Below are 144,179 nucleotides of genomic sequence, written 5' to 3'. Positions count from 1 at the left end.
TTTTCCTTTTTTTTTTTTCCTTTTTCCTTATATTTTTCCTTTTTTCTCTTCTACTTTTTTGTTTTGTTTTGTTTTGTTTTGTTCTGTTCTTTTACCAGAACTTAAAGGAGCACCAAATGTACATTCCTCTTTGCATTTCAACGAATTCTGTGGGGGACTGAATAGCAAGCGTGTACATAACCACACACATATGTATGTATAAATTTACAAGCTACAATATCCAGACATCATGAGGCTCTGTTAATAATTTTCTCAACCTTGCCCAGACTGTAGCTACATTTATGATCTGGAGATTTATTGATTTTAGTTACTTTATCCCTCCCATAATAGGAAACTAGCCTCTGGACCATTGACCTATTCTTGTTACGAATATAGTTTAGCTTGCTCTCATCATAGCACTATCCCAGGCATCTAAGGTGTTGTTATGAGGTGATGGTGTTATAAGGAAGGTAACCTTAACAGACTTTTAAAGTAAATCGTTTAAATCTTCCAAATGGGTTTTCTTCTGCATACATGAGCTATTGGCACAGATTTTGTTCTGCCAAGTGCATCAGGGCCATGATTCATCACAAGAGCTTCTAGGTGTTTTGGTAGCACAAGTAATGCATAACAATAATGAAAGCTGCAATTTACAGCAACAGTACAAACCCTACTAGCCTGAACTATGTGCAAATGCGTGGTGCCACTCAGCAGTCCATGTCTAAGAGGCTTTGTTAAGGCTGCATGTCCCTGGGACATCCAGTTTCCAATGGCTTCCACAAACAAGGAATTTGGAGCTCATCCTTCACTGTGGCCAAATCGCAATAGGGTCTGAGACCCTGGAGGTGGCCAGTGCTCTTACTCCTGGTTTGGTTAATAGCCTGGACATGGAGAACAGTCCTTTCCATCTTTGAATGGAGACACTTAAAATACTTGGTTTTTTAGGTGCAGATAGCGCATGAAGACCACAGGTTATTCTGTATCTTGTACTACACTGAGTCAAACAATGAAGTTTAAATACTGTCCTGCTCTCAATCTTGGTAGTGACTGTGAGAGGCAGGATGACTGTGGTGGGTCAAGTATATCAAGAGTCCAGCAGCCACTTAGACATCTTCAGTGGTGTGCACATACAACACTGAAGTTCAGTTTTGGAGCTATAGACAATTACATATATCTAGCAATTTTCTGACTAGCCTGTGTAAGGAGTGACTTTAGCAGTCTGTTATTTGCTGGATGTGCTGAGAAGTTGACTGAAGCCTCATGCTATTGAAGTAGGAAATTTAACCTTTAGACCAATTACATTTAGGAACTGAAGCTAAAGGCCGTGTCTAAGAGGACCAGTGTGACCAGGTCAACACCAGACATGCAACCACAAGCCCAGCACGGAGCCTCTGACACAACTCCAGCTGCTCGAGCACTGAGCTACAGGCTACGCAAGAGAAAGTAATGGGCTAGACGCCGATATTCTCATCTGAAGTCGATGTTGTGGCCACTATTTGAGGTATTTTTCTCTTCCCATAACCTGTATCGCAGTTTTACACAAGTTTTGAGCAAGAGCTTTTCAGCCCCATTATGAGAGCTCTCACTGTTGATACATAATTAAGCTGTGAATATACACTGAACATGCTAATGCCTTGTTGCTTCATCTTTCTAGATCTGCTTTTATTCCCCCTAGTGAGGAATCTGGCCTCATTTATACGTGTTATATTTGTAGTCTCACAGTAGTGTAACTTCTTCAGCGTAACAGCACTACATGTCGGCAATGCATTGTGACACGGTCTGGGCCAAACAAGAGTTTTGATTAAACTAGCAAACTTCTTTTCTTGGGATTATAGTAAAGAAGTTTCATTTCCATTTAACACTGTCTCTTCTGACAGTGTGCATCCTGTGGTCATAAAGAACATGGTATTCTTCGTTTCTCCTCCTTCCCAATATTTGTGTCTATTTGAATAGGCATATGAGCTGGCCCGATCAGGCCACATCAGCATAATGAGTTACCTTTTGTTGCCTGAGCCTGAGCAGTAATTTGTCACCCATCACAAATTCATCATGGTGACCATGCCTGTGCCACTGTCCTGTGGATCTCTGAAGTGACACCTAGAGATTAAACTTCTGTGCCATCTAATTCCAGAGTAGAATAACATCCAGAAGAAAGGTAAATTAGCCCTGGGAAATGGGAGGATGCAACAGTCTTGATTTTTATTTTTAGGATTTTTTCCCTCCACATTCAATGAATTAAAAAGAAAGAAAGTATTCCTAGGAGTCACAGTTTGAACATGTAAATAGAGACGAGTACAAGGACTGGAAAGAAAATACCTGGATGGGTTGAGGGTAGAGTTTTAGAAGTGCTTTGACCCAGATTCCAGCCTTGGCTCTAAATGCAAAAGCATAGTTGAGGGGTCAATTTGATTTCTGCTGTTTGTAGCGGTGTGACAGTTTGAAAGTGTGAAGAGTCAAACCCTGTGAATTTACCGTGATTTCTGCTATCTGATCTCTTTGTTCTATTCAGTGGTATTTAGTTATTTGCAGAAGTAATATTAAACCTACCCAGCATCCCACTGAGCACAAAGCATGGAAAGTACACACATCCGCCACCTACCAGACTCAAGCCCTGCCGAGGCACTGCACCACTGCCAAGATGTTTATGAAAAAGCCATGTAATAATTTAATTTCTTTTAGAAGGTGTTAGAATAACAAAGGTAATACAAATATTATCCTTGGCAGCTACATAGAATAGGGCATTATCAATGCCCATGGATGGTAATACTCTTATATTGATTCAATATATTTGTGGTTTAATATTCTAATAAATAGGTCTAGGCTGAATTACCTAGTACGATGATAATTGTAGGAAAGGAAAAAAATACTTATTTTAGCAGAAGACAGCATCAAGGAATTCAGAGGAGCGTTAGAGCAGATTTTGTCATGTTCTTAAGTGTAAAAATTCAGGGTATTAATATGATAATGTATGTGCAACCAGTGACTGAACTTCCTTCCATAAGGTTAGATATAAGAATATATTTGAATTATTTTAGCTTGAAAATTGAAACGTTTAGTCAAAAATGGAAGTTAAGAGAACAAATAATTTCATTAGTTCTTGCCTTAAAGATTTGTCTATATTTGGTGGTATTATTGTTACTTCCAAATTGAGACCTTTGGAATTTCTGTACTATTATTAGAACATATCTGAATCTTGAAAGATTGACATTTCAGATTTATTTCCTCATCCTTTGGGTCTTGTTTTTATTACTTAGGGAAATAACTTTTGATTGAGCCAATTACAGTATGCTGAAGTGTTAAATATATTAAGAGCAGTAACTGAAATTTGACATTCCATTATTTGCACTCTTCCAAATATCCATGAGCCATTTTTACTTGAAAAGTGGAAAAAAAGTTTGAGAACATGCTTTAGAAGAATGCTGTCATCTGGCCTAAAACAAGCTTATATCAGTATAATCTGAAAATAAATGTTTCTGTGGGGCTTAAAGGTTCCCCATCTTCTTTCTAAGATACACAAAACAAAACCAAAACATATTAAACAAAAAAGAAAGCTGAAAATAGTTTAAAATTTTATAGAATCATAGAATAGCTTGGGTTGTAAGAGACCTTAAAGATCACTTAGTTCCAACCCCACCTGCCATAGGCAGAGACACCTTCCACCAGATCAGGTTGCTCAAAGCCCCAGTTAACCTGTCCCTGAACGCTTCCAAGGATGGTGCATCCACGGCTTCTCTGGGCAGCCTTTTTCAGTGCCTCACCACCCTCACAGTGAAGAAATGGCTCCCTTGAATAAAACTTGCCATTAAGTATGTGAAATAATACATAACTAGGATATAACCATAGTACACTTACCAGGACATAAAAAATATCCATTAATGACTTAAACATGAAAAAGGAATGGCTGGCATCTCCTGATGGGTGTATTGAGGGATGAAGATGCTGAGCTGAGGCCATTAGGACTGCTTTAAGAACAATGAAAGAGCATTAAGAGCTGTGCCTTGGTATGGTGGTACCAGGGTGGCAGGTAATTGAGTTCTTTGCTGGGTAAAACCTGGTTGGATGGCCAGGCCCAAAGATCTGTGGTGAATGGAGCCAAATCTAATTGGTGGCCCGTCATGAGTGATGTTCCCCAGGGCTCAGTACTGGGGTCAGTTCTGTTTAATCTCTTTATCAATGATCTGGATGAGGGGATCGAGTACACCCTCAGTAAGTTTACAGACAACACAAACTGTGTGGGAGTGGTGATCTGCTGGAGGGTAGGAAGGCCATACAGAGAGATCTGGACCAGCTGGATCATTGGGTTGAGGCCAATTGTACAAGGTTCAACAAAGCCAAGTGTCAGGTCCTCCATGCAACACTACAGGCTCAGGGAAGAGTGGCTGGAAAGCTGCCTGGCAGAAAGGGATCTGGGGGTGTTGATTGACAGCCAGCTGAATATCAGCCAGCAGTGTGCCCAGGTGGCCAAAAGGCAAACAACATCCTGGCTTGTATCAGGAATAATGTGGCCAGCAGGACTAGAGAAGTGTTCATCCCCCTGTACTTGGCACTGGTGAGGCTGCACCACAAATCCTGTGTTCAGTTTTGGGCCACTCACTACAAGAAAGACATTAAGGTGCTGGAGGGAGTTTAGAGAAGGGCAATGAAGCTGGTGAGGGGCCTGGAGCACAAGCCTGATGAGGAGTGGTTGAGAAAACTGGGGCTGTTTATCCTGTAGAAAAGAAGGTTGAGGGGAGACCTTACCGCTGTCTACAACTACCTGAAAGAAGGTTGTAGCATGGAGGGTGTTGGTGTCTTCTCCCAAGCAGTAAGTGAAAAAACAAAAAGAAATGGCCCCAAGTTGTGCCAGGTGAGGTTTAGATTGGATATTAGGAAAAATTTCTTCACAGAAATGGTTACCAAGCACTGGAAGAGGCTGCCCAGGGAAGTGGTGGAATCATCATCCCTGGAGGTGTTTAAAAGACACATAGATGAGGTTCTTAGGAACATGGTTTAGTGCCAGCATCAGGTTAATGGTGGGACTTGATGACTTTGAGGGTCTTTTCCAACCAAAATGATTCTATGATTCTTGGTGGTCATAGTGTAGGGACCTGGAGGTGCTGCATGGTGTCCCCAAAGTGCTGCCTCCTCAGCTTCCCTCACCACACTCACCCAGATGTGTGAAGATCTGCATTAAATGTAGGACAACCCTTCCTGTCTCTTTCCCAACCCTCATTTTAACAATCTTTTTGAAATCCTGCCTGAATTAACCCTTTTGGATGCAATACCGAAATACTTCGGTGCCTTGACAAAGACAAAACCAACAGCATCCATGTTTCTGAAGGTCGTCCACAACATGTAGAAGATGTAATGGATGAAAAAATAGAAAGCTTTCCCCCCTCTCCACTTATTTACCTTTCCTCAACAGGTATTCTGGACTCAGCAGAGTGGAATTTGTTGGGTACAGAAGTGCCAACAGTCACCATGCTACTGTGAGACTCCAAAGGGTGTCTGTGGAGCCTTTCATCATTCAAATCTCAACTATCTGTCTAGAAATGCAAAGCTTCCTTTTTTTTTACTATTTTTTTTTTCCTAGCTTGTGGCTCTCTTGTGGCTGCAAGAGAAAACCTGAAAACATGAATCCCTATTTTGGATGTGTATGTATAAGCTTCCTAGTTATTATCCTTTTTCAGGCCCATAATTTTCCTTAATCAAATGGTTATGGGTATTTGATTGGAGGTTGGGTTTTTTTAAAACATTAGGGTTGGTTAAATTATTTTATATTTAAGTATACATTCACAGCCTCCCTGCGGATGAGACAAAGCATGTTGTTCACCCTAGTATCTCCTGAATTTAGTAATTAATTTGGAGTTCAATGCCAACTCATAAAAGCACTGGAAGATCACTCTATTACCTTGCAGAAGGTACTAACTTATCAGCTTTTCTTGCAAGATTTCTGCCCTCCTGAGCGTAACTGATAGCATCTGACAACAGTTACTATTTAGCTAAAGAGCCCCAGGAAAATCAAGGAAAGCTGTACAACTAGGATTCAGTTTTGCACACATCTTTGCTCTCACAGAGCATCTATTAAAGTTCAAATCTCACTGTAATAACGGACCACAAGGGGCTTTGGATTCAGATCTCAATGGCAGCTCAATGATACACAGCTCCTCTATTATTTAATAAAAAACACTGAAAGGTAAAAGACAGAAAATAAATCATTAGCATATTTGTAGTCCTTTATGTGCACTTTTCAAGCCAGGCTGTAGTTTTTATATCTGCTTTTGTTAACTCAGTAGTTTTCATGCAGTTTTCCCTGCATTGAACCATCTTTTGCTACTATTCAATGAATGCACCTAAAACTAGAATAGGTGAATAAACAAGCTGTAATTCAAAACCATGTCACTAGGTGGTATATAACTAGAGATGTAAGGATATTAGGATAGGCAAATGGTGATCAGTGCAATGTAATCATCTACACAAGAGCTCCATTTCATTAAAGATGTGTTAGAGCACACATCCACGGCCATCTGTTTCTATTTTGCCAGCCCACTCGATTGGCCATCACAAGCATTCCCATGTGTGCAGAAGCATTGTTGAGCGGAACATCTGGCAACAACCAACACTGCCGTTAAAGAAAACATGATAACAACAGAGGCATTAAAGCAAATATATGTACAATCATTTCATTGTTGAAACCTCTACCAAGGCAGGCCTGTTGTCCAACAAAGTGAATACTGAAAATGTTCCTTTCGTATATTTTTACTGTACTGGGCATGCCAACACTTCAGTAGGGAGATGCTTCACTGGAAGTTAAAAAAAAAAAAAAAAAGCACTTAAGCAAGATGATTGGATTTTTGACTAATTTTCCTGTGTTAAAAAGAAAACATGTTCATGCTAAATGTTGTCAGAACAGAGGACAACTGCATTCTAGAAATGGAACAAAAAAATCAAAACATCTGAATCTTTTTCTTGGCAAAATAAAGAATAATTGTTGAAGGAACCTAATGATCTTTTGGGAGTGAGAAAAGTTGATCTCACTGAAAATGGTTGGAATCCCTGCAGATTAACACTGATGTAACTCCAAGCAGAATTAGACCAAAGCTTAGTCAGCAAGCAAATAAATGAATCTAGTTACAGCTCCTTTTTACCATAGGCTTAAACTTAGTGAATAATCCACTGTTTTCCCCATTTACATTTTTGAACTTAACTTTTAATGAATTATGAGGCACTTTATGCTGAAAAAAGCACACAGCTTAGAAAAAGCAGGATCTCCTCAGACCTCCTATCTTTCTTGATTCCAGTGTCACTCTATTTTCTTTTCCTTTACATACCTTTAGCCCTTCCAGACTAGCCAAGCATCCACAAGAAGACAGCAGATGGACTAAAGATATGTCCATCCCTAGAAACTGAGCTATACTTAACATCCTTAAGCAAACACAGCTGACACGTTTACTGTTTGTCTGTTTATGCATTTCAGCATTCACTGCAGAAACCAGCTAATGTTGATCAGCCTCACTTCTTACACCGTAGTGTGTAACAAAAAGCTAAAAACCTAGATGTGTGTGCACGGGCCTGATATCTGCAAGTCCATGACACAGGAACAAAGCAAATAATGCAAAAAAAAAAAAAAAAAAGTCTCTTTTTTTTGTGAGGCTACCATAATATCTTTCAACTGGTTACTTAGAAGCTGCAGGGGTAAGGAGCTGCCTCTACATGTTGACCAGCTTCGATAGACTATGACGTTTTACCCAAAATTCCTGCTATATGGAACTCAAGGAGAAAGACATTTTCTATTTCTCCATATTTCTAAAAAGAAGGCAATGCAAGGTTTCTATTCTCTTTCTCTGGAGAGTACAAGAGCAGCTTAAGCTGGTTTTTTTTGGCTGTCTTTTTCCTGCCCTCAGCACCTAAGGACAGTCCATTTAATTTGCTAATATCAACATAGTTTAGGACGACACTACCTGCTGGCAATCAACAGTGAGGAGGGCTTAGGGGAAGGAGAAGAGACAAGTACCAAGATGGTTTTGCTTATTAACTCTCAGTGCTGGAAGACAGGGAACAGAGTTCCATTGTATTCACTGTCAGGGACCATTACCTTAATCATAGACGTACACTGTTGCTGGTCCTCTCTTCCCCTAGCAAAATCCTTTCATTCCACACCAGATCAGTGAAGGGGTTAAGACTTTGTATGAGTGCCAGGTTAAGTTGCTCCCTGTTCTGAGACATACTGGTTGATGTGGCTGGCTGGTTTTTAGAGGATATGGTCTAAATTGTTTTGGGGAGACCTGCCAGATCTCCACTGGTATAGATTGGCTCACATCCCCGCTGCCGCTCTGGGGGAGAGGACCTTGGCACAAGCCATCCTCTCCTCTGTGTTTTGGCTGCTGCTTGGAGGAGATGGTTTGGTTTGTTGCACAATTGAACCCCAGAGTGAGCTACCAGTTAGGCAGAGGCCCTGGAGTCAGAGTAGGAAAAAAGCTGATGGAGCCATCACACCCGCTTCAGACTACCCCAGCTGCTTAGACCTGGCCCCTGTTACTACATTACAGCCTCTGGCAGAAGGAGTAGGTAGAGTTGTTTTTACTGGCAAGAACAAGATATGGTCGTAAGAGAATGTTACCGATGCACTAGAAAGAATGAAGATGGGCATTTGCACTAAAAATACAGTGGTCACAACATAACAGTTAATAATCTTGGTGACTGTGATCACATTTCCCCTACAACCACCTTCACTGTCTCAGCATCCAAATAACTCATCTCTTCCCCTGGTGCCAGAGGCACAAGCCGATGGGATCAACATTCTCCCTTTGTTGAGAACTGCAGTGCACATGTCTGTCCAGCTAACTGTAGGTTGGATCCACCACTTCAGCTGCCAGGAGTATTTGCTTCAGAAACATTAATTTGCTACTGGAGTAAGTGGTTTGCCAAGGTATTTATTCCCAGATCAAACTCACCCCAGTGGGAAGTGTTGCGCTCTTTGACCTGTTCCTCTGACTGCAGTGTCCCTTCAGCTCTCCAGGAAAGGCACAAAGGAAGGTAAACAGATGCCCTCCTTCTCCCCCTTTGGCTCCTCTGCCTGGCTGAGGTTCCCACGTCATTTCTAGTATTGAGTTCCCACATCTTTTTTAGTGCTGAGTTTTGGATCAAGGCCCCTAGTCTTCCTGCAGCTGTAACAACAGCAGCAATTTAGTGGTAAATTCTGTCAGAAGGATTATGAAATTCATTGACAAATGTTCCTGTATAGTGTGTCAGATCTGAAGCATAACTGAATGGGAAAAATAGTCTTACTCCAAAGAGTTTTGAAAAATGTGCAGTATGCACAACTATTTGTTCTATTTTGTTGCTCAAGGAATCAGTTTTGGTTATATTCACATTTCTTTTGTCACTGGTTTGTTGGACTGGGTCTAGTGGTAGCTGATGGATCTGTTTTTATGACATTGCCAAGGGAGTCCAGAAGTGTGAGGTGGGAGTTCTGGCACTGTAGTCTAATAAAAAGGGGAAAAATGCACTCAAAAACTGGATGCAGAAGGCCCAACAAGAGTTTGAAAGATGCAATGAGGGTACTTTCTTTTTTCCTTCTCCCTAAGTAACTCCCATTTATCATGGCCCTTGGGATGGCAAACAGCCACCTGACTGTATTATTTCTCTTTTGTGATTAAGACTTTGGTGTTTTGCTGTATTTATGACTTAGGAAGTGATTTAGGAAGAAAAAAAAAGGAAAAAAACAACTCATTCTTTAATATGTGGAATGTGATTGTGCCTGTCAGTAAAGTGGGAAGAAGGGATAGAGAGTATTTCTCTGTATGAAGGAAGAACAACAGCTTTCCCAGTATGCTGGTGGGGTAGAAGGACTTACAGAAACTCTCAAGTTCCACAGCACATTGAAGAAACTATTTATTTTTTCCTATCCATTTTTAGGATCAAATTTTTTTTAGTGCTCATACTTGACTTAACTCTGATCCCACTGACTTCAAAAATAACAGAAATAATTCACTGCTGAGCTCTTCTGCAAACCTCACTCTTAATTCTTATGCAAGAAGGAAAAATGCAGCCTCGGAGAGCAATGGGTCATGCAAAGAAGGCGAAACTCCTAGTTTTTCATTCAGAAAGCACACGGATGCAACAGTAGGTCAGAAGCATTATAGCAACAGAGCCTGGTATCATGTACACATTATAGATGCCAACTAATTCTCTGCCAGGATAAACTTGGAATAGCTAAGATTTCTTATTTGCGAAAGAGAGATCAAAGACTCAGGAGCAGGTCATATTTCATAGAATGAACATACACACTTCTGGGAGCAGGCTGCCTTTTTCTTACTGTGGGCAGCTAAATAAAAGAGAAACAGGAGTGGCCAACCTGTGACTGTTGAAGCATGTGTAGCTCACAAGCAACACAGGAGTTGTTTCCTAAGCTGAGACTGCTCCACATAAGCAGCAGTAGCAATGTTTTGGTGGATAACTGAGATGCTCAGGGATAAGAAGAAATGGCCTATCAGATGCTACAGATGCTACAGTGACTGGTGGTCACTCAGTCTACTGGGGTCCTGGTTGCTTCCTTCCTCGTAGAACAGCTGGAGACCTGCAGAGCATTTGCCATCTTACAGTTTTCTTTTTCCACTTGGTGTTTTGAGGTATGTGTTACATATGGTGGGCTTTTAAAATAGATTAAGAGCTTTATATACTTAGTAGTGCACTAGGGAAGGTTAGCGACTCCTGTTTGTTATAAATCCACTCCCCTTGTGGACCAGCAAACATAGTAACACCTATTTGGTTCCCTACTGATGGTACTGAAGAGAGTGGCTCCTGCCCTACTCACTGTCCACTATTACATATGTCTCCTTGGGGGCAATGCTTATGGTAATACATGATTCCTGCACAGAGAGTAAATCTTTCATGACAGACTATGAGACTTAATCTCTGCAGGTACATGTTCTCCAATGCTTAGGAGAAAGGTCTACAGTAGGATACCTCAGCTGGTCTTCAACTGCAGGATAGACAGAGAAACTTGTTGAAGTGCTTAGAAGAAGCTAAGTATAGGTCTTTCCCTACTCCATAACATACTGCCTCCCATCTCTGGTTGCTTACTTCACAAAAAAGTGTAATCCAGATGAATAAAGCTTAGAACTGGTATTTGGGCCAACATGGAATCAGAGAGTCAAGCACACTGTCTCACTCCTTGATACATTGCCATGTATTTTACATCTATAATGATTCTGGGGTGCTTTCACCAAACTATGCAGTTGCTGTCAGTAAACTTATCAAGTGAAAACCATGGTAATTTAGAAAGAAAATAATCCAAGTCTCCTTCAGAAAAACATTCTTCTAGGGCTGTGTTGCCTTGCCTTTGTGAACTGTCATTGAAATAAATGCAGCTTTTGATGGGATCAAGAGGTACACACTACAAGTTATGCAAGTTGATCCAATGCACCAGAGAACAGAATTCGATCTGGTCCTCAGCATGCCAGCTATACCTGGGGGCACTACTTGGAATGTCCTCTGGCTCAGCTGCTTCTAAGTGTTCCCTGCAGGTCTGGAGAGTCTTGCTGTTTGCTGGTGTTATTGTTTCCCCGTAGGAGGCGCATCAGAAATGGTCCAAGATTCCATTACAACTCACTTATCCATGAGTCCTTTGGACTGAATTCCTATTACTGTATCCCTCCTGCTTCACTTTGTGAAGCCCATGAAAAAGAAATCAGAAGCATTTGTCACCTTCTCCAGGAGGTATATTTCCACCCCATCCCAGCGAGCTGCTGCTGACTCCAGTGCCTACCCCCGTGTACAATGGGTGTGTTTTATGAATGTTGTCCAAATTGTCTTTTGATAGCTACAGCACCGCTTTACATACTGTGAACGCTTAAGTAAATACATTAACTTCAGATCTGTGACTTCACAAAGCCTCATTATAGTTTGCATGCTTCACTGAAACTTTACCCTGTAGTACTTAACATCTGTGATTCAGGGTGTCAAAGTGTTAATCAGCTGGCATGATCAAGATTAAACAAGTAGATTATTTTGATATTCTTCAGTAATATATTAAAAGTGAAACATGATCCATTGGCCCTTGAGGTTCAAGTCTCAGCATATGCAATTATACAAGAAGTTCCCTGTAAAAGTTATCTGGAGAGCTGAAAAAAGCAAGTCCTTCCCAGATGTGGTCTTAGCAGTGGTCCATAATACATGACATCAATGAGTTAAACTGAGGAAACTAGTGAAGGCCAACATCTTGATTTTAAGTTTCAGTTGAGGTTTTTGCTTATGCCCACCTCAGGAAATGAATATTGCATTCATAAATTGTTTTTCTTATCCAGGAGATGAACCTTAACATTTTCATTCAGCCCCAGAGTATTAGATTTCTTTAACACTTTGCCACATTAGAATATGTTTTCCATCTGACTCTGATGATGCAATATCTGAAGAAAAAGTTGACTGAGTGGCATTCCATAACAAGCAATAAAAGTTTATGATGCACAGAGTATGATAATTGGCACAATATGAATTGAATGCTTCCTTATGGATAATATTTGATAAGATATAGCATGTGCAGCCATCATAACATTTCAATCAACCCATGATTGCTACTTTAAACTGTATTTATTTTATTGTCTCTATAATGGATTTTACAGTGCCAAAAATTGGTCTGACTTCACTAGAAAGATGAAAAATCAGTGTGTTGTTTTCCCTGGTGCATTTATTTCCCACTGAAGTCCTTTTCTCTTATTTTCTTATAATTTTTTTCAACCCATCTCCTTGCCATAAGCTGTTGACATATGATTTGTTGAAAGTCGAAGCTAGTGGACACCAGTGTTTTATTTTTTCCCCCCATCATGGCATTATTTTTGCATAGGGGCTTTTACAAGGTTAATTAAACCATAATGGGGAAATCATTCACGGACAATGTCCTTTCCCAGTTTCCAGATTTTATAAACCTCACACCTGTTTTTCTTATGTTTTTGTACTACATCAGCCTATAAATCCTCTTGTATTTCCCAGTGTAGTTTCTTATGAAATAAAACTTTTTTTCCTTCCATTTGCTCAACTGTTTTCAATACTTGCAGTCAAGCCTGAAGTTGTCAATCAAGGAACAGCTTATCAGTCTGAGCTTTTCCTTTTCAAGCTTATACTCAGTGACTTTTGAGACCTGTCAACACCCAGTTGATTTTAGCCTTAACAATAAAGTCACACTCTATCTCCCACCTAGTAGCTTTAGATTAAATTCTGATGTCATATACGTCATATTTACATAGTTAAAACTCATAACAAAGCAAGCCACAGGCAATAGGATGTAATAACCATGCAACAGAGCCATTTCCTGTCCCCTTTTTTCTCTCACACTATGTTTCGTGTAGTTTATTGGATGTGAATGTTTTGAAAATGAAAATCGTCTGGGAGAAAACTGCTAGCCAGGCGTGAGGTTTAGAAGAATTCAACTAAAAGAATATATAGAGTTGTAAATGCTTGGCCACCTCTGGTATTGTAAAATAGAAACTCTTTCAATATTCCTTTCATTTCCACAAGAAGAATAGATGGGAGGCCACAATTATGTGTTCTAACAGTCGATTTTTAATATCTTTAATTCTGCTCATATTAAAGGAAAACAATTAACTCAGAGTCAGAAAGCTTTAAACACCAAAAGTTTTACAGTTTTCATTTTAAAGCACAAAGGACCTACTTCAAATACAATGCAACGGGAACTTTAACCACGGGCAACGTTTAAAAGACAGATCCACCACGGTACTTTAAACAATCAATTAAGGCAAGTTTAACAATTTTTTTTCAGCCTCACAAAATAGTCCCATTAAAAGTAAGAAAATAAAAACTGCTGTGTGCTTCTCTCTCTCAGACATACATGCACACAGAGTACTATCACACAGAGTCATATCAAGAGATTGTGTTTTATCTAAAAATAAAGACTAAGCCTTAACCATTGAACTTTGTACAGAGCAGTGCAGTACCTCCTGCAAACTGTTTTTTCAAACTGAGGACAACTGAAATGCTCCCATTGATTTGGCTATTGCTAGGACTCTGAGTGAAAAGTAAAATATCACTTCAAACTATTTATTGGGGGAGATTTTTTTCACTAGTATTGATTTATTTTAGAATTTGAACCATATGCATGAATAAGAGCATACCAAGAGTGAAGGAAAAAGGCATCAGTTTCTGCCAGAAGGCCAAAGAGACCCTTCTGATGGGGAATCTCAACCACCTTTCCCTCCTGCCCTTGCCATGTCCTTCTCCATGAGGTTCCAGCACGGAAATAAATCATCCTTTAATGCTGAAGGAGGGAACTCTAGGGGATCCTCCAGTTGCTAAAAGCTTACAGGTAGGCTGAGTTTAAACACATGTCTGTTTGCATTGAGCAGGGCTTGCATCTTGGGCTGCATGCAGTGGGCTTGCCCAGATGTATGGCCAGCATCCAGTTCTTGCAAATCTCGCTGCTTCTGTTTTCCTTGCTGCTACGACTGTTACTATTGTTCCATCAGCTTTCTTTGCTACAACAGCCTGGCCTGTGGAGGGTAAATCAAACTGGTGTTGGGGCCAGACAGATCTCCACAGACTTGGGAGAATTATTTTATTTGTGCTGAGTTCTCCAGTTCTTGCTTGGTAAATAATGGTCCATTTCAAAGTGAACCATGTGTCAAAGCACTAACTTTCTAGTTTGTCCTGAGAGTGCTTTATTTCTCAGCAGTCAGCAACCTAAATTCCTCAGGATAGACAGCTTGTTACACAGAAAGATTCACAGAAAAAGGATCTCATGGGTGACCCTGGCTTGGACATCAAATTTAAGCTACTGGTGCTAGAAACCACAGAAAAGGTGAATGCTGGAGGTATAAACAGGAGTGACATTTGTGAGACATCCTTTGGCTCACTTGGACAACTTCTGCTGAAATTCTGAATCTGGTCTTGGATGCAGCACTTCAAAATTATGTGAAGGGAGGGACTCACAGAAAGACAATGAGAACAAGCAGAGATTGAGGAAACAAGGAAAGAGAAGAAATTTTGTACTGCTTAGCCTAGAAAAAAAGAAAACTGAAATGAGAAATGGTAATAAGGTTTGAATGTTTTGAATTATAGCTGCCAAAGGGGAAGGATCTGTTCTCCTGCTTTTCACCTCTCTTTAGATATGACAAGCAATAAGATGCTTAAGGTCAGGCATTATGAAAACCTTCTATCCATAAGGATCTTTGAGTACTGGAAGGTTCCTCTAAGGGAAGTTGTGCAGTTTCTAGTACTGGTGGCCTTTGTAAAAAGAAACATATCTGCCAGAAATGGCTTTGGCACAGAAGATCTTGTCTTGAGTCAAGGAGATGGGTAGTGAACTCCCACAGATTCTCACACCCTTGTTATCTACCTCTAAGTTTACGCTTGGCCTTTGTTTCTCTTCCTGACTAACTCCATATCAACACCTGTTTCTCCTAAGCCATCCTGCTCAAACCTGCAGCCCCTCCTAAGGTGAAGTTAATCGTCAGCAGGCAGTAGCACTGACTGGAAATAGCTACCTCTATTCCCCCAGCTCCTGTTGGTGTTTCCTGACAGGAGTTTACAACTGCAGGGAATGGACGACCAAGAGCAGTAGCAGAGAAGGAAAGTCACACAAGGTCAAGCTACTGGTCAGCAGCTCAGTAGTCATCTTGGGCCTCCCACACCCATAGACCTGTGAATCCAATGGATCATGTTATGTCTGCCAATCAGTCAAGTGGCCTTCAGTACCAGGGTTTGGCTATCTCTACAGAAGGAAAAAATATATGGGTATAGTTAACATGTGTAACTCTAATGCATAACACATGTAGCCATGTATGTAGCCAGAAGGTGTTCATTGTGCTTGCTGGAGTGATGATTGCCTCAGCTTGCACCACATTTTTTTGTGCCACTGCTGCATTTCCCCCATCAATTGCCTGTTTGGCCACAGAGCATGAATGCTTTTTTATTCCCACATAGTGAAACAACTGGTCTCATGCCAGCATCAAACCCACTGTGGACCTCCCTGTACCACAGGAGATTTCAGGATGTCACGCAGTCAGTCTGACATTCAGAGTTGCAAAGCTCTTGCTGAGCTTTTGCACCATGCTCTGAAGTCAGCAAGAACAACAGATGTTCAGCAACTTTGGAAATCAGGCCAAGAGCCTTTGCTGGGGTTGTTCTGATGGCAGAAGGACCCTATTCTGTGTATGTGATATAAAGCCCAAGCTCTAGACTCCCTATTCCTCAAATGGCCATGCCATGTACAGTGAAATTGCACTCTAAGTCTTCTGACTGCTTCATTTCATAGCAAGGAGGTTCATATGAAGCCTTCATAATGGAAGACTTGATTGAGTGGACATAGACTGCTTAGGCCTGCAGAGATTATGTATGCCAATAGAAACACATGAGGTGCTGCTCATCGGAGAAGCATGATGCTACTGAGCAGCATCTGTCTCTGGACTCCTCGTAGGCTGAGATTAGTGAAGGAAGAATGCAGAAGCTGGTGCCCCTCACAAACACCCCTTTTATAACACTCTGGTTCCCATCTTCAGGCCTTGCACCAGTCCTTTTTCATATCAGCCCCAATTTGCTGAGTACCAGCCTTGGCACTGGCATGGAGGTTGTTGACCACCTGGTGTAAACTACCTATAGGACACCACCCAGTTGTTTTAAGGACTCAGTGGAAGAGCTTTTCAGCCAGCCTGAAGTAGCACACATATATACGTGAGAAATAGCTACTGCCCTTCTCGTTCTTTGATCATTGTATAAGGCAATGAATCCTGACAAGAGAGCTGAACAAGAGTTCATGTTACTGTCTGTGCATTTCAGTCCATAATGGCAACCAGTCCCTTCTCAGCTTGGCATATGGACTGATGCTGAGGAATGAGTTCTTTGCTGCCCTCACAGTTCACCATGGCCTGGGTCTGCAAAGGCTTGTCTCCAGCAGGTGGGACACCAGCTACATCTCTTCAACCCCGACTCTCAGTTCTCAAATGCCTTTTGTACTCTCTTTTCTTACTAGCAAATCTTTGTCACAACTTTTTAGAGAAAGTACAATTTTTCCTTCACTTTCCTTACCTTTTTATTTATTTAATCACAGCATTTCCTCATCTCATTTACTAATACTTTTATTTGTCTAGAGTAGAATAACTTTTTTTTCATCTGACACTCATTTGTACAGTGGCTGAGACAACATTGCTCTAAACCACTATTATTCTTTAAATAATAATAGTAGTGGTGGTGATAAGAATAACAAATGCTTAAGGCTTTGTATCTCAGGAAACATGAATTGGGAGTCCATGCTTGCAGGAAATGTTGGGAAAAATAAGCTAGAGGTTACTTGCGTACAAAATGTGTCCATACATTTTCTTCTGCAAGTGTTGTATCATACATTAGGCTTTCTGGTTCTTCAGTGAATGAAGCACAGCGTGTATAATATGTCAAGAAGACATTGTACCTGAGAAGTTTATGATGATTACAAAGGCAGAAGCCAGAGTGCAGTGTGAGTTCCCTTCAACTAGTCTTCTACCAGGCAGTTTAATAAGGAGAAAATACAGGGGCAATAAAGTGAGTAAAAGAGAGGAGTAACTGAATTAGTTGGAGGAATGAAGCAGACCGACATTCAGCTTGCCCAGCTTGTCACTATTAGATGTGTAAGGGATAAAATAATCAGAGGAACAGAATGGTCTCAAATACTGCAAACTGTTACACAAGTCAACTCTATGTGTCACATTAATGAGTATTTATGAAATTAATATAAAACAATGGAAAAGTTCAGTTGTTAAAATATGACCTGCCAACTGCTTCTACCATTGTTTTCACTGCATGCCATGAAACAAAGAACATTTGCAGTCCAGGCCTCCACTTCATTTTCAGCTTGTCCCAAGCTTATGATTTGTTGTTGCAATTTTGTTAAGATGCGAGAAAACAGTGGCTGATTCCACCACCAGCATCTTCCAGTGGGCTCTACAAGGACTTTGCTACACAGGAACTGCCACACTGAAATGAATTGTCTCTTGTCAAACATCACATTGCATTCTCTTTTGTGAAGCTAAAGGCATTTTCTTGTCCTTTGCTATACAGGAAAAATCCTGTTGTTTGGGTTTTTGTTCCACTGGGAGCTGGGCCCGCTGGGCTGGGATAGACACCTGTGTTACAAAATGGCAGAGAAGATGGCTGTAAATCAAAATCAGGGCTCAAGTTCTACCTCTCTACCAAAGTAAATCAGACCTGAGGACCTCACTTGGTATCATTGGCTTATTATCATGGATCTATAATTCACACACAAGGGTATCTAAGATTAATACGTTATTTCTTTATTCTTTAGATAGAAAATATCTGTGGTCACAGTGAGGTAATGACTGGCACATGATGATTTTCCAGTGACCTGTAAGGATGCTGCTCTTGATCTCAATTCAGCACTCCTGCTGGTATGTTTTCTTACCCTTTTTTAACATAGAGTCTTGGACTGGCTCCCACACATCCAGGCTTAGTTCTCTCAGGCTACATGTAGCAAATGCTGTCCCCTTTCTGCAAGAGTTTTTTTTTTTTTCTAAATTACTTTCTATTCTTCAACATGTGTTATTCCCTTTTTTGTTCACTTCCTTTCTCCCCTCTGCATATTAGCTTTCCCCACTGAACTGATGGGTCTTTACTTTCCATTCAGCCTTCTGACCTTATTATGGTCTGCCAGCCCTTGTATTGGGCTGGGGGACTCCTCTCACCTTTGCCATGCACTGTTCAGGGCCGCGGGAGGCAATCTCTCAGCATTGTTGATTCTTCCACACCAGCCCTTTAGCTGTCTCACATCCCAGACCTCCTCGTTTCCAGAGCAAAGGATAGAAAAACAAAGTAACAAATAACTTTCTTCGCTAGGGGGTTTATGCATATAATGCATCTTTCTCTTGCTTCCTGCTTTCACCAGCTTCCTACCTCTCAGAATTCAAAGTTGTCCCTTTTAATGTCAGAATGTCATTTTTCTTGATTCCCCTCTTGGCCTCAAAATTTTGGGGTGTCCTGTCTCCTCTTTGCCTATGTGATGTATCATACAGATACTGCTCACCCCTCTGAAGATAAACTGCTAGTACACATACAGAACAACTGAGGTGAGCAAATACCTGGGCAGCTATGATCAAGTGAGAAAACTGATCATTTTAGAAAAATAATACCTCACACTTTTAAGAACATTTGGGAAAATAATGCTTTGCTTTTGACATAACTCTTCCTTCCAAAGACAGCTGCAAAGGACAGCTGCAAAGAGACTGGGGGTTTTTTGTTTGTTTGTTTCCCTGGCTCAGATGTCAGATTTGTGTGGTAACTTAGGGAAAAAAGAAAAGAAAAGAAAAGAAAAGGAAAGGAAAGGAAAGGAAAGGAAAGGAAAGGAAAGGAAAGGAAAGGAAAGGAAAGGAAAGGAAAGGAAAGGAAAGGAAAGGAAAGGAAAGGAAAGGAAAGGAAAGGAAGGAAAGGAAAGGAAAGGAAACTGATAAACTAGTAACACAAGCACAGCTCTGAACACAAGTGGAGTTTGAACATAAATCAGACTGTGCCCAACAGTCCCAACATCATCTGTCCCCCATTTCAAGGTCCCATTGGCATCCTCAACACAGGCAATGCATGGGGGATTAAACAAAACCAGGAGGGTTGGAGCCAGCCCTGGATATTTCAAGTACCTGCTCATATTGCCTTGTCCGAGTGCATTGTCTTTCATAATTGCCATCATATGTTCCTACGTGCAATGTGACTGAAAGGTAGCTTTATATCCATTTCACAATTTGCTTGCATCACAGTATGTAAAGCAAGAAAATCGGGACCAAAATGTCCATAAACAAGCAAAATCAGTAGCCAGGACTAATTTTCACTAGCAATAATATTTTAGTTGTGTGTTTTGTGATGGGAGGTAGATAAAATCAACTCTCTATTTCTACTGATACTAAATGCAGATAGTGTTTTCCCTTCTGTAATTGTGTCTCTTCCTTTAATTGCAGTTTGTTTAAAGCAGAAGTAGACTCTATCACATTAAAAAAAAAATTTCTTTTTTTCCAAATGTAGCAATAATATTAAATTGATGTGGCAGAAGAAAATAATACATTATTTTATTCTTCAAAGTTTAACAAGAAATTCAACCTATGTACATAATTTGTCTCAGACTGTTTCACACATGACTGCCAACACTGCTTTGCTTTTTTCCACGTGTTTGTTCATTTTGTTTTTACCACTCCCTAAACCCAAAATTGCCATGAGGAAAATTTCACAATTTTGTGTACTCAAGGAAATTCAACAATCCTACTTCATCAAAGGCATTTGTATTTGGAAGCTAAAATGAGACAGTTCCAAATGAATGGGAGGACTAAGTTACAAAATGAAAGATAGTGTTGCAAACTTCACAGCACCATTATAAGTGAAGATGTTTCTGTCTCTAAGTCACATGATCACCATGGTTCCCTATTTCCTCAACAAATTAAGAACATCCATCAAATGACAAATCTTTCCACTGATAGAGAGGAATGTTTCCAGGCTCAGTAAATACATATCCCATTGAAGAAACACAACAGTATCAAGAAGATCCTGTGCATAAATACAAATTAAAAGTAGCCTACATAGTTTCGTAATTTTACACAGCATCACCCAGCAAAAGAAAATCACTGTCTGAAGTGAAAGAACTTGAACTTAGACAACATCACTCAGAAAATAATTCATTCAGCTGGGGGACTAGAGATTTGGGGTGCCATCAAAATGTCCATAATGCCCATGATGAGGTCCACTGCTAATTATTGCTACAGTGCTCCATTAGACAAAGATTTTCATGTGCTAAACAGTTCTGGGGGATCACACAAATATGTCTATGCAGATTCCCATCTGCTTCCCTTGATCATCACCTTCTAGATTTCAGCAGAACTGTGTTTTCTTTCTGCATCAAACCATCAAAGGAGGCCAAACACAGTCAGGGAGTCCATTACAAACCTCAAACCTTGGTCCAACCTGCTAAATATTTATTGAATTTGGAAAAAATGTGAGACAAATTTAGACTGAACTTGGGCTGATTTATTGTGTTTGGCAAAACATGGTTATTTCGTATGATTATGACTCTCAAACCAGACAAAGCTAAGTGGTTTCTTTTGAATGAAACTAAAGCTTAAATCAAAGCTGGAGAGACATTACTGGAACAGAAGTTGTTGGGGGTTTTGTCCTTTTTTTTTTTTTAAGGAACAGAAGTTATTTTGGTTTGATTCTTTTTTCATCTTGAGCCAAACTCCATAAAATATTTTACCTGCGGTTTTATTCTGCCTGCACGTACACAAATGGAAAATCATGATGATTTTCGGTACAAGGTTTTTCCTGATCTTTATTTACCTATCTTCACTGGAATGTACAAAGCCCTCACAGTCTTCTCAAGGTGGATTTCTTCACAACAATTAGATTCTTCCAGAACAGAGAATTCTTAAATATGCAGAGACGCTCAACTAAAAAGAGAGGAACTCTCATGGTTTTACTGGAACGGTTAAAACAAATTACTATTCCAAATGTTAAATTACAGGCAATAGACAAGTGAAAGCAACAATAAAATAGCAACAGAAAGATGCAGAAAACAGGTTAATTTTGCTATTCTGGAAAATTCCTGTGCATTGCAAAATTCATAGCACTTCTTTATATCATCATCATTGATATTATTTGGAATCATCAAGTGGAGTTTTTTTTTTTCCAGACAGAAGAGTTTTGGAGAACGTAAGTTGCAAACAGTTTTCTCATAGTTTAACTGATATTTTATGTAGATTTAATTTAAAAAAAAAAAAAAAAAAAAAAAAGAAAAAAAGGAAAGAAAGAAAAAAGAGAAGAGAAGAAGAGAAGAGAAGAGAAGAGAAGAGAAGAGAAGAGAAGAGAAGAAAAGAAAAGAAAAGAAAAGAAAAGAAAAGAAAAGAAAAGAAAAGAAAAGAAAAGAAAAGAAAAGAAAAGAAAAGAAAAGAAAAGAAAAGAAGAAAAGAAAAGAAAAGAAAGGAAGAATCTTATATTTAAGAAAATGCAGATATGTAGCAAACTCCTCACAAAACCAGATATTAAACAACAAAATTTAAAGAACTTGGAAAAGTAGCACTACATTTTTCCCTCATATATTTATGCAAAATCATTTCTATTCAGCTTTGAATTATAAAATTCACCAAAGCAAACACAATTTTTAATTTGAATTGCAGATGTTTTCTTTGACAGAAGAATGCATTTAATTTAATTTTCAATGCAGTTGATAATGGAGTAAATAGAGCAGCAGTTATATTACAGTTTTTCTTATGATAAAATTAAAATATATTTAATATTTTCATCACTGGAGGATAAAGGAGAACATTTTGGTATCACTGTAGCCATGTAAAGCAGAATACAATGCAGTTAAGAGTTCACTTGCACTGATACCCTGGCAACTGAAAGTAGAATCAGGGTCTTTTGGGTGTCATTCAAGGAAATCTGAGGATGGTATTTAAACCTGAGCAAAACGCAAATGGAGGGCACAGAGTACTTTAGCACAGAACATGAACAAAGATAAGAAAATAAGTTTTAAAAATAGATAGGTTTTTTATATAGATAATAAGACTATCTAGAAATGCAATGGGTAATGCTTAGGAAAGAGGTGGTCAGAAACATGTCCTTCAGAGCTTCATCTTGGGATTGTTTGTCCCTTGAAGACCTTACAACCACACCATGCCCTTCATGGGGTCAGATCTTTGCATACAAGCTGGTTGCACTCCCCAAGCCTTTCTGTGCCCATCTCCAAGGCAGACAGGGCACACCGGCAAGGCACATTGCTGGGGCAGGGGCTATAGCAGCTGCTCAAGCACCAACTAATTAAAGATAACAGTATGGTAGTAGGGCCACGTAAAGACCAATGTAAAGAAAAATCCTGCAGTGTTTCAGTACAGCAGATGTAACAACTGCCTCTGCTCTGTGGGTAGCTGCTGGCTAACATGTAGCCCAACTGGGGGTCTCCTGCTCACCTTCCCCGTTGTCTCATGCGATGCCGTGCTGCTAAGTATGAGCAACATTCCACAGCCTGGCCTTTCAAGGGGTCACCCCAAATTAAGTGTTTGCAGAATAACACCCTGGAAAGGTGAAGTGAAGCCATTTTATACTCCGCCACAAGCACATCTAAAATAATTCGCGCTCCCACTGAGGTGGGAGAAAAAGGCTAGCTGTAATGAAGCTGCTGAAGTATAGCTCTTTCATTCATTAAAAACAATTCTTTGATTTAGCGCACAACACAAAACACCCACAGACCACAGGAAATCTCTGGGCTAATTCTCCTGCCCTTTCACCTCTCACACATTCGAGCTTTCTGCTTTCTTCCTCCTGTCCGTCTGCTTTAATCATTAGCAAAAGCCTTGTGCAACAGCTCTAGCGAGTAAAGTCAGCTGTCATCAGAGCATGTTTAAACTCTGACTGTTAGCTTCCACTAAATCAGCTCTATGCCCACAGGCCTCATTAAGCAAGGAGAGGGGCAGTAGTGCAGGTCCCAGAAAAGGTCTAGAAGGATCCAGCTTTTCCCAGATGAAACTGTGGTCCAAGCAGTCCTCAAAACAGGTTTATCCTTTCCTGAGTTTTCCTATGGCTTTGAAGTGGAAACAGGATCAGTACAGAAAACAGCCACTGCATGACTGGCACACTGGGGGTAAATCTGAGGATAGTAGTTCTGTTATTTTTTAGTTATTTTGGTTTGGGGTTTGTTTATTTTAGTTATTTGAATGCCAAAATACACTATTATTAGAAGGTAAAAGTAAGTACAGCTCTTGATAGTGGTCTAACATGGTAAGTACAGAGAGGACTGCAGTACAAGACCTGGATGGGATTTGATTTTGCTTTGGAAATGAGCTCCCCTTTCATAACACACTTGCCTTCCCACAGAGCTATGGCTGAAGGAAAAGAATGAAGGAAACATCAGGAGAAGCTCTTGATGTCTGATCAGGAGAGGCTCATGGGCAAAGAGGTTTGGAAAAGTCACAGCACTTGTCCTTGAAAGCAGCAACATAATAAAGCACATAAAATGGAGATGCAGTCCTGCATTGTAGAATCATTTACACACTTGGATTACTTCTGCTGGAGAACAGGGTATTAATTTCAGAGATGCAATTAAAACTACTCAGATTAAAAAAAAAAAAAAAATTGGCCACAGGTAATCAAGCAAGCTGAAGGGATACCAGGGCACTTGTGTTTCCGCTGTCTTAGAAGCAGCTTTGGGGGTTTTGGCTGTGCTCCTAAGTGTACATTCACTGTTTGCCTTGTATATATAATGTCCACTACAGTGTTCAATCAATTCCTTCATCCCCCAGCCTGTATTGATATCAGGAGCTGCCCTGACCCAGGTGCAGAACCTTGCACTTGGCCTTGTTGAACCTTGTGAGATTCACATGAGGCCACTTCTCGAGCTTGTCCAGGTCCCTTGAAATGGCATCCCAACCCTCAGGTGTGTCAATCACACCCCTCAGCTTACACAGCACCTGCCATTCAAGAGCAGAATACTTGGGTTAGGTGTCCTCAGTTTGGAAAAGTGATAGTGGAAAAGTGACATCACAGAGTGACCAACAGTATCACAAGTGGCACGGCAAAGATGAATGACAAATCACTATTTACTGTTTGGAGGTAGACACAGTGTCTTTGGACCTACTCTTTGCCCTGTGCAACCTGTGAAATTTTCAGATGCTTAAAATGCCTGTACAGAAGTAGTTTTTCACACTGCATGCAATTAAGTTATGGAAGCTGAAAAGAAGCAGACATTGATGGGAGGGAGGCCTGTCTCAAGTTATTAATCATACTGGATTTCAGTGTAGGGCATCACTAAACCACTGATTGCTAGAAGCTGAGAAGATGGGTGAAGGTCTACTTGCCTTGTATTAGTATTCTGCAACTACCTGTCTGCTACCAATGACTGATAGAAACAAGATACTGGGTTTGAGTGATCTTAGCTTTTCACAATGACAAGAACACCTTTATGCTCTCCAGAGAGCTTAACAACTTATAGGACACTTTGCCAGATATTGAATTCAAATGTTAAAGTTACTGACTGAAACGCTACAAAGCAAACAAATGAATGAGCAATGAAAAGTCATATTCCCATTGCAGGATTGCCAAATTATCACCTGGTATATTGAATAGTGTTTTTAATCTCAAGCATACTTTACTTATTAGCTGGTGGAAGGGTGGCAAGTCTACAGAGGAAATTACCCTGAGCTTCAGAAAATAAGGTATGTTCCCCTCAGAGTAGCAACAGATTCACGTTACCATGACTGTACACTCTATAAATGGGTACATTTAATGAAATAAATTTTAGTGTTTCAACAAAGTTGAATTGTTAGCATTAACTTAAGCGTATTTAAAGTTAGATCAACACCTTGGCTCTGAAATCACATCTTAGTAAATCAGTTTCAAAAGTGTCTTTTGGACACAAATTTCATCAAGGGAAAAAATCTGTGCTGAGAATGGTCCTAGAGAGGCAGCTCCAGAGGGTGCAGCTACACTTGGAGCTCCTGATTTCATGGTCCAGGCTCCTGCCTTCCACTTCCCTCCAGAGGACCGTGGAGCTCTTGGTGGTTAGAGAGTGAGGGAGTGCTTTGGACCATCCTCCCAACCAAGGCACCCTTCCATATGTCTGCTGAAATGAATCTGGCTGTTTTCCGCCTCTTACACCTCTCTAAATGGCCACATTTTAAAATACACACATACAACGCACACGAGAACATTTAACATTTGGTTTTTGCAATGTAATGGTTTTGCTTGCTTTGTTATGGTTTCTTGCACCAGATGTAGGAATGCTGAGACATATGGAAAAGAAAATCAGCTACAGCAAGAATGAACTACCAGTCATTGTTGCAGGTTCCTTGGAGATGATAGGTGAATAAAATTAAAGACAATGTCAACCAACTGGTAGCATGATTTAGAGAACCACTAGTGTTTCCTCCTTCCTTATCAACTCCCTCAGGCCACAAATGTAATGCTGCACCATGTTTGCTCAGTTCTTCAGAGGAAGCAATTCCAGAAAAGATCCTGTTATGATAGTCAGTAACTAAAGAGCCTGTTATGAATGTTGCAAGGTGATAGCAATTAAAAGAAATTTAAGCCCCTTCGCAGCCCAGTTTGGATCTCTTTACCAAACACTTAGGAGTTTAGATTAATGTCTTACTAGCAGTCCAGCCTTAGAGATGTTACCCAGGACAAACATCACAGGACAAACATCACAGGACAAAGTTCAAAAATCTCTCCATACTGAGGGAAAACTTGGACAAAAGATAGAAAATCTAGTGAGGATCTGGTTACTCCTGGTTTGCAACCTAGCACAGTGCCTTCCAGACCACCCCAGCCTTACTAGATGTCATCACTTCCTCACTGCTCTCTGCCTGAGAGCCTCAGCGGAGACAACATGGGCACACTTGAAACAGGTTTAATCTCACCAGCCTGTGGCCCTGTGGCTAGAGGCCAGCACAGGCACAGTCATGGCTGCAGAGAGCTGCATGGGGTGCAGAAAACACCCACAGCTCTGACATCTGTCCTGTTCAGCTGCTGCCATCCCTAAGGCAAAGACATGCAGGGCAATGCCTCTTGCTGAGGCACCTGGCTAGAGCCTTTCTGCAGCACAGCCCTGGTCCTACTTCTCCTCCTCCTCCTCCTTTTCTTCTTCCTTCTCCTTCTCCTCCTTTTCTGCTTTCTCATCTTCCTCCTCTTCCTCCATGAGGCAGCAGCCCCAAGTTGTGCTGCTGAGGAGCTCGGGGGTGTCGTGACATGCACAAGTGGCTGTGTTGGTAATAGAGAGCAAGATGATTGACTGCCCGTGGACTTAGCCAGTCTCTCAGCTGGGTTTCCCAGCCCTGGCTCCTGGCCTCCTCCCAGTAACTCACCCACCTTGTTTAAACCTAGTTTAAGTATGTCTGCACCGCACCACGCTTCCAGACGCACTCACCGTCCCGACCACCACAGTGCAATCTTGGCTCCAGAGATAACTCTTTGCCTGCGCAGTCATGCACAGAAAACCCTGGTTTTTGAAAGTGTTGACTCAACCCTTCATGCAGGCATTAGGATCACTTAGAGGAACATACAGAATACTTTGTTTCAGCCATCAATGGTCTGTTTGTGTGTTTACCAACTGGAGGGGGGTTATAGCATGCAATTTTGCCAAGGCAAAAAGGTGTTCCAAGAAGAGCAGCAGCAGCTGTAAGCAGGCTCTGGGAATTAAATAATGACATCTTATAAAACTTCACAAATTGAGCCAATAAGTGTGCAATAAGTCAGTTTTGAAATTACTGTCTTATATCAAGTTTCTCTAATAAAAGTCAAATTTGTGCTTAGAAAAGCTTAAAGCCCATATGTAGGAAAATTTTATAACTCTAATGGGAGTCATGATAGAGCAGCATGTTAGTAAATACATATGTAAGCAGCACAGTACAAAGAGAAAAGTAGCAATATGTTAATTATCTCCCTCTTGTATTATTTTTGGTTGTCACTGTGGATGCAACTGCAGGGAAACACATGCATGTTCCTGACAGCTGCTCTGTTCCTCAAGGAATAAAACAGCAGGAAGACTGGCAATGTGAAAGAGAGAAAACAGAGGCTTTTCTTCTATAAAAATTGATTACATGTCCATCCAGAGATAGAAATAACGTTTTTCATCTTCTCAGTGACTGACTCAGAGGCAACCTTTTTAAAGGAGATACATGAGTTGGAAAAGAAAGCTGTCTGATGCTGGAGAACCGGTCTGCAGGGACAAGCTCCTTATTAACAGCCGTAGGCTCTCACTTAGCTTGGAAGCATTGCAAATAGTTGTGCCAGCATGGACAGAGATGTAGTCTCTCACATCCAGAAGGTCTTCATGGCCTCTGGCAGTTCACCCAGTGAGTGTGGAGCCAGGCTGGAATCCACTTGGCCACCAGAGGAAAGGTGAGCAAAGCTGTTGCTGCTCTGCTGGTGTGAGACTTGGACACTGTGCAAAAGACACGTCCCATCACTGGAGATGTTCTAGCTGCACTGTGCAGAGAACCACCAACTAATGGCAAGTCAACCAGTGGTTAACTGTGTTTGCCAAATGGGCACACTTTCCTTTGCCCTAAAAAAAGGTGGGCAAACTCTTTTTGCTTGCATTTTTCCTCAGCCACAGTACAAAGCAGCTCTATTCTGTCCTGTCCAAATTGGGTAACCACTGCAAGATCTTCAAGGACAGATATTGGTCCTCTCACTTGAGCTTTTAGAGAAAAAAAAGCATCTAACAGAGCACCAACACAAAGGCACCATAGGCATTTTTCCATGTGTGGCAGTACACTCTCTCCCTAGTCCCCACCTCCACTGAGAACTGATGTGACAGCTGCATGTGTGCACACCCTCCCCGCCTCTCCTGCAATTGAGCAAGTTAATGGCTCTTATTGTGAGACCCAGGCCAGGGTCAATAGAAGAGAGGAGGGGGCACACGTAGCCACAGTAGTGGGGTGCAGAGGCACATGTAGCCACCACAGTAGGGGGGTGCAGAGAAGCTTCTGGAATGCCCACAGCCAGATCTGACATGGCTATAAATGGGGTCCGCCAAGGCTGCCTTGCGTGTGGACCTCTCGAAGCGCGGGCTAAATGCTGCCACTGAGAGCCCTCCTGGGACTGGGACGCCATCTAAGGTAACCTCCCGAAAGGAAAATGGGACTGCCTCATCTCCACGTGTGGGTGAGTGATAACTTAGATATTTCCTCGCCAGATAAGCAAGTGTATTAAATAATTCCTTACCACTTGGGCAGGTGTTTTCCTCATAGACACGAATGTATTCCGTGCTTAAATATAAGCACCTGTATTTTCTTTAATAATTCCTTGCCAGATTCAGGCAAGCTTATATCCTTAATATAATTTCTCACTAAACACGTGGATGTATTTTTCCTGGAGTCAGGGATGGCTCTGGCATTGTTTTTGGTGAGCCATGTGTATGCACACTCTGGATCTCCATTATTCTTACTTTTTGTACCCCAATAATTTCCTCAAAGTTGATAGCCAAATCTGTATTTTATATTACCGGAGTAACTGATTGCATGAAACCCATTTCTAATTGGTTGTTTTCCCAAACTTTCCCAGACAGAATAAAAGCTTGTTTTGGACCTGATTGTCTACCTAAAAGTAACTTTGGGGTCCCTCTGTGACACCATGGAAAGAGCATACCCTTAAATTGGCAAGATGTAAAGACAAAGGACAGAACACTTTGACAAGGTGGTTTCACATGCTGAGTTAATCCAGCAAATTATGGGATAAAACACATGCAGTCCTCCCTCCATCCTCCAAACCTCGCCTACCTACCATATCACAGAATCGCCTTGTCACTTGGAAGACATTAACCACAATGGGGCAAATAGAAATATCTCCAAAGTTATCAAAAACTATTGTGGCCAATCCACAAAGGTGTGGATAACTAAACTGGAGATGTTGCATTAAAAAGGTGACAGAGTGCCTAAGTCCAAAAAGGACATTCAAGGCTACAAGTCTCAATGAGTCCACGGTTAATAATGTAAGTCCCACAGTAGAACAGGTCTTTCAGATATACCTTTCTTTTCACCATTTCTGTATCTCCAGTTCAGCTTATTAGATGTTGTGGCTTCCACTCTTAGGCATTTAAGCCATCCACTGCACTGCATAAGCACCAGTCCTAATATCTTTCTTAGATAATGTCTAAAACTTGGGCATTACAATGTCTGCTTCTTTTTATGGAGCTATACTTGGGCTTATTGTAGTAGACTGGGTCATCTGTGTTTCAATTTTTTTTTCATTTTGAGTTATTGGACAAGGCCACTTCAAAGATTTCCTTTGTCTTCGAGAAAAAAAAATAAAATGTAGCATCTATAAGCTTTCCTTATCACTGGTCTCCTTAAGACCTACTGTTCTTCAGATTACTTCATGCTGTGCTTTTAGAAGTAGACAAATTATATCATTTTCCTGTGACATGGTAACTAAAACCGTATAAACAAGAGTTTCAGATAGCAATGTATAAACGATGCGCTAGGTCATCCCAGTGTGAAAATATAACAGGAATGCAAAATTTCCTGGACCACAGTGAGGGTGTGAGCAAAGTAACTCCCCAAATATGCAGGAGCTCTGGACTTGGAGGCCAGAAAATACTCCATCATCACAAGAGCATGTAAGTATGGGAGCCTCCTTCCTTAGCATGGTGTATGTTGTATATGGCTGGTTATCTGGACAAGACTTATGTATATGGCAGTGGTTTGTTTTGCTTGGGCTTTTTCTTTTGTATTTTGCTTTTTGAGTACACAGAGAGGATAGGTGTACTGGAGAGAACAGGTCATGGATGCACAGCTTGTTCATTGGTCAGGTGCAGATGGTGCCCCTTTCTTGTAATAGGTTATTCCATGGAAATGGATTGTCCCTGTTGCTGCCAGGGCCTTCAAGGTGAATCCAGGCAGCCATCCAAGGTCTTCCCTCCCAGACCTCTTAGCCAACCCTCTGGAAAACCTCAAATCGGTTCCTGCCTTTTTTTTTTCAAACAAGTATCGAGACCTTGAACTTGATTCATAATTCAGGGGAAAAATAATTTTGCAACACATCCTTAAGAGAGAAGAGCTGCCTAGAGCTCCATGGTCCAGACTTTGGGCAGCCCAATTCCACATTAATCCCTGTGCTTATGGTTTCCTGTGGCTGATATAGACCTTCAGGCATCCTACTCAATACAAAACACTAAAAAAGACATTTCAGAGTGAAGCAAGGCTGACTGAACCTAGGAAGGTTATCACTCCAAGAGATGTTTTTCCCCATGTTTTATTCTACAATATGACCAAGCCAGGCAGGAAGTGTCCTGTAAATTACACAGCAAGCTGCTGCAAGTAGCCTGAGTTAAAATACCTGACCTTCAACAGGACTTTCAACTTTAGAACTCTGGATCTAGCTGCTGGTCTTCAATATTGGCTGCAACACCGGGGCAGAAAACTGCAGCCTCTGTTGAGTACAATGAGAGTAGCATCCAGAAGTATTTTTGTCAGATGTTGGGAGAAGGGATTAGACAAATAAACAGTCTCAAATTCAATACCTGAAACAGCAAGTCTTGCCTGTACCTTCACAGCATTTTATCTCTGGCACTGAAGATTTTTTACTCATCCTCTTGGCCTTTTTATGCGTGTGCATGTACACTACAAAATGGAAGAAGGGTCTAGAGCAAATAGTACAGTTTAGTTTAGTATAGTAATTCTGACAAATCTATAAAGTTTCAGTAGACTTTAAGTTGGATTCTGTTAATACAATAAATACACATTATTTTAAAAAAATATGTGGGTTTTTTCCATGAAAAGATTACAATCTGTCCCTAGCTTTTGAAGCTCTTTTGCCTTTGAGATGATGAAGCTCCACAAATGTGCAACCTTGGTATGACCATTGTTTTTTTCTAGAATGTCACAACATGCTCTGCTCAGAAATCAGAAAATATCATTGTCTCCATATTTCACTATATTCTAGGGAATACAAAGTGAGCTTTTTTATGGAGTAGGACAGAGAGGCATTGGAACAGCATGTGCAGGAAGTCACAGTGTGACCACTGGGGATATGTTGAGATGCAAAAAACTCATTTTTCTACTTACAGGGCTATCTGGGAAGCAATTTCCCAATAATATAAAAAGATATATGGATAGTCTGACCTATTTTTTTGTACAGACTTACTGCAGCTGAGTATTTCCTGTAGTGACCTGGATCCAATATCATAGAACCTAATAAATCAGATAATATTTCAGGTAACTAAAATATTAAAAGATGCCTTAAAGATTTAAAATTTTTCCAAATATCATACTCCATCTTAACAAACAAAGGTAACGTGAAACATGTAAAAATTTCCCTCCTTTATTAATTTTTCATTCTTTATCCTTTTTTTCTTTTCTTTTTTCTTTTTTTTTTTTTTTTTTTTTAACTTGAAAGCTATCCAACTAAGCAAGGGGAAGCCATGACCTTAGAAAGCGCTTTTCTCTTTACCCGAGTGTTCAGAGACAATGTGTGTGGCACATTTAAGTGATACATAATCCCCAGTTCTTCCCCTCAGCCTCTAAGGAATAAAGACAGAATCTCTTGTTGTGGTAAGAGCTATTCTCCAGAATACAGATTTCATCTATTCAGTGCATCTAATGTTGTTCAGTTATTAAAAATCCTGTTTAGTTCTGATCTGTCTGCAAATACAGCATTTTTTTCTGTGATTTTACTCATGAATCCAAATTTTCATTTCTGTCACATAGGCTCCATGGTGATCACAGAATCACAGAATCAACTGGGTTGGAAAAGACCTCAGAGATCATCAAGTCCAATCCTTGGTCCAACTTCAGTCCATTTACTAGACCATGGCACTAAGTGCCATGTCCAATCTCAGTTTAAAAACCTCCAGGGACGGTGAGTCCACCACCTCCCTGGGCAGCCATTCCAATGCCTGATCACTCTCTCCGTAAAGAATTTCTTTCTAATATCCAGCCTAAATTTCCCTTGGCAGAGTTTAAGCCCATAAGAAGTCCTTCACTTCTCCTATGTATGGAGACTCCATATAACCACCTCAGGAATAAATATACTCAGAATAGTCCTAGCTCTTTTCACTTTGTTGGGCTCTGCTGACCATGATGTAACAGCACAAGTATCACACTGCTTAGCCCGGGAGAACCTTTCCATTAAAAATGGGAAGGAAAAAAAAAAATAATAAAGAGGTCTTCCTATTGTTGTCCTAAAGCAATAGGATCCCAGTTTCATAAAAACAAGGCTTTTGTATTAATCAGAGAATCTGTTGATCTTTGCCTGCCACTACATTTCTTGGAAGTTCAAGGAGCTGGAACAGTTAATCCAACATATCACTAGTAGAAGAAAAGGGTTGGCTGAAGGCATTTTCTTGTGCTGAGCTTTAGTTAATTTTTTACATAACAACTAGGACAACATGCTATTATGGAAAAGATTAAAATTCATTCCAGTCCATTTGCAAGTCAGGAATTCTTGGATTTGTATAAGTCTTCTGTAAAAAAGCCAATTTCATGTGGAGCATGCAAACACTCAGAATTGCAACCATCAGGAGACAACACCAATAGCTGATGGAACTAAACTCAAAAACATTGCAGTTACTGTCTTCCATACTTGATAAGCACTAAATGAAATTTTACAAAAAATGGTTGTGGTGCCAAAATAATATTTTGCCATTGAACCATATGTATGAATCCAAACCAAAATCCATAAAAGTCAAGATTTTGAATTTTTCATGAACCTCGGATGCAGGCTTCTACGCTTTTCAAGTTATCCTGTCTCTCCAAGCCTTGCAGAGAAACACACGAACTAACAGTCCTTGGTGTAGCCATAGTTAACAGCCTAGTTACTGATTTTTTTTTTTTACATATATTTGCAAATATTCTATGAACAGGCTGTAATTTGACTTCTTATTTCTTTAATTTCATGTAATTTCATCTTCAGGTTATAGACTGGACACAGTATTTACTGCAAGTATCAAGTAAAGTCCATCTATGTTTTGAGCTAAGATTTCAGGTCATCACTGATAAAGCAGTAGACAAAGACCTAACTTTGTGTGTTTCTGTGCTGAAATTTAACTGCATAATGTCCTTATGTTTACACATATACCTAATGCTAGAAGTCAGGCAGTTAAGCTTGCAGCTGGATCAGGGGCTTGTCATAGGAGGAACATCAAAATGTTTTTTGGCATTGTTTTTACTTCAGAATAAAGAACAAAAGATGGGGTTATTTCATTTAGCTGGCTGATGCTTTTTTTTATATATAAATGTGGACCTAACAACATCAGGTTTATGAACTCATCAGGTTTATGAATGCATAGTTTATGAACACATTTTGCTTTTAACAAATTGCTTATAGATTGAGAAATGTTTTTTAAAAAAATTATAATCAATATTTTTAATTTTCCTAATTAAAATAGGACACTTCATTAAACAATCTTTCTTTTTTTTTCTTTAAAAAAAAATCCTCAGACCTACAGGTGTTCCTAATGTTTTAGTATTTTACCTGTGCTGCCCACCAGAAATCTTAAAATGTTTTAGATCTGGGTTAACTTGATTTTCTCCCCTCTGAACTGCAAACAAATCAGCCATCCTGGCTCAACAGAAAGACAAAACAAGCACAAATTTCAGTCTAAAATTAGCCATAAGTTTGGTTCCTGTCAATGCCATAAGCAAGTCAGGAGCTGCCCAAGCCTGGTGGTGGTACCTTCCTGCAGGGACGCAGCCCCCTTGGCTGGCTGGAGGGGATAGTAGGGGCAGGAACCCCTTCAGCTCCCTAATATTTATTCACTGCCATGTGTGAGTCAGAGCCCAAAAACTCTCTGGAGCAGAATTGCCATTTCATAGCATTCTTGGTATGCTCTAAATTTGGCCAACTCAAGCAGCTGCAGTCCTACATTAGTCATTTGGCAAGCAGGTTGATCGTGCAATTTGTTGAGCACATATAGCAGTCCTTCAATGTAGTCCATTAAACAAACCTTGATGCAGGTGAGCACTTCTCAGATTCGGTGGGAACTGTGTAGTGACTGAGAGGTTTTGGTTTCAAAGGTCCCACCCTGGCCAGTACATGGGTATTTTGCCACTGAATTCTGCTGGTGTGGGGGAAGATACTCTCGGATCAGGTCTGTAACAATGTGGAGGAAAAAATGCTTTCAGGTGTCATGTGTCATGAACCTGGCATCCTTGTTCTGCTACAGGAAAGTTTTCCACATGCAGAATTTGCATTTTCACTTTGTAGTGTTAAAATTATGGTCTTTGTAAATGTCTTTGAAAGCAGGGGTAAAACTGAAATGACTTGTGTTAAAGGTGACGCACGTTTGCAAAGGCTTAAAATGCCTTTTTCTCCAAACTCCTCACAACACACATCCTCCTGGCTAATCCTGCGAATCCAGGGAACAAAAAGCCACTTCACACAGTCTGGCTCATTTGGATAATGAAAAATCCAGAGGAATTAGGTCTGGGGAAATGCTCTGATTTGCAGTTGTTTGAAGGCAGGACAAGTTAATAGTGTCACTGGTGAAGATAATCCAAGGAATTTCAGAGATAAACAGGGCTGAAATGTTCCTCCTTTAGTGGATAGCTGATGTTACACCTTGTTATTTAAAAAAAAAAAAAGTCTGCACTTATTAAAGACTATCAACAGCAATGGATAAAGCAGACTTGAGCCTACTCATATCCACCAGACAATCCTGTTCTTACCCAGCTATCATATATTATTTGACTTGCAGCTACTTTTCTGATATATGCTGCTACACATCATTGCTGACCTGCCTTAATTTTGGTGCATGTGGCTATTGCTGTTCCCAGAGCACTGATAGCTGGCTGAAGGCTCTACTGTGGAGCAGAAGAAAAGGTCACTACTGAACTAACTCTCCAACTACAAGCCTTGTCTTCAGGGGCAGATGCATCTTTTCACACACACTCCTCATCTCCCTCAAATCAGGAGGCTCCAGGAGGAGCAGATGGGTCTACCTGTAGGGAGAAAAAAAGGAAAGGTGCAGATACACCCCTGATAGGAGAGATGTGTCAAGAGGACGGGAAATAGAAGTGTCTTGCAATAAACCTTTCTCATTATAAGGGTCTGGAATCTGGTTTGGGTGATTTTTTTCTTCTGACCTGTAAATGCCTCTTTGAAAAGGAGACATATTAGCCATTTAGAAAAAGTGTATCTCAAGGAAATGGTTAAAAGAAAATAATATAAAGGAAGAGCCAGCCAGACACTGCAGGCAAATAAGACGATATTTATCAAAGTTGTTTTAATAGCAGAAAAAAACATAACTGTGTTGGTCAAGTAATTTCTTCCTGCTGAAGATGGCAAAAATAATAATTGAAAAACCTACTTGACAAAAAACTCTGGCTATTATTTAGTCAGCTGTAGTTAGAGCCTAATTTATGTCTTTTTCCCTCTTCATTTTTATGAGAGCATCCCTCAGGAGCTAACAGTGTGAGATGGTGCAAAAATGCTTTTATTTTATTTCATTTTATTTTATTTTATTGCCTACACCCAAATGCTTCATAATTGTACTAGGTTTTCTCAACATGACAACAAAAAGACATGCTGAGTGAGAATTTTAATAGGAAAAATTACTTAAGAAAATTTTTAAAATCACACTTTTCTCAACTTCCAATCTCTTGGACACCAGCAAATAACTGAATAGAAAAACGTCAGCCAGAAAGAAGTATTCATGACCCAGTCAGAGCATTAATGGGCTTTAACAAGATGACCAAGGTCGCTAGAATCCACCTGTCTACAGCAAATCTTACAGGTCATCAAGGTGGAGGTGTTTCCAAGTCATCAAACTAATCTAGTATCCACACAGCAGGTTCCGAGACCCACAACACAAAGCATCCCTACAACTTCCTTTTTGCATGTGCACACAAGGCACGCATATATTCTTGAAAACGCCCAGAAAAGCAACCACAGTAAAAAATGCAGCAAAACCAGCAGGTGTTTGGGGACACTGGAGTATTTTCTCCCTTTATTCTTTTGCTTTTTCCTTCTGCTTTTATCCTCCCTCTCCCCTGAGCAGCAGTCCTTTCTGCACTTGATCCTCAGCTGTGCTAACCCTCTGCTGCAGCCTTCCTCCCATCCCCTGTATATCCCTGTACATCCCCGTACATCCTTCAGCAACTGGCAGTGCCAGCAAATACTCAGCTCCTGGCCATGGCCTGCCCACTCAAAAGGAGAGAAAACGATGGAAATATTCCCTCCGGAGCTTCCCTTCAGCATCACCATCAGGAAACTTGCTGCTCACAAAGGCACTGCTGGCCCCAGGAATCAAACACCGGCCTGAAGAGCAGGGGCTCTTGCTGTAGCCCAAACACAACTTATTGTAATCCCTTGCTGTCTCCTGTGCTTATACAGTACAGACCTTCTTGGGTTACAAGACACTTTGAAGATCTCACCTTCTCCCATTACTTGTCTTTTACATAAAATGGCCACAGATGTGAGGCTGCTAGCATGCCAGAGTACTGTGGTTAATAATTTATAAACCAATACTTCCTATTGGGTATATTGTTTAATGTAGGGGTGTATGACAGAGGGAGCAGGCTACCTCGCTGCAGGAGCACCCTCTGCTGATGCCTGCATGTGGTGGCAGCCCTGAGGTGGGGTGATGGCGGCCATGGAGGGCGTTCTGGGAGCCAGCTCCTGGCTGCAGGAATGCTGCGTCTCAGCTTCTCCAGGCTGATGGTGACTGTTAAAGCCCTCACTCTGCTTCAAATAGCGTGGCTTAATGTCTCCAGCAGAGCACAAATGAAAGGGACTCTAGTGGAAATACTCTGACATGTAATTCTTGAGAATCCCATGCAACGCACCCCCAACTCATGAAGCATCACTTGCAGAAAGCCCAGTGTTCCTGTGTGCATGCTCCAGCAATCACACTGAAAAGGCTCCTCTTGAGCCAAAGCCACAAGGAAATGGTCTAGACAGCTATCCCTGAAAGCAGGCCGTTGTGTGTGACAGCATTTGCCCCATAATCCTAACTCACCCCAGGTCTGAGCAGAGCACAGGGGAGGATGTGGGCAGATATATTAGGCATGTCGAAGATAACTCTTTGCAGGTGGGTCTGGTGCTCTGGACCAGGAGTCACAGACTGAGTAGAAGGGTTCTCCAGAGGAGTATGCCCTGGGTGGGTCTTCCTCAGACTCCTTTCCCATCTGTGACAGCTCTGGAGCTGGAAATGCCAGTAACAATGGTGAGAGCATTCGAACAGCATCTTCCTGCAGGGATATGTGGACTAGCTCATCATAAATAAACAATCTGACATAGCCAGCAATGGCTGCTCAGTAAAGAACCATTGTGTAGCTCAAGAGCACTGGTGGCAAGTGCTTGTCCTTCCTATTCTTACCACATCTGTCTCTATGAACAGCAAGTCTATTTACTATGCCACTTAAAAAAAAAATATTTTGTAAAGCTTCTAAAAGCTTCTTAAGTATTTGCTAATTGGTGAGCTAATGGTTTTTCACCTCATCAGAGATCTTTGAGAGATTTTTAAATTATGATTAATTTCAGATTCCCAAAATGCAGTAAGCAGTATAAATGTTACAGAAAATTTTCCCAGGACACTGTGCAATTTCAGCTTGCTTTTAGTTTTACTTATATCATAGGCCTTTTTTTACCAGAAAAGTGATTAGAAAGCCAAAATGTTGATGGGTCTCTAGGCATAGCTTTACTGACCTGAGGACGAGTTTGTCTGCTGAAAGCTTGTCTGCCTTTTCAGACTAGCATAATAAAAGATATTACCTCCCTTTACAAGCCTTTCCTCATTGACTGATCACAATGCTGCAAATGTTATTTCCAGCAGTGCTTTATTATTTAGATTAGAAGGGCAGGTTTTAAAACCTAAGGTAGAGGGATGTCCTCATTTAGCTAGAGACCAAACTGACATCCTTCTGTCTGAAATTTCTGGCTGCTTTTCTCCAGTCTATGGCACAGGAGCCCATTTTTGCACCAGTGGTAAACATGAATGGCTGTTGGAAGCTCTATGTAGGACATCCTCCATGGAGGGATGGAGGTGGCCATCATTTCCTTCCCCCTGCCCCAGACAAAGCTTCAGTGTTCTCTCATGCACCAAAGGTGCTGGGCTATTTCTCCCTCCACACTGGTGCTTGTGAGCCCCACACTGTCCTTTCCTACTGTTCTCATGCTGAGGATGTTGCTGGTTGATGCATGTGGGGAGGCATCACTGGGCAGCCTGGACAAGCAGTGGGGCACATGGAAGCTGCTGTGTTGCTACCCATGAAGAGGACTGTCATGGACTCCTTCAGATGCACAGGTCCTTATCTGAGCTAAGGGCTACCTGTCTTCACAGGCTGCTGCACCTCCAGGAATGCCTTCAGGGACTGCTGAATGCATTAGCAAATTGCATTACGCTCTGCTTTCTCGGATTATCCTATGACATAGAATTTATCTTACCGATCTGGTTTTAACAGGGCAGGGATACAGGCAGAGGTGATATTGTGGTAAAAGATAAATTCTTTCTCAATCACCTACCCAGAGGGAATCAACACCTTCACAGAGGGCAGACCTGAACTTTTGCAAGGACAGACAGTAAATCAAGACCAAATGTTATCAGAAATACTGTGCGTGTTTTACTGCTGTGGAGAGGCAGTTTATTGAGCCCTCTTTCTGTGTATCAAGACATCTTATATTTTTAGAGGAGATGGTAAAATACAGAAAGGCTCCTTCTGCCAAAGTATACCTGTTAAGAGAAGTCTTGAGCTATATTTAGTTGGAAAAATGTTCTGATTGAACTGACTTTTGGATTTTACTTCTAATTCTGTTAGAGTTAGTGCATCAATAACATGTACCATCTCTTTTCCACAGCTATGTAAGCACCTCACTTTCCTCAGTGACCTCCTTTTGTTGGTTCTCCTTTCTAATTCTATATGTTTCTCTTTAATTAGATAGGGAGAAGGAGTTTCTTGCAGATATAGTCTTTCATGATGTGGACCAAAGCTCGGTTTTGCAAAGTACCAGGCTTAAGCCAGCAGCTGTAATGTCATAGCATGGACCATGTTCCTAGGAAAAGGCTGAGCTTTTGGGGTTTTTCGTCAGACTCTCACTTCCATCTGACAGTAACAGAGAAAGGATTCTCAATAGCAATCTTGGGAATCTTGAATGCCACCCAGTTGCAGATGTCTGCACACAGTGACATTTTTTTTTCACTTGGCTGCATTTAACACAGCCTTGGGCCATGGCAACTCTCAAGTAAAACTGGTGGGAGTTATTTTCACTGAAAAACAGATATTTCTTCCTGGTAAATGTCATGTTTTTTCACCACATATACGGTTCAGTTTTGTCTTCTCTTTGCTTCCTATCCTCAGAGCCTCATTCTCTGTATTTTTACCTGGATCACAGAATCACAGAATGTTAGGGATTGGAAGGGACCTCGAAAGATCATCTAGTCCAATCCCCCCGCCAGAGCAGGAACACCTAGATGAGGTTACACAAGAAAGCGTCCAGGTGGGTTTTGAATGTCTCCAGAGAAGCAGACTCCACAACCTCCCTGGGCAGCCTGTTCCAGTGCGCTGGCACCCTCACTGAGAAGAATTTCTTCTCATATTTAAGTGGAACCTCCTGTGTTCCAGTTAGTACCCATTGCTCCTTGTCTTGTCATTGGTTGTCACTGAGAAAAGCCCGGCTCCATCCTCATGACACTCACCCTTTACATATTTATAAACATTAATGAGGTCACCCCTCAGTCTCCTCTTCTCCAAGCTAAAGAGCCCCAGATCCTTCAGGCTTTCCTCATAAGGGAGATGCTCTACTCCCTTAATCATCTTCGTGGCTCTGCACTGGACTCTCTCCAGCAGCTTCCTGTTCTTCTTGAACTGAGGGGCCCAGAACTGGACACAATATTCCAGATGCTGTCTCACCAGGGCAGAGTAGAGAGGAAGGAGAACCTCTCTCGACCTACTAACCACCCCCCTTCTAATACACCCCAGGATGCCATTGGCCTTCTTGGCCACAAGCGCACAGTGCTGGCTCATGGTCATCCTGCTGTCCACCAGAATCCCCAGGTCCCGTTCCCCTACATTGCTCTCTAATAGGTCATTCCCCAATCTATACTGGAACCTGAGGTCGTTCCTGCCCAGATGCAGGACTCTACACTCGCCCCTGTTATATTTCATTAAATTTTTCCCCGCCCAACTCTCCAGCCTGTCCAGGTCTCGCTGGATGGCAGCACAGCCTTCTGGTGTGTCAGCAACTCCTCCCAGCTTAGTGTCATCAGCAAACTTGCTGATAGTGCGCTCTATTCCCTCGTCCAAGTCATTAATCAATATATTGAATAGTACTGGTCCCAATACCGACCCCTGAGGCACTCCACTAGATATTGGCCTCCAACTAGACTCTTCCCCATTGACCACAACTCTCTGGCTTCTTTCCTTCAGCCAGTTTGCAGTCCACATCACTACCCAATCATCCAGACGACACTTCCTCAGTTTAGCAGCAAGGATGCTGTGGGAGATTGTGTCAAATGCCTTACTGAAATCAAGGTAGACCACATCCACTGCTTTACCATCATCTATCCACCTGGATCAGCAACGGTCTGCTGTTACTTATGTGCTTGATATCCTCACAGTGCAGAGTCAGTCATCAGATATGGAAACAGGGCAGTTTTAACTACATGTTGTTTCACTCATGCTTGTTACAAAGCAGCATTTAACAAACTCCCTGGCTCACTCAGCTGAACATCCACAGAGAGTAAGGTGCAAGCTGACCGACAGAGTCAGCAGTAAGAGGATTTGTTCTGAAGGTCTTTTATTTAGGAAGAGGAGCAAAATGTTAAGAAGTGCCAAGATTTTTCTTTTGCGTATAAATCCTCTCACTTTTTATTTCTAAGGTCACGCACCACTGAGGTATGTGGTAAGGAAATAGCATCTTGAACTTGCCTTATACTGAAAAATGAAACAGATCTTCAATATTTCATGGAGAAGAGGGTGTGCATCGTTTCTTGAGAATAAGCCCTTTGTGTCTCTATTATTTTTACAATGCACTTTAATGACCTGAAAGCATGTGTGTGCCTTCTTAAATCATCACATAGAAAACTATATTTTGACTGTAAAATATATTAAGAATCTTATAGAGGAAGTTAGGCCATGTGTGCATTTTTTTCCTCTGTTTTTCAAAGATAGGATGAGCTTTGCCCATATTACAAGTACAAGCTCCAAAAATGAAAAAAATAAGGTGAGAAGAGGAAGATTGCTTCTTTTTTTTTTTTTTTTTTAAATAAACTAAAATAAATCCTAGCCCTAGACACCAGTGTTAGAAAAGGCACCCTAACCAGATGGCTAATACAGACAGGGAAAATAGCCAACTTGATTTCAAATGTGAGAGTGATTTTTAAAATGAATGATAGAAACTACTTTAGATTCATTATTTTAAGCACCGAAACTCATGTGTTCAGCTTATGGGTCTGGTTTGAATAAAAGTTTGTCTTTCTTGAATAGAAATCATATGTGATTCCAGGCAGTGGCCTGGACCATTTGCTAATACTAATTGTTGCTGGTTGAGAGTAGGGTAGAAGATTGTTAAAGTCTTCCTTGGCAGTAACTTGATCTGTGGAAATGTACTTTACAGGAACTGTGATGAGGTTTACAGCTGGCAGAAGCTTGTGATAGGATGGCCACATGACTTTACATCTCCCTTTTAATAGCAGAATAAAAGCTCACATGACACAGTTTGGTAGGTAAAGGATGGCAGGGACTATATAAGCTGAAATGGGGACATATATTTTTATAAACATTTCACATTTTGAAAGATACTTGATGATGTGGCTATTTTGAAATAGTATTGTCACAACAGGCTGAAGTATAGCTTGCAAGTTAGAAAACCACCAACTGAGGCCAGATGAGCTGTTGGAGTTCTCACATGAAGCATCAGTGGTGAAAAATGTGTCACATTATAATCATATCAGTTTTCCCTCACCCAGTCTCAACAGAAACCTGGTCAGTTGTTGAATACTTCATTTATGGATAAGGAAGAGCTCTAACATTAGTTAAACAGAGAAAATGTTATTATTCTGTATAATTTAAATGCTAGCACCAGTAGTCTGGTAAATCCCAGAGTGAAACCTTATCTTCTGTTTCTGAAATGTCAGAGTTACACTATTTTCAGACTTCGAACATAGTGTAGCACTGCTGTCCACATTCACATCCAAGCTGGCAACCTCCTACAGCTGCGTGAAACACCTAGGGCATGCATTCAGCTGCACAAAAGCCAGTCTTGGTGCCCTTCAGAATGCCCTGATGTGTCTTGCACATCCCTGAGGGGCTGGTAGGTGCAGTGCATGACCCATCACACCTAATGACCCTGCATTCCACAGTGGCAGCCAGCCACTCCATGGGGACACCCTGCAGCAACACAAACAGCGCCAGACAACAAAGGTTGAAGCTCTGAATGGAGTCCCCTATGTCTGTGGTATAAACCTGCTCAGCCACCTGGGGGTCAGGCTCTGTAGGCATCCCTAACAGCAGTGGCTGTGGAGCAGAAAAGAGCTGTGGGATTGAACCCCTCTTGTCCAAGAGGGATGCCATCACTTCTTTCCCACGGGGAAGTATGCTGAAATTGTAAGAAAAGCTCGGTCCCGGTTGAAGGGATAAGTGGCATTTGGTTGGCGTTCAAACCGATGACATGTCACTTGCAGGCTCATCCAGAAGATTTTCAGCCTGCAGTTCCAGTCAGAGCAACACATACTTATTTTCACTGCACATCCCATCAGTATGAACGTGTTTTCTGAAGCTTTGTCATGATCGAGTAGACAGAAAGTATTCTTTTCACTAATATTTGTATTGTTTCACATCTGGTTCATAATAATTTTCATGCTATTGTCAGTGGAATTTCTCTGCCATTTCCTTTCATGATGTGCTTGATGGCTGCTCTTGTAAACAGTTTATTTACAGGTTCAAGGAGATGCCATTGGGTGTATTTCCATTTGGCAAACTACAAAAGTAACATTTACAACTATAAACACTTGCAGAGACTAACATATATGTTGTATAACTTTCTTCACAGAGAGGTATACAGCATAAATAACATGTAAACAGCTTTCCACAAGTCAAAATGAATGCAGAAAAAAAAACCCCAAGCCTCTTAAGGAAATAAAAAATAGAGAAGTGCAACTTTTTTCAAACCTTTCATTTCCACTCCTTCCCAATCCCAGTCTTTCTTTAGTGACTCTCTTTTGAAAGTAGTGAATATCGTGTATTCAATTTATATTCTATTGAAAAATAGAAAACCTTCACAACAATTGTTTTTATTCATAATTTTACCACTCTACGCATTTACTGAGTATCAGCCAACTATGAAAACACTCTGTGTTGTGTTGTGTTCTGTTCTGTGTGGTCCTATTAGAAGTTTCAGTGTATTCTTCTTTGGGGAAAGCTGAGCTCCTTGGTTGGGTCCCGTCCACAGCCAAGGCTGGCATTAAGTCCTTTCCTCTTTTGCTGGTTCTCACCTGGGCATTCTCTGGCATTTTTAGGCAGCACAGTGTCCTTGCCCTAAACACAGCTAATCAATTTCAGACCCATTGCTCAACTGAAGAACAGATATATAAATTTCAGAATTAATATTCTTTACATTAAAATGTGAGCTTCAGTCATGCTGTTTTCTGGGTTAACTCTTGCTTTTTCTTGATGGTTTGTTTGGGTATTCTTGGCAATTTCTTGTGACAATGACAATAACCTTACAAGTATAGGTCCAAAAGCAGACTCTTCTAATTTCTTCACAGTTATCACGTAGAAATAAAGGTAGTAGGCTGGAATGTACAAGAAAGTCAATATTTCCATTGTTCTGATGTGTTTCGAGCAGTATATTGCAGCATGGGGTATCTCTTTCATGGACAAGCACACAATGCTACCCATATAAATACTATGTTTGGATATGAAATGGCCACTTAGAATCACAGAATCATAGAAGAGTTTGGTTTGGAAGGGACCTTCAAAGGTTGTGTAGTCCAACTCTCCTGCACTGAGCAGGGACATCTTCAACTGGATCAGGTTGCTCAGAGCCCTGTTCAGCCTGGCCTTGAATGTCTCCGGTGATGGGGCATCTACCACCTCTTTGGGCAACCTGGGCCAGTGTTTCACCACACTTATTGTAAATAATTTCTTCCTTATGTCTAGCCTGAATCTCCATTCTTGTAATTTAAAACCCCTTATCTTCTCGTAACAGGCCCCGCTAAGAAGTCTGTCTTGTGTATAAAGACTGCAGCTTCCCTGACTATGGAGTTTCCAGAAGACTGTAACAAACTCACAGCTGCTCATGGCAAAAGTACCTGGGAGAAAGTTCAGCTCTGACACTCATAAACCTGATACTACTCACTGAAACCTGCCTCTTGTCTGCATATCTCTCCAGAGGAACAGAGATGGCTGTGGTACAGACCTTCTCTTCTCTGATCCAAAGGCCAACACAACACCTTTTTTCCTGGCACCTACATTCCCCAGGAAATTTATATATTTTTCTCCCTGTGCCTTGTATGTCCTTCAGTCCTCTTCCAGTGGAGGATACGAGGGAAATGGGCATAAAATGTGCAACAACACTCATGTCACTGCCTGTGGGTGGAGTCTTACCCTGGAGTCCTCTCCTGCCTCTGCTCCTGCACACTTCTAGGAGGTACAAAGCACCAGTGGAGAAACAGATCAAAGGACCAGCAATCCATAGCTGTTCACTACAGACAGAGCTGCAGCATGGACTTGTGGGCAGGTTCTTGGAAAGGACTGATTTAATTTAACTGCTTCTCCAGAGCTGCCAAGATTATGCAAAGGCCACCAAAAAAGAACAACAAGACAGACTGAAGCCACCTGAGACCCATACTTTCTACACCATACCTCTGAGAGTTTCTGCACGTGTCAACCTTTCACAGGCAGTTTGGTGCAAACGCTAAGCAAATGTTGGTCTTTGCCAGGAATATGCTTTAGAGAGCAGTGTGGACACAGGCTAAGAAAAGCTTTCACAAAAAACACAGAAAACAGGAATTCATGGAATCTCTTCCCCTGCTGTAATCCACGTGTGTTTTAAATACTATTAACACAGACAAAACCAAATTGTCAGATAATTTCTGTAATAGCAAAAGTGGTTGCTATTGTAACAGGTTATGATTCAATGGTTCTTTTTCTTTTACGCATTATAACTTACATCCAGCCATCTTTTAGCTGTTTCTGTCACCAAGTCCTGACTCCCTGTTAAACTTCAATCTCTGGCACTCATGACTAAAGCAATGAGACCAAGTCCTTAAACTTATCCACTAAATGTGTTTGCTCTGAGAGCCTTTTCCAGAGTTATGTCAGCCCTCCACTTATCACTTATCTTCCTACCTCCTGCAAGTGCCCCTATTCACAACACTTTGTACATAGCCTAGAACTTTCAGAGACCATCATGAAACATATTAAAACCATTCTAATCTGCTGCTTCACACATAACCCCTCAATCACAGCTCGTACTGATTCCAACCATCAGGCTCATAATCTTTGTAGCACATTAGCCAAAAAAAAAAATATCCATTTTCATTCTATCTTATCCATAACATGTGCAAATATTACCTCATCCATCCTTAAGCTGGCTCCAGAGATTAACCCAAAGCCGACATGATAGATGTCTAATTTAAAAAATAGTCTGTTTCCTGGCAGTTGATTTTATTGTCAGTTTTGTTTTAAACTTCAACTTCGGGTGTGACATTGCTACCAGAATTTCATATTTTTAAATACCATTTCACTTTCAAAGGCTGAAGCCAAGGATGATGTCATGTGTGCTAGTAGCTTAGCGCGTATCTGAAGTGGGAGCTTGAAGATTAAAAAGCAAGTTTTCCTTGCAAAAGCAAGAGCCGGACATGTAGGGAAAAGACTTTTGTGGAAACCAACATGACACTATTTAACCTTCTGATTAGGTAAAGCATTACATGACTCTTTTTAATTGAGGGAATGTCACTTAAGCAGTTTACCAGGCAGGAAGCGGCTGCTGGTGCCTGTGGAAAGGAGGCTGCATATGAGGTTTGAAGCAGCACCCTTTGAAGTGAATGGAAAGAGTTTTACTGAGCTCAGTGGAGGTATTCTGCATTCGTACTAATGCAATTCTGAGCACAATTTGACCCATGGGGATAAAGGGCATCGGCTAAATGAAAAAAGAGCATGAATCCTTTGTTTATGTTACAGAAAAGCTCATATTTTATGCAATATTACTAAGAAATAAAATATCCTTTGCAGTGAAACAGTTTGTTCTTCTTAATCCAGTATTATTGTTACGCATGTGTTAAATCATAGGATACACATGGCTGTAATGCTGATTTATTAACTAACTAAAAATCAGAGGCATCCACCCAAGCGCCACCCAGCATCTGCTGGGACTAACGTCCCTCAAAAAAGTCACATATGTCAAAGGAGGGTATAGGCTCAGAAAAATACTAATCCCAGCTGGTCAAAAGGAGCAAAAGAAAAACAGGTTTTGCTTTATAGACTACAGTATTTTGTTTATTTTCATTAAACACTCTTACTGATTTTAAACATCTGTATTTGTTAATTTGTTTAGTTCTTTCGAACTTAAAGAGTACAAACAGCACCATATGTGCTCACTGCTGGCATTTCTGTTCCCCATGTTAACATTTGCCTCCAGAGCCAGGCTTATCTGTGACAACTCGGTAAACACAGCTCATGATGAAATTTGAACTATGTGAGGTACTTTGCTGCCTCGATAAGGCAGAAAGGACACGCAGAAACCTCTCTCAAAACCTACCATGCTCCCTGTGGCAATGTTAGCTCAGCTGAAGCAAAGCTGACATAAGGGGGAGTAAAAGGAGTAATCATTATTACTGACTGGAACCAGTTACTAGAGGAAGCCATGTCTTTGTGGTTGCTTTCCTAGAAGGCAAGTCATGGTCAAACAAGTCACCAGTCCCAGTACCACAATACTTCCCATGGACAGATCAGACTATATGATGTGTAGTCACCTTCACGCTGTATGCTCTGGGAACCCGCTGAGCTGTGGATATGTCATACTTCCCAGAAGTGTAGGGAAATGACATTCGTGCTTCTTCTTCCACTTTGGGACCAACTGAGAAAAAAACCCACTTTGATTTCTGCTAACTTTGGCAATTTAAACAGCCACATTCGACAAAAACAGACTCATTTAAGGCATTTTCTATACAGTGCCCTCATTTTGAATATTCAGGCTACTTTTTGCAACTATTAATCTAATTTCAGGCTGATCCCTTTTTCAGAATATTTTTACTTCACCTATTTATTCTTCTGTGATTGACCTGTTATGTCTAATTCCAATTTATAATATGCCTTTATGTCTCCTTGGCAGGCGTAAAATCTTGGAACCTGGCCTGGAATTATCCAACCTAATTATTGGCACCCAAGTTTCCTGCAGAATAGTTAATAAAAATGCACACATTTTAAGCAACAATTCTTAGCTTCTTTTTCTCAGGTAGTTTCCCCCTTCACACAGAGACCATAGATACTGACATTAAACATTTGTCTATGTTTAGAATTACAGAAATACGTATCTCTTTGCTCCCCAAACCCTGACCCCCTTGCATTCAAAACCTGTATTTCATACTTGGTCCTTCTCTAAGGCCTTGCACCCCACCTGTGCTCCATGCTATAGAGGTACAAGTCTGTGCTTGTCTCTCCCAGTTTGTTCTCCATGAGCCAGGCAACCATTCACTCCTTGAGACTGGGTGTACCTACACAAGAGAGCATGTGCATGCATGTGTGTGTGTGTTCACACACATGGACTCACTTTTTTCTGCTGCCTCTCTCCAGCAGAAGACATGGGAAACACTCATATTGTATAAAAGCTGGGAGAGCAGAGGCAGGGAGAGGGGGTGGTAGGTATGTGTATACATACATTTCTTCAACGGAGAAGAGGAAGTGTTAGTAGAATATATATGTGTGTGTGTGTGTTTAAATGGTAAATGGGAGAAGCATTTACCATTAAATGGTAAATGGGAGAAGGAAAGGAATGGCAGAGCTTATTTGCCAAAGGCTACAGAAGGCAGAGGACACAGGCAAATTGGGTTTGTGGATATAGGAGAACAGAGGAAAGCTTCTGCTGTTCATGTGCAAGAGTGTGTATAAGTTGGGGTAAGGGAGGATCATGTTGTGAATAGAGGAAAAAAAACTTCTCCTGATCCTCTCTGGACATGTCCCATGTGAGCCTGACAGCAGCTGGATGAGAGGACCAAGAGAAGATGAGGTCAGGCAAAAGCTATGGTACAGCCTTGGTTCATTAAACACTTCCCAAAGGCAGGAACCCAGTGTTAGGAGAGGTGAATCACAATCCTTCAGAAGTCTAGTAAACAATCCATCAGAGCCACTGAATGTCACTGCTGCTCCTACAGACTTTCTGAAGTATCTCTCAACATTTCACTAACAAATGTGTGTGAAATTGTCTCTTCTGCTCTTGTACGCTTCCCTACAGGAGGAACCAGCAATATGAGCTGCTCAGAGAATGCACAGGTTTCTAAAGGTGTAGTTGATACCTTTTTCTTGTTCCTCTTTTTCCTGCAACATCCCTTTCACTCTAATTCATTCTTTAACATGTATCTTTTTTGGATAATAAACATTGGACTCGAGGACGGCTAAATCAGCACATCGGTAAGAATGTGTGTGTTAATTTGATTAAAGTCCCCTAAAAAGACAACAACAACAACAACAAAACAGGCATCAGAGGCAATGAAATGTCTAAAGAAATCTGGCTTTACTCTCCTGGGTGCAGACTGTTGCTTGTCTGCATTTCTGAAATCAGAGGCAGGTGTCTGGGAATGCTACTGCAAAGAAAATACACAGGGGGGGTCTAATCCATATCACTTCACATCCCCTCCTGAATTTGTACCTCTTTTCTTGTCCAACTATTGGGTTGTTTTTATCACTTATTACATTTTGAACTCGACACTGTGAAGATCAAATAAGCAGCCAGTCATCAATTAACTTTCCAAAGCAAATACTTCAATATTCACAACACATATGTGTGGCAGGCATAAATGTTGGGGGGAGGGCAGGGGTGCTGGTGTGTGTGTGCACCATGCAGAAGGAACCGGGAGAATGGGCTACTCAGTTAACACACAAGTTTCCAAACATGTGGATTATACACTGTTCTTGTAGCTCTTTTCCCCACAACATCTCTTTCACCCCAAATGCTGGCAGATACTCATGCACACACGTGCTCACCTTTGATATGAAATTGGGTCTGGCTCTTGCTGTGAATGTAATTTTCTTCTGCTCAATGGTTCTCTTACGCTTTTCTGTAAGTGGTCCGAGGGGGCCACCAGCTAAGGAGAATTTTGGCTCACGGTGTTTCAAACCTCATCACACATTAAGGCCAGAAGCAGCAATAGCTTCTCATTGTAAATTGTGCCTGTTATTGTAATTTATCAGGATCAAACGGTTGCTGTCAGGCCTTTCCATAAGATCCGGTTGCAGTGTCTATATCAGCATCAAGCAAAATCAAACATGGCTTGCGAACAGAGGTTTAGCGACAAATAAATCACTCAAGGAGCTTTAGAGAAACAAGTCTTCACACACACCAGTGTTATGGTACTTGTCTTTATTTCTCTTCCAGCTTTCCTTTCCTTTCTTTTCTTTTTTTCTTTTTTTTCTTTTTAATTTGATTCACAGTGTTCCGATGACATGTGTTTTGCCTTATTCAGCCATTTGGAGTACAGGTGCACGACTGTGTTTTTGATGGAGTGTTGCTATTCTGGAGTGCTCCATCCAAAACACAATCCCACACATGTAATCCAAACTGCCAAAGATGAGTCAACCATCTTCCCGTTGCCATGATAATTAGACTTTTTTTTTTTTTCATTCAAAGTTGCATAGTCTTTATTATTAGTTGCAGATGCCATGCTTGAACAATATTGTTGAATCTTAAAAGGCTTTCACACCGGGCTATTTTATCCTTCGGAGTGGAGGAAATTAACGGAAAGCCCAAGCTTATCCAAACTTAAATCAAATCAAATCAAATATTATTACACTGCAAGATAACAGTGACACCGAAATACCCTTAGTATACAAGTAAAGATCGTAGCTTAATATTCTATTAAGTAAATATAGCAGCTCACCAGGGAAGGTTTGTCATAATTAGGGGATTTGTGGAACAGCAGCTTCCAGTCTTACTAATCCATGCAGCCACACATCTAAGTGTCTTTTCTTTGAAAACATTTCAGTTTCTTATCACATTAAGAAAATGACCACTTCCCAGAAGCCTGAAACAACAAAGAACCTCACTAGGTTCAAAATCCTTCAGCTAGGTATTATTTTCCAGACAAACGCTTGCAAAAGGCAGTTTTCACAGGTCTTAATATACACTGTCTGAACCTCGGGGCTGCTGGTGTTTATTTCTGGTACTTTAGGAGCTAATAGGCGATTAGTGGGGTTGATACGGAGAGAAAGAGAAGGCACAGGAGAGCAGGTGACATAGTCCTTCAAGGCTAAGCTTTAAGGGCTATTTTAGTCCTTCGACAAGCTGATCTCTTGGTGGCATTTTCGGAACTAGGTGGGTGGCAGACAGACACCAAATGTTCAGCTGCTGGAAATCTCTAAGTAATGACAGATCGTATCCCTACCTAAAGCACTGTTTAGGAAAATAAATAAATAACATTAATGGGCCTGTCCACATTTGAGAGTTTCAGAGTGCTGAGGTTTTCCTTTCCATAGCACCTATCTGGCTGGCTTTTGTTTTCTGTACACAGAACATCAGTTTAAACTATCTTAATTTCCAGGTATGAAAAAAAAAGGGGGGGAGGACATGTGCTGACTCCAAAACAGGTTGCTTTGCCTGGTGGAAAATGAGAGCTGCCTGTCAAGCACCGCCAGCACAGGGCAGCAAAGGTGATGTGCTCTAAGTATGCTGTAGGTGAAGGATCTGCACTGATCTGAAATGGGCCCAAACAGTGCTGGGGTTGTGGCAGTGGAGAAGGAGATCTTAGATTTCTCTGACTTCCCCATCCCTTGGCTCTGCACTAACAGCATCAGTACAAGTAGTGTGGGACCAAGGTCTGTGCCTCCATGAGCAAGAGGACAACAAGATTAACTACATTAAATCAACAAACACGTGAACTTGCTTCACACAGAGAACTGATTTGCAATAGTCAAACTGTTCCCCATCTCCCCCAGTCAATACCAGTTAACAGGTCTCAGGATTTTCATTATTACATGTGAACCTGAGTTCTGGGGGGTTTATTCCTTGACTGGCCAAAGACAGAAAAGGTTATCCATATGCACTCACCCACCTTTTTTTCCATTCATTGGGAGAAAATGGCTCCCTGCACACTCACCTGGGCAGTCCATGTATCAATCAGTGGAGCAGAGCTCATACTGGCCACAATTCTGGGCAGGGATCTGATTTTGTCCCCTTAGCTTTTACGACTCGGTGCTCAATTCCCTGTGTAGGAATGCAAGACTGAACCTCACAGCACAGTTTCAAAGAAAATAAAAAAATATGGAGCAGATTAACTTAAGATGAAATTATAATGAGAAAAAAGCTTGAAGAAAAAAGGTAACAGGGATAAATTTCACACTCCAGCTCTTCTGTCCAAATGTGCACTGTGACTACCTTTAGCCTCCTGAAAATGCCATAGAAATACAATTAACAAGCTACCTGGTTCCCAGGAATACTGTTAGCAGACACAAAGTCAGGAAAACTGTGAAACACATTATTGATTAAAAAGTTAAATCAAACTTCTGGCAAATAAATTACTAATGGCCATTCCAAATTTTATTTCTAAAAATGAAGACTAGCATATGGCAAAGCAAGTGATCCATCAACAAGTAATGACCTTTCAAGCCAGAAGACAATCTTGTCCAGTATCTAACTGCTTAATGAAATTATTACCTCAGCAGCATGATTACAACAAGCCTTTTGCCAGGAGCCATGAAAAGTTAAGTGGACCCTGACCAACAACCTTGAACTCTGGGGCTTACAGCTCCACTGCTCTATTTCAATGCAAGAAGCTATGTGTGTGTGCTGAATGCCCTCAGCCCACCACGAGGGCATGAGCCACTGAAGCAATCACAGAATCATAGAAGCACAGCATGGTCTGGGTTGGAAAAGACCTTCAAAGGTCCCTGCAATGAGCAGGGACATCTTCAACTAGATCAGGTTGCTCAGAGCCCTATCCAGCCTGGCCTTGAATGTTTCCAGGGATGGCGCATCTATCGTTTCTCTGGGTAACCTGTGCCAGTGTTTCACCACCAATGCAAACTGGTATTAGATTAGCATTAGCTAACAGGCACATATGCACCTGCTGCTATGCCCCACACCTTTCCCAGGGAAGACAGGCCTGGAGTTACCAGAGAAGTGTCAGCAGCTACATGCAGGTAAAGAACAGGTTGGAGGGACTGTTCTCATGCGCCTCCACACAAGGAATGGGCACCACGTTCCTCAGCTGTAGCCTTCGCTGGTGTGGGGCACACTTAGCAGGGAGCTTCAAAAAGAGTGCTCCCAGCCTCTAACAGAGACATATCTCAGCACTGGGGGCAGAGCAGCTTTTTCAAAACAGAGCAGCTTTGAAACATTTTGACTGATTTTCCTGAGAAGATGCACAAGTCTTTCTTTCCACCTCTTCACTTCAGTGGGGACCCCAACCCACTGGAAGTAGGGAGGCATGATCCTCGGCCAAGTGGGTGTTCCAGGTTCTCACCATTCCAATAACAGATCATTTTTAAATCAACCCCCCAAATACCTGAAGACCTCCCAGTTGCACTAAACACAATAGTTTGACCCTTTTTCAGCCAGTAGGACAAAATGTGATGTTATGACTAGATATATTTTAGGGAGAAATCTCTTGTGGCAATCTTAAATCTACCTCACTTTCAGAAGAAAATGTGGAAAATTGCAGATCTATTACTTCAGATCTTAATGCCGTTCTGTACCAAAAAATGTAATTGCACTTGCCATACTGCACTTTTTTGCACTTTTTATCTGTATCTGCAGAGAAATTATGTTCTCCTAAATTAGCTTTTTAAGATAAACACACGGATGTGCTGTTTATTGTGCTTTAAAAATACAAAAAAAAAAAAAAAAAAAAAAAAAAGAAGAAAAAAAAGTTGAGCACAGAGAAAATTCTTCAAACTGCATTTGGAGAGTGACCTAAGATGTGGGAAAGTTGTCTATTGCTTATGTTATTTTTTCACCCACTTTTGAGTGCTTTGAGGCTACATTTCCCCTGAGTTATGACAGATATTGCCACCCACCTTAGTTCTTCCTGCCTCTGCCCTAACAGAACCTCTTTGTTGTTTTATCTAATCAGATTCAGAGGCCCTGCTAGAGTTGGCTGTTTCAGACTGTTCAAAGCGGTTATATTTCTTATTTCCCAGGCTGCAGAAGAACTAAAAATAACCAAGTGAAAATCTGAAATGCAAAGCTAATGTTCTTGCCAGTGTTAAGCAGATATGTTGTCAGGATTAATGAGAGATTTTACAGATCTGAAAAATTTGAATAAACCAGAACACTTAATTTTTCTTTGCTGAGTTTTCTGAGTTTAATCTTTCCTAAGTCACTAAGAATTTCTAATAAAAATATTTACCTTAATTTTTTCAGAACTGAAGATATGTGGTATGTCTTCATGCAAAGAGAAAAATTCATTATAAAACTTTCTATACACAAAAGAGAATATTCATGGCAGATGAGGGTTTGCAGTTCAAACGACTTTGGGGTGAAAGCGATCCAAGTTGTTTCTTCAGTCCCCACAGAGAGCAGGAGTTGCAGGTGTGCTGCCCAGTACCAAATACTGAGAATTTTCACTGGCAAAAGACTTGCAGTAGGCACAGGGCAGCATCGCCAGGCTAGTTCAAATGTGCTATGGTTGGTCACCCCAGTCCCGTTTGTATCTATCTTTGCACAATGATTTTTCCAGGATTTGTTCAAAGTGACAGCTTGTAACAGGAGGGACCTTGCTTCACTGGCTGGATTACACACTAAAGCAATGTTTCCCTACAAGTTTATAGAGAATCAGGGAACAGAAGAAAAAGCAGTGTTAAATGTTGGCAAATGCACTTCTCTTAAATTGAGAGAGAAAGAAGCAGCTGTAATTACTGACTGCAAACATCCCCCCTCTTGCAGGAACTTCTAACTGCTCACATTTGCTGGCGGTAGCAGCTTTCCCTGTGATGGCGTAGGGGTTACACCTGCAGCCAGCAATTACAGCGACTTCACACTGCCCCCTCTTTTGGGGTAGTCGGAAAGTCGGTAGTAGAGGGCACAGCATTAAGGCCATTAAGCATTTACACAAATGAGCCAAAGGGAGGTTCCGTTTTGAAGAAGTCTGAGAAATGGTGCATGTCAGCTAACTTCCAGAAATTGGGAAATGGTCAGCCTAGCTTCTAAACCTGCAGGTCAGTTCAGGGAACACAAGCATGAAGCAGAAATAATACTAGCAACTGGTCTAAGCTTCTGAAACTATTTGAAATATGATGCAGGATTTATTTCTCAGCTCATGGAGAAGCTGCGTGATGGAAAAGACACTGTGGGTGAGATGCTAAGCTGAGTTCATGCTCACTACTGTAACGCAGTCGACCATAAATCTGGCCCTTAGGATACGAGGACTATGGCTAATCGGTGGCAGAACAAAATAAGATCTGCAGTGAAACAAAAGTGAAAGTATTAAAAAAAATATTTTAAGTTATAGTTAGGTGAACTACTTCATAAGTAATCCTAATTTAACAATACCAGACTACTGTTGTCTCTCATGTGAAACAGTTTCATATAATTTTTCAGTTTTCTGCACAACTTGTACTTTTACAGAAGGCTTTTCCTTTTTCGGATGTATATACTGAAAGGGATTTTTATTGCATAGTCATGTAAGGAAGTATTATCACAGTGGGCATGCATGGAGAATGCAGTTTTAACTTCTTAATTCACCACTGTTTGTTTGCTTTTCATTCAGTATGAAATTGTTAACCTTAAAAAAAAACATAACCAAGAATATAGCTAAATATTTATTATCATAATCTCATGTTTCACATATTTGCAAGTTCAGTACTGAAACACTATCTAATGCAATGCCTCAGCCGAAGTGGATGTGGCAGACGTTTTGTTTCTTTTTTATTTGATGTCTTTTTCCCTATTGACATTTATGGATGATACGAATCTGAAATTACACATGCAAAAACAAAGGTATAGATATTTTATCCCTTTTAATCTTACCATTAATTCTTTGAAATTATTTTACTCATCCATGACGTCTTATAGTTTAGGAATCTGAAGGAAAAACTGTGTTGTGTACAGATGCTACACATTTAAATGAGAAGCCAATGACTACAGCAGCAAAATCTGGTTTCATAAAAGTCAAAGACTTCCCACTCAGCAGAGCCAGAATTCTACTTTATAATTTGGGGCTCTGTCCAGCAGGATCTATTTCAGAATTTGTGACTACCCTTCTGCTTTATTAGCATCATCATCCAAATTGCCACGTTCCTGGCTGAGATTCATGGCTAGTCCTGCTGTTTTTTAAGCTACGCTGTTAAGAGCTCTTGAGAAAAATGCTCCAACTGGTTGGCATTAGAAGGAAATGAAAATCTTTTAAGTGGCTATTGTGCATGTCATTTGAATGCACTGGATGACATTTCAACACCAGGCAATGCCTCCTCTCCACCACAGTCATCAAGAGTGGTTTTGGTTTTTTTTTCTTCCCATATGAGCACTGAGGTTTCCAACAGCATTGATCCCTCTGCACATTTTTCTATACTTTGTAAAAGCCTCTTTCTTTGAACATATTTCTGCAAACAGAAAGGCTTCAATGTGCTACAGTTTTTTAGCAGCTTGCAGGACTGAGCCCTTGATGTGATTATTTTTTTATATACGAAGTAACTCTCATGATCAATGAATGATGTCACGGCTATTGCTTTGAAGTTAACAGCAAAATTTGCATTGGCTTAAATCTGAGCAGGATCAAGGCATGCAGCATCAGAGTGACAACTCTTAATTAGTTTCCATATTTCTCTTTAAATGCTCGTGCCTCCTTCCATGCTTTTTCATGAGAGGAGAGCAAAGAGCACAAGCTAGAAATTGATGTTTTCACCAGCAGCAGGCTGTCACGCTTAACAAATTGTTCTAGTATATTAGTTTATGTGGGCATCCTGTCCTTGATCTGCTCCCACATTTCCCATAGACAGCAGCAGAAGTTGCACACAAAGACAGAATAAATAACCCATACTTTGCAAATGGAAATACAATACCCCATCTGCAGACAAAAGGCTGGACTGAAATAAGTATTGCAGCACCTTCAGCAAATTCCTATAGACTTGGGTGGAAAATAGAGAGCTTTGCTTCTTTGAATTTAAACTATAATTTATACTTGCATTAAAAAAAATCTGGGATACATAAAGGCCATATTGGAAGCACAGTCTTTATCTCTCAAGCTAACAGGAAATGAGAGACAGCAATCGGATTTTAACCAGTTTTTCACTTATGATGAGTATCCAACACCCACCGAAGAAAACTTCCTTTCAAAATCTTTTCATCCCAAGTCTGCTCAACGGAGCATCAAAGTGTGTGCGTGTGCGAACAATGTTCATTTGTGTTCTTAAGTGAGCTTGTTTTATTTTGCCATTTACTAAATGCTGGCGTAAAAATTCCTAAAGCAACGTGACTCTCACAACAAACACGACTGACAGACCCTGGCTGGAGAGCACATGCAAGCACAGACTGTAATTGTTCTGTGGTTATTTGAAAGACAGCGGCCAGGGAAACAGGGGTCATTAATTTCTCTGCATATTTTAAACATTTCCAGGGATGTGCTAAAATGTATTAAAAGCACAACAGCCGACATCTGAGGCAGAAACACTAGGAAAGTTTTAGGGGGAGATTTCTGTGTAGGAACAAGAATGGACGGTTTGGGTTTGACTTCAGTTCAAGAAGGACAGGGAACTGCTGGAGAGAGTCCAGCGCAGGGCAACAAAGATGATTGAGGGAGTGGAGCATCTCCCTTATGAGGAAAGGCTGAGGGAGCTGGGTCTCTTTAGCTTGGAGAACAGGAGACTGAGGGGTGACCTTATTAAAGTTTATAAATATATAAAGGGTGAGTGTCACAAGGATGGAGCCAGGCTTTTCTCGGTGACAACCAATGATAGGACAAGGGGTAATAGGTACAAACTGAAATACAGGAGGTTCCACTTAAATATGAGAAGAGACTTCTCAGTGAGAGTGCCAGAGCACTGGAACAGGCTGCCCAGGGGGGTTGTGGAGTCTCCTTCTCTGGAGACATTCAAAACCAGCCTGGACACCTTCCTGTGTAACCTCATCTGGGTGTTCCTGGTCAGGTGGGGGGATTGGACTAGATGATCTTTCGAGGTCACTTCCAATCCCTGACATTCTGTGATTCTGCGAGTTTGTGACCTTGGCATTAGGGAAAGCAACGCATCTCGCTGTTGCAAAAGCCAAGCTGAAGGGCGGCAGAAGCAGCGCACCCTCCACAAAGCCAACAGAGGAGCTGTGGCTGCGGGTGGCACCGGCGTTATCCCCGCGGCCCCGGTGAACAGAACACGGGAGCTCCTCTGCCCGGGCCCGGGCCACCCAACCGAGAGACACAATTCAGTGTCACCTCCCCGCTCCACCCGCAGGGCGCCGGCACGGGGCGGGCAGCGGGGGAAGCGCAGTCCCGAGACCGTCCGTGCGTGGCGGCGGGGGGCGTGCAGCAGCGCCTTGAGCCGGCACCGCCCACCCCGCTGCGGAGGCAGGTGCGCGGGCAGGCCTCGCAGGCTCGGCGGGCGGCGGGGCCCGCGTTACCCGGCGGGACCCCTCACGGAGAGCGCGGCGGCGCTGCCGGGCCCCCACCCCGGGCCGGGCTCCGCCGGCGCTGCCCACCCGCCGGCCAGCAGGTGGCGCCGCTCTCGCACGGCCAGGAGCGCGCCGCCGCCTCACGTGACCGCGCGGTGACTTCCGCCTCCAGCGGCGCGGGCCCGAGGCGGTCTGTGCCGCGGTAGTAACGGCGGCCGGAGACCGTTCTCTCCCGTCACGTGCCTCCTGCGCGCGCGCGGGCGGGCGGGCGGGCGGCAGCGGGGCGGGCAGAGAGGAAAACCGGTGGGTTGGGCGCAACCACGTGACGCACCTACCCTTCTCCTCCCCCCTCCCCCCGTCAGTTTTGGCGGGCAGTACGGTGGCCGGGAGGGTTTCCCAGGCAACCACGCCGCCAGCCAGGGAGGCGGCCCTGGCCGGGAGCGGCCCGACGGGACCCAGGTACGCTCCCGGTGCCACCCAGGTACGCTCCCGAGGCGGGGCAGCGCTCGGCTCCCAGCCGCATCATCTCCTGTCCCCCGCCGCACGCCGGAGCGCCACTTCGGGCCGCGGAGCCGAGTCCCGCTCGGCCCGGCGCTGCCCCGCTGCGGCTGCTCTTCCCCCGCCTCCCGTCCGGCCCAGAGCCCCTGCGCTGCCAGGGCCGCCCCTCCGCGCAGCACCCACTGCGCCTCGGCCGGGGCGGGAGGAGAGCGCGGAGCTGCGGCCGGAGTGCGGAGGAGAAGGGCTGCCGGCCCCAGCGCTGCTGCCCGGCCCTGCGTGTGCTGCCGGGGAAGCCGGAGGACGGTCAGGTCCCGGCTAGTCCTGGAGCCGGGATGATCAAAAGGTCACATACAACGTGTTAGGCCGTACGAGCTTCACTTCATCCCTCAGGTTTAGCCAGACCTTCCCAAAACTTCTGCTTTCTGAGCTGTGCTATGGCAAATACCCCAGCAAGCGGCTTCTTTGCTTTACAGCTTGCGAAGTCATTTGTGAGCCTCCAGTGCTAAGGCTGTGGCTGTAAGGTGTACTTCCGAAGGATGTTTGCCTGTAATCTATCGTTATGGAAAGTCTCTGACATATTTTTTTGTCCTCTTGAAAATAAAGTTTTATATCATTAGTGTTTATGAAAGCTGTAATTATTCTGACGTTATCCATACTTCTGTCCACCTTATAATCAGTTTGTTCTTCTGGCAAGGCTGAAATTAAACTATTCTCCATTTGCTTAAGTAGTTGGCACAGCTGGCGAACTGTTAAAGCATCTAGTGGTCAGTGTGTAGTGTTCTTTGATGTAAAAGTATAAAAGGATACTGGATTATGTGTGTCGTGAGAGGTAACATTCTTAATCTTCTTACCATGTTTTCAGAGATACTGTCCAAGTGCTTACGTAAGAGTACCTTATTCAATTCAAAGTCTGGGCTGTCTCCTATAATTTTTTTCTTTTTTTTTAACTGCCAAAGCCAAGTGTCGGGTGGTCTATGGATGAATAAGGAGTGAAAGCAGGAAGCAGTTGTCACAACTCGCCTGTCAAAATCAATTTACTAGGTAGGTAACAGTCCTGTGTACTGAGAGGGCTGCATATTGGGAGGTTTTATTTAATGGTAAAAGCATTTGTGCAAATGTTTAGCCCTTTTATGTTTACATAGCACTTTTCAGCCCAGAAGGTGCTAGGGTAGTTTAATACTGCTGTACAAATGCAATTTAGAAGGTACCCATATGTGTTGAGCAGTCAGATATACAAAAGCTTTGCAGCGTTTGCAGTGTCGAGCATATTTTGTACCTGAGAAGTCAACACAGACTTTTCAGAATGGGAGGAGGGCTAGTGACATTCACTTTCTGTGTCAGGACAGATCAGTCCAAGTGTTGTCTTCTAATCTTAGAGACTTTCATGCATTTATTGTTTACTGAGTCCTGAGCAAAAGAGAGGCAATGGGATAAAACTCTTAGTGCTAGATGTCTCCAACTTTGGAGAAGAAGCATAAAGAATTAAAAGCCCCTAGAATGAATGGGAAGTATTACTGCAGTGGATTCATGTTTGATAGTTGATAAAATGCTTAAATGTGGGTAGCAAAGAGCTGTCTTTTGAAGAAAAATGTAGAGATGGTGAAGAGAATCATATTTTGTTTATCCCTCAAAGTTTAAATACTGAAACTGTTGTTTTGGAATAGAGTATTGTGGTTATGAGGAACGTGAGTAATTGAGGTATGTTTGCATTGATTGTCTCGTTCAGTAAATATTTCAGATTAGGGGTGGGAAGAATGAAATTGGGCATCTCAAGGTTTGTTTGGGTTTTTTTTTTCTTATTTCTCTCTGTGAAAGCAGCAAAACACTAGGCTACCTCTGATTTCAGAATGCTTTTAATCAACTGTATTTTTATTTTAAATCTTAGTTTTCAAACTCAGCTGTTTGGAAGGTGATCTGCAGTTGCAGATCATGGCTCATCGATTTTCGAAAGAAGAATTAGATGAGCAGTTTGAAGAGTTTCTGAAAGAGGTATGTTTCGGAGCAAGGTCACGTCCCTTTTCTCTATTAAAATATGGGAGGAAATTGTGTGTGGAAGAATATAAAATGGAAGATGCAGCTGTGCTTTTATCACATAATTCACTTAGCTGTCTTATGTGTGCCTTTGCAAAGCCTTACCTTCATTGCTAAACTTAATTCACATCATTTTACTGTATTGAAATCAGGAGAACAGTTTTGTGAGTAAATATTTTGTCAACTGCTAGGTTGCATCTTCAGAAAGAGCCCTTGCTTCTTGATTTTTGTTTCAACTTGTGTGTGTTATTTAGTAGCAGAATCTTCAAATTGATGTATACTTGAAAGTGAGATAAAAATCATTTCCTGTATGTAGGCAGAAGCTATATTTTAAGCATTTCTTTATTTTTCTTTGCAATATCTAATTTCACTGAATTATATTTTAAAATTCTTGTATTAATCCTAACAAAATGAAGTATGTTGTAGTGATTAGAAAATTTTAATTTGATTCCTTTTATTCCTCATGGTGCTTAGTGATTCTGAATACAGACAAAATCATGCAAGTCTGTGGATTATGACTTCAGCTAATAATTATCAGATGTGGTCAAAAGGCCCTAACTTGCTACAGTTTTTTTGCTGTGTATAGACCTGTAATTTCAGAATTTGCACTTTGGATTATCAAGACACACAGTGTGGTAACCGTGAGATATAAATACTGCATACATAAGGCCTTTACTAGATTCTCTTATTGTATACAAGTGTAACAAATGGTGGCAGAGAATGTTCTTGTGGTCTCTGTTATAGGTAATATATACTTGAAGATTTTTGGATGTAGAGGCTGTGCTACAATTTTCACTCGTGAAAAGTGTAGCTGCTAGATTGTATACAATTTGCACTTTTTACTGTGTAGTAAAGGTCTGTAGTAACCAGAGGCTTCTTTTTCAAGGTGATTTTAGCTTTCCCAGGTAGGTCTGCAACTCTGCCTCGACCATGCGGCTTATGAGGTGTTTTTACAGATATAGAAAAAATATAACTTTACTGAGCAATACTAAATAGAGAGAACAGAAAACTAAAATGCCGTCTGAAAATTAAGATTCACCAATAACTTAAAAGTAGATTTTGGCATTTAATTTGGTGATGTTATTGAGTTAATGTTATTGAATTAACTGAATTTATTAATTTTAGTAAAAATAGAAAATTAGGTTCTAAATTTCTGTCAAAAATTCTTTCCTTACTGGTGTTACAAAGGGAGTTGCTCTGGGGAGGAGAAAGGAAGTTTATTCTTTTATTTATTTTGTGCGTCTGACAAAACTCTGCATATGATTGCTTCTAGTATTTTGTTCTGCATTTGACATGCTCTTCTTGCTCCTCAACTATTGCCCACATTGAGAATGCTTGAGTTAGAATAATTCAAAACAGCTATTTGATTGATTTTTTTTTTTTTTTTTTTTCTCCTAAATGGTATTTGGCATGTTACAGAGTAACATGTAACTTTTAACAACTCATGTCTTAGTTGTTTTTTATCATTTCAAACTAAAAGTGTTTATAAACTTGCTTAAACACATATACTGCCAATCTAGTCATTAAAAATATGCATTGTTTTATGTTTGGGCAGCTTGGTACAAACCCAAATAACAATGACATTACACTCTGTTACTTTATATGTATGCATCTTCTGTTATGTCCCTCCCTTTGCTTTTGTTTTTTTTATAAAAACTGTGCAGCCTTTTAATGTTAGAAAGATGAGAAATTTGTGTACTCCTTTGTTCGAAACCGCTGTGTAGGTGGTGTTTGTGTTGAGAGCGTAACAACAGTGGGGGGAATAGCAAAAACTTTCTTAGTAGTTTGAGGAAGACATAATATTGTTTAAGCAAATCTTTCTGAAAAGAAATGGAGCAGGATGTTGAATGTTTGTATGAATGTTTGTATGAATGTTTGTGATTAAAACACACAAATTTCAAAGAAGGGCTGTGTATACAGTTGGATGATGCAGGTCTAATATAAGGATTAAACTAAAGTCCTTTCATATGCACTGAACTTTAAAAGCTATCAGTGAAGAGGATTTTCTAGGCTTTTATTATTATACAGAAGAAAACACAAATGTGTAATAATTACTGCATGTAGGACAGGTCTTTTAATGATCCCTCTGCGCAGTCATGCATATTCCCAACCCTTTTCCCGAATGGCCTGTTGTCGTCCATGATTCTTCTCTTCCTTCCCCATTGTCTGTGTCCCTGTGACCCTTCCACTCCCCGCCACCGGTATCTTACTGTAGTGTCCTTCCTCTAGTGTCACTTTATTTTCCTTTAAGCATCATCTATCATATTCATATAGCTCTTAGGTTCTCAGAGTGTTGGCTGTGAAGTTCCCTTAGGACATGCAACATGAGGAGCAATTTCTAATACACAGTGTTTCAATTAATTGTTTTTTTATGACACTTCAAGCAAAGAAAAATTATCAAAAAAACATTGCTTACTTACTTCTAGTCTTCTATGTTGACTCTTGTTCTTGATATTCATGGACAGCTGAGAGGAAGACTTTCAAAAGGCGAGACTATACCATCTTTATTAGAAAATCTGTAGAATAGTATCTGGAAAAGTGCATATTAAATGATACTTGAAAAACATTTTTCTTTTTTTACTAAAAAATCAAATATATGAAATATTATTTTGTACTAAAATATAATTTGGCTTAGACTTGTTTTATTGAAAAATACTTGTTTTGTGAAGTAATTAGGACAACTGGTCATGAAAGGCCGAGTGTTTTAGATCCAGTCCTTTATTACCTACTACTTTCTTAAGTTAATTCATGTGTATAGGAGGTGGTAAGCTGATTATGTGCCATGTAGTTGTCCCAGTTCTTAAAACTATCTCTTTTGGCTTTTATTTAAATTGAGATCAAACAACTGGCACTTTTTTTTTTTTTTTTTAATCTGTGATTCTGACTGGCTGTTTTATAGAGGAGTAGAATGAAGAAATCAGTGCCAGTAAGTGGCACTGAAAAGCCATTACTGGTCCAAAAAGTTTGTTTATTTATTTTTCAGAATAAGAAAAAAATCTGTGGGTTTCACTGTTGAGACAACCGACATGTTGGGAAAAGTGCACTAGTGTTTCTGTGGCAGCATTTCTTTCCCAGCTGCTGCAACTTTACTGTCTGCTGTTGACAAGATGGCTGGACATTGAAAGTTTCCAGAACTTGAGAACAACCTGTGGGAGATTCAGTTTCTTTAGTTACAGTACTCTGACAAGTATGAGCATCACTGAACTTCTGCTTGCAGAATAGAGGATACCGTGAGTCATAAAAGAAAAGGCGAGCGATAACAGAGCTTGTGTCAAGCACCTGTCAGTACCTCTTGCTGGCAGGAGGCAGCCTGACCTTTGGGGATAATGGCACTAGGACTTTCACTGTGACTAGTGTAAGGAAGTTGTTATTTATAGGGCATTTATTAAGAATGTAAAGCTGTTTTGTTCTATGTCACTGAGCCAACTTAAAGAAATTGCAATACATCCTGTTGTCTGGCAGTTTCATAATTTATTAAAATTTTATTTTATTAAAGTGCAAGGCTCAGAGCACTTAAATTTTCTTTCTGACAATGTATGACAGGCATTTAGTTTTCTCAAGTGAAACTGTAATCTCTAAAGATGTTACTGGTCAGAGATATTAATAAGAATACTATTTACTTGTAATTATTTTTTTCTTTAAAGGTAGTTTTGGATAATTAGCATTTGATTTATGTATGTTCTTGTTAGGGCCATATACATGGAAGCATTAGATATATAATAAAGGTAGGCTTTTGTGGTAGTGCTTTTTATGCAATAGGAGTCAGGCAGCGGACTGAAGAGGCTTGTTTTAATAAAACATCCTCTTGTGTTTTACATATTAAGTACCCACAATCCTCTTGCCTCTAGTGTTCTGTTTATACTATTCTGTTTTCTTATTTGTGACTATTAGAAAAGTGAGACTTTTGAAATTTTCTCATATGATGCTTTTCATATGTGAATTCTTTGTTTCTTACGCTTTATGGCTTTTGCTAACTCTATTCACTGTGTTCTCTAAGACACTTTAGGACAATTGGTTTCAACAATTATGGCTAAAAAAATAGATAAAAATAAAAAGTATGCCGCTCTCCTTAACCCCATGTTTACTGTGTTTAAGCACGAAGAATATGTAACACGTAAGATTGCAGTGCACTAGCTTAGTGCACTAAAAATATGTAAAAATAAAAAAAATATATTGTTTTATGTTTTGCCAGCTTGATACAAACCCAAATAACAATGACATTATCTACTCTGTTACTTTATACACATGCATCTTCTCTTATGTCATTTGCTTCTAGTTCAACATCTGGACAGCTAATTGTGGCTCTGAGCCTGCTGTAAGCCACAAAGAGCTTTAGTAAAAGAAAAGAACAGAGATTAGTTTTTTTTTAAAAACAAACAAACAAAAAGCTACATCACTTGAAAAAAGTACTGTTGTCTTTTGAAGTATTTGTAGGTCTTTTCCTTCCTGTTACTCTTCAGTAACTTGAATTCATAGGATGTTCATACTCATAGACTGGTTTTCTCCATTGATTTAAGCCATCAGTCAAAATTGTCCTGAGTGACTAACATATGAAATCTTGATACAGAGAGTTGGGTAGGGATGGCTCTGGCATTTCTATTAATTTCCATGAAAAAAAAAAAAAGTATACAGTTTCTGAAATCTGATTTTCTGGGAGCTAGAATATTGCTTGTGAAGGTTTATTTTTAGAGTATTAGTAAAGTTGTTCATCCATAAAGCAAGGCCAACAGAAAACTGTTTCTGCCCTACTTCATTATCTTCAGGGATGTATTCAGGATTTTGGTTCTTATATGTTGTAACTAATTGAAAAAGAGCTGATTATACCGTTCATTTGAACATGTACTCTACTAAGCAGTTAACTTTGAACATATCCAGATTCTGGCAGCAGGATTTTTATAGTATGCAGTGTTATGCCACATTAATATATTTATTGTTTCTTACTCAACTTTGTGACTAATATGTGAAAAAAGCAGACAGTGTGGAGTAAAGAGAGCCATCTGAACTTGGAAGTCCAGAATTAAGTGGCATAAAAGACAGTTAAACGATGTGAAAATGTAAAAACTGTCTTTAATCATGGATGCCATTGTCTCAGTCTCTTTCAGATGATTCACTTGGAAATTCAAAGAAAAAACCCAGCATTCTTGAGACATTGGGACAACCCAGGAAGAAAGAAATAAAGAAAAAGGATTCGGTTCCATGGTGGATATCTGAGGAAGATTTGGATGATGGTGGTAAATAATGTAGTTTTGCAATTTTTTGGCCACAGGAGGTCAGGCTAGTTCTTTCTCATACTTCATATAGGCCTAGTTTCAGATTAAGTAGATGCCACTAAAGTGCTTCAGAACATTACAATGCAAGTTTGTAAAGTTTAAAATGGAAATGTAATTCTATTATTTTTAAATGGATCATATTCAAGCTGTAAGCAAGCTTTTTGCTGTTTTTCTGTAGATTTCAATAGTAAATAGTAAGTAAATTGTAAATAGTAAGGGCATTATAAAGAATAAGATAATTAGAAAGTGTAACTTATGAATTATGCTGAGATGTTCATAGGTGTGTTTTTTAACCAACTTGTTCCTTATACTGAACTTTAATAGATTTCTGTTTTCAAAACTGAGAGGAAAAAGACCAATGTGTATAATCTTATGCAAATGGCAACATTTGCAATAGGTTGGGGAAACACAGAGAAACTTTTCAACAGCAGCTAATTCAAAGATGTGTGTCTGTCAGTGTTCTCAGCGTTGCCCTTGCCGAGAACCACAGCTCAAGAGGAGAAGCGCTGTGATGATGTTTGCCAGTTCAGTATTGACCTGGTCACGTAGTTCTGCAAGAAAATATATTATTGTTTGCAAGCTTTCCACCTCTAGTTTTCCATGTCTTCATTGTTTTCTTACTGCATAGTAAAGCCTATGAGTAGTTAGTTTCTATGGAGTGATTGCCTCTTGTTTCTTTGTAGTAACTGGTGGCTTCTTGTTGTCATGATTTGTATACCTTGCAACTGGAGCTCAACAGAAAGATCTGGAAATAATTTTTTTCTTATAACAGAGTTAAGATATTGCTGGTAGTCTCCAATTTTAAACATAGCCCTGTCCTGTCAGTGTTGTCATAGTTGTGCGTCAAATCTGAGTCAGCAGCTGTGCCATTTAGACATAACCCTACAGGTGTTGTCTGGACTGCATATCTACCCTGGCCATTTAAGATGTTGCTGGAAAACTCAGATGGATATGAAAGAGTTCCTTTCAGGTAGTTATGAGATACTGTGATTTCCTTACAGGTTTTCAAAAAATGGAAGGACAGAGTGTTCTTGCTGGTCAGAGTGTGAGAACTAAGCGGTTAGCATGACCTCTTTTCCCTACACACTATCAAAGAAAATTTTCAGGTGACTTCAGAAGTTTTCCATGGTTTTTCAGAGATGCTCAAGACAACCTATAAAGCACTTTATTGCTTCTCATACTACTTAAGCCAAAAAACACTGGAATAGGTACTTAAAAGGCAGAGCGATTACAAGTTTTAGAGAACAGTGCTTGTATGGGTTAACTACAATGCAAAGCAGAATCAGAAGAAATAATTAGAACTGAAACATACTTGATCTGCAGTTAATTGATATATAAGAGAAAAAGAGATTTCTGGTAAACTTGTTACGTTTGGTTAGTTGGTTTTTTTTAAAGTTTTTTTCAAAAAAGTTTCGTTCTCCTTTAACAAGAGAATCTCCTTTACTTGCAGAAGCTAGCCTGTTCATATTCATGCTCTTGATGAGGGGCTGGATTTTTTTTGGAGGGAGTTGAAAGTAATCTGTGTGTAATGCTTTTTGAATCAAAGGTCCAACTTGTGTTGGTAGTTGGAAATAGTAAAACTGAGAATATAAGAATGTGGGGCAAATATGCTAGATCTGGGCACTGAATTCTTCCCCAAGCACCATTTTTGTCAGCCAGATCGTGTTTTATATCATCTATACCTTTGTCACCACTCTTTGTGTAGAATTCCATGCTTGTGGGACGTATGCAGTAAGCCATATCCCACCTAGTACTTTATTATTGCCAAGCAGAGAGGCCTTTAAGTTTTAGTAGACAGCTTTCCAGGTTCTGTCTTGGCCAGAAGATGACAGCTCTATGGCACAAAGCAGAGCTCCTGATTGTATCATCCCATGAGGAGAGGGCTATATTTGTCACACTGGGTGCTTGCAAATGGTAGAACTTGTATTAACATATACTTTGATAGATTAGGAACTGCATACAGAAGCAATCTGTGCTATGATGAATGCCGTTCTGCTAACTGGAGTCTAGTTGTAGGGCAGTTAACTTGGAGCCAAAAGAGACCCGTTTGCAGAGGCCAGCTTGGCCACTTTCAGTATAAACTGAGTTTTCCTCTGCACTTGCAAAAGCAGGTAACTTTTATGTGGCTGTAACTGAGAATGATGAATCTCATACATAAAGGAGGATTTATACATGTGTGTGCACACTACAAACTATGCTATGTTTTTAGTTCATGTAGATCTACTTGCAATGTTTTAAAATGACAGGTCAGGTGACTGTAAGGAATTCAGTGTGGACAGTCTTCTAAAACTGCTCCTTTTTCCCTCTGCGTGTCTCTCTGTTTATCTTGCATGTTTTGTCAAATAGAATTTTGCCAGATCTAAGATTCTTCAGCAGGTGTATGTTACACAGTATGTTGCTCAGATGTATTAATAACGGATGAAGGCACAGCAGCGTTGCAATGTAAATTACTGCATGGGGTAGCTGAGATGATGATTTAAATGTGTAGCTTTTTGTAAGGTTATTAGATGTGCTTTAAACAGCAAAATAATTGTCCTGGAGAAAAAAAAAATAAAGCTGTGATAATAACAAATATGGAAATAAGCTGAATTTAATTTCTGAGAAGTATAATCTTGGCATGCTTTGACATTTTATGGAGTTCCTTTGTATTCTTCTAGGCTTGAACCCCCACATTGGTTGCAGACAGGACTCTATTAACAGGCTGTCAGCTAATAGAATTATTATTGTCATCATGAATGAAACTTACGTAAATGTATAAACCTTACCTCCACCCACAGTACGTTATAGATATGTGCTCAGTATGTATGAGTTGATGTGTTTGGGTGGCACTGTATAGAGACAGTGCTATATTAACAAAGTCTGGCTAATGAGCTTGAGTAATGCACCAAGCTGAGAAGCTGTTTCCAGTTTGAGGTTTTCATTTTGAGTTACTTTGGTATCTATATCATGCTTTCTTGAAAGACAGAAAAGAGAGATTACTGGAAGACTAAATATATATTATACATTAATTTGATGTCTGTTTTTTCCAAGGCATCTTCTTACAGAAGTGCCAGGAAATAGGTAGAGATTTATACTAATAGCCTGGTTTCACTTGGTTTTGTAGATTAATGGTAAACACCATAGACTCTTACTGGTCATTTGGTTGAGAAGTATAAAATACATTTTAAAATAACTCAGCTTATTATTTTAGGCACGTTTGAACTCTTTGTTCTTCAGCTTTTAACTGAAATGTGCAGATTATGATTCAGATACTGTCTTACATATTTGACAGGTTGAAGACCTACCTCTAACTAATGTCCTTTCTACTTGCTTTTGTCGTTTAAATGATAAAAAAGAAATTGGATAATAATAAGTCCTGTCTTGCTTGCCTGTCCTTGCTGTTTGTCTTACTTTTCAAGATTATCAAACAAGATTTTTTAAACTGAGGAAAGAGAAGAAACTGGTGGAAAGTCATGCTGAAATACTGGAAAATAGTGAACAAAAGAGTCCTCATTCAGATTCACAGTCTGGTATTTGCTTAAATATGTTTTGTTATATTTATTCAATATCAGCCTTGTATTACTAGTGCATTTCCTATAGAAAATCGTTTGCCAATCATCCATTTTGACCATAGTGTTCTCACTGAAAGCAAGTTGCCACTTACTTCATTTGTCATTTCCAGAAGAAACTAATAACTGTGTGAATTTTCACTCAATTGTTATTACATCATACATCACTACCTATAGTGATGTATTAGGACAGACAGTACTGAATGTGAGCCTGTTGCGGGAAGAGGAATAACTTTAAAAATCTAAACAAAAATCAGTATGTTTATTAAGCAGAAAATCTCTTATGCTTTCTGTATTTCATACTCAAGAAATATTCATATTCACTGCTTCACTTGTTTAGTTTCAAAGACTGCAGTCAGATAAGTATTGTACTTATTTTCTATATATGTAATTCTTTTCCCTCTGCTGACCAGTAGGCTGCTCAGTTAATGATGCCCCTGGAATGGAAACAGTACAGTTAGTGTAATAATGACAAACTAAATCGTTTAATCTGCAGGATTATTTTAGTTAGTATCACTTCAGGCTCAGCCTTTTATGTGAAATCACTTTTTATGCTATCTGCAGAGAAACTCCAAAGAATTATTAAGAGTTATAAATATTGATCCATGAAATACTTTTGTGTAAATGACAGTAGGGATTAACTTGTATGTACTAGTTCAAACATGACTTTGGTCTTAAATTCAAGCAGATTAAAAAAATTTCAGAAAGCCATGACAAATAAATATTTGGCACTTGGTCTTTGGATCATGTTGGTGATCTGCTATGTAGGCTATAGAACCTTTCCCTGTGTCAGCTTTCTAGAGTGTGTGCGCTGTCCTGTTTTCCTAAGTTTCATTTGCATAGAATAGCTATAAAGCATCTTGGTCTGGGAGAGAAACACTCAAACTGAATCTGTTTCTCAAATTAGGCTTAATATTTGGAATGTGAGCAATAGCAGGACTCTGGTAGTTATTTCAAATTACTGTTTTAAAAGGCATCAGGTGTTTGCATTATTTACAGCAGAAGGCATGCTGTCAGCACTTAATTTTCCAGTCAATGTCGGAGAATATAAATCTAGAGAAGTGATTCCTCACTAGTGGACTTGGATATCACTTTAGGGAAGAAAAGACTCAGGCATTGCATCAGAATGGATTTTATACCATTTCTCTTTCCAATGCTGTACCTGCCATATGCTCGCTGGCTTCCTTTAGTCATTGTGGGTTTCTGGGTTGTGTTGGCTTCTGGCCACACACCCCCATGTTCTTGTTTCTAGAGAGCAGAAGGATTTGGCCTGATCTTCTTGGCTACTCTTGCTCTCTCTTGCATCAAAGTAAATTGAAAAGACTCGTACCTAAGAGTTTTATGTGTATTATCCAATTGAGAAGTCCCCTTCACCCTGGGAATTAGAACAAGGAAAAGTCTAGTACAGTGCACCTGGCTAGCCAGAGGTATATAATGTGTGTAGTGTGACTATCATCCAACTATCATGAGAAAGCACAGTTTTCAGCATAGGTACTCTTATCTAAAATCAAATTCTACTAATGTGAATGAAAGGTTCTTGGTTTTATTTGCTGCTAAACAAGTCCTCAGAAGGCTTTGAGCGAACAACATGCAGTTCTTGCACCTGACAGTGATCAAGACAGTAATAATTCACATTTATGTACCTATGTTTTTTCACTTTTCTTTGAACCGATCCAGATGCTTTCTTTCGAAACTTGTAGTACAAAACGACTTCTATTGTTGAAGTAGTTTTACTAGTTTTCTTTGTTCTCAGGTGATATATTGAGCTCTTAGAACAGTGTATTTGAATGCAGGATATACATGGAGCAAGAAGGAATTTGTCTTTTTAAAAAATAAAAGAGAGTTACAGAAGAGTTACAACTTCTGTTCTCAGAAGTTGTAACTATTTACCTTAATTTTTAGTTATAACTAGAAAATTATAGATAATTCAATCTACAAGAAACTAAACTGCATTACTTTTTCAGAAGTGTCAATTTGAATTCTCACATCTTACCTTTCTCTTTATTCCCTGTCCATTTTGTGTAAAAAATGATAAATGTTTGTGTCCACTTAAAAGTAGTTCCCCCTAAACCTTCTTCTAGTGCATCCCGCAGCGAGGCTTTGTCTAAATTCAAAATGCTGGAAAAATTTCATAAGGACAAGAAAGATTTGTACTTAAACAAAGAAGAAGGAAGCCTTACTTCTGACAGTCCAGACGATTCTGAGGGTAACAAATTTACTGTATATTACATGATATTAAAAAGGTAAAGTAGCTCAATTCTGACAGTCCTGGTCAGATCAAGGAGAAGTTACTTTTTAAATAGATTTTATAGTTGTCTGTAAGTTTTAGTCCTTTTTATTTATGTTTTTAAACTTTTCTAGGCAAGTGTTGTGGTTAGAAATATTTCTTGAAGTGAAACTCAGGTTCTTATTTTAATTGATTTCAAGTGGCAGGCTTTAAAAAGTATACTATATATCATTAGCCTTACAAAATATTGCACGTAAAGATATGGGTAGTGAAATCTTTGGAGTTCAAGAAAACAGCTGCTTCAAGAACTTTTTATGAAAAGTAACAAATATGCCCCCCAAAAATAAATCACTCTTGCAAGCCCCACAGAAATCAGTAGGACTGTTCGAACAGCCAAAAAACCACAGTGAGAAGAAGCCTTGAAACATCCAAGTTGATTTTTTTTTCCAAGTTTGATGGTCCTCAGAGTTCAGATTGTGTAGGGCGAGGAAAAAAAGACATTCTTGCCTTCATTAGCAACAGTGGTATTCCTGTAATTGGGGATGTGTGTCTGGGATTTGTGAGTGGTTGAGTTGCAAAACTCAATGTCTGCAAACCAGTATTTGATTTTCAGATTATCAAGGGAAGTGCTTTCTTAAAAAAAAAGCTCTGGTCTGGTTTCAACTGGCGAAATACTTAAAATATATTAGATAGCTTACATCAATCCCATAAGCCTTCAAGGTCAATGTAAGTCTGTTCAGAAAGTTCGTTGAGTTTGAGATTATTTAAATAGAACAACTTAGGAAAATTGTTTTCTCTAAAATTTTCTTCTGTTAAACTCTCTAATTATCATTTTACTGAAGTATGTTTCAGTTTCCTTTCTTGTAAATCTTATATAGGAGGACAGTGACAATTTGTCTTTGATTCTGCTAACATATTCCCATTGAAAAAAAAAATAGTGTTGAAGGTCTGGTAAGATTATAGTTAATCTAAAGATGTGCAAAAATCTTGTGACCTAGCTTCAAAAAGACTCCTGTTTGCTGTTTTGATAACTAGAGTAGAGCACCATCCAGGTAAATTACTTTAAATTACTCACTTCAGCTACCAGAGAAATGGACTATTTGTACTTTTTCACTTCTGTTCAGCATTTTGAGCTTTCTATTTTATACTTTTCAATGTAGTAGCAAAAATATATTTATTTAGGCATAAAGTTTGTATACATGTGGAGCTTGAGCTTTAGTCAATGTTTCTGCTATTAATTTGTTGCATGGGAGGCAAGTCAGCTCTGTATTGAGGATGGAGCTGAAGTTAGATATGGTAATGTGGAAGTCATTTCCAAAATGTAGAATCTTATGCTCTTCGCCTCCTAATAAAGTGTGCAAGAGGACTTTGTCATTGAAATCAATAAAAAAAAATTACTCTGCTTCTTAAGAGAGAGGCTCTTACAATCTGATTGCACATTATGAGGGCTGCCCAGTAGGGAAGGAAAAGGTATACCTTCCCCACTCTGGGGAGAGGATTCTCCTTTGTTATGACAGAGGCAAGTGTGGCGTTTCCTAAAACGGACTTGACTGGACCTGTATAGAGGACAAAGTGACAGCCAAGAGTTGAAAGGCTTGATTAGCATGTGGAAGGTGGGTTTAGTGTTCTTGATTGGAATGGTCACTAAAGTACAGATCTATTGCAGTCTTCTGCCAGCAGAAATTGAGCTTCACCCCTCCTGGTATGTTCTATACAAGGACAAAACTACAGTCTGAATCATTTGGTCAGACAAAACAAAAAATTCTAAGTTTGTTTTACCAATTGGAGATGCGTGTTAGAAAAGATGGACATGGTTTCTGTTCCCTTCCGTGAGAAACGCTACATCATTTAATATGTCATTAGATAAAATGCATGAACAGCTTTTCTCCTAGCCTTTCTCCCAAGAGAACCTCTAAAGAATCTAAGTATAAATGTATGTGTGTTAGGGGCAGGTATTGCTTTTTAATTAGTAATGTACTGCAATATTTGTCTTTTGGTTTTCCATAAGAAAAGGCAGCTTTCTGTCTGAAAGTAGAGTTCACACACGAAGTTGGTAAGGTTATGTTTAACCCTCACAAAAATGAAATTACAGAAAGGAGAGCAACTGCATGTTGTAGTTGCATAAACATACAGAATGGAAGAGTTGGGTGTTCATCAGTGACATTTAAGTAACTTTGGTTACTATTTTTTTCCTTAAAGCATTTAATTTGCAACAAATGAAAAGGAATTCCTGGGCCAATGGCTACAGTTTTCAAAAGTCTGTAGGTAGTAGATGAAACAAAATTAATAGCCTTTTAGCAAAGAAATGTTAATTTCTGTAAAGGGTTTGTGTGTGTGATTGTCCTCCATAAGTAGTCAGTTTGTACAGTTGTATTTGCCCTACACTGGACTGTAAGTTTGTGTTCAGATATGAAGGATGGCAATAAAATGTATATAATAGACTAATTGTAATTAAACAAGATTTACAAATCTCATAATAGAAACTAAGTTTAAATTAATGTGATTTGTGAGAGGGTATCTTTGTAGTTGCAATATGAGCTTAAAATTGGTGGTTCTGGAAGATAACTAAAAGACTGAAGTGTCATACGAATAGCTTTTAGATGATAGTCAAGAATATTGCAACTCTTTTTCCCTAGGAATGCTTGGAGCCACTGGAAACTTTGTCAAGATACAGAACACTTCACAGCATACAGAGGAAATTGATGAGAAGATGCAGCTTCAGAAAAGTAATGGGGTTCTTGTCTCCTTAAGTAGAGACAGCCTGGAGACGAATGGTGAGAACTGAGAGTACAGCCATTTCATGAAGTTAGCTAGATCTAGATAAACTGCAATTACAAACTAATTCATTGCAAGTCAGGATTCTTTGCTTCTGTCAGCTACATCTCGTGAGCTGAAGGCTCCTGGTACTAGCTTATGATTATTTGATACTGTTAATATTTTGTGCGTCAGTCCATAGTTGTTAACTATTGTGACTATCATATGTGGACATACAACACAGACATAATTAGTTTATTCTTTGTTTTGAAATTTAGACTCGGTTTTAGCTTCTGGGCCTAATCAAAGTGGTGTGGGAGTTGGATTGGATACCTTGGAAGAGCAAGAAGAAAAAGAGATCTTCTTTGCCAAACTTGAACAAGAAGCTTCCTCTACTATTGATTATTCAAGACTAAATAAAGACCTGGATTCCCATGATTCTGTATTACTAGCACCGTTTGTACGGTAATTCAGAGGGAAGAAAAGTTGTGGGCTATATTACTGGTCACATGTGACGTGGGTATCTGAACACCGTGGCCACTGAAATTTTGTTGGACAAGATACTGTATGATTTCAGTCAGTTTTTTGTTTGTTTGTTGTGGTTTGATTGATTTGGTTTGGGGACTCAACTGAGTTTAATAAATAAAATAAAGGAATAATGTGAGAGCATGACTTGGTGATGAGTGGACACGGCTACACACTCTTGTTCATAGCTCAATAATTACAAGTTGATTTAACATTCTTCATTGTAAAGTGTAACTAAATGAAAAGTTAACAGTGGATAATGACAAGGAAGTAGATCAGGAAAGATTCTGTGTCTCCTTGGACATGGTGTTTCAAAGGAATCTGGAGGAGAGATACAAAATCTCCATAGACTAGGATGATCCATGTATAATCAGTTATGTGAAAATAAGCTCAAACATATGTGACAAAAATGGGGTAATTCAGGCTGCTGTTGCTAAAAATGCTGAGTGCAAAGGAAACTTCCAATATGAAAACAGTTGGAGGGTCAGAATTCCAGAGAGTTTTAGGTAAGGGCAAAACATTAACTTTACAGGAAAAGGGGAAACTAAGGAGAGATATTGGGGGTTTGTTTGGTTGGGGTTTTTTAATGCAGAATGAGAAGGTCAGAACAGGAAGCAAACCTGATGACAAAAATTTCTTTTAAAAGCAAATGTAGATGTTGGAAGGAATGCAGAAAGGGAGTGATTTAAGAGTTAGATTGAGAGTTTTAACTATGGACAGTTGTAAAAACTTAAATGTTAGCAATTACTAAAATAAATATTTATCCACCTTCCTTACCTATGATTTGATATGATGGACAAATCCAGATTCTTTATTTTGTTGTAAATTGTAAGAACCATCAAAATTTGGAATTAGAGAAAAAAAATATGTATTTTTGCTGTCTAAGAAGAGAGTAAAATTTTCATTTTGTTTCTCAGAAATGAAAAAACTGAAAAAGGTGAAGAATCCACACATGAAGAGAAATCTGGTAATACCTTCTCTCTAAATTGTTAATTTGAAAATTCTTGGGTTTTGGTTTTTTCCATGTGTACCCTAGGAATTTTAAGAACCTCATTAAACAGAATAACAGAAATGAAAGCTGTGGATTAGTGCTCCAGTTCAAATGCAAAATCTTCAGAAAATGTCACAGCAGGGTGTCAAAGGATAGTGCAGGATCTTCCTGTTAGTAGTGGGATGTAAGTTCAAGATCTAGAAAGAGAAAGTTGTAATACAGTCTCATGGCTTGTTCTATTCTCCGTGTTGCCTTTGGAGCTTGTCAGGAAACTTGACTCTCTAGGTTTCAGATTCACAAGACAGCCCAGCATCCTCACTGAACTTTTTTGTTCTGAGGAACATGGAAACAGATTAACTTCTATTCCCGTATCACCCTGACCATTGTAGGTATAGCTTTTATTTATCTGAAAGCTAATATAATTTTCATATTAATGATTTGCATTTATCTGTAGTTCTCACATTGGCCTTTTCATCTGCCTTTGCATTACAGTGCTGCAGCTGCTGTTCAGACAGAGGGTTTCAGGGGTTTGCTTTTTGTTTATACTTTTTTGTTTTAAAGTGGATTTTTAGTCTGTTGTCACCTATATCTAAAAGAAGAACAGCAAAAAACCTCAAGCAACTGTCAATCAAAAACTGAAGAAAAAGTTGACCCCGATGTTGAAATACATCTTAATGTTTGAGTTACTCTGACATCTCAACTGTCACCTGTATATCTTTTCATACCTGAGTTTGATATCTGTAATCAGCAGTATTACTCTTACCTGATCACTTTCCTGAATTTCCATGGTATTTGTCTTTCACTTGTCCTCTCTTTTATTTCACTCTTCATTGCTAACATATAATAGAGTGTATTCCTGTAATTTAATCAACAGATTGTTTGTTCAAATTTATATATTTAGCTGAACTGTTGAGGAGTACTGTTGTCAGGCTCAGACTTCCCAAATATAAAAAGACTATATTTGTAAACCTTAATCACAGGCAATCTTTTCTCCTTGCAAGATTGATTACTCTGTAGATTGCAAGAGACTGTGATAGTTGCAGCAGAAATGCTACAACAATTTGGTAGCCTTTTTGTGGATGGGAAGGTTGAAATTACTTGATTGTTATGGTCAGTCTTATGAAATTGATACCTCTGATTTTTAGCACAACTGTTTCTATGGAATACCTGGAATGACCAATCTCTGTGTGCTTTGCATGGTTTGGTTTAGTCTTTGCTGTGAAATAACAGAAGAAATTGTAGATAACACATATACAGGAATATTGTAAGCATCGTGTATGTCTTCAGTCAGTATGAGAGCTGTTTTCAGCTGTTCTCATGTCTAAAACCAAAGAGAATGCTCATATAGTTACTTTCTACATATTGTTTTTTACATATGAGTTAGAAAGAACACATTTTAAACCAAGGGTTTGCAATGCTGCTACATTTAAGGCAGGATGTAAAAAGGGACTATATAAATGTAACTACTCCTACATTTATACAATCCTAAAATTACATTTGGCCCTTAGAGGGCAACTGCGAGGCTGATGTGGCCCCTGGTGAAAATGAGTTTGACACCCCTGATTTAAGGGATAAAGATAATGCAGCCACTGAAGCCTGGAGCTGCAGGGGCTGAGTACAGGAGATAGGGCAACAGGGAATGAGAACTTGTGGAAGGATCTGGGTAGCTGAAGGAAAAGCATTTGGCTTGCTTGTAAAATTCATTCTCTGACACACAATGATGCTTACTCTTGAGGCTGGCTTTCGAGTCACCAAAGCAGGTTAGAGGAAGCAGAATTACAGATTCTGAGCCCAAAAACTGCTGGAGTTGTCAAGGTGGATGTACAGAGTGCTTTGTCTACTGGGGGAAAATTGCATCATTTCACCCCTAAGTGAGAGAAAGTGATGGAATAAAAGGGGTCAATTAAAGTACACCTTGAGGAGGCAGAGGTAAAGTATATCTGATCATAAGACAAACTTAATTTGAATTTAGAGAGATTACATGTGACTTTTACTGGAGTTTTAGTACCTCACCCAATTTCTCAACCTTTCTGTTGCTTTTGTGAAAGGAGTAATAGTGGCAGTAGCTTTTCTTAGACAAGAGATTGAGGAAGAGGAAATAGCTGTCTCTTACTGTTTGATCTTCTTTGAATATTCATTCTACTTGGTATTTATTTTACTTTTCAGGCAGCTACAGTGAAGATTTTGAAGAAGAAACAGATGATAATCCTGTCTCAAAAACTGAGGGAAGTCAGGTGAATCAAAACATCATGTCAGGAGTTGATTTAAATCCTCAACAACAGGTATGACTTACTAAACATTTATATGACTTGCATGAATTGTAAAAGCTCTGCAATGGATAACTGTAAATATAGTAAACCTTTATATAATATATACTGTCTGAAAGAAAATAATATAGTGGTTTTGGGACTACCTTGTTTGATTAAGGGTATCCACTTTCCTGTGATAAATCAACTGAAAGGATTAAGTTCTTGACAGGGTTTCCTGCTTACTCCTTTGAATTAAGAGCTGTGGAGTGTACAAATGATGAGCTCTGGTTGGAGCCTCACCCACAGAACGGGTGGTGATTAATCTCTCACTTGGAGCTATTAAGGTGATGTCTACAGTAGCAGGTGACACAGACTGAGGGGGGTAGTTCTGTACAGAGGAGCACTTTGGACAGAGAAACAAAAGTCTACTCTGCATGACTGTTGGTATCACTGTCATGTAGCTTAGTCAGGGATTTGGATGTGGAGCAAGTGTGGCTGGAGCACAGCAGACACATTCGTGGAGCACACCCTACCGGTTTGCTTTTTTATGAAAGTAGTCCATAGAGCACCATATGTTAATCTATAATAGATAAAAGCTTTTTAAAAAATATTTTAAAATGAGTTTATTAAGATAATATTTAAAATAAATGTCTGGAAAGAACAAATAGAGTTGAAGTGTAATGTACTTGCTGCTACGTTATTTTCTTTTGTCAAACTATAATAGAAGACAACCAGGGAGGTACACAAATATTGTTCCATTTATGCAGACTAGCACTTAGTTCCAAATCACTTGTGAGAGGGTTCGTAGAGTACAGGATGTTGAGGACCTTTTGGCATCCTAAGGAGAGTTTTGGAGAAATGCATGTTCTTGGAGCACCAAGAAGTGCTTAGTTCAAAGTTTTAAGAACTGTTCTTAGGTTTTGGACCAACTTTTAAAGTTCATCCCAATATGGTGGGTTTTCTTCCCTGAAATTCAAAAAGTAATATTATTTTTTCTTTATTTTTCTTAGGAAGAAGCAAATGCTGGCATGCTAGCTAAAGGTAAAATATAAACTTTGATCAGTAGGAGAATACTAAATGTAACTTTCTGAAACTTTCTTACCAGATTTTTACTACTTTGATGTTTTTAATCTGATTTTACTGTGTTCTACTGAAAATCTGGGTGAAAACGGTTAAAAATTAATCTACATGTTAGCACTACAAAGTGATTATCAGTGTCGTATTTTATTTTACTACATCTAGTCAGCACTCAGATTTTGGTGCTTGCAATCAGAGTTAATCAGTTTACCATTAGTGGCATTTAGAATAATCTGTATGGCATTTTTTGCATGTTTAGTACATCAAAGTGAGCTTTGGTAGTCTTCTACTTTCAGTGTAAACAGACTATAAATAAGAGAGCTGTGTTTTCTTTAACATTTACCTTCTTGGTTTTAGTTGTATTACTTGATTCACAAGACTCAACTACGGAATTTCCAAAGGCTGTTGAAACATCAAATGTAGCTCTAGGTGAACATGATCTACCTGAAGAAGTCAGTGGAATTGAAATTAATGAAGCAGGTGAGGGTTGCTGTAAAACAAAACATAACACACAACAAAACCCAAACACCCAAATCTTTCTTTAGTAGAACAGATGGCTCTGATGTTTTCATTGTTCTTAGGTTATCACTGAACATGGCTTTTAGTAACAAATCTTGAAAGGAGGAGAAAATATTTCAGGGAAAAAGTAATGTTTCTGCTCAAAAGACACCTTTTTATACTTGGTAACTGTAAAGCTGCTTTTGACATTGCAGTTTGATTTTTAAATACCCTCTCCTTTTGTTGTTCATCATAGCTAAAATTCTTTGACGGCATTGAACACAGTTATAAAATACATTTTCTTATCAAATTTTGTACCACAGTGTATGCCACTTATATCCAAAGTATGGCTCTGATGGCATCTGTTAAAATGGTTATATCACATATGCTGTTAGTTTTAGTATTGTTAAAATATTGAGGCGAGGGAGGGGGGTGGAGAGGCATGCAAACTGCAGATGAGACTATTTTGTATGTACTAATTAACTTGGCAACTGTTTATAGTAAAAATGAGATTGTTTGGGGTTTTTTTCATAACTGAAATCACTATTCTCACCACATAATAGAACAAGCTAGTAACTGAAACATGGGCTTCGGTGGGATGTTTCCCAAAACAGAAAATCCTGTAGTATCTCTTATGAGCCTGCATTTTTCACAGGCGCTTCCTATGGACGAACCACTAGTGACATCGAAGCGCTACATGAAGCGTACCACCATATTGATCAGTCTTTGGGAGACACTGATGAACAAAAATTGCAGGATTCTGCAATGGCAGTCTCAGAATGCTTAATGCAAGGTGCTTCACAAAATAATGACATCTATCCAAAAAACATGTCAACTATTGAATCAGGTAAATACCTCAAAGGAAGGCATGTACTGTACAAGCATGTAAAATTAGTGAACTAGTTATATCGTTAATACTTTATGAAACATTTTTAAATGTTGTGCTTTTTACAAATATTTTTTTAAAGTTTTTTGATGTTGTTTCTTTATTTTTTTTTTACTGTTTTGCACTAATTAGACTTACCTACTGTGGAAGAATTGATGAAACCAATTAAAGGGCATTCATGTAATATTAGAAGTTTTGATGTGGAGCCTGAAAGGTACTTATTTCAGAATACATTTTAAGAATTGTAATAACTTAAGTACCTTAACTATTTGTGAAAACCAACTTGGTAAATAACTCATCTGTCTTTTCCCTAATTCTGAAATTTCATTATGACTTGCACTGGCATTATGACATCTGTGGCAAATTGTAAAATGAATATACAGGGTAAATTGGTTTAGACTAGGGATTCCCAAACTTTGTCCGAGTGATAAGCAGCAATGTTTGCCAAATCATCTGGAGGAGTGTTCCTCACGCTCACAGCTGCCACAGCTAGGATCTCTGCTTTCCCAGTCTTCTACCCTTTCCTGTCCCCCAACACAGATTTCAACCTAGCTTCCATAGTCTGAGATCAAATCTTCTTATTCTGCTTAATCTTGTGATTCTTACTAACCTGTGCTCCATACCTCCTTCTAGTTTGCTCCAACTGTTGTGTCTAACAGAGAAAGCACAAGTCCTGGAACTGTCAGAAATAGGTTATGTTTAGCAAATGATTTTTGGGAACTTACTGTGTAGCTGCACCTAGCAGAAATTACCATTCATTTTTTTAGTAGCATTAATTGCATGCTTGTGTGTGTTCATTTTGCAGCCGAGTTTGGTACCTCCACAAAAAGTCACTGCTGGGAAATAGCTCTTTTCCCACAGAGTAGGAGTTAATCTGTATAAATAAATCTGCATGTTGTTCTTAAAAGGAGCCTAGTGGCTCTTTCAAATTCAAGCGGTCTTTACAGCTGATACCTAGAGGAAAAATGGCCCACTCTTTCCAGAGCGATAGAAAAGCAAAAGGTAAAAGTCTTACTATATATGATGTTATTCCTTTCTTTTGTAGTCCTGTGAAACTGGTAGGCAGCACAGCAAATGACCTTTTCAGCCACTCACCCTCTAAGGAGCACCAAAATAACACAGCTTGGGAGACAAACTTATTTGAAAAATTTAACAGAGAAGAGAGCATCTTGCTGCAGAGAGCTGTGAATGATGATAACTACCAGAAGGTGACTGAGAAAGAAATTCAGACCAGTGAATTGCAGCCTGATGTACTAAGAGAAAAAATAGCACAAGACTCTCTGCTTTCACCAAAAGGCAACAAAACTAAACAAGTGAGTAATATCAACCAGATTTTTATTATGTGGAAACACATTTAAAATGTATATATTTTTAGGCTGCCGGTCATTTAATTATGCTCTGATGTTTAGAAATTGAGAGACTGTTGCTGTTTTTCTTGAAGGATTCATGTTACTATTGCTATTGTTAGAGGTAGCCAAATCCAGTGGATTTTGGGACCAGCAGGATTCTTGCTGTCCCAGCCCCATACCCACAAGGCTCCTGCGGTTCCACGTCCCCAGCTCAAGCCAGTAGTGAATCTGAGCACGCGTTGTCTTGGGGGGAACCTGTAGTAACACACACAGGCCCAACACAGAGAACAAACTGTATCTGTGGAGAGAACAGCTAGAAGTAGTTCAATAAGAATATAGGAGAGACTGTAGTGATCAGTGTAGGGCTTAGACAACTGTACTGACCAGCAGCCTGGTCATGTCACCAGCTTCTTTAATCTTGTTTTCCCTCTGTTTCCCACACTTGTTCCTATCTGATCCACTGTGATCTCACACCTAGTTTTTATCCTTTCCCCTAACATCCTCTAAGTTTTGCATGTTCTCGAATCCTCTCAAACATTTCATAACAAGATTTATACAATCCGAAATCTTCTCATTTTAATACAACTTCCCAAAACAACTAAATGGAGCCAGTACAAAATACTTGAACTATGTGTGTTTGCAAAGCAGAAAAGTTCTGTAAAATTACATACTGTTAATATGGTTAAAAATAATTCTTCCTTCTGCCCCAAGTCTTACAGCTGTGTAATTCTGGTAACTGGTTCTATGTTCTTTTAGTAGTGAAAGCTTAAGATCACACTAGAGCCTACAACTTACTTTAAACAAATGTGCCCTATCACAGGCTCTTCAGTCTTGTTCCTTGAAGAATGAGAGATCAGAACCAGTGACAACTAAACCAGTGTCATACAAGAACATCAGAAGTCCAGCATCATTACATAAAAAGAAATCTTCATATGGTCCTCCTGGGGTGGTTAGAAGTTCTGGGTATGGGAAACCCACTTCAGTCTCAAAACAGTCTTTTACAGCTAATGAAAAGAAAGCACCAACAGAAACTTTCAAAAAGACCAGTGTGAAAGCCAAAAGTCCTGCTGATAGAGCGAGATATAAAGGTAATTCTATCATAAGAAATCTGCATTTTAAGAGCCAGAGAGCTTTGCTGTTCACGCTCATATTTAAGGAGAGGAAAAAAAAAATTCCAAGTGTTATAGAAGAAATCTAAACCCAAACACAATTAAGTACTGAGTTTTTTCTGTATCAGCATGAAGTTACTGGAGGAGAGACTTTTAAATAAAGCTTTGCACTGTAGTCTTGTTTCATTTCCACTAACATATACCACCACTATGTTTGAGACTTACCTATTGTTCATCGGTAGGACCAAAACAAGAAGCAGCTGGCGTTCGGCAATAAGTATCTACAAGTTACATTTTCCTTTACAGTAAATGCAAAAATTTACTGACACACTAACTTCTGTGTGATGCGAATTCCTATTCTTAGCTGCTTCTATTTATCTTTGCTTTCCTAGAGTACAAAGAAAGCACTAACAAGAAAGTCCTATTTTCTGCTCATGTCTCCTGTAATACTAAGGAAAAGAGAATACCTGTGTAGTCTTGTGAAAGCTGAGTTGCAAGTAAAGGACTGAATTTCTTTATTTTTGCTGTGAAGCCTGAAGAGTTTCTTGAGATAATTCAGCTTAGTGTCTTTGAAGGCAATGTTTGCTGTCTCTGAGACATGAGAAAATACAGTTGCCCAGGTTTTAGCACACTTCTAACATGTAATGCCTTTAAAAGCCCTGCAAGTACTGTTAGGAAAAGCAGTTTAGGATTATGTTGCCCATTTTAGGGAGATGCTTCATTAGCAGCTGTCAACAGACAGTTCCTCAGTGCATTGCTGTGCTGCTCCCTGGGGAAGCAGGGGGTTTACAGCCAGGTGGAGGTGGTGAAGTGAGGGATGAGTCCTGAGAAATGAGACCACTGGCCTCGTTCAAACCTCTTCTTCCCTCTCTAGTTAGAACCGTTCTCTGCAGCATTTTCAGCTTACTTCACAAGTTAATCTCACAGGGATGAGAGAATGGCATTGAATCAAGCAATCCCCTCATCATCAGTGCCAAGAGAGCACTTTTGTGAGGAGATAGTGTGAGAAATGTAGAAAGTATCAGATTTGGGAAATGAACGTTGCCAGTTTGTTTTCAAGTATAACATTCCTGAGCAGGAGCTCTTGGCTTACATTGCTATAGGCAGTTGTAGTTACCATCTGTATTTCAGAAGACTAAGGTGTGAATAGTTTCATGTATGTTAGTTACCCTTTAGGGGGAACTTCCCTGATTTTTAATTTCCAGTCAAGTTGCTATTTGATGCAACCGATAGACATTGCCTGTCTTTGTATGCTGTCTGCCCTCAAGTCCATTTTGACAATTGCTGTGTCTTCACCATAGCTTGAAATATGTTGTATTTCTGAATGCTTAGGTAACTGGCCACTTCTTGAGCAGAGAACTGAGGCAAACCTTGTTTCGTGAAGGATTTATTATTCAGCTACTTGTTTCAGTTGTTCCTTTGGGTTTTGTTATATCTTGCCATTAATTCCTTCCCAAAAGAAAAACTACAACATTTTGCATAATGTCCCATTGCTCTCAAGATTCTACATTTAATTCAGAATTCAAGTTGTAGAATACTATGCCTAAGGGGTAGATCACATGAATAGATTTTTTTGGAAGGACATATTAAATTCTGTATTTAATTTTGTTCTATTTTACTTTCTGCCTAAATGAAGAAGCCTTGTTTGCTACTAGGATAATAAGATCTGCAACAAAGGAACCATCTTCAAAGGGGAGCATTAATAGAATTATGTCTGGCCAATCAGTTGTTAACAATCTTGGACACCAAGCTGTGGATTATTGCAGGCAATATCAGCATGTAAGTAATAATCAGTGACGCTCCCAATTATAGTATATACCACTTGGCTTGCAAGCCGATTTTGCCAAGACTTTTAATAATTATCGCAAGATTGGCAAATGCTGAAATCTTAAATAAAGACTTCCCTTAAGTCAAATAATAGTTTTTGCTTTTAAAATATGCAAGTATAATCATAGGGCTTTTCAGTTGTGTGGATAATTCTATTACTTGGGTGGTTCTATATGCTTAAAAGTTGGAATACGTCTTAATTTCTAAAAATTGCTATTTTGTGGTAGAAGTTATTTATTCTAAATAAAACCTTTTCATAGATATATTCTGTTATGATTGTTAAATAGCACAACTGTTTGGAGTTGCATTGCATTGAATATTTAACAGTATCTTCTGACTTCTCCAAGATGACTTGATTTACAGAACCATGACAGATTTTCCTTCTTCCTTATAAACTGTATATAAAAAATAATTGAATACCTAAGTCATTACCGCTTTTCAAAACTCAGTTGCTTCATAGAATAATTCTGGTAGCCAGATAGTGGCTCTCATATGAGAGGTGTTTGTTTCTCATTGTTTTTTGGCTTGTTTTCCTCAGACATATTTTGGAAATTATAAAGTAGCTCATTAAAGTAAATGCAGGATGTTTTGCTATTAGAATGTTGTTTGGGGCTTTTTTTGTTTTCTTTTCTTTTCAAGGACATTGTGTGGTTGCCAAGAGCCAGACAAGCCAGTTAAATAAAACTGATGAGTGGAATTTTTGGTAAACAATCGGCTTGGTGTAATGTTTCTCTGAATTTTTCTCATCGTTAGGATTTATCATTTTCTCCTACCAAAAATCGTGATAGAGAACTATATTTGCTGAAGCGAGTGCAAGTTGCAGAGGAGGACCTGAACACAGCTCGTGAATTGATTCAACAGCTGACCAGCACGGTTTCAGAAAAAGAGAAAGAAATAGAGACAAAGATGGTAGAACTGAAAACACAGTATGAAAAAGAGCTTTCTCGGTTGGGTCAGGAAAATTACATTCTTCAGAGTAAGGTACTTCATCATCTTGTATCCCACCCCTTGTGGTTTTGGCCCTTTTTTTGAGTATTGAATAATGTTATAAGTTGTTAATGAGCAGAAAACCCAGATTTACACACGTGCTACTAGTTTATAAATGCATCCCCACTGTTGCATTTATTATCCATAAGACATAATTTTTTTTTCAACAAACTACGTTTTCCCAAGTTCCTTTAGTTTTCTGTTTTGAGAGTTCTGCAGAAGGTTTTTTGCAAAGATTTAACTCACTCTTATCTAAAAAACTAAATAAATATATATATATAAACAGATACCAGTTGTTATGTAGATAATTAGTACTATATGATGAGATATTGTTTATTTTTTGATCCATTTTTCAGTGTTGTATTTTGCCTATATTGCATATTCCCAGGGTTATTCCACTATAACCTCCTGTCTAGATACATAAGAATAGAAGAGGCTAAAACTTCGTTAACTTTTCCCAAACTTTTTTATACTTCGTATCTGTTTTGTAATGCTTCTGTAAAACTCCAAAAATAAGATTGGCTCATTGGTGTGCTCTCATATCTTAATGAGAAGTTTGGCCTATTTTTATTATAAAAATGTAGTCTTGTAGATAATTCCGTATTGGTAACAAAATTTGATTATTAATTGTGTGTCTTTTTCTTTCTGAAAGTTGAGAAGTATGGAAGAGCTGTCTCAAGGAAAGAGATGGACCCATCATACAGCAACAGCTCCTGTCACTGAAGAAAAACTGGCAGAAATACGAAAAGAAATTGAAGATCAAGAGGTCATTATTCAAGGTTACCAACAGGTACACCACACAGAACTGTGTTCTAACCAGTTTCAGAAAGAAAATTGTTTAATGGTTGCTACTTTTCTGTTGAAAACAGTTATCTTGCTATCAAAAAAGTGGGTGCAATTTAGGTGTGAAGGGCAAACATATTGCATTTTTTTTAAAGGTATTTCAAACATGTCTAGTTTGGGCAAAGTTTTTCCATGATTCCATGTAACCATTATAAATTGTAAAAATATGCTGACTTATCAGTTGAGAACTGGGAAAATACTTTATGGCCAATAGAGAACTACAAAATTTTTGCTACAAATGCAGTAGAAAACTAGTATTTTTAAGCAATATCAGAAATCTAGAGGGTTCCGCTTTTAAGATGTTTTTCATAGGATCTGAGGAGTTGATTTCAACGAAACCTTGTAAGTATGCCCGATTTTTATTACTTAGTCAACTGGAGAAATAGATAATTCAAGCTTAATAATCCTTTTGAATACTTGCAGCTGCAGAATCGAATAAGATAGTTTAACCAGCTCCCAGCTGGTGCACAGCAGCATTTCTTGGTATAGGTCAGAAGTCTTGCCAGTCTGGCTGTGAACATCCTGAATCGGGGACAGTTTGTGTCCGTGGGACTGGAGTGTGGGCAGGCTGAGCTCTGCTCCGTCAGCGCCCACCCATGTATATGCTTTTAGAATATAGTTGGGGTAGCTTTGCAGAGGAACTGGCCTGGGTTCTCCAGTGTGAGCAGACACTTGGCCAAGATTGAATTCTACTGTATACTACTTTAGCATAAAGCAATCATGAAAGTAGGTATCTATTTCAGAAACTTAGTAATAAAACATTTGGTGTTTGCTTCCACTCTTTCAGTAAGCAAACTGTGCACATCATAGACCATTGGTTTTGAACTGGATAAAATGGTAATTTATGAACATTCTTTGTCTTTCTCATCTTAGGAAAATGAGAGGTTATACAAACAAATGAAAGAGCTACAGATCCAAAACAAAAAAAATGAGGAACGAATGTATAAGGAGAATCAGTGTTTAATGTCTGAATTAATAACCTTAAGGTAGGCATATTTAAACACTAACAAAAATCTCTGGAGTTTTGAGCTGTGTTTATTATTTTAATTTATAAAGAATGACTGTGGAGTCTGTTAGATGCATGTTTTCCAGTGTTTCTTGGGTTTGTGGTTTTGGCCCTTTTTTTGAGTATTGGTTTATGTTGATAATGGGCATTTAATTCTTAGTGTTCTTGCAGACTTGTGGGAAGACTCGAGTCTTTCATTTGGGAACTATTTCAATGCTAAAATTCAAGTATTCTTATTCATATCAGAGTGTAATGCATGCTACACTTGTTCTGGTATTACATCTCTGCTCATGCGTCAAAATATTTTGATATTGCAGTAAGGTACAGGGTAAATCAGAGGTGACAAGACATCCCCATAGTGGAAGAACAATTAGATTCGCTGCACTCGAGCTGCTGTAAGATTTGGATCCTATACTAGTAAAGAGGAAAAAAACCTAGCAATTTTGTATATTCCTAACTTACAAATCCCTGCCATAGATGAGTTGCACTGAGCCAGAGTGGGTTTTGTTTCCCTCCCTCGTGTAGTCCCAACAAACAAGTTTGTGCAAAGTGAGGTGAATTTTTTTTGTAGAAAGATGTCTTGTATAGTTGCTTCTTTAAGTCTGCGCAGATTGACATTGTAGTACCATTTGGGGGAGGGTTATATTTAGTTTTTAGTATGTGCCACTATTAGTACACCAAGTCACTGCCTTGTATAAATGTTTTTGCTGTTACTGTTTAGAGAAAAGACAGTGAAGACTAATAATATCCAGTCACAGATTGTGCAGAATTCTGAACCAGCCAGAAACTGGAGTTTCACAGAACTGATGTCAGAGCTTCGAACAGCACAGGTAGCTCTACACCAAGACTGGTTTTCATGTGTTCTTAAAAACATCACTTAACTAGCCATACTATAGACTAATAATGTAACTGAAGAAAGTAGCAGAGGATCCTACTATTTGCCACACTTCTGTATCACAAATGTCTCACCATGTGAACTCTAGAAGAAATCCCCTAAGACACAGATTCACTTGAAAGAAGTGCAATGTTGCCCTGTTTACTGATCATTCTGGAATACACTGTGAGAGCTTTCAGAAAGTAGTGATACCTCTGTAGCTTTCCCACGTAAGACAGATCTGGAAGAGTGTTTATCCCCGCTCTGTACCAAGTAAGTTCTAGAAAAGAACATTAGAGTGAAAATAATCATTTGCTATTCACTCCTGTAACTTTTTTTGTAGTTCTGTAGGTGCTTGTGATTTTGAGGGAGGATATTTAGATATTTAGTAAGCTTCATGTTAAAATTAAACTTTTTCAGAAACTTCTATTGTTCTGCTTCCTGCAAGTAGAGACTGTTCTGGTATATGTTTCCTCTGATAGACCAGAAATTTAAAGCTGTTTCTTCCTTCCTTTTATTTTTTTTTTTTTAATAAAATGAATAAATAAGGAAATAAATGATGATGGAAAATAACCCAATAACAACAAAGACAAGTTTGGTATGTGATAAGAGGATCTTATGTGCTAACTATTTGGTAAGTGGAACATGGGAGGTTCCACTTAAATATGAGAAGAAACTTCTTCTCAGTGAGGGTGCCAGAGCACTGAACAGGCTGCCCAGAGGGGTTGTGGAGTCTCCTTCTCTGGAGACATTCAAAACCCACCTGGACACCTTCCTGTGTAACCTCATCTGGGTGTTCTTGCTCCGGCAGGGGGATTGGACTAGATGATCTTTCAAGGTCCCTTTCAATCCCTAACATTGATTCTGTGATCTGTGTCCAGTGAGGTTGAGGACCAGCAGAGGCGTTCCTGGTCTGATAGAGCTGACTGAGCTCTTAAGACTCCAGGGGCTCCCCAAGTTCCAACCTCACAGGTACTGCTGCTGCACTTTCCTGTCCTTAGGTCCAGCCTGTAATGAGACTGACCACAAGATCCAAAGATGGAGAAAGACACAGAGACAACACTACCATGGTCAGGCACACAGATAGCACAGAGCACAGTGCCTTTGCTCATGCCACAGAAATACAAACAGCACTCTTGAAAACACAAGAAGCACAAACAGATTGATCCTGTTGAGCAGCTCAGTATTGGAGTTGATGAGCAGTAACACAAATACATGCACATGATGGCCATCACCGGCCCTGGGCGCTTGGTCTGTTTACTGGCTGGCCCCAAAATCTCAGACCTTGCAGTTGCTGCTGCCTGTACGTGTGGATCCCAGGACCAAGAGCTTCCCTCTCCAGAGGCTGACACTGCAACCTTTCCCCCTACTTAGTCTTGAAGTTTACTTGTGATCACATATCAACAGAACATGCAGAAAATGGCAAGAAATAAAATGTAGTAAGATGAACTGTTGGACAATACACATGTCTGTTTAAGCTACAGTCTTAAAAATAAGTGAAATGATTTTCTTTAGTGACCCTCTCAAAACGCAGATATTTTCTGCTTTTGAGACAATTATGTGTATATATATTTTTATATATACATATATAAAGTATATATGTATATATTTTTATATTTAGTTTAAGTTTTCACTTGCTTTGCTACGACAAGGCCTGAGAATAATAACAAAACACAAAAACCTGGTTGCTGCTGTGGTCTCACACAACTGTTGTGATTTAATAATTTTATTTTAAAAGCGTGTTCACGTTTTTGGTATGACAATGTGCGTTCAGTTTCTCCTATCTTACCATGTCCTCTAAAACTCAGAAGGAAGAAACTAAATTACAAGAAGAGATAAGACGTCTCAAACAAGATAAGCAAGCTCTTCAGGTAGACTTGGGACAAGCAAAGAAGGAGAGAGATTTAGCAAAAGTGCAGATTGCATCCACATCAGGTAAAGCACCTTCATTTTGTTGAATAATTTTGCCTCCTCTGCGCTTTACTAAATAAACATGTAACTAAAACTTGTTTCTTATTAGAATATGACTTAGCCAAATGCATCTAGACCGTTTCCCAGTATTGTCCTTCACGGTATGCTTTTATTAGAAGTTTAGACATGCTGCAGTACTTTGGCACTATTCGAAAGCCTTTTCTTGTATCCAGCCGAACTCTTTGTTGTTGCCTATTAAGTCTGATTTCTTGCCTGTCTCCTGCTGGGCATGGGAAACAGACTATTCCATTTATACAACAACTCTGTTCATAAGAAAATATTTACTGTGTTGCATCTTGGTCTCCTGTTTAGATCTTGCCATTTTTTTACCTCTAACCTGATGCCTTGTGACATTTTAAAAATATTCTTTTCAGAATTCTTTCCAGTTTGACTTTAGCTTTCTTAATGAGAGAGGGCCAGCAATTGGACTCTTTTATTTCCAATATCAGGCATCAAGCACTAAGAGCTGTACTATTTGCCTCCATGTCTCTTCTCAAAATGTTTGATCCATAACTGGCAGGAGTATGGTCAATATATACCTATGCAGATATTCTGTATTGTCATCCACGTTGTTACTGAAAATTTTTTTATTAGAACATGATCAAGAATAGATCCTCCTGGGTTTCTGTATTAAATACCATCCATGGTAACTGTCAACCATTGAGTACTACTATGTATGAGAGAAATAAGTTGTTGTTTTTTTGGGTTGGTTTTTTTTTTTTTTTCAAATAATGTTGCATTTAAAATCCTAATTAGGGTCTGGTTTTAAAACTTCAGGGCCAATAACAGGATTAGTAAATATATTAGATGTGCTGAGAAGGGTAGTGTTGACTAATTACTTTTTCAATGCGTAACTACTAATAAGACTAAGGATAATTTATTCTTATAGATGAGAAGTCTTATGAATTTAAAATGATGGAAGAATCATACAAACAGGAAATTGCTCATTTAAAAAGAAGACTTCAGTGGTATGCAGAAAATCAAGATATTCTGGATAAGGATGCAGCCCGTCTTAAAGATGCAAGAGAAGAAATTGAGAAACTAAAACTAGAGGTGATGTTGAAATTTTAAATTATTTCTTTTCTAGTGATGAGTATAATGTAATTCCATCCTTCGTAATAGTCCTTTTTTTTCAAGAAAAACATGTAAACTGTTTATAACCTTTAAAGCAAACATGGAGTCTTTCTATGCAAAATTGATATTACTGCATATGCAGTGAGAGTTGCAAGTGCAGAATGCTTAAAATGTAGTAACCTGGTTTTGCTTTTATTGGACATCTTGATGATTCTTCTGGCAACAAAAGTAATATGTTTCCTTAAAACCTGCAAAATTTGTGACTAAGAAAAGGCAGTACATTGTTACCTTAACAACTTGCAACATCCCTCTAGTCATTTTTCTTTTCCTCCTCTTTACTTCATGGTAGCTTAGGCAACACTTTTTTCTCTTAAGTAGTGGTTCTAGATTCTTTCTTACAAAAAATTCTCTGGTTGCTGTAGTAGGAAGAAAAAAAACAAAACGCTCAAAATATAAAGCAACCAAAACTAATATATGAATCTTGAATAGTTCTGAGATTCACATTGCCTGCTTGTCAGTAGATTTGACCTAGGATTTCTAGAAATAAAGAGTTTTACCAGTGATAAAATGTATTTGATCTTGGCATTTTTTCATGGTGTTTTACTGGAGAGATTATAGATGAAAGGGGGTGCTTCTGAAGGAGCAGCCAGGGAAGGAGATCCCTTAAACACCACCATATCGAACTTTGATCAACATATCATTGCTGTGAAAGAAAATTTTTTGCATTTTCTCCAGGATGGACGGGTGTTTAAAAACAATGAAGAGTTCTGACTTCATATAAGCAATCAAATTAGTCAAACTATGCTGGCATAAAAGCATTACTTATGTTAACATTGCCAACATAAGAAATCAAGGTAGGAATATTTCCAACTGTACAAGGTGGAATATCACTGTACAGTGATTATAGTGGCTGATAAAGGTAGGAAATTCAATTTAGGTTAAGGCTTTGAGTCTTTGTGGCCAGACTTTATGGAAATGCAAGAGTGTTAGGTATACAGTTCCTTACACTGAACCTAAGAGTCAGCATTTATTTAGGCACAAAGTAAAGTTGCTTTTTGACTGTTTCTGTATCTTGTCATACAGCACAGCCTTGCAAATAACAAACTATTTCCTTACCTCACCCTGAATTCATGTAATGTACTGTAGTACTTCATATTATAGTTTATTAATGAAGCTTGCATGTTGGAAGTGTGGCAGAAAGAAGCAGATGTACTGGTATGAAGACAAGAATGTCCCAGAGTTGAAGTTTTCTTATAGATTTCCATGGCTAGTCTCAGCTTAAGTGTCTTGAAGATGCTGTAACTCAGTTTAAGAACCTCAAGAATCAAATAGTACAGAAATTACTATTACCAGGTTTTAACCTGCAGAATACTTGCAATATGTTTTGTGTTCTTAAATTCTTACTTTTGTACTACAGGACAATGTCTCTGACTATATATTTTAGTTTATTTTCTCATAAATTGGATAGGTTGAGAAGCTCAGAGCTGAAGCTGGAGATCAGTGTGTGCAACAGAAGAAACGTTCACAGGACAGAGCAGCAGATGCTAAAAGAATTCAGGACCTTGAGCGACAAGTATGCAATAATAGAGCTGTGTTTTGTTTAACCTTTATTTCAGTTAAGATCTTTTATAACACTTACCAGCCCTTTCATAAATGTAATGCATTGAATGAAGCCCTATGATAAAGTAACTTGTGCTCAAGACAAGTACTTATTATACTTACAAAGAACTCTTTTGCTACTGTCTCCTAATAAGCTAATTACTGATATCCATTTTTAAATCCTTTTACATTAAAAAGCTGTTTAAAGTTTCTTGGAAAGGAGCAAGAGGGCAAAAGCACACACAGCCTTGCTGTTTGTCTTCTAAGACTCCTTTTGTCAGTGTTCAGTAACCCCTTAACATTATGGTCAATTTCAACCAAGCTGATTGAAGAGCAGAGGTTTAAATATTGTTGGATCCCTATGAGATTTGTGAAAACTGCAGGAGCAGAGACCTTAGAATTCTATGTTTCTACTGAAGAAAAGCTGGGTGGGAGTGGGCTTTCTGAAGTTTAGTGAATGCCAGCTGCATTTGGTAGGGATGTGGGACAAATGGGTAAGAGCCTCTGCAGTATTCTAATGCGAAGAATATCTTATCCATAGATAAGAGGGGCTTGTTATTAGTCTTGCGTGCAAGGTGTTAGTTTTGTTTTATTGCAGACTTCAAAATAAAAGGCATATAATCTGTTATTTGGAGAATCATTTCAATGTGGTTATTAAATATCTCTGTAACAGCTGAAAAAGTAGAATGTGAATGTAAGTCCAGAAAAAAGCAAGTACTCCAGCATTAAAAGCCATATACAGCTTAAGTGCTAAGAAAGTATATAAAAGATCCATTTGACACAAGACTGATATGAAGACAAGAGCAATATTTTGTTTAAGATTATGTATAAATCAATCAGTAAAAAATGAATCTTGCTTTTCTGTAAATAATAACGTAAATGTAAACAATACAAAAAATTCTTATCATATGCATCTCTAGTTTTCATTCTTCACCCAGCTTAAGCACATGACAGTGTTGACATTCTATTACTTAGTTCAGTTTTCATTAGAACTCTATTCTTTTTGACTTAGTTTTCTTTTTGATAGATCAGAGAAATGGAAGGAATTCTCAAAAGAAGATATCCAAATTCCCTGCCTGCTTTGATTTTTGCTGCTGCTGCTGCTGAGAAAACTAATGATCTTTCAGCTAAAACAAAAACAGTTGATTTTTTGGAGAGAAGAATTAAAAAGTTAGAAACAGAACTTGAAGGTAAAGATGATGAAGCTAAAAAAAGTCTCCGTGCCATGGAACAACAATTTCAAAAAATAAAGGTAAAAGCTGACGGCTTGTTGAGTAGTCTGCTCTGCAGGTAACAGTCACAATGTCACTCTGGTCTAACACGGCACAGTGGTGAAAACTGAAGGCAAAGATGACATTCAAGGGAAAAAATACTCATAGAATTCAGAGCCAGAATTTCAGTAGCTTCAGCACCTGAGATAAAAAGAGCATTGCAACCGTTGAAGTAGTGTTGAAACTGAGAGGACAAGTTCTTGAGGCATAATTTAATTGTTACAATTGGGATAAGAGGATTTCGTCATGTAGGTCAGAGTAGCTGCTTACCTAATTCCTGACGGTACCAAAGACTGTGGTTTCAATTGGTGTTTCTGCAGGGAATGTCTGGGAATGCTAAACGTTCTGTCCAAAGATGACATGGTAGTGAGTCTTAAGACTTGTGATAGGAAGTCTTACTTCAAGAAAAAAGCGAACTGCACAAGTGCTTAATGAGCAGGAAAGGAAAACTGGCCAGTTGTTCCTCCTTTTCTCCATGTGAATAATGCATTACATTTTCCTCAGAGGCTATCCATACTATAAAGAAGGTTAGGTTTTCCTCAGCTCATTAGGAAGAGAGGTTCTGTGTGTCTGAATTTACACTTTTGTATTAAAAAAAAAACCTGTTAAAATTTAAGATTATTTTTAAAATGTGAGGTACTATTTTGAGGCATATGACAGTAGTGTTTGCAAACTGACACATGGCAAATACATAATGGCAAATTTTAACAAAACTAAAGATTTCTTGCCATATTAAAATAAGATTTTACTTTGCCTGTCCAAATGGGTAACATCTGTGGAGAACACAATTATATAAAAGTGAAACAGTTCTTTGTCAATTTTTCTTTCCCATAGTTACTGTATTCATTGTGAGTAGATGATTAGTTTGTAGTAGATTTTTTGAGTAATTCTGTTTTACAGCAGACTTAAGTTTGCTTCACATAATTTTTCACTCACTGATTTCTGAACTGGTGTATATTCTGCCTTAGGAAATCTTGCTTCACATGTCCAGTAACTTTAAAGAATAATAAAAAGAACTAGCAATAAATGTATACTTAAGGAAACCGGATTTTTTTTCTCCCTCTCCCCTCCATTAGATGCAGTACGAGCAAAGACTTGTAGAGCTTGAGCAACTACTTGCCTACAAATTTGTGAGTGAATCACCAACACTGAATGGTGATAAAGCCAAGTCTACAGAACTTGAACAGGAGCTTCAGAATCTAAGGAAGACTCATCAGATCACTGTTAAAAACCTCCAGACAGAAATTGAAAACCTTAGAAGTCAAAATTCCCAATTAAAACTCAGAAGTAAAAAGGATAATAAAGACTTACAGTCCACAGACTCTCAAATTAAGCAAGATAACACAAAAGACAGACTGTTAAAACTAAATGAAGAACTGGTCACCAAAAACAGAGAAATACAAGACCTTACAAAAACTATAGAGAAACTTCAAAAAGAAAGGATGATGATGTTGTCTGATAATAATTTGAGAAATAAAACTGATAATAAGGAAAACTCTACAGAGACCATGAAGAAGAATACCTCAGCAACAGACAAAAGGAACTCCAGCAACAGTGAACCCTTCCAAAGGATTTTCAATGATGACAAAGTATACCGACCAGATGCCTTTTCCGATTCTAATCTCTTGGAAGTTCTCCAAGAAAATGCACAGCTGAAAGAGGAGCTAGAAAGATTGTCTCTAGAAATGAACCAGCAGAGGGTGAAGTCTCAAGCAACACTGGCTTATTCTGAAAATAGCATACGAAGGTAAATGCTCAAACACATTCCTTTTAAAACCTTGTTAAAGTGTCGGCTGATGCAGGACTGAAGTGGCACATTAACATGTCAGCCACGTGTGAAGCTAGTTCATACTTGGCCAGTGTTCTCTGTAAATTTCTTTTATACTGTTTATTATTCATTTGGGGTTTTTTTTTGGACAGTGGCGGTGTTTGATTTTTTTAGAGCAGTACACTGCCATGATTCTATGGACAAACCTATAATAATTCTTCTTATTAATGCTACAGTTCATTGTGGGTTTGAGTAAGAAGATTTCAGTATAAATCATTGCGTATCACACACTTTATATTTGTGTTGAATAGCATTAATGTTTGGTACAGATACTTTCTTTCACACTTGGGTTATGCTTTCAGTGAAATTTACTTGACCAACTCTAGAAACTTTACAGTGAAATTTACTTGAATTTACTTGACCAGCTGGAGAAACTTTACACTTGAGGTAGTTTCCCTTCAATCCATTCATAGTCAAAGTAGAGGACGTTGGCATATTCAGGTTGCAACACATTCTGTTCTGAAATAGATAACCCAAATAGGACAGCTGAATTATTATTTAAAAACACCTATTTTGTCTCCTTTTTTTTTTTTTTTTTAATAAGAGGAGCCAAAAAAAGATGATTGGCTGAGTTTTCTGTATTCTAGCTGCCTCTGCTTAAATAAGGCACATGTCCAGCATTGTACGCTTCACACACTGTCGTCCCTCCAGAGCAGCAGTGGTGCTATCTTGTGAGATTTTGTTATGAAATTTGAAAGATGTGCTGCCTTTAACGTTTTTGATATTTTATATGTTCAAGTGAGAAACTTTGCTGCATTTTTGAGGACTGTCTGTAGCTGCTTCACTACATCTTATTTTCCTGTTACTGTTCAGGATGCAGGAAGACACAGCAGAATACATTGCATCTCTGAAAGCCTCCCATCAGAGGGAAGTGGAGAAGATTATTTGCCAGCATGCAAAGGAGCATTCTACTTCTAAAGTAGCTGAACTAAACAGCAGAATTTCAACACAAGAGGTAAGATACAGCAGGTACATTCATTGCATATAGATATCTGTTAATGGTGTTTCTTTCTAAATTACTGTAAACTTTATGTTTCTTTGAAGTAGGATCTACTGTTTCAAAAATGGGCCAGTGCCACTGTATTCACAGAATCACAGACTGGCTGAGGTTGGAAGAGACCTCTGGAGGTCATCTTGTCCAACCCTGCTCAAGCAGGGTCATCTAAAGCCAGTTGCTCGGGACCATGTCGAGATGGCTTTTGAATATCTCTGAGGAGGGAGATTCCACAACTTCTCAGGGCTTAGAGACCCAATAAATGCTTGGATAGCTTCACAGTAAAGAAGTTTTACTTATGGTCAGACAGAACCTCTTGAATTTCAGCTGGTGCCCTTTTCTGCTTCTCCTGTCACTGGATACCACTGGAAAGAGCCTGGCTCCATTTTCTTTGCACCCTCTCTTCAGATATTTGTAAACATTGACAAGATTCCTCTGAGCCTTCTCTCCTCGAGTCTAAACAGGCCCAGCTCCTCAGAATTTCCTCATAGGAGAGATGCTCCAGTCCCTTCATCATCCTGAAGGCCAGTCTTGCTAATAAAGACTTTACCTCACCCTTTTCCATGTCCTGAGTCACCAAGGCCCCTGGCCCATTCATCAGCAGGCCCACGTTTTCTCTAGCATTCTGGTGGCCGCCTAGGTACTCCCAGAAGCCCTTCTTGTTGCCTTTGCCAGTCTCACCAGATTCAGTGCCAGGTGGGCTTGGGCTTTCCTAACCATATCTCTGTATGCTCATACAGTGTCTCTATATTCCTCCCAGGTTACCTACCTGTCCTTGTTCTCACTGTCTGTAGGCTTCCTTTTTATGTTTGAGTTTTTGCCAGGAGTTCCTTGTTCGTTCATGCAGGTCTCCTGGCGTTTTTGCATTTCTGCTTGTTGGGATGATCTGCTCTTAAGCTTGAAGGAGGTGATCCCTGAATGTCAACTGGCTTTCTTGAGCCCCCCTTCCTCCCCAGGCCCCATCCCATCTTCCAAAGCAGATCTTTGAAGAGGCCGAAGTCTGCTCTCCTGAAGTCCAGGGTTATGATCATGCTTTTTGGCCTGGTCCCTCAGGATCCTGAACTCCACTATCTCATGGTCACTGCAGCCAAGGTTGCCTTTGACATTGACACCCCGAACAAACCCTTGTTTGTTTGTGAGTGGAAGGCCCAGAGGAGCACCTGTCCTCACTTGGGTCAGGGAGTTGTCATCAGTACTCTCCAGGAACCTCCTGGATTGCTTACACCATGGTGTTCCTCCAGCAGGGATCAGGGTGGTTAAAGTCTCCCATGAGGACCTGGGCCTGCAATTGTATTTGTGCATTACAATTTTGTGAGTTTTGCACACTGTATGGAAGTAAAGAGCTATTGAATTTGGATTATTTCAGAGCTTTTTGTAACTGAGGAAAGTTACTTGAAGATTGAGACTTGTTTTGATATTCTTTAGAGCAGGGGGGTCAAACTCATTCTCGCTGAGGGTCACATCAGCCTCAGGGTTGCCTTCAAAGGGCTGAATGTAATTTTAGGACTGTATAAATGAGGGAGTGGTTACATTGTATAAATGCAGGCATGGTTACATTGTATAAATGTGGGGGTTGCTTACATTGTATAAATGCAGGAGTGGTTACATTGTGAAAATGTGGGAGTGGTTACATTGTCTAAATATGGGGAATGATACATTGTATAAAGGTAGGAGAGGGTACATTGTATAAAGGTAGGAGTCGTTACATTATACAGTCCTAAAATGGCATTCCGTCCTTTGAAAGCTGCCACAAGGCTGATGTGACCCCCGGTGAAAATGAGTTTGACACCCCTGGTTTAGATGTGCATGTGTGCTATGTAACAATGCTGATGTTAGATATAGTGTAGTCAAAATATGCATCACTTATCCCTCCAGTGCTACAATGCTGATTATATTTTTGGCATATTTTTCCTGTATAGGTTTACACATTTTTATGGGTATTTATGTCAATTACAATTATTTTTAATCTTTTTCTAGATATTAATAAAACATCTCCAAGAGCAAATCAGTGAACAACAGAGACATCAGGAAGCCCTTCTAATTTCACAGATGCGAGAGGAGCTCCTACAGAAAGAGGTATATTTAAACTCATATTAGGGGTGCCTTATTCTAATAAGAGTTTTTATCCTTGTAAAGCCTCAAATAATATAAAGTCTTAGAAACAGTGTCTTTCTCAATTGCTTCTACATCATTTATACCTGAGAATGCGATATATTTTTCTAATGTGAACAAGAGAACAACACGGCACAGAAAGTGGAACTTTGACCTCCTTTAATTTATTTTTTTTAATATTATTTTTAATGTTAGAAAAGTCTGGCACCTATATGAAAATTGATCAGCATATTAATACAAGTATTCCTAGCCTCTTCTTTGAGAGTTGTGATGGGGTAGTAAATAGATGACAGGACTTTTTCTTTATGAAGAGGGTATTTTGTTATTGTATTCAAATTCTTTGTTCAGGTAAAGCTTCCCTTTCTTTTTATCCTTCATTGCCATAAAATTGACATAGGTGATTGTATTTTTGTTGTTCTCCTTTGATGTCTATTCAACTTGCAGTCTTTTAAGAACATTAAGTTAGTTGTAATAGTTCTTCTGAAATTCATTGGGTTTTGAGGGAGGTATTCTACATTTTTCCTAATCTTTTACTTCTATTAATAGCATATAATCTAAAAATTATACTTGTTCATGTTTTCATTTTGGGGCTAATATTGTGTAAAATTGCTGTCTTTTAGCTGTTTGAACTATTGGCCATGCTTTTGTCATTCCTGAAGTGCTACCAGTCTTTTTTTTAATCACCTCCATCACCTCCTGTTCAGGAGAGGACATAGCCTGTCTTAGCATTGTGCCTAAGCTTAATTCGCCATCTCCTTGATCTATGAACATGGCTAATTTTACCTTCATTTTCACAATGCAGTAATTAACCTGCAGGAGTTATTAGGAAGGAATTCTCCTATTCTGTAAGGGACTGAGAACTCCAGACATTTAATCTTGTTTGCTGCCCACATTTAGAATAAAAGAGAGAAGTATTAACATGTGTTTAGTATCACAGAATCGCAGAATCACAGAATCGACTGGGCTGGAAAAGACCTCAGAGATCATCGAGTCCAACCCTTGGTCCAACTCTAGTCCGTTTATTAGATCATGGCACTAAGTGCCATGTCCAATCTGAGTTTAAAAACCTCCAGGAACGGCGAGTCCACCACCTCCCTGGGCAGCCATTCCAATGCCTGACCACTCTCTCTGTAAAGAATTTCTTTCTAATATCCAGCCTAAATTTCCCCTGGCAGAGTTTAAGCCCATGCCCCCTTGTCCTATTGCTGACTGCCTGGGAGGAGAGACCAATCCCCACCTGGCTATAACTTCCCTTCAGGTAGTTATAGAGAGTGATGAGGTCACCTCTAAGCCTCCTCTTCTCCAGACTAAACAACCCCAGCTCCCTCAGCCTCTCCCCATAGGTCTTATGTTCAAGTCCCTTCACCAGTCGTGTTGCTCTTCTCTGGACCCGCTCCAGCACTTCAATGTCTTTCCTGAACTGAGGGGCCCAGAACTGAACACAGTACTCCAGGTGTGGCCTCACCAATGCAGAGTACAGGGGAAGGATCACTTCCCTTGTCCTGCTGACCACGCTATTTTTGATACAGGATAGTACGTACTTAATGTAATTAATCTTAATCTCACTAAACTCACTCAGTATTTATGGTATCCATGCAAAATTCCAACTCGGTGAAGTGTTCATAGAAAGGTGAGGATTTGTAGGGAGACAAAAAAGATGTATTAAACAAGCTCTGCATTTGCTGAATGAAGGCTGAGACTTTGGATTCATATTATGAGTCTAATGACAGATGTCACCTTTCCATACTAAGCTTAATTCAATACAGTGATCTCAGTATAGATCGTATTTCCTCCTGGGAAAACAGGGTGAGAGTACCATTTGCTTTACAGATTATTAATGATAGTGATGGTTAAAAGAGTGAGCATCCTATCTGACCCATGTTTACAGGCTGGATTTGAGGTGGTAGCATTTAAGAAAATGTAATAGAGTGCCTTTGTTAAAAAAAAATAAGAAATTACAAGACCATATAGAGAGAAATGTGAAAGTAAAGCCTTGCTTTTGCCCTCTAGCATCATTACTGTCCTGCTTATAGAATACATTTTCAGCATTAAATGGTTAAATAAGTTGAGCTGAAAGATAAAGGCAACTAAACCTACAAACATAATAAGTGATGGCAGTGAAAAGCGCTACCATTTGTAATGGGATCAAGAGTCCTCTGTCTAAAACAGTGGTACCTCAAAAAGGGCAAACTTTTCTCTGAGGCTCACTGGAAGATTATGATTTGAATACTAATCTCAGAAATGCTGTTCAGGGATGTTTTTCATTAACTATAACCATATACTTATCTGGTATAACAGCTTGAACATAGGACAGCTTTGTATTAGGAAATCAGTTGCAAGTCATTGGTAGAGTTGACTAGACCTGGCAATTTTTAGACCAAAGAGGGTTTGTAATCCTGTCTGTTAGCAGCATGTCTTGTATTAGTTTATTCCGTAGAAATACACTGATACATTTTGTATTTGATCTTTATTCAGAGTGTGAGAAGGGACTGTGTAAGAACATCTAATCACAGTCTTCTCTGATAGTTTTTTTGTATGTTTAGAAGTATAAAAATTGACTGTGAATTATCACTTTATAACGTATTATGAACAGAATTTGATTTATCAAAAAGAACTAGATTTTCATATCCTTAGGCCATTTGTTACAAAGGAAAAATCCTAATCTAAGTCCCTGAGCCTCCAGTTAAACTCCTGAATAAAGGAGATTTCTCTTTTATCTCTTCTCTGCAGCTTTTGAATGAAGAGATTAAACAATGCAAATACTTTGAAAGGAATCCATTTTATATACTACTTAACACAATAATAACAATTTTCATCAATTCTCTCAAACTGCAGGTGACAAAACTGTTGGAAGAACTGAGGGAGGCTAAGGAGAACCAGAGTCCTGAAATGAAACATTTCCTGTGCCTGGAAAAGAAAATCAAGCATATAGAGAGCAGACGTGCAGAAAGGGAGCAAGAAATTCAAAAGGTACACCTGCATTTACTTCTCAACAGTTTTTGGTTTAACAGTTATTGGTTTAACTATATTTTCATGGTGTTTGCATAGGCTTGTTTAGCCCAGACTGCAGGGGGACAAGTACTTGTTGATACAGCTGTGGTTTTGTCTTTGCCTGTGGACGCAAGTGAATGTTGATGTGATGCTAGTCAGCCCTTCCTTGCTGTGGTAATTGAGATTACTTGTGCATGGCTCACACATCAGGTGTGTAACTTCCTCACAGCCCGACCTACAGAGGCCTAGCATTAGCAGAAGGTTGGACCACATCATTTCTAGAAGTCTCTTGTCTCATGCGGTTACTTCATAGTTCGGTTCCACAAGGAAAGCTATTGAAAACCTGACAAGAGTGTGTAATGCAGAGTTGGTTGAGCTATGATGTATTCCTCAACTGAACTGCCATTTTATTCTAGTCCTGAAAAGCTGCATTAAAAGTATAGAAACATCTTGCAGCAATCTACCACATACTGTCTTTAATACGCAAAACAACAAAACCCCTTTATCCTCCACAAACAAAAAGTTCTAGATTATGAAGGTTGGATCTTTGTGATACAGTACGGCTTCTTGTATCTGATATTTTTGTCCCTTGAATGAGTAAAACAATTTTACATTGATTTTTTTTTAATCTCATTTTACGTCTTGGCCTCCATGCTAATTTTTCATCTCTCTGAGGAGCTTCTGTCATCTGGAAGCAATTTTCTAGTTCACTTTTTTTTTCCTCAGCTCTTTCATCATCTAAATACATGATTGTCATTCATGTTTTAACAAACCTGTGTTTTTTCAAACCTGTAGTAGTTCTTAGTTGGTGCAGTTTGTTCTGAAGTTTTGAAACCAGATCTCAAGTAATACAATTTTATGTGCGGAATTGCTCATGGTAGAAGGCTTTATTCTCATATATTTCTACAGCAGATACTTAATTTTCTTCCCCAGAAGAACTGTGCATAAAATAAGTCAGTGGATTAAGAACAAACTCTGCTGTGACTGATTTTATTATTCACGTTCTGTCCTGCTGAAGGCAACTGTAATAGTTCTTTATGCTGTTCATTTGCTTTTGTATAACGTGAGAAGTTATTTACCATTTCTGTAGTGGCTGCTGCTGCCTAGTCTGTGATCTGTCTCCGCTGAGTTAATTACCTGACCTATAGTATTTACTAAGATGTTATGTAATGTATTTAACAAAACCAGAGATAATAGTATACACCAGAGTTGCTATTAAGTAATTTCATCATTCCTGGTGCTACCGGCTTTGGGTTTTGTTTGTCCTACTTTTGCACCTTCAATTATCTGCAGGGGGGCACCAAACACTCCCTCAAATGACTATAACAAATTGAACAATGTAGAAAAACTAATTGCTGGACAAGGAAGTAACGGATTACCCTTCGTATCAAACTATAAGTACGAAAATTATGGCCATTGAATGATAGAGCTTTCCTTAAAGAATCTACTACAATTAATAGTAGGGTGGAGATTTTGATATCTTGTAACACTTTTTATTTTGGGTAATTTAATAGGATTATGCTAGGGATTAATGTAAAAATAAATTCAAACTTTTATCTGCAGCAGCTTAAGACCTTTGTGTCTACAGGATATTTTGTGATAATTTATAGAACTTTTGCTTTTTAAAAGCACAGGAATAGCCCATAACACGTCATTCAGATTTCATTTGTTTCTCTTGCAGAGTACTCTTATAATTAATGCATTTAAATGGCAATTCAAAAGGTTCATTTTGATTACAGACAGTTTTGTGTTTAGGCTCAGTTTTGTCTTAAATATTCAAACTTTTAATTGCTGTTTTGGAGAGGATAATTCTCCTAAGACTCATTAGTCAGTAATGGATTCTCCCCTTCTGTCACTAATGCAAATATTTAAAGGAATTTATTGCTATCAGAATGATTTTTGTAATATTCAGAACAAATTGTTTCCACTTAACATGAGCACTGGGCTTTGGGACTGAGCATCGAATATAATGAAGTGGCATATTTTTGCATGGGGGCCGTGTTGGCAGAGTGTTTGACGAGGAAGTCCCAGCGCTGACTTGCTTCTGATTTGCAGGCAACGCAACTGACACAACATGTCAGCGACGCTCGGCAAACCCACGAGGTTGAGAAGTGGCGAAGACTGGCACAGCGGAAGAACCAAGAACTGGAGAAATTTCGAGTGGAATTGGATTCGATATTAGATGTTTTACGCGAACTGCAGAAACAAGGGGTGGTTATTCCTGCGCCTAATTCCAGTGGATTCAGCATGACAGACGGCTGTTGGAAGACATCTTAGGTATGAGTTGATTAGAGAAGCAGAATATTTGAAGTTATGTATAGACAATATTGTTGAAAATCATTAATGTAACACTTGTAAATTTAATTACATTCTGTTCTGGAATCCTGCTTGTCCAAAAGTAGATTTGCACTGAGCAACACCCCAGTCATATCATATGTCTTATATTTCACTAGAAATAAAGCTATATGCCATTTAGAAGAAAAAATTAGGAATATTGAGGTTATTCTACAAACTCAATTACCATTGAGAAAATCCATTTGTTGCTTTTGCAGATACTATAGAACATGCCTGAATATTTTTAACTTTTGTTTATAACTTGTTGCACCATGATTCTTTTGTGAGCAATTTGCGCAGTATGCTGTTTGGCTTGTATTTTTAGTATATAGAGTTACTATTTTTCATTTGGTAGGGCATGAAAATCCTCCTTTTCCAACATTTTGTTTCTCTCCATCCAATCCATAAAACACTCCTTCCCTTATCCTAAAGACCCCTTTGAACTTTGTGAATGACTGGAGGGTTGGAGCAGAGCAGGTGTTCTCACATCATGATCAAAATCAAACTCTTCTCTGTTTACACTGCAGAGATTTCCAGCTGTGCTGCTAAGAACAATGGCAGAGTGGTCGAGCTGAATTGTTATGCGACAGATATGAAAAAAAAAGCCTGTAAAATACAGTGTGAGAGTAGTTTTTGGTATCCCTTTTAAAAGGAAAGGCTATATTGATGATCTTTATGGAATAAAGAGGCCAATTGAATGTGAAGACAGGGATATGTCAGTGGGGAAATTTAGAGTTAAAACACTGACCAAATTGGAAAAGGGGACAGGAAAAAAGAAATAGTCTTCAGTATTGACAAAGGAGACTAGCATGTGGAAGTGGGAATAATCTGACACCCAAATACCGAACGTGGATATAACTTCCTGCTGAACTGACAGGCACCACAGCAGGTACCAAGCTGAGTTTTAGATGGTTGCCTTCTCCCTCTCCTCTCATGCCCAGCTGGAGTTCATACACCTCAGTGTAGAGCCTGTAAGATACTAGACAGCATAGGAGCAATTCCTACTACATCACTAACATGTAACTTAGTGTGCTAAGCTTTTGGTCCCTTGTTTCAAAAAAGAGATGGACCAGCTCCAGGGAAGAGAACAACCAGCAATATATTTGGTGGCTGTAATGACAAGATTTTCAAACAATAAAATCAATAAATTGCTAGTTTGAAGTCTCAGCACTGCCAAGTCTTTAAGAATTTCATAGCATGTCTATTAAGGTTGTAGATAATTAACTGTACTTATTTAAGGCCAAGAGAAGATAAAAGCTAGGATCTACTGTTCAGGTATTGGTTGAAGCCTTTAATTTGTGTGAAATAGTTCAACTCTGTGTATATGTATTTACGTGTCATGCTGCTTCAGGGACCAGCAGTAAGCATGCATTTTTGGCATATACAGGCATGTGACTGAGCACACATAAAGAACAAAATAGTATAACAAATTATACTATCTAGACATAGACAGTAAGCAACAGTTGCTTGGGTGTTGGTTTTTTTTGAGCATACACAAAAAGTGAGATTGTATACACATATATAGAGATATAAAAAAGTGGTCAGTTAACAATTAATATAGTAATCTTGGTTGCTTCATATTCAGATGTTTTCAGTATTTTTAGTATGGATATTTTGTCCCCCAGTAATGAAGTATTAATCTGTATTCATAAAATGTAAATACAATAATGCTTTGTATATAAAGTATCAGCTATATGTAAATATACTCTATTTTCTTGATTTGGGACTGTTTTACAAATGAAAAAGGATAAAACTGACTAATTTCAACTTACCATTTATTTCCTGTAGAATGTGCTGTGTCTGTAATATTGTCTTGAGATGTGTGACCTGAAATGATTTTTTTTTTTTTAATTGCAGCAACCCTTGTGTTGCCAGTTGCCGGGATCTCTCTCAAACGTCGAATCCTTAGGTCATCAAGAGGGTTGCCTTAGTGCTCATGCAGTTCATTCAAACACCTCTTAAAATTCTTATATTCGTTTCTCAGCAAATGCTGGTATCTTACATAGAGAGATAATTTAATTTGAAATTTATTTCAAACTAAGTCTTGTTTACTGAGCAGGGACAGTACTATTTACTGTTTCTGTAAGTTACAATATGGTTTATACTGTGTTCTTACGGGTATTTATGTAGCTGTACACTCACTGAGTTTTCAGGCATATACCATGAAGTGGGCACTCTACACAGTAACAGACTGTCTCTGCTCTTGAATGGTGGTCACCATGGTGCTCTTTTTGGAGAGCTAAGAGCCAAGATTTAAATTCTATGCTCAAGAATTTATAGTTCTTGACTTTCCAGCAGACTTAACCGTGCTGAAAGGGAAAAACACCCTGAAACAGAGCAAGAAGGCTGACAAAACAGGTTATTAGCTTTTAATGTATTCCACTGAGGATTTCAGAAGGATCTTTCAGAGAATAATAGAATTATATACTCTCGTGTGTGTTTTTCCTTTTTTTAATGCCATACTATTTAATCACACATTTCCATAAGGCATTATAATGAATGGATTAAAAGAATCTGAAACATAATTTCTTTGAATCAATGCCTTATGGGTAGCTGGAATTCACTTGTTTACAGCAAAGCAGCTGGAGTATAATAATTTGAATTGTCATGTTTGAAGCTTTTAGGAAATCAAGTGAGCAGCTGGCTGGGTGACTCAGTGACCTAGATTACAAGGAAGACATTTGCTCCAAGAGAAGAAAACAGAGTGTGCAGAAGAATATCAGGTCTCATCATGGCATTTGTGACAGTGTGTTCTATTGCAAGTTTTCTGAAATACATGTCAGTTTTTCTTGTAACAAATGAAATAGGTTATCATGGATGAAGTCTTTATTTGATAGTAGGAGACCTCAAAATGTATTCTATACTATATTCAGTAATTAAGCTATTCTGGAAAAAAAGAAGTCAAACAGATCTCTATCTTAGCACTAGCTGTGCAAATCCAGTTCTGCAGGGAAGGGGGGCCTGGCATCAAGTGCTACCCTGAAACTTTTGAACAGGAAATCCTTTGATAACTTTGAACTGCATGTTTAGCCTCTCCTACAGCTGACTACATACATCTTGTCCAAAAACAAGAAAGCATAGGCCTCCAACTCTTGCTTTTCTTGCAAACTTGCTGTTTCTAGAAAGCATGTGGTGAAAGGCTCTGGCTCTGTACTGTCCTTGCTACCTGTCAGGACCTGAAACTGCTTGAGCATGTTCATTCCAGCTCTGCAGTAGCTGTAGTTAATTTATTTTGTTTTGTCATCTTCCACTGCGGGAAGGACAGGCCAGAGTAGAACAGCACACTGCAGTTCCTCCATTGGGAAGGGTTTTGTGGGTCTCTTTCAATCACAGAGTGACAAAAGGTGTCAGTTAGTTATAAAGTATTCAGGATCTACAGCTCAGATGCATAAATACTAAATTGCATGACCAATGCCCAATACACATCACTTATTTCACCTTTTAGCATTAGAGAACATTCATCACTGGGTGCCAGGAGAGAAGTTCATGGTTTTACCTTTCTATTTCTTTTCTCTGTGAGCAGGCATTTTCTGGTTTTATACTGTAGATTATTTTGGTTTTGTTTGTTTTTTAAAAATTACACAACTGAAACTTGTTTACACAGAAAAACATTTCACAAATATTCACCTTTGAAAACTGAAATACACACCTTGGCCTAGTAACTTCATACAGAATATAGTGCATGTTTATGCAAGCAAACATATGTAATTATGCTAGGGTAACTCTCCATGAAGTTAAATCTACCAGCCACAGGTGATGCATTTAGTGAATTTTGAGAAGAGGCTCTGAAACAGACAGACCAAGCAGTAAGAAATTCCATTTCCAAACTACATTAAGTTGCAAGTACTCCTTTTGAAGGATTATCCTGGTCAAAACACACTCTTTTCACTCTGTAGTGAACCAGCTCATGCTGCTTGACTGCAAGAAGATTATTTTTTTTTTTTAAAACACACTATACAAAGCTGGTTATTATGCCAATCCCCTTTCCCCTGAGACAAAACACCATGTCTGTTAGTTCTTAAAAAGGGAAAAGAAAGAAAGAACAGCTTTAAAATAACTGGTTTTGAAGACTGCAGAAAGTTTCTGCATTTGCCTTTGCTCTACTGCAGAGGTAGAGCAAAAAATCTGAATCAGACTGTATTGCTGCCGCAGAGCTTCTGAAGCCATGTGGGAGCTGTGCACTGGGGGCTGGCAGGTTATTTTTCTTTAAAAAGCAGCATGAAGGACTTTAAAGATAGAAAGGAGAGAAGATGGAAAAAGTAGATGGAAGAACAGAAGTAAGAACCAAACACTTAAATACCTTTACAGGATTAATACATGCTTTAGAAGGACATAACATACAACACATTGGAATTGTTGGTATTATCCCTTGATTGTTTTATTAAATTCTTTTCCTCTAGGCATTAAATGTGTATGGATGCTGGTGACGTATACTTTTCCTTTCTCCCCAAAGAAGCACTTATGTACCTAAACAAAAGCCACACAGATTTAAAGATGGCAGAAAACAAGCTTAGGTTAGCCCACTGGGAATAGCAAGCTTCAAGCTTTTCTTTTATTTGAGAACCAGACCTGCATTATTCTAACACATAGCTTTGAATGCTTTAAAAATGAGCTTCATTTCTTGTTTGCTGTGGACCTGGATTCTACACAGGTTTTTCCCCCCGTTTAAGCAGCAGTTCTGTTTTCAAGTATGGCAAAGGAAAGAAAAGAAAATAACAGATCAGACATCACTGAAGGGAGCTCACTCATCCAGAAACAGGCTATAAAAGCCACCGTTTGTACAAGTCCCAGAGCTTGTTAGCAAGAACAATATTGAGCTTCAGTTCAGACAAAGCTTAACCATTAGATAATTAACAGCTGTTTGAGGCACCTCAGCAGGAAGCTGTTGCCACATTCAAAAGGCAGATTTCCCAAAATTTCTTAATTTGGGAAGAGAAAAGGCAAGTCCTCAGCCACAGCTTTCATACTCACTCATGGTAAAGTACCTGCTGTAAGAGGCGGCCTTTTCTGCCCCTGAAGCAGCTACTGGAGGCCTGTGCAGCTATGCTCATTTTTAACAGGGTTCACTTCAGTCTTCTCTTGGGAACTATTTTCCACAATAATCGGCTGGTTTTGAACAGTCTGCTTTGTCTTAAGTATCATCTCATTACTTTAAACACTAGGAAGCAGTGCAAGCATTACAGCTGAAAACAGGAAATTTAGGTATAATGGTTTATAATAATGGCACAGGAGATGAAAATAAAAGAGGTTTCTCCCAGCTCTTATTTCTTTTAATGCACAACCTATTTACTACGTTTTTCTATTCATCAGGTGAAGGAAGAATGAATTATTCAGCATTTAAGTGTCTCAAGAATGTATCGGCACCCCATTGCTGCATTTTCACTCTGACACAAACACATTGTGTACAAATCAGGTGAGTTTTAAGAAACCCCAGACGGGCACAGGATCTGGAATCCACTAGCTCCATTTGTTAATGGAATATTTATTAACATCCTGTACGGCACTCTTACTCCAAATCCAGCAAAGGATTTGAACCTGCTTCCTCTGCATCCTACATGCTTGCTCTAAAACCATTTGGCCATTAGCTACCATCTTTGGAGGAAAGCTGAAACATCATTTAAATACTGGCTAAGGTTCAGAACCTTATTCCTTCTCTAAAAAAAAAAAAAAAAAAAAAGTCAACATCCAGGCTGAAATTACACCTATTCAATTCCTTAGCAAACCTTTCCCTGGGGAAAAAAAAAAAAAACTGTGGTTGCAACACCATCCCAAGTGAGTACAAAAAGAAGACAGAGGAGACATGCAGCTCAGCTATGCTTTTGGAGCTGGTCCTCTCAACAGCTCAAAGCCTGCTAGCCCTTCAGTGGCCCACTGGTCAAAAAAGGGCCATGTATAGAGCCAAAAAGTATGCGAAGGTTCAGCCTATAAGCAAAGCGTAACACCAGTTTTAAAATATCCTTTTTTGCCAATAGAGTTATGGTGGTGGTATGTTAATCAGGTTTCCTGCAATTTAGCTACTGAATCCTGCGTTTACCAAACAGGAAGTTTGCATAAGCAATTAGAAAAAAAAAAAATTACTGTTTATGTGTAAAATATTAATTCCAGGTCATCACTGTGCAGCTGTCAGAATGTCACTCAGAAGTGCTATGATTTCACGCACCCATTTGCTTTTACTCAGTAGCAGGTAGTGGTAGCATTTTGTAAACACTGTAACCAAACAATTTAATATGCAAGGTATTAAAGCTCTATAAGCTTTTAAGTTGGGTTTAACCTGCACCAAAAAGCAGTTAGGAATCAGCAGTTGAAGTTCATGCCAAGCAGATACGCACAGTGCTGCCCAGTTTCAGGTGTCCTTTCTGGGAGTGGCAGAAGCTGCAGAACCTCCCCCAGCAACTGCCTGTTTGTTCCTTGCTTCAGTCTTGAGGTTTATACTTTCCTTGGCTGAGGAGTTTTCTTACCTCTCCCACTGCCAGGCTCCAGCCTTCACAGTCCCTGCAAAATATTATCATATCTTTCAGAAGCTGGACATAAACAGTCACTTCAAAACAAAGAGCAAAACAAGCAAACAAAGAAAAAAAATCAGGAAGCAAAAATAATGTTGAGCAAAGGTTTAGACTGCAGAAGGCATCAGAAAGAAACGTTCACTCCTTTACTTCTTGTATCAACTGAGTTCTGTCAATAAAACACACAGGTCTGCAATACCTTCTATCAAAACACAAGGCCAAGAAAGGCTTCAAACTGGACAATAACAGGAATGCAGGAATGTTTACCTTAAAGTAAAAGACTTTTCAATCAAGGATCTGATGGGAAGATTGCATGACTGATTTGCTTTCTAAAAAGATTGGTGGCTCTGAGATGAGGAGATCATCATCACCTAGTGAAGAGTTCTGCTCCGTGTTGACAAAGTTAGGAATATTAAATTTTGTGAGACAGTTCAAGTCCTCATCAAACATTCCACTGCTCCTGGGAACTTCCTGGAAGTGGATATTACTTTCCAGACCTGGGCATTTCTGACTTTGTTTTGCTTTGTCCAAATGTTCCACTTCATTAATACAGAAATGGAAAAGTGACCGGGATTCTTCAGGTATTTGACGAGAAAAAACCCTGTCCGACTCTAGAGGTCTTCCAAAATCTGCCACAAAGCTGTTCATGTGAAATCTTTTTTCAGAAGGTTCTGCATTACTAAGGAGGAAAAATAAAAATACAGTAAGCTTTAAAGTAGAACTATCCAAGATCTTAACAGCAAAAACTAGTGTCAGCAACTATTACAATCAGGAAGAAATGAAACCCTAACAGTTTATTGACAAGAGACTTCAAAAGCCAGCGCTATTAATAATTTCCTGCTGAAGCTATTTTAAGTCTTGATTTGCTATGGTAATTTTCCATGAGAATACGTTATCAATGCCAGCACTCTTAAATGGTACTTATAGGAATCAATATATTTTAATAATTGGCTCGCTGAATGAGCTCAGAAATACTCCTCAGTATTTCCTCTTGACATCAAATAGTGTCAAGCTTTTTTAAAATGGCTTTTAAAACACTTTGAGAAAAATCTTCAGTAGAGAAAATCTTTCTGAGACATAAGCAGCACTGTTGTCACTAAAGGCATTATTTGAGCACTTGGTTGTCCAGACATCAAACCGTCTTTTCCCCTGACCTCAGTCAATTACATTCAGATTTCCAAATCAGGAGAGCTGGAACTGAAAACTGCTATAAAGACTGGCAGCCTTAACCAGACACATAGCCCAGAAAGGACATCTTTACATCTTTCTTGGAGTTTTCTAGACATGTTAGCTCAAACCAGCTCCAATCTGCATGGACTTGTGCGAAAGCCATGAACACCTGGGGCAAGAAAAGCTCAAGCTAGATGGAATTTTTACAGGTAATATTATAATACAATCTTTGTCAAGCTGAATTTTGGTGTATCATCACAAAATGCAAGTTACTTGCATCTGAAAGGCAGCAGAGGCATTCAAATGATGAATAAATCCTCTGATTTATCAAAACTGTATTGGCATATTCTGCATTTCTAAGTGAAGCATGTATAATAGAAGCATAACGTTTAAACTGATGTAACACAGAGCAGTAACTAACTAATAATCTATGGCATACACACTAATAAGCTACTGCATACACAGCGAGACAAACAGACTGGAATAATACTATGGTAGCCTTCAGAATTGATGACTGATGTTTATGTATTTATAATGCAACAGAAATCACCACTCTGAGTTGTGAATGTAATCTTGCAAATCTATCACCAAGAGTTTCTATGTAGTATTGCAGCACAGACAGTGGAGGTAGCAAATAAGCAACAGAAAGAAGGACAAGCATTATAAGCCTAGGAAGAAATTACTTCAGAAGAAAACTTAAAATGCATCAATTAGAGATATAAAACTAGTTCATAGGTGTGGAAAGTGCTCTCTAATCCAGTGAGCTATGAAGGAGCAAAGGCTGATTGTGTAGCGGGGCATGCAAGACTGGCAGTAGCAACCCAATCGAAGTGGAAGAACAGAAGATGCAAAGAAACTTCATAATGACCCAGGAGGTTGAAGACATACAACAGAGAATAATCCTGTGCTAATGAGTAGGGAACATGGGATTTCAGATTCTGAAATTCACAAACACTATCCTCCTGTATTCTGGGGAGGATATTCATTATCTTTTTAAAACTAGACTAGAAACTTGCATACTCTTGCTCATTACAGTATACAACTATACCTCAGGGTATATCTTTTCAGAACACTCAAAATAAGAAATCCCAGTTTTACTGTGGAAGGGAGCACAGACACCTGGTCAGTCAAATCCCTTTTGCAATGTTTGGGCCAACAGGACTCTCAGAGTCTCAGAAACTGCCAACACAAGAGCAGGCAGGTGAATGCCACACACCTTGAGCATCACACATCCTGAAAACCACTCAAAACAAGCAGTTGCTAATGAACTAGCCCAAGACTCCCTTTTCTAGGAATCTTCCAGCCTACAACGTGGGGTTCTGGTCTGCTGGATTTGGTATTAAGCTCTGGACTCTGCCCAATGGACCTGAGTGCCCTGTCAGGGTACAGATCATTTTGCCCAAGATACCCTTCTAACAAAGGAATACTTGACATTCATCTCTACCTTAAATACCCCTTCTCTCAGTACTCCTTGAAGTGACGAAGGGTACTTGGCAAACCGTGGAAAGCAATAAGTAGCCAGTCCTCCAAAACAGCAGTGTTTGGCATCCCAAAGGGAACTTGGGACATCTAAACAGGTCCTTAGCAGAAGTGCTACTGTGAACCTGAGAAGTCTTCCTGAATACATTTTCAAACACATACATATATCTGTAGAAGGTTTTGTTTCAGTGGATCTGCATTTCTCCGAGTGGATTTCACCCCAGAATCCTTAACCAAAGCCACCTGATTTCTTAAGAAATAAAAATAAATTTTTATTTTTATCTTTACTGCAACCAGTTGTACAACCTGCTTCAATAGCTGCATGAAACTTTAGGATGACATCAGCCAGGATTTTGTACTGATAGGTTACGTGAACACCTCCATTTGCTGCACACGTTTTTTTAAGGACTTTTGACATGCAGAAACAAACATAGTGTACTCTCTTCTCCCGAGTGATGAATGACAGTAGTTTTCAGGCAGCAACTCAGAAAGATTGTCAGTGCAATGTTTTGTTGCATCACCTAATGTTCTACGTATACTAGCATGCAAGCAAATGGAAAGTGCAACAGGCATAATTTCCATAAGTAATTAAATTTCTGCCTCTCCCCATCCATATCCTGAACCTTTTCTTCTGGTCTAAGCATGTATCCAATTCTGAACATCTTGTACAATTTTGAAAGTACATGCTATCATACCCCTTTATATTGAGCCGAGAAAAGCATACTACTAGAATAATCAAGAGTATTCTACTTCAGATCCACCCATCTGAACCCAGTTACACTTATCTCTCATGTTAATGGTACTTTAAGGAGCAGTCAAATTGACTTACTGAAGTTAGAGACACGTCCATCAATCAGGCTGGCTTTCTCCCGAAACCCAGGAACCCCATTAACATCTGTTTCTAAAGGAGGGCTGCAAGACAGCTCACTAATGAAACCATGTGTCATGAAGAATCCAGTCAGGGATAAAGACAGAAGATGCAGCAAAGTATTATAAAACCACAGTCTGCACTGGTTTTACAGGTAGGTATTTATGTTTTCCAGTTTTTATATATGTGTATCAAAAATAAGAGGAAACAAAAGGATTTGCACCCCTTAGCATATTCCTGGATGTTCTGTTTCTGGTACTGTACACAGGGGGTTACCAAATCTCAAGAAAACAGTGCTCAAATTTGTTAAAGGTGCCCACTCAGCATACGTATTAATTGGGCAAGCATTCAGGCACACAGCTCCCAAAGCTGCAAGGAAGTTTAAAACAAATACAGGAAGGAAATGACTGGGCTCCCTTCAGGAACTGAAGGGAAGTCATTAAGATTTAGATTGAAAGGGATCTCTGGAGGTCTTTAGCCTTATGTCCTGATAAAGGCAAGGCTGACTCTGATTCTATTCACGTTATCTGGATGTAGGTGACCAAAGATGGAGGTTTCACAAACTCTCTACGCAACCTATTCTAAGAAAATTGATGAAAAAAGCAGCAACACAGTGGGAGATATCAAGCAGCCCTCTGCTACCTGAAAGTGCATTTTTACAAGTATACAGACTTTTGATAATATCCATATTAAATTCTCCCTGGTATAAAACTGACTTCATCACTTCTTCCCCTCTTGTATTATTCATGTGGGACACAGACTCAGCTGCTCAGCTAAAAAACAAGATCTGCAGGGAAAAGAAGCAGCACACCAACATTTACAAGGACTTTAAATATACTTCATAGCAGAGTCTGGCTACTTTAAGGCACCCTGTAAAGAAGGCAAAAATACTAGCCATGAAGTTCAGCAAGTTGTTTCTGGGAAGCTGAATTCTTCTGCCTCTATTTCCTTCTCATAGAAGCAAAAAAATAAGGAGCACAGAAGAGGCTCATGATACATGCACGTCCTCCTAGTACAGCTCTGCATCTAGAGCGGTGCTATTACAGCAAGTTTCAGAGCCAGTCAGCATAGGACTAAATAGCAAAGAACCTTCAGCAGACAGAGACAGGCAGGCTGCTTTAGAAAGTGATAAGCACTAACAATTGCCTTTCACAATCAGCTTCTCATTGTTACCTGCCTGTAAGAGATCTCACTCTTCAGAGAGGCTTTTTGTTTCTACTTTGTGGCACACAAGCCTGAGAGGACACGTGGGTTCAAACTTTTTCAGAGGATGAGACACTGACAGTTTGTGTGCTGCACAAATGCAGATGAATGGCTGAGGCCAGGCATAGTCTGCACGTACTTAGCGATAAAGAACAAGAAAAAATATTAATTTGTGACTTTCAGGGGACCGTGGTGCTAAACACACATGGCCTGATCTGTACTTCAACATCTACTGCAATTTTTCAGCAGAAACTAAGACACACTGACACTGGGGGAACTACATGGTTAAGGGAAGATTTCGTAAATACTACCAATATCTACCTTTTGGACTTGAACATACAAACACGTGGAAATCCTCCAGACTTCAACTTCCTTAATTTAACATCTGCGCTGCATTTTATTTGTATATACTCTTAGTATTCACATTTCTCCACTCCATCATAACATAAGCCTACCTAGAATGATCCCAGTTGTTTGCAGAACAGTAATCTAAAGCCACCTGTTTGGCATCCTACCCACCAACTTCATTTTAGCATGAAAATGCACACATGCAGCTGTTCCCTTCTTACTGCATGTCTACTAAATATTTGCTAAATAGATCACACATTAATAATAGTTCTACAGAACTGGTCTCCTACAAGTGCTTGGAACAAAAGTTATTTGAAACATTGCAAGACAGCACTTGTTCGTAAGGACAGAGTAGAACAAGAAGGTGCTGAGCCAGGGCAAGGTCAGCACTGTCGCTGCTTGTTTGGGTGCTGCACAAAAACAGATTTGCCACTTAGCGGGCTGGGAGCTATTATTCCATTTTTCAGACTCACTCTTGATGTGGTGCTCCTGTCTTTGTCAGCAGGGTCAGGACAAAAAACATGAAGATGACAAAAACTGCAAGACCAACCCAAAATCCAATCACAATGGAATCTGGTGAAAAAGAGGAAAAAAAAAAAAAAGATTATTAGTATTTCACCTGCAGTTGCAGAAAGTTCCCTTCCACATGCAGCATGACTGCAAAATCCAAGACTTTGCATCTTACTTCTGGATGGCAAAGAGAAAGGACAATCATATTTATCTCTATCTATTTTTAAACAGAAAGCCGCCACTGAAGCTCTCATTCCTAGCCGAAATTTTACGGATGCCTGGACACACAGGAAACAAGCTGAAGGAGGGAAGACACTGAGTTCTCTTGGTTAGTAAAACAGGAACAGCTCCCGTTGTGATGCCTGGCTCATGTCCAAACATTGCTTTGGAACAAACTTCAGTGCTAGAACTCTGAAGAGATGTTTATTTGATTTACAAGAAAAATCTCTATCCCTGTAGAGCTGAGCTCCTGCTATTTCAAATCATTTCTGCCTGAGACCATTAGGTTTCTGGGTTTTGATAGATTTCTTTGACACATTAAGTTTAGGAAGATCCAGCTTTCTTTCAGTGGTAAGATAGAGGATTATGAAACAAACAGAACCACAGGAAAAAGTATATTTGCTACCTCAACAAATAACAACCACCAACATACACAAGACATTTCTGAGTAATTTTTAATTTAGGATTTGAACTTGCATACAGAAAACTGCAATACAATGTCAGAGGAGCCAAACTGATTTGAACAAAAATGTCAAACACCAGCTAATTACAAGAAAAACACCAATGCAATAGCCAAATATAGAAGTAATTGGGAAGAGCATGGCTTTTAGCCTATGTGCATAAAATGTACCTGCTCTTCTCATTTACAGCAAAATGATCCCTAGATAAATTGTCAGTCCTACTTAAAACAACTTATGTCCACTTACGACTTCAACATTGATCCACAATTGCTGCTGAAGGAATCAAGTTCCTGGAAGCTCTGCACTTAAAGAGAGATACAAGTGGGACAAACATGTTTCCTGAAAACAATCTGCCCCAATCTGGCATGGCCTAAAGCTACAGAGCAACAAGCCAAAATATGACCTGGTCTAGGACCCAAAGTATATAGGTGCTTTTTCACCTGTCATTTCAGTTACTTAGTTTTTGTTTATGCAAATATTCAAAATTTCCACCATAAAGAGTTCAAAAAATTATCATATAAGCAAGGAACAGGGAAGTCTTGGTCAGGACAGGTACCCAGATTTACCCTCAACCTCTTGTTATGTAGCTACTACTGAACCTCAGAGATCCTCGCTGGCTAGAAAGCTCTGTGATGGTCCATCTAACCTGGTGCAGCAGGCACAGCACAGCACTTTAACCAGCATGGTCCATCTACTACAGGACTAACTAAAGACACCAGAAAACAAGGAATCAGCTCTCTTGCCTGGTGTTTGACCCTAGTGGTTAATCACACTCTCACTGTGAAATATCTTCCACATTAAAAGGCAGATCTGGGAGCTGGAAATCAATTCAAACCATTTGCTCTTTCTCTGCAAAGTGCCTGATACAACTTGAGATTTTCTCCCTGGGAAAATACTTCTATGACAATCAAATCACTCTTTAATCCCTTTTTTCTGGTAAGCTAAGGAGGTTAAGTTTCAAATCTCTCCTCTGCCACATCTCCCACTCTCAATACCCTTTGTAAAATAACTAGAGAGTGGTTCAAATATAGGTATCCATGATGGAGGGGAGCAGGGAGAGTTTGTAATACTCCTTTTTGCTTAGAGCACAGTGGTATGAGTTTATTTCTGTAATTCCATGCACTACAAGCCCTATATTATTTTCTGTATCGTTCTGTAAATATAGCCTGTATTCGGTGGTTCAAGATGCATCTTGTGTTTGGCCTTACTAATAGACAATAGCTCATGATTATCTACCATCCTACCAGACTTTATAGTACCTGAAAATTTCATCTAAAAAGAAATACTCACATTTCAAAAGATCACCATTTAGCCATTTACAGCTACTATTACCTACCAATTAGTCAGATATGCTTCGATTATATGCAACTGCACTGATAAACAGAATATGAAGTCTGACCAAGTAAGATGTCTTAAAAATATGCATGTAGATTATATTGATCACGCTGCAAAACCTAACAAAGGGAAAAAACCCTAAAGAAAAAAAAATAAATCAAGATTCTGATAAACTACTACTCTCCACAAAAACCACACATGCCAGCATTGTGTGTTCCTATAATTCATGAATAACAAGCCTGTCCTGCATTTTGTTTTTTGGGTTTTTTTTTGGTTTTTTGGTGTTCCAATCCCAACAGAATTCCTAAGTTTACTAAGCCCAAAGCTACATCTTCCTTGCTTTACTATGGCTTCTGATACCCTTCCAACCCTCTGCTCTATCAATTACATTATTTGGATTTGTTTAAAATTAAAGCAGGTGGCCCAAGTTCTCTTCAGTGTTAAATTTAGGCCTCTCTCCATGTTGCCACTACAACGTCTGCAATCCAGAGGTGACTTATTTATATTTTTTCTCCTGTCACACTCTTGGACCCATCAAGCTAAAAAGATGGCACGTACATAACACTGCAACTAATCTTTGTAATCAGTAATCTTTGTAACCAGGTTTGGCTTCTGATTAATGGAAGAATGGAATATAAATAGAAACATGGTAACAGCTAACATACAGTTTTCAAGTATCTAACATTTGTAAAAATACAGACCACAATCAGCAGACTTCGGGGGGAAAAAAAAAAAAATAAGTACAATTCAGGTTGAAAAGCAACTTGTGCTCTAGTTCTTCTGAAAGTTACTAAGAATCACAACAAGTTTCTTTGGACCATTACAGAGTCTCTCCAAAACATCCTGACTATGCAGACCCAAGGGAGACCAGCCTTTCTGGACTACTGATTGCCACCTCAATCCCTCTTTCCCACTCTGAATCCTCATCATGAGCAAATGAGGCAGAAAGTATGTATCCCACCCTGGACCAGTGCTGCAGCACCGGATGGAGACCCTTCCCCAAGACTTTGAAGGCTGTTGCTCAAACCCTCTCACAGTGCATCCAGCTCAGAAATAAAGAAACAAAATTATTTGCTTCTCTTCGGTAAACTGCTTTTAAAACACCTCCCAGTAATTCTGAGTTAGTCTCTTACTTTTTTTTTTTCCACCTATCATTTCCTCCTCACCTCCTTCAAAAAAATAGAAATTTAATAAAAGTCAAAGCCATTGCATAGACTTTAGATAAATGTTGGCCCAGCTGTACTAGCTTGTCCTAGCTAAATTTCCTCTCAGTTCCTACCCACAGTGTTCATCTGTCTGATCCCTGCCCTCCACCTGTTACTTCTACTGTAAAACAGCTCCTGTATTAGCAGAATTCTGAATTCAGCCCCCTCCTCCTATGAAGTCCCAAGGACAAAAGTTTCTGAAGAAAGAGAAATTTCTTCTTTATATCTGTTATAGCCTTCAATTTATTTTCTATGAAGAAAAACAAAAGCTGTAAGGCTGCCCATCACTTTCCTTTTAGCATTAACAGGAACAAAACCAGAGCAAACCAGAACTATATCAAGTAGTCACCAGTAGCTGTATTTGCTGTTATAAACTGTTCCTGATCCTCTGATATTCCTCAGTATTGACAAATTCCTACCACAGCCAAGAAATCCATGGTTCTCTCATACACAAGAAAAGCAGTCAAGATGTAGAATCATAAACAATTACAATAATCTAATAAACAGAGTAATAACTCTAATTGCTGAGAATCAAAAAAATTAGGAGAGAGATTTTTGTGCAATAATGAGTTACAATGAAGAGTAGGAACAGCAAGATGGGCAAGCTCAGCTGCAATGAAGTGTATCTCTACTGAACTTACATTTATGAGCCTTCAGGCCTTCAAACGACACTGGTCCATACTCATAGTACTCGTACTCCCAGGTGTAATCAGAGTTAGACAAGGCCTGCTGGGAGGTTCTGTTAGAAATCAGCCTCGGGGCAGACATCTTGCACCTCAATAAATATATACCTGTGGATATGAAATGTGTTACTAGAGACTACACACTTCTAGTGCATCTTTTCATTTTATAGAATCCTTTCTTATATATGGGATCTCTTTCTCACCAGTGCTCCCAAGAATAGCCACTCACGCTTACAAAGGCCTTCTCTCACCTTTGGCTTTAAAATCCAGTATCACTGCTACATCAGACAAAACCATCACATTCCCTTGCCTGTTTTTGCTGGCCAACCACTGGTCAACAAATGTTTTCTCTTCAATGAAAAGAAGATAATCTATGTTCGCTTCCACACAGATGCCTGTTAAATGTACAAACATATCAAACCCAGGCTCCTTAGATTGAATATAGCTTTTATAGCTCAAAAATAGTAAATACCAAAGACCACCAGCCTCAGCAGCTTAGGGTGAATGCTGCCATGAAAATCTGGACAGAGAAATGGCTGGACCACCAGTTTCAAAGGGTTTTATCATCCATACAAAGTCCAGCTGGCAGTTGCTTACCAGCAGTACCACTCAGACTGATACTGGGCTAACAGCATTTAACATATTCCTAAAAGAGCTGGACAATGAAATGGAGTGCATTTTTAGCAAGTTTCTGGGTTATAAAGAGACAGTCAAGAGGCTGGAGGGCAGACTGTTACTCAGAGAGACCTGGACAAGCTGGAGAAAGGAAGTGAGAGGAAACTCATGAGGATCACCAACGCAAAGTCCTGCATCTGGTAGGGAAAGATCCCACGCAGCAGTGCACCCTGGGGGTTGACTGCTGGGGAGCAGCTCTGCAGAGAAGGACCTGTCATGGACAACAAGCTGAACATGAGTCAGCAATACACCATGTGGTGAAGAAGGCCAGGTGTGTATTGGGCTGAATTAAAAAGAGTGTAGCCAGCAGGTCAAGAGAAGTGTTTATTCTTCTCTGCTCCACCACTGGTAAGGCTGGATCTGGAGTACTGTACTTGGTTTTGGTATCTCAAATAACAGAAAGACATGGACATGCTGGGGCACATCCACTGGGAGCCCACCAAGACGGTCAGGGAGCTGAAGCACAGGATGCACAAGAGCCTAAGGAAACTGGGTTTGTTCAGCCTAGAGAAGAGGCGGCTTCCACGAGAACTTAGTGGTCTCTATACAGTTACAATTACAGTCAGAAGGTGCAGAGATGACAGAGGCAGACTCTTCTCAGAGATGCAGAGTAAAAGAACAAGATGCAAAAGACAAATTGGGAAACTGAAAATTTAAATTAGATACAAGGAAAAAATGTACCTGATCTAGTTGATCATGCTTTGAGCAGGAGGTTGGACCAGATAACCACCAGAGGTCACTTCCACCCTAAATTTCTCTGTGCTAATAAACAGCTTCAATATGTCACTATAGAAAGAAAATAAAGCAGAAGTGATTTTCCCCACAGATTAACAAAGACCTGCATTGCTACATTAAGCATCATTAAATTGTCTTGACAGATATTTCTGTCATTAGCACAATACTACATTAAGGATTTGTATTTTGCAGAGTATTTTTTTCAGAATGTTAAGACAGTTTTATGCATACCAAAAGAGAGCACATCTCTGTGCAAAACAGGTGCTTCAACAGTTGGAGTCAGGACATCCAATTTGGAACATATTACAAAATACTTTCAGTAAAAGTTAATTTAGCTTTGGGTAATTTTGCGTTCACTTAAAACCCATTAGGGTGAAGACTTCATGTAGTTCAAAAAACTATTGCAATTAGTTGTTCTGTGAACAGTGAAACTTCTCAGAGCACAAAGTCAAATCCAAATAAAACCTACTGAAAAGAAAGGCCCTAAATAGCTGTGTCACTCAAAATAACTAAACCTTTAGTCCTTCCTAAGGATAATTAGATTGACTAAGGCTGTGCAAGTAAAGCACATCGTTCTGCTAGGAGGACCACACGTAAAGAATAGGTATCAGGCACAAAATGAGGAACACAAATTCACCCAGGGAATTTGAACAGCTTTTCAAATCTGTAAAAAAAAATCTTTCTGCAGCTATTGTAGCATGAGTAAATGCTGGCAGGAATGTCTCAAAACAATTTTAAATAAACAGTGAAGTATTCCTGAAAAAGTAAACTGCATACCCTGTTGCAATGTTCAGAACCTTAAATACATACCAAAACTTGACTAGCAAGTATATAAATCCTTTCAAACAAGAAATGGATCTATTTACCAACTCAAACCAGCTTAGTTTTCACAATAAACAATTTGCCAACAGGAAGGAGGCAGGTGGAATTGGGAGAGAAGTGACCAGTCCCATTTGCTTGGGTCAGGAAAAGGAGCTTCAGTTACCCTCACTCTCCTTTAGGCACTCAGAAAGCTCCCAGCAAGAATAAATAGCCTGAAGCATAGAGGAGGAAGAAAAAAGATGGCTGTAATGGACAATCCAGTTCATGGCTGAGGACGTTTCCCACCCTGTACTTGCAGCCCTTAAAGAACGTGACAGAAAGAGGTACTTGTCACTTTAAGTGACTGTGTTAACAGTAAAGTTCCTCCTCTGATTTCCCAGTGACTAGAAGACATTATTTTCTAGAATCAAAGAAAGAATGTCTAATTAAACTTCAGGCAGAGTTCATCTTGTTTTTAATCAAGTAAGGTAACTGCTGCCTTCTGGGAGAAGCAAACAGCACAGAGAATAACTTAAGATTCTTATCCTAGTTTGCTCCCATCTCAGCTCTGTCAGTTTTCTCTTAAAAGACTGTGTTTCCTTTTGTGACTGAGTCCAAAGAGACTACATGGTGCTGCACAGGGTTCCCACCTATCTTTTCCCTCTCTCCTTAATGTCTTGTTGATGATGTGTCTATTACACTTTCCTGTTTAAGGGCTGCTTTTCACTTTTATAGCTTCCTAGAGAAGTCTTTCATTTAAATATTTCTCATATGGAATCACCAATGCTCATAGTCACCTCCTTGCTTTCAGTATTATAAAAAAAAAAGCTGAACAGTACAATAATAGGCAGGCAGAAAACTTCATAATAGGGTATATGCACAGTCTGAAAATTGTTTCTTCTTCAACCCCAAGTGCAGGCAGATTGGATTAATTGGGCCACATGCAGATCTCTCTCCTGATCTAATCACTAGTGTCCATTATGATCTATGGGGAGAAGAGCCACTTCCAGGACACAAAGAAACTGTCTGGTTTTAGTCTTAGGTTAGGACTTGGAGCTCCAGTGGTTCATCACTGACTACAAACATTTCTAGACTTACTTCTACGGTAGACAAACCTACTATCAGAGGGAGAGGTGCTACCTAAAACTTGGATCACCAGCTATCAGGCTAAACCTCTGTCTCAGGATTTGTGGGAAATATAAAATATACCTCTAAATGATCTAGTACAACTAAGCATAAACATTGTCTTAAACTAGTTCACAGTTCACTTGTAAATTTTTTCTGTCCACGTGCTTCCAAACCCTCAGCCTGAAACATGTTAAAGCTAACCTTTTCTACTTAAAAAGTCAGCCTAGCATGGTGGAACAAGGACCAGCCTAGCAAAAGTAGGGAACATTAAGACCATGCATCTCCCAAAGAGTAAAGCAGGGCAAGCAGAATGCCAGCAGCCTGTCACATGTATCTGCCAGGGTGCAGCAGGTCATGGGACTGCGGGTGCCAGGTAAGGGCTTCTGGGAAGGAATTCCCCCAGGAGATGCACTCAAAAAGCCCTTTTTGCCTGGGGTGGATAGCAGTGATTCATCCCACAGCTCTGAAGCATGACAGGGAGCTCCTCTAATTGACCTTGCTGAGGGATTTTGAGGGGGGACAGGAATTATTTGAGGCAAACATGAAAGCCTTCCCTTGTTGACTTTGATGTGCATGGATGCAGACAGCATTTCCTCACCCTGGTTCATTTCCTTCAGGAGTAAGTGAGCAACAAAAAGCTTCACTTTGATCACTCAAGAAATCCCAAAGCAGGGCTGTGTTCAGCGCTGCCAGCCAAGAGATTCAGGCAGATCAGTCTCCTGGAAACTAAAAAGGGCAAGTGCTTATGGCCTTCTTCTGGAGCACTGGGTTGTCCTCTGCAGATAGAGGATGTCAACAGGTACCCAGACACTCCCCATGGAGACACAGCTGCAACTCCTGGAGCTGAATTATACCTTAATAAGAACTCATTTGTAACCCATGTGAAAGTTTGTAAGGCCACAGCTTGCCTGCCAGCCGTACCTGAGCAAGGCAGTTTGGCCATTGAGCTATATCTGCACAAAATCTACATCTCTGAACTGCAGCAGTGGGGAGCCAGACACTGCTGCACTTAAGACTATTTGTTTCAATCTGGACATCACTGGCACATCACACAATGCTTACAGCCACTTACCTTTCAAACTGAGTCACTGTAAAAGCAGAACTGGTCCCACACTGTATCTGAAGCACAATTTCCTGGTTTGTACCACCACGGGCAGCACAAAGGCAAATCTGGTTTTGTGCACATCTGGAACCAGCCTCGTATGTAACCAGCAGCAACCACCTCCGAAACGGACCTGCATGCACAAGAAGAAATCTACGTGGACTAGTCAATGCACTGTTCATTTCTGGAACAAGAGAAACTACCTATACGGTAGACACAAGCAACCTGGTAAATTTTTAATCCAAAGCTACATTTGTTTTTCCATATAATTCCATTCTGCTTACTGCCAGAGAGTCTAAGTACTTTACACTCTTCATAGAATAAATGAACAAACTGTTGGCCCCTTGGAAACTGTGAAGATCCCAAAAGCCAGGCATAAAAAAAAAAAAAGCAACATTTCAAACTGTAAAAAGTCCTAGCCTGAGAAAGCTTCGCACTACACCCTCAGGCATCAGCTTGGCACTACAATTAACCCAAAAGTTGCTAGCTATAAGAAGTTAACAACTCAGGCTGTTCCCATACCTGCAACAATATTCTGCATTGGGGAAGAAGGGGATCACCCACCACTATGTTCCTTTTTACTCTATTGCAAAGACTAAGAGGTGAGGTCAGAGGGAAAGAAGTCAGCAAGGAAAGTAATCACAAACTGATTTACTCTGTAATGCATGAGCTGAAAGTTACCACAGACCCCATCTTTCTAGAACCCTACTACATGGATATTGCATCAAACAAGCTGTGCCACCCCCAAACACTGATGAGAAAGGAGTCTGCAGGAAATACTTAACCAAACGGTCCTTGCTTCTTGCTAATTCTCAAGACCGTAGAGGTGCAGGATTTGAGTTCAGACTTGTGGTCTTTTCAGGGGAATACCCAATCTTCTTGCCTGCAATAAAAGAAAGGAAACCAAACTATACTAAACAACTGAAATCTAGCAAGAAAAATACAAAGATGGCTGAAAACTGACTGTACAAATGAAAAAAAACGGGACAAACTAATCATACATGTTAACTGTGAGTGCATAACACCTGGGACTTTCCTTGGAGAGGAAATAAAGTACCACTGTTAACACTGGTTATGTTTGTGATTTATGCTCTCCAAGAGCATCATATGCGTGAGCTAGGGCACTAAAATAACAAGAATGATGTTGGGTTCATCACAAAAGGACTTTGTAACAATGGTAAGAAAAAAACATTGGTTTAGTCAATGCTTATGCTAGGAACTAAGGATCAGAAATGACAAAATTGCAGACACTTGTGCCTCACATCACTGTTATACATCATATAACATACATTTTATTATCCTTATAACTATGCAATGTAAACTAGACTCCAACAATAAACTGCTTACATACCACACATACAAATTCTCATGAAAATTTCTTATTGTCCATGCGCTAACTTTTACTGTATTGTGCTGTGTGTGTTGCAGTGTAAAATATGGTCTCCACAGCATTATATACAATTTGCATGCTAATTGTAAAGCTACTGTTTGTACTTAATTTAAATGTTATGAGTTTAGAGTAAAATTTAACAAATAAAAGACCAAAACTGTTTGCCAAATGTTTTACTAACAGAAGACAATGATGGATGCAAGCACTAATGCCTGCTTAGCATTCAACTCAGCAGAGGCCATCTGGAAGTCAAACAGAAACTAGTATGAAATCGAACTGTACTATGAGCTCACAACTATATGGATCTGAAAATAGATGGAGCAAACATATATAAGCTCACTCATAGACCTTGTCTGAGAAGACGGCTGAACTATACCTAAGACTGTATCACAGAAACTATGTATTCCTTATGCTCTTAAAAAGTTACAATCCTGCACTGACAGTAAAGCGAGATGGAACAGTTAGTGTAGAGCTATTGGGACTTGCTCACAAAACACACTAAAGCAAATAGCTTAGCTTAAGTCCAGTACCAAAAGCCTTAAAAACCTGCAGCCAGAATATAGTGTCTTAAGAGACACTATTATCTACAAATAATAAAGTGATGTTATAATTCCACCTAAGTAATGATAAGTAATGATAATTTCACTTATTTCCTGCAGCTAGGGCAGAATTACACAATCAATCCATCACATACGAAACTGAGCTTCGGTTAAGCTCAAAAAAACATTTCATTTTGACATTCAAGATGGCAAAAACTGATATATTACAAAAATTTACCCTTCCACCCAAATAATAAAAAAAACCCTTGACAGTTACTACAGTCACACTAGAAAACAAGACTAAACCTTCCTTTTAAGCAACAAAAATCTATTTTTCTAAAGAGAAAACAAATAGATAAAACTGCATCTGAATAACAGGTTTAAATTTCTGAGCATGTTTTAAAGAGGGAAGATTACCTTTTCAACAATCTTTTCTCAGACATGCCCCAGCTGAAACCTCCACTGAACTTGCTTCTGGAGGGCAGCAGGCTCAGGACATGGCTGGGACACCGCGAGGCTCTGGTCAGAACACCTCTCCGGGTACAGCCGAGCCCACCTTCATCTCCTCACTAAGAGTCAACCTCCTCTCAGACGTGCACATCTGGCAGCTTCAAAACCCAAGTTCTTTCAAAACCAACCAGACTAGAAGTGCTATCAGTGAAGACTAAAGTATTGTGACCTTCCAGTTCTATAACATTACAAATGCTGACATCAGTGGTATATGTAAGTATATTCAACACTCAGCTATTCCCCACAACTGCTTAAAATACTGCCAACTAAATTTAACCTTTCACACTACAAATTTTTAACCTTCAACCTTTGAGGGGTCTGAGGCTGATTTATTATAGAAAACCCTCAACTGAAAGAGGTCTGGTATATCCACTAACGAGGTAAGAGTAAACTGTAGAGCAAGTTTGCAACTGGTGTGCCCTAAATGCCTCTGCTTTTGGGCTGTATTATCCTCCTGAATTTTCCTGGCTTGGCAAAGTAGTATTTTTTAATTTTATTTTATTAAATGTCTCTTTTTATTGGCTTTATTCTCACAGAAAGCTCAGCACAAAGATGGAGATGTTTTGGTTTCCTTGTTACCCCTGAATTCTGACAATCTGATGCCATATCCAGAGTAGAGAGAAAGGAAAGCTCTTCCCCCTCCACGGTCTTACTGATCAGCCCAGTGCAGGTCAACTGGAATTGTTCCCTCAAAAGGTGAGTTAGCTGTAAGAGTTGTTTTTAAAATACCTTCTATTTGTGTTATCACTCAGGAATCTATTAAAAAAAAAAAAAAAAAGGCAGCCTCAATAGCAGGGACAGAACACTGTACATTTTTTGTAACTAAAAGATGATATTAAATTTGAAAGCAAAAAAAAAACCTCGCTGTGAATTTACGTCAACGCATATAAATCTAAGCATAGGGTCACTAGACTAGATTTACTCATATCAGCTAGTCTGCAAATCGTGAAGAAACACTAGAAGCACAGTGCTCAGTGTAGCCAAATAACAACTTAATCCAAGAGATGAGACAACCAGGAGTATTTCAAATAACCATATTTAAACTGACCATTTTTAATAGAGGCAAGGCTGAAAGAAGGAACTACTCTTGTGTGATTGCATCTGGGATCTCAGCACTGATTAGGAGCCAAAATTACCCAGGCTCCCTTTGTGTCTGTCACCTGGGTGTGAAGAGGCCTGTGCCTCACTGCCACTGCTGGAGCCAACCTCCCCAGACCCACGGGGCTCCCCATTGCAGTGTGCTAGACCTGAGTTTAAGTGCAAAGCAGCTGTTGGTAGGCTCACACAGCCAAGAAAACGAATGAGTGCATTCAGACCTCATTTCATAGCTCTGTTTTGGCTTTGCATCCATGAAAAACCACCAAAGCACCAAGGCTGACAAGCAGAGTGGAAGCTGAGTACATTTCCCCTCTCCCATTACAAAATCAGACTCCAATCTTCACATAATGTCTATCTGGTCTGAGGTACAGGCCACAGCACACCTCCCATAGCATCTCTTCACTTCTCAGTGGTTCTTCCTAAAGAAATAGGTTTGTTTCTAGTCTATGCTGAAACCAGTGGAAGATGAACTGGCAGAGATGGAAAAAAAAACACTAGTATGATAGACCATTTGTTCAGAGCTACTATCACACTTTGTGCTACAGTGAAAAAATGTTCAGTTTATGCTCTCACTCATACAGTGTCTGTAAAGCCATAATCTCTCAGACACAAAGTAACGGTTGAGTTTTTCAATTTGAAAAATCAGTTGTGTATTACATTTCCCCAAGAACTAATAAGATTAAAAAAAAAAAATAGAGCTTTTTGTGAAAAATTTCACACTTGAATGACAAACATTTTCTGAACTTTTGTAGCTAGCCTACAATACAATAAAGAAAGTTTGCTTTAATCAGTTCAGTGAGAATTTCAAACAGGCACTGAAACAGAGCTGTTTATTAGAAGTCAAACTGGTTTGGGATATTTTTTTTTCCTGTCTTTTAAATATAATTCTTCCCTCCAGTGCTTCTGAAGAAGCAAACAATTTATTGTGGTGCCTCAAATATAAATTTCTTTTCAAGTAAATCAGACAGCAGTACACAACTCACAAACACACATCTGAATTCTCCCATTCTTGATCCCTGCCACATCTCTGTGCTACACCAGGCTCTAAACTAGAGACCAGGAAAACATCATTACAACAGTACAACCAAAGCCTATTGCAGTGAGTACGCAGAATTAAGCCTTCATTTATTTGTACTAAAATTTGAACTTAAATTTTGCCATTAATATCTCGTATTACTGGTTCAAAGACTCGTAATTTGATTTAAACTGTTGAACAAGCTGCCAGAGTTAACATTTGTCCTTCACCTTAAAACCTCTTCTACCACCAAGTACAGGCAGACAACCAGCACAAGAATAAGCAGTAAACTACTTTTTCCAGCTCTTAATATTCTGGATTATTTTTTTCCTTCAAAAAATAAAAGGTATTCTCTTGCAACAGCTTGATTTATTTTATATATTTTTGCTTGCAATTGATACACCCAGAATGTCTCATTATTTTTGGCAAGAATAGAACCAGACTGTTCTCAGTCAATGGAGAGTTGCTGTTCCCCTGGCTTCTTTCCAGGTATTTACTGCTGTAGTTAAAAATTATCTTGACTCTCTGATTAGGAACCTGAATAGGAAACCACAAATGGACAAGAAAAAACAAGCAGTATTTGACACAATTTTATCCAATTATCTCCAAGCAGAAACCAAAACATCTATTTATTTCCACAGCACTTATGTAAACCTGTATCCCTGTGTATACAGATTCTGGGGAACTCAAACGAGAGTAACAGACAGGAGCAGAGGGAGCAGCTTCAAAACAGAACAGTAGGCTGGGAAACACACCTGGAAATAAAAGTGTCTCAATGTTCTCACAAACAATCCCTGGGCAGCCTTGCTGAGACACTTAAAGACAGCATTGCCACTGCTGTCCCACGCCTCTACCAGCTACACCTGTCACAGGAGAAGTGGCAAACTTCTCCTGGTGTGCCTGTGCTTCCAGTCACCACCCAGCATTAACTTCTGCACAACCTTGATATGTCAGGATAAGATGCAAATGTCAGGGAACAGAGACTTTTCAGAGGGAAGTTTGCCAGCTGATGAGGTGATCACCTCTGGCAAAAAGAAAGGCAGACAGGTCAGGAGAGGGACCTGAACTGAGTATCATGCCAGTCACTGTCAACAGAGGCTGCTCACTAGACACTGTGCAGAGATAACTGTTAAGAAAGAGATAGTTAAGGGAGAAGGGGGAGGTGGGAAGAGGAATAAAAAATATGAGAATCAGGAGAAAACTAGAGAAGAGCACATGAGAGAAAGGGAAAAGGGCAAGACTGAAAAGAGAAGTAATCTAAGGCTGAATGGAGAAGAGATGGTCATCATAAAATCATAGAACGGTGTGGGTTGGAAGGGACCTTCAAAGGCCATTTGGTCCAACCCCCCTGCAATGAGCAGGGACATCTTCAACTAGATCAGGTTGCTCAGAGCCCTGTCCAGCCTGGCCTTGAATGTCTCCAGGGATGGGGCATTTGCCACCTCTCTGGGCAACCTGTGCCAGTGTTTCACCACCCTCCCTGTAAAAAATGTCTTCCTCATGTCTAACCTTTTCATGCCTTAAGTCTGAAAGCACAAAAGGAAATGACATCTGGGAAAACAAAAGAAAAAAAAAAAACGCCACAAGAAACACACAACAAACTTATCTTGCACATTTTTGCCAACAGGTTGAATTTTTAAGTTCATTCAAACGTTCAGCAGTCAGAGCACAACACAACATGTAATTTGAGGGGACTGAAAATAATTCCCATGTATTCCGAGCAAGCTCTGTGCTTTCTAGCTGGTTTGCTTTGTTTTTGTTTGGATAACATCAGAAGGAATCACTCTGCTACAAATTCGGAAACGAGACACAAGCTTTCTGCAGGTTGCGTTTTCCACGCCAATCAAACGAACAGCGCCAACCTCAAGCGTGTTCAACAATTTATTTCAAATCAGGTAAAAATCAGAGGAGTATTTAAGAGCTAGAGGCTTGCGAAAGTCAACAGGTCTCAGTATCAGAACCACCCAGCCGCGCAGTAACGCAGGCTGAACTACCGGCACTCGGGGCAGCGGCGCCCCCACCCGCGCCTCGCCGGGAGGCAGGGCAGGGCACGGCAGCACCGCCCCGGCCCTCCCGCCGCTCCATCACTCCCTCACCGCGCTTACCGCACCGAGCGCTAGGCAGCCCCCGCAGCGCCGCTCCGTCCCGGGCGAAAAGAAGCAGCCCCGCGGCGGCGGGACGAGACAGCGCTGAGTGGGAGGCGGGCGAGATGACGCCGGTTGGGGTGACGCCCGCCCCCGCTGTCCTACCTACCTGCCTGCCTCAGCCGCGGCAACGGCCGCTCCGCGCGACGCCACGCGCGAGACCCGCCGAGCCAGACCGGACCGGACCGGACCGGACTGGACCGAAGCGCGCCCCACCGCAGCCAATGAATCAGCAGCAGCCGCGGAGCCCCAGCCCGCCCGGGCGGCATGGCAGGGGCACGTGACGCGGCCGGGCCAATGGGCAACGCGGGCGGGAGCGGCCCCGCGAGCGGCCGCAGGTGTGGGCAGCGCTCGTGGCCGTGAGGCGGCTCGGCCGGCGGGGACCGCGACCGGGACCGGGACCGCCACCGCCACCGCGGGGGCGACGGCGGGCGTCGAGGGGAGAGGCAAGGAGCGGGGCAGGGAGCTGCGCGGCTGCTGGCAGGGGCAGAACGCAACTTGGCAGTACCCACTGTGTGTCACTTGCCGCACCAGAGCACGCACATGCCAAGGGGGAGCGCTGATTTTGGAGGGTGAGGAGAGCTGACAAGGATGGGCTGCCCTACTGGGAGTGGAGGGGCCAGCACGTTTGCATTTGAGCAGGCCCCCACAGGGAACCATTGTGAGTGGGGTCCTTGGCCCTGGGCAGCCAGGCCCAGCTGTCCCAGCTGCCAAGGGCTGAAGGGCAGTGCATTAAAACTGTGGGGATTGTGTGGCTTCTCACACCATTTCCATCCCAATGAACTGCAGCTTCTTAAGATGAAGAGGCCTTTAAGAGTATGTGAAATCGGTACCTCACTCTTCTGTGTGCGATCATCAAAGCACAAGAAATCACAGACTCATTGAGGATTGGTAGGATATATTTAATGGAAGTTCCTGTTGCTGCAATTTGTGCCCATTGCCTCTTGTCCTGTCACTGGACATCACTGAGAAGAACCTCACTACACCTTCTTTACTCCCACCATCAGTTATTTATGCGCATTGGTAAGAGAACCCTGAGCCTCCTATAGGCTAAGCAGTCACAGTTCACTTAGACCCTCATACATCACATGCTCCAGTCCCTTCACTACCTTCGTGGCTTTTAAACATCTTTGTGGCAATCAAGTGCTGTAATGAATGACATCACTTCATTTTTCAATCCAGTACTAGGAAACAAGTCTGATCTACCCAACGAAGCCACCTGCCTGCTGCAATGCCCACCCTAAAATATTATGGTGGGTGCTTGCTAGTGCTCTGGCACTTACTCTTTAGCATCAGCCTCTTGATGTGCTTCGTATCCATTTGTCTTCTTGCACTTGAATGCAGGTCATGTGCAAGTAAGGGCATCTGTGAAACCACTAGTTTTCATATATTTCTTTCAATGCAGAAGTATCATCTTGGACAGTGCTGTCTCTCTCCAGCAACAGTTATAAAGGCTATCGTCATCTCAAAGACTTAGAACTGATGCTTATGCATTGTCATGATTATGATCAGAAAAGTGAACAAGCACAATGGGAACCTCCCATCTGCTAATTCCACTGCTGTTGAAAAGGCAGACTGACTCAGGCTTTTGTGCATTTTACTTAGCCTTAAAAAAAAAAAAAATAGCATTCAAATTGCCTCCAAAAGAAAAAAGCATCATGTAGCTGATACCCTGCTTCCACCACATCTCTTTTCAGAGATGTCCTTTCAGAAAAGGTTTTAGAGCTTTTATATGAAATGCAGAAGAGGCCGAACAAAAACAAACCACAGCTAGACTAAAGAAGCAGAATTGTAGCATTTCCTCAAGATGCTTAATTTCATTTCTAACACTTATTATTACTGGAAATGTGGAATTAATGACTATTCAGTAACAGCAAGATGACTGAGATTGCAGCAGAAGGAATGTACTGTTCTTTCCTGATGAGATATGGAACTACAGGTGCATAAACTCCAAGTGTAGATAAGCGTGCTGCACAACCTGTTTTCCATTCCTCCTGTCATTTAATTATCTGTCTCTTTATGCACATCATTAGTGTTTTTTCCTCCTAATAGAGCCAGCAGTGGGAATTTTCAAAAGGCAAAGGAATTCAGCTGAGGGAAGAGGAGAGGCAGCGCAGCCACTCACACTGTGGCTGGCCAGAATGAGGATGGAGTTTCATCTGCAGCAGCTGCCCTCTTATGGCTCAGCAGCTGTGGCATCAGCCCAGAGTTTAGTGGCACACAGCTAGAGACAATTAAAACACAAATTCTGCAGAAATTCATTCTACCAGTCCTTGTCTCTTGCCAAACCTTTAGATTCATGTATAGTTAGTTGCTGCCTGGGGTTTAGCAGTCATCTAGAAAGCACTAGCAAGAAGAAAAAAATCCTCTTCACTGTAGCTTGCTTAGAATTGACACAGGAAAAAAGCAGCCTTGACAAGGAAGAGTGTTACAGAGTCAAGAGCCTTGCTGTTCTTCCAGATCTCTGCTGGTTTCAATGAAAGCATCAGAGGGACTTTCTTGCATGACTTACAAGTAGGACTATGTTACAAAAATAAAGTTGTTTGTTTGCATTTGTATGTTAATAAAAACAGTATAAAGAAATGAACTTTAGCATATTTACAGTTTTTCTGTATTAACACTCTCAAAAAAAAATTTTTCAGGGTTGCAGATTGATGAACAGGCTTCTCTAGTTGGCTTCCCAGTGCTGCTGGTAGGCAAAAGTACTTAAAAATTCAGGGTTCAGGTTGCCAAAAATTTGGTTTAATTTTCTCTCAAACTATGTTGAGTTCTGCTGTTTCTCATGTCTTGAAAGAAATAATTTTATAGGTGAAAGCATACTTCATGTACCTTACAACATGAAACTAAATCAAACACTGAAACTAAAACATCCATGAATGGAGAGTGAAGTTTTAACAAAAGCCAACATAATTCTACAGATACACATTACAGTAATAAAAAATGGGTGAGTAAAGAACTATGTTCATATCTTGTAGCCACATCACTTTCACAAGTGATAATTTTTAAGACGGAACTAATATTAAGTCGAGGTTGCAGAAATACCATGGGGAAACTCCACGTTGTGCAAGCAGAATAATCACTCCTGAGGGACCTTCCTTGCCCACAGCAGCAGTAGAAGCATCCACCTTTCTCCACTGGAACATCTAGTGGTGCTTTTGTGCTCACCTGCTGAAACCGCTGCCTCATTTCCAGTTGGAGTTTGAAACTCTTGGTACTATTTCTGTGTTAATAAGCAAGTAGTTTCCTGATATATTCTTATGGTAATTGTGTAATTATATTTAACATTCTTTGGATAAGGTTCATAATATAGAACACTGTCTCAGAGTTATTTTTTTTCTTCTGGTAACCCATTTTAGTTTTTCAGTAAAGGTAGATCAGAACTTAGGCATAACTCCAGCATCAGCCACAAGCAAGGTAAATATCACCTGTCTACTAATCCTGAGTATTCCCCTTAAGTAAGGCATAGAGCTGACATAACTCCTTTGTACTGACAGTTTTGTCCTTTAAAACTGCTTCAGAATCAGGAATTTCTAGTATACGCTCTTTTTTTCTTTATGTGTGACCTTCAGCCTGTATTCCTCCCTCTACAAACCGAATGTTCTAAAGTATCTTTCAAGAATAATAAAAAAATCAAGTAAGCTCATACCTGTGCCAGCCTGCCACTGATAGCTGTTTGAAACCTGAGCCAACTGTGACCCCATCTGATATGTGCTTCTCAGCATTTTAATGTGATTAATTTTCTTATCTGAACACAGTGCAGATATTGTATGTGACTTGCAGTTATTTTTATGAACCAAACTTTTAATCTAATTTTAAAACTGGTTTATAATTGCTAGATATACCCTAATGGTCTTAAAAATACTAAGTGATACTTAGGTTTGGAATAAACCCATACCTACTTTTACTGTCAGTGGTTAAAACAAAGAGCTCTCTCTAACAGCTAGCAAATATCAGTAATCAGACTCCTGGACAATTGTCTCATCCTCCAACACTTGCAGTTACCTCTCAGATATTAACTTCTGAAAAGAAAGAACAAATTGCCCACAATACTTGCAGTCTGTGCTTTAGTTTATTGGATGAATGCTGTACCAGTCTTTACGTTCTTCTGCCCATCTGTGGCAAGTGATCTAGGCTGTGCCTATACTGATCCTCTCATCTAGTCCTTTTGTTAATGCATTAGCACAACATCCCTTTTTCTTGGTATTTTGAACACAGAATAAAATCTTTTCAGCTAGCATGTTTCACCCTAATTTATGGAGCGTCTTTCCTTGTTCCTAGAACAGCTCCTGCTTCTGGGAGGTGTAGAGGGGAAAAAAAAATCCCTCAGAGTTATCCAGTTCATTCTTGTATGCAAAGGAAGGAGAGAGGGAAAGGCAGACTTCAGTCCAATAAATTCCAGGTATTGTTTTCTGAATATTATGTTGGATATGAAGCAGCTTTATTCTGGCAAAACTAGTCATGATTCACAGGCACTACGTCCTAGTTTATTTTACAGATTACGATTCTGCCATACTTTAGCACAATGCTCTGCAGTGTCTACGGAGCCCAGCATCAGTAAGTAACAACACAGAAATGTGCTCTGTGTCACTGAAATTTCATAAGCTACAGTATGTAGTTCAAAGCCTTATCAGAACACCATGTTCACCCTCTGTATTTGATAAGCCATAGCAACTGGTGCAAATCACAAGTATGCCTAACTGCCCTAAGCAATTACCCTTCCAGGTGACATATACTTTATTTTACAGACTGAGGAACTGGTAAACCTAATTTGCTTTTGCTGTGCGGGTTCTGCTGTGCTGCACAGAGGAGCAGTTCTGCAGTGGAAGCCAAGGTAGTTGTGTCTCTCCAAAGACTCTACAGGAAGGGAAGGAAGGACCCTCACTTCAGATATCAGGCTTACAAGTGCTTACAGACCCCTGCACTGAAATTCAAGTGTCCCCGAAGTTGTCTGTAAGAAACTCGCTGTTCTGAAGCTGAGGAAAGGAAATCTTTCCCCTGGAAGTATCCCCAGACTTACTAGCAAGGGCAGCTCTCTCTCTGCAGCAATTCTGTTCTCTTTTCACAGATTCATATTTTTCCCTAGGCAGGGGTGACCTGCCTAGCATATTAATATTGGCATGCCTTGCAAATATTGACAAAAAAGTTTAGATTGCCATAGGTTTTACTTCCCCCACTGCCCTACTCAGTCCATGTTCTCCCCCTTGTAGCTCCAGTCATAGCTCAGGTGGGCCTGGGAGGGGTGCATTCTCTCCTCATGGGATAAACGGGCATGTGCTCAGGTGGACTGCTGCAAAGGCGGGATCTGAAAATCCTTCGTGAAAATCATTCCCTTACACAAGAGAGATGGTGTTCAGATATTAATTCTCTGGTCCTGGACAAAGGCTGTCATCTTATGCTCATCCCTTACTCAGAGCAGGTTGTAAAGCTTCAGTATTTTTTTTTCGATATTTCCTTTCTTGCTGGCTTCTCCTTAGGGCTGGGCACGTAACTTACGGCAGGTATCCCTCTCTGCCAGAAGTGCTCTTAGAAGATTAACAATAACTTTTTCACTGCTGTAGAAAGGATCTTTATCAACCAGGGCTGCACCTGCTGAGAAATAGAATTGCTGAACCACCACACAACTCAGGATTCAAAATTATTACAATACTTTCTGTGAGGTGTTTTTTGCTGCAAGAGACAATTGCTCTTGTTAGATAAAACAATATAATCAGACAGGCAAATTAACATGCACACAGCACTTCTTCTGGTCTGAAGGAGAAGCTGCATCCTCAAAGCTAAGTACAATTCGAAGAAGATTTTAACTTGATTTATGTTAATCTATTAAATGGTTTGAAGGAAAAGGTGGCTGATACCTGTAAAGCAGAGATGGATACTAGAAAGACATAAGCCTGTGAGGTCGTTCGCTCCAGAAAAAAGAGAGACAAGTAGTTTAATCTTTATAGAGTAGATCTGTAAGGGGTAAAACAAGTCTGGGAAGTAGGCAGAGGCAGTATATACCACAACATGATCTTTCTTTTCAGTCTGTGTTTTTCGGTATGCAGTACGGTTATAAACTATACTTGCCACACTCTTCTGGTTCAGGTAAATACGTTGAGGGTCATGAGAGAGGTGAAAGGAGCACTTATCTGAAAAAGCTGACAGTGTGATTGTAAGGAAGTGTTTGTTCTGCACTGATTGCAGAGCAGCAATTTCATTTCTTCAAAATTCATAGGCCAACACCTCCACTTCTACAAGAACACCAACTGTCCAACAAAATAGTACAGATACTGAACAGTCACTGTAATAACATTCATTTAAGAAGCATGTTCTTCTATGGTTATGCATCACGTTTTTGGGGAGCCCCTTAAATACAGTTTACTATATTACAAAAGCAAACCCTGTTTATGATATTTGGGCAGTTGTCACGTAGCACCAGTACTGGTGGGTGTATGGAAGAAATATGCAACCAAGACTGAATCACCATTTCTAGTGAAAGAAAAGATCCTTGCTGGGAAGGAATTGCCTCCTTCTGTCAAGGTGATCGATAGACAGTCCTAAAATTTTAACAGTTTCCATTTCTCTTAGGCACTTAAAATACCAAACATAACTTTAGAACTCATCTCTTATTTAACCTCCAGTGAAAATTTTGCTTTTTAACTGGTTTGCTGTTTTAAAAAAATCATGTTGGAACCTCAGTTGGTATAAAAACACAGCTCGCTAAAGTCTATGTGTAATATACTGGCTTTTATCCACCTTCAGCTTTGAAAAGTTTCCTTTGATAAAACTAGATCTACTTCCACTAGGATTGGGTTTTTTAGCCTCTAATCTTTGTGAGTCATGTTTCTTCAAAGAAATAATCTTTCTGCTTGGACTAGGATAGGATTCAGAAATAGCTATTAATATTTAATTAAGTGCTATTTGAATAGCAAAGTGCATTTTATCTGCAGACCTCAGACTTTTGGCCAGCTTCAAATCTGACTCTTGAGTTCAACAGAGTACGTTTAAGCTGCCTGCTGTGTCAGAGAGAAAGAGCACACACTGTTTTATCTTCTGCATGATGAGAACTAAAGTGCTCTAGAAGCCAAACAATCTCAGCAGATGGAGAGCATGGAGAGCAAAGATGATAGATATAGGAATCCTGCTGGCCAGCACAAGGACAGGAGGTTAGAACCTTTTTCCAGCAAGTAAGTGTGGAGTATTCATTCCTGCTCCTTTGAATGAGGCTGCCCACATCATAGAGGGCTTTCTAGTGAATCAAAAAGGCTGCACTTGCCAACCTGCAGGCCTTTCTTCACTTCACTCAGGGTCTGGAACTTGGATCATCCAACGGCTCAAAGATTATTTTGTAGTATGGAAAAGTTTTGCTTTGCAGCATTGAAAACCTCAACAGGGAGCACGCAGCCTTACTTCAGTGAAAATCCCTTGTGTCAGAGGCTGTGCAAGTATGGAATTTATAAGTCTGTGCTCAGTAAGTTTTTGTATCCATCCAAGATCTCTCCTTGGTAGGGAAAAAACACCTCCTTTCAGCTTACTTAGGTCAAAAAGTCAGTCCAGTGGCTCTGTTGGACCTAGTACAAGCAACACTGTGTTTCCAACTCAGCACTGTTCCTGAGAACCTCATTGGCAACTTGTTCTCAAATGGAACTTAATGGGACAGAGCAAAGGACAGAGGTGGGTGCCAACAGCTTCAAGCACCATTCAGCCCTCTGTGAACTCTGGACATACATGTGCATGACCATTCCCAAGAAAGAGGAAACCAAAAACCACTGCTGCAAGAACATACTATAGTCAAGCATACGGTTTAGAAAGCTAAGCGAAAAGTTGGATACTAGGTACATTTAAAACATCAAATATGAAAAAGCCCTCCTGTGACAATAGGCCTGATATGCTAGTTCTTGTACTAGAGTGGTCTTTGAGCAGTGAGTGAAGTTCAAGCAGCTCAATAATATAAATAATAGGCAGATTCATGCAGTCATTTTAACATTTAAAAGGAGCACAGCAGTCATAAATTTGCATCAGCTTGACAGGGATATAACTGTGAAAAAATTCACAGTATTGGTTTTATGATTAGTGTGGGTGGAAGTGATACGCCTGAAGTCTCCTCATGAGAGACACAATTAATGCTGAGGTACTTCTTTCCAGAAAGAGCTGATTATTAACTTCTTGTCAGTTTTGCATGTCTCCAAGAAGAATAGTTTTCCGATTACATGGGAGGGTATGAAAACAATACTGATAATATCCCTACATCTTTCTTTTAAATCAAGTTCCTGGTAATCAAGTTATCATCTTTTAATAAGGCCATTATGATAATGAAAAGCAACTGATGTCCTCTGAGTTTGTAAAGTACAACATCCAGGAAAAAAAAAAGACAAAAAAACCCCAAAACCAGAACAAAATACATGACATACAAGAAGAGATAGCTAAGGAACTCCAAATGAAGTTGAAGAACTTCAGTTTGTTGTTTGGGTTTTTTTTAACATAGGCCTTGGCAGTAGCTCCAGATATTGCAGTTTCGTTGTAGGAAGCATAGTACAAGTCCATACAATGGGGGAGGTCCTCTCCTGAAGCATGTTGAGCTTAAATGGGAGAGGGGGGATGTTATAGCAAGATGCCCAAAGAGATAATTGAGAAGCTCAAAGCAGAAAAATACAGTCACACTTTGTGTCCAGGGAAAGAAACCACAGATATCAATTCCAAGGGGGAGGTATTAAAATGCACTGGAAAACCTGTTCCCAAATCTTAGCTTGTAAGTATGATTAAACTCTCCATCACTAGCAGTGAGAAGTAAACTCTGCTGAACTGCTGATGGATGTGTCTTGTCACTGTGCTGCACTGACTGTTTTCAGCTGGTATCAAATATTTCTGTGATTTTTCAGGAGAAAAAAAAAATCAAATATAGGACTACAATATATTTAAACTTAATTTTCTCACCATCTTTACAGAAGCAACAAGAACACAAAAACAAGGTATGTTGGGAGAACATAAGGCTGGAGATACCAGCATAATCTAGGTGAATGTGCTTTAGCAGGTGGATTGGACTAGATGATCTCCAGAGGTCCCTTCCAGCCCCAACCATTCTGTGATTTTGTGAATTCCATGATTAAGAACACCTCTCTCAGATTTCAGGGGCAGACGGGCCATCCTTTCTTTCATCTAAATGACACAAAAAACTGCTTTTGCTGCAAGCCAAGCCTGAAGTTTCAGGGAGCCTGACAACTTCAAACATGAGATCATCAACTTTTACTCTCCAAGTCTGAAATATAGCCTGAAGCTCACTTTAGAGTCTCTTCAGACCATGAAAGCTTTGTCTAGCGGGTCAAATACTCACTTGAAATTTCACTGTCCACTTGTGAGTTCGCCCCAGTGGGCAGCTGAGTCCCACACAGCTGCTCACTCACTCCCTCTCAGTGGAATCTGAGAGAGAATAGAAAGGTTAAAAGTGAGAAAACCCATGGGTTGAGATAAAGACAGTTTAAAGGGGAAAGCAAAAGAAGTGAACACAAGTGAGGCGTAAGGAATTCATTCGCTACTGTCCATCAGCCATTTCCAAGAAAGAGGAACTTCATCACAACAGTTACTTGGGAATACAAACATCTTAACTCTGAATGTTTCCTCCTTCTTTCTCCAGCTTTTATTGCTGTGTGTGACATAATATGAGAAGGAATATCCCTTTGGTCTGTTGAGGTCAGCTGTCCCAGTTGTGTCCCCTCCCAGCTTCTTGTGTAACTTGCTGGCAGGGCAGCGTGAGAAGCAGAAAAGGCCTTGACACTGTGAAAGTGCTGCTCAGCAATAGTTAAAACATCCATTTGGTCACAAATCCAAAACATAGAATCATATAAGCATCTATGAAGAAAAGTAATTTTATCCCAGACAAAACCAGTATACATGGGGAGAAGATCAGGGCAGTTAAACACATGTCCACTTGCTTTTTGTATCCAAAAAAGACCATATTTCTGCCTGCTTACTAAGTCAATCAGGAGTTACTTGGCCACAGTAGTACTATTGGTAAACATGAGCTTATATCTCTTAGGATATAGATATAGATTAAGTGGTTAGTTCACATGCAGTCTGCAGGGTAATGTATCCATCAGTAAGAAGATACAGATGAAGCTCCATGTGTTGGATTGCAAAAGCAGAGACTTTTCACTGTTCTCAAGACATCGCCAGACATCATGTGTATTCAGCAAGAGTTCGGCCAGTTACAGAATCCACTGAAGTGCTCTTGCGCCGAGACACAATGTGAACTTATTTTCCGTACTTGTGTCTTTTGAGATACTTATATATCTTTGCGAATAATATTTTCAAACCTTGCATTTGGTATTAGAAAAAAACGGAGGATTGTCCCAGTTTTGGTGCACTTGTAATCAGAAGCTGAATGAAAAACTCAGGGTCACACACCGTGTGATAGCAAGCAGATTACTTTGCTGTGCAACTGCTGAAGAAATGTTTAAATTCAAATCTTACCCTCCCAGAAGGGAAGAGTAACATTAGATTTACTTCTGGATGAGCCTCTTTTTTTTTTCCGCTGCTGTTAAGGATGTCATAACACTTAAAAAAGAGGAAGGTATGTTGCACATCTTATGATTTTCCCATTCCAAAGGGAAAGGAAAGGCTTCTTATGTTGTGATGTGAATAAGAAGCTGTATTTCTGTTAAATCTTTATTACAGCAAAAGCATCTTTTTTGCCTACACCTCAATGCCAATTTTAACTCATGGATGTTTAAATCTGACAGTTTGGGTTCTTCAGCTAGTAGATTTATACATGTGTACACATACGCAGGCACGTCGCAAGAAGAGCCAGAGACCATGAATGCATTGCAAAGAGCAAGTTTTATTTTAATTACCTCTCTACTGGGGGATCTCCGAAGCCACACCTAAGCTCCCAGGCAGAGGTGACACCAGTGGGGACACAGGCGCTAGTCAGTTCAGCCCTGCTGGAAGATCACTGGGCCTGCTGAGCTCGCCTGTATTTCAAGGCTTCAGGCAGACGCAGCCTCCTGCTCTTTCTCACAACCAAGCAGGAATCTCAGACATGTGTTAAGGTGCCTAGAGTTTCTCACAGGCCTATGTTATCTAACACAGAGGTTCTACTCAGCAAGCACACAAGGTCAGTAAAACCGTTAGTGTGATGTATGTGCTTTTTCTACAGACAAGTGCAAGTCACTTGAGCATATTTACATTTAATTAATGTCCTCGCCAAATCTTCCGCTATATCCCCATACAATACACAAAGATTTTCTATCCAATTTAACAACAAACAGCAGTTGTCTACTCATCTTCTTGCTGAATATCTTGATTTATCAATGAAGTTAATGGACAGTGTCTGGGTACTGCCTAACTAATAGCAAAGGCAGATTTACAAGTGTTAGCTGTCAGAAACAACTACAGGATACAACTGACATTAATAGAAAAAGTCTTAAAGATGTCAAAACCAGCTGATGAAAAAAGATTGTGTATGTTCTGGCACTCAGCACTTTTTAATTCCTTCAGCCTTTTCTTGCCAGCATCCCATCTCCTTGTCCAAATGGATCTGTTCTGTACTTACCCTTTTCACTCTGGTGAAGGTTGTTAAAATTACAGGTGGGAAGGGAACATGAAAATCAGAAGGGATAGTAAGCTCCAGAAAAACCCTAGTGGTTGAAGATCTACCCAAAACTAAGCTTCACCTTGTAACTGAAGGTTCACTATGGAACAGACTTCCAGAACAGTTAGCTCCAGGACAGCAAGACCCAATAAAGACGTTTTAAATAGTCCACACTACAGGGCAATGATCATTTTGGAAAAAATACCTTGTCTTGAAAGAGGACAGAAAATAGCTGAAAAGAAACTTATTGCAGATATCACCCTTCAGAAGCAACCTACCAGAGTCTAGTTTTATCATGCTGCATAGCAGAAAAAAATATCAATTTTAATGTAAGTATCAAGCTGGTGTTTCTTGAATAGAACTAATGGCAATACCAGCCCCGTAATTTATTTACCAGATGTTTCAGAAAGTGACTTGACCAGACAGTGGGGATAGGTGCACAGTATCAGTGACAATTCTTCAATGGCAGGTTGTAGCAACAAAGAGCAGCGTAAACAATCTTGACACATGTGCACTGTTATGTTAAGTACCTTACTGAGAGTGAGGAGCATAAGAGGGACATGTAGAGTAATTGGAGTAAATGTAAGACAGCTTTCCAGGAGGTGTAGCCACATGGCAGAATAAAGAGGTTTTGGATCTAGCCCCTTGCAGAGACAGAGGCAATG

The 144,179-nt window shown here is 39.7% G+C and overlaps 2 protein-coding genes and 1 long non-coding RNA gene across 3 annotated transcripts; 2 read left to right on the top strand and 1 right to left on the bottom strand.

Moving 5' to 3' along the window:
• Nucleotides 1-60,503: 60,503 nt before the first annotated feature.
• CEP162 (centrosomal protein 162) lies at nucleotides 60,504-104,957 on the top strand. Its single transcript, XM_080341826.1, has 26 exons — nucleotides 60,504-60,594; nucleotides 65,729-65,867; nucleotides 74,318-74,455; nucleotides 74,714-74,900; nucleotides 75,878-75,927; nucleotides 78,118-78,233; nucleotides 79,211-79,241; nucleotides 79,635-79,757; nucleotides 80,431-80,622; nucleotides 80,794-80,875; nucleotides 81,707-81,974; nucleotides 82,831-83,098; nucleotides 84,756-84,898; nucleotides 85,700-85,927; nucleotides 86,586-86,723; nucleotides 87,650-87,762; nucleotides 88,504-88,612; nucleotides 90,465-90,591; nucleotides 91,517-91,680; nucleotides 93,170-93,274; nucleotides 94,328-94,552; nucleotides 95,648-96,318; nucleotides 97,213-97,354; nucleotides 99,371-99,469; nucleotides 102,341-102,475; nucleotides 104,552-104,957. Exons 1-26 carry the CDS (start codon nucleotides 60,535-60,537, stop codon nucleotides 104,771-104,773), a joined length of 4,275 nt encoding a protein of 1,424 aa, XP_080197952.1. The 5' UTR covers nucleotides 60,504-60,534; the 3' UTR covers nucleotides 104,774-104,957.
• A 2,431-nt stretch (nucleotides 104,958-107,388) lies between these two features.
• Nucleotides 107,389-117,195, top strand: LOC308038918. Its single transcript, XR_013921969.1, has 3 exons — nucleotides 107,389-107,553; nucleotides 110,141-110,243; nucleotides 117,143-117,195. It is a non-coding gene; the product is annotated as an uncharacterized lncRNA (long non-coding RNA).
• Nucleotides 111,619-120,899, bottom strand: MRAP2 (melanocortin 2 receptor accessory protein 2; the record flags this gene model as incomplete). The annotated part of the gene is made up of 3 exons (XM_080341864.1): nucleotides 111,619-112,012; nucleotides 116,875-116,974; nucleotides 120,773-120,899. 3 exons carry the CDS (start codon nucleotides 120,897-120,899, stop codon nucleotides 111,619-111,621), a joined length of 621 nt encoding a protein of 206 aa, XP_080197990.1.
• Nucleotides 120,900-144,179: the final 23,280 nt, after the last annotated feature.

The sequence above is a fragment of the Nesoenas mayeri genome (assembly GCF_963082525.1).
Source record: "Nesoenas mayeri genome assembly, chromosome: 3".
NCBI lineage: Eukaryota > Metazoa > Chordata > Aves > Columbiformes > Columbidae > Nesoenas > Nesoenas mayeri.
Note: the sequence above shows the minus strand (reverse complement) of the source record. Positions and strands in the feature narration are given on the sequence as shown.

Bases quoted from the DNA above. Each gene is read 5' to 3' on its own strand.
- CEP162 (XM_080341826.1), top strand. From the start codon at position 60,535: ATGGCTCATCGATTTTCGAAAGAAGAATTAGATGAGCAGTTTGAAGAG. The intron at 65,868-74,317 runs GTAAATAATGTA...CTTTTTCCCTAG, and splicing joins GGAAGATTTGGATGATGGTG to GAATGCTTGGAGCCACTGGA. The intron at 88,613-90,464 runs GTAGCTCTACAC...TCTAAAACTCAG, and splicing joins CAGAGCTTCGAACAGCACAG to AAGGAAGAAACTAAATTACA.